Here is a 144,179-nt window from a genome sequence, read left to right on the forward strand (position 1 = left end):
GGTATACGAACAGGAATGTCAGGTCCCGTAACACGGTGTCCATTATGCGTTGAAAAGCCTGGGCGGCGTTTTTGAGGCCGAATGGCATGCGGAGGAATTCGAACAGCCCGAACGGGGTGATCACCGCGGTTTTCGGGACGTCCTGCGGCCGGACAGGGACCTGGTGGTAACCCCGGACGAGGTCCACTTTCGAGAATACCACTTTCCCGGCCAGGCGGGCGGAAAAGTCCTGGATGTATGGAATCGGGTAGCGGTCGGGGGTCGTAGCGTTGTTGAGGCGCTGGTAATCGCCTCACGGGCGCCACCCGCCACCTGGTTTTGGAGCGATGTGGAGGGGCGAGGCCCACGGATTGTTCGACCGGCGGATGATGCCGAGGCGCTCCATGGTGTCGAACTCGGCTTTAGCGATAGCGAGTTTCCCCGGGTCGAGGCGCCGAGCGTGGGCATAGACGGGCGGACCGGTGGTCGAGATGTGGTGTTCTACCCCATGTTTGCTGGCGGTGGACGAGAACGTGGGCTTCGTGAGGTCCGGGAACTCGGCGAGGAGGCGTGAAAACTCGTCGGAGGCCAAGGGTGCGCTGGACAACTTCGTCGTGCTGGACCCGCTGAGGGAACACGGTAGCCAAAAGGCCATTGCGCAGAGGAAGTCGGCGCCGAGAAGGGGGGTGGACACTTTTGCCGTGACAAAGTCCCAGGTGAACTGCTGCCCGCCAAAACAAAGTGCCACGCTCTGTTTCCCGAAGGTGCGGATGGAACTGCCGTTGGCAGCTTCGAGAACGGGGCTGTGGTTTCCCCCCTTGCATGTCTATGTTTGACGTGGGCAGGACGCTCACCTGGGCACCCGTGTCGCAAAGAAAACGACGTCCGGAGTCGGTGTCCGTAATATATAACAAACTGCCTGAACGGCCGACAGCCATAGCAGCCGACGAGTGGTCTTTCGTTTGTTTCGATGTGGGAAAACTGCACGGGGGCCGGCACTTCCTGGCTTTGGGGCCAAACTGCGCGTGGTCGAAGCAGAGGCTTGTGGGCTGCTGCCGTTGGGCTGTATCGGTGGGGGCAGGGCTCCACGTGGCCGCGCAGTGCTGTTGCCCGGCGAAGAAAAATTTGTCGGCCTCCTTGGCCAGGTCACGGAAATCGGTAATGGAAAAGTTGGCTAAAGCCGACCATACCTGACCTGGCAGCTGTTGAAGGAACAGTTCCTTGAAGAGGAAGCACGGCTTGTGTGTGCCCAGGAGGGCCAGCATGTGGTCCATCAGCTCCGAGGGCTTGGAGTCGCCAAGCCCGGGTAGAGAGAGAAGCCGGCGTGCGCGCTCGGCTTCAGTGAGTCCAAAAGTTTCTAAGAGGTGCGTTTTCAGCGTTTCGAATTTGTTGAGCTCCGGGGGGTTCTCGACCAGGCTCACGACTCTGGCCGCGGTGGAGCTGCCGAGAGTGGAGACGACATAGTAGTACCTCGTGTCGTCCGCGGTGATGTCCCGGAGTGCAAATTGCGCCTCGGCCTGGGCGAACCAAGCGACAGCCTGTCGTTCCCAAAACTTGGGTAGTTTGATGGAAACGGCGTTCGTCGCCATTTCGGATGCGGTCTTTGGAATCGTCCAAAAGAGCAGTGGGGTCACAATAGTTGGAGTCGTTAGAAATCAACAGGCTCTGAGACTTTTGTTGCAGCAAAGGCAAAACGCGTGTTACTTTATTCACTCTCCATGAGGACAGGTTCTCAGCCTCGTTGCAGGGCTATGACATCATCACGCTACCGACGCATGACGTCATCACGCTACCGACCCTCTTAAAGGGACCCTGCCCCGATAACCCAACCAAGTACGTACATATAACAACATTGGCTATACATAGTGAATTGTGTTTAGGTACATATACGACAATCCGATAGTTCCATGGTCACCATTTACTGATACTAGCTTTTTATTCCAGATTTATTTAATTGAATTTAAATTCCCCAGCTGCCGTGGTGGGATTTGAACGACATATTTCCAGATCATTTGTCCAGGACCTCTGGAATACCTGAAACGTTAACTCTGTTTCTCTCTCCACAGATGCTGCCTGGCCTGCTGAGTTTTTCCAGTGTTTTCTATTGTTACCTCTGGAATACTAGTCCAGTAACATAACCATTATGCCACCATTCCCATAATCAGAGATTAGACCAGCAATTGATTGTGATATGCTGCCAGATATTATATACTCAACCCTTGGGTATCTGATCCTGAGAAGACAATTGTATTGGACCATTGATTAATTTGGATGGTGTGGTTCCTTCCCCGGTTCAGAGTGGTCTTCTTTGTACCATTAAAACTCCATGAAATAACAACCAGCTGCACACTTAACTACCAAATTTAGGCTGGATAGCTCTTTTTCGGCCAGCACAGACACAATGGGCTGGATTTTAACTCAGGTGCGGGCTGTTGTCGTGTTATCCGAATTTCGTGCTTCCCACACAAATCTAAATGGATGTGGGAGATAGATGCAATTTTAACTTAATTGGCCAGCAGCCCTCACACTCCCGATCACTCTGATGCTTTGAACACAACTGACAACAAACAGGGAGGGCCCTTAGTCTTGCAACCTCACTCCATCTTTGTCTCCTTCTAAGTATCTATGCTATGCAATCTCTACACTCACTCGCTCATTCTCACTCAGCCTCCACTTGTCTCCCTCATTGCAGGAAAAGAGAGCTCACAACAAAAGAGAGCGAGCCAGGACAGGAGGAGGGACAGCCTCATTAGCCCACCTGACCCCCTGGGAGGAGGCCGTCCTGGAAATCATGGGCATTGAGGATGATTCGCACGTGGGGGACGGACAGACGGGTGCAACACAGCAAGCTGGTGACAGAAAAGTTTCCACCTCTCTCTTTGACATTTCATGAGTCGCTGATAATGATTGTGAAGCTGTAACAGATGGACTTATGAGCATCTGCAAAAATCTATGTGCATGTAGCCTTTGCATCACATCCCTGACTCTTTCCTTTACTCCCCCACAGGACCACCACAAGCATCCATCCCCCCTAGCCAGGCAGAAGAGGCTGAGCAGCCAGACTCCTCAGAGGAAGCTGCAACCTCTGAGGGCGCAGTGTCACCAGAATTCTGCGCACCCAGCACCAGCGCAAACACTCAAACACCACGGTGGGACCTTCGGGACATAGAGTAGTGTTGTCACCTGGTGTATCACAGCTCACAAGTGAGCATCAGCAGATTGTGGAGACAGGGACAGCAGTGGAGAATCCTAGTCGGAGGGCGCAGGACTCTGCCAGCTCGGCTCAGCAGCATCTCGACCCTCTGCCTCTGGGTCCATCCATAAGATCAGAGGTGATGGAACTCCAGGCACAGATGCAGGAGTCTCTGGCAGGTTTTGTCTCTAGGGTCGTTGCGAGTGTGGAGCGCATGGAGGAGTCCATAGCAAAATGAGCAGAGCCTTTGTGGAGTCATTGGCGTATGAACGCATCACCACGGAAAGGATGGCTACCTCCGTGGAAACAATTGCTACCTCTGTGGTAAGGCTGGCTTCCGTAGAGGAGAGGATGGCTACGGTAGAGGAGAGGAGGGCTACGGCCATGGAGGAGCTTTGTCGCCTGGGTATGGAAAACATGGTAATTGTTCAGAATAGAATGACATCTCTTGAGGAGCGATGAGCATCTATTGAACAGAGAAACCAGACCTTCATGGAAGTCCTTCAGAGTAGGACTGCTATTGCAGATACGGGTTCCCATGGACACCCTGATGTGCAGCAAGGTGCTCTCCAGCCACTTGCAGGCACTGAGGGGGACCTGACCCATGAGAGGGAGGTTGGTGGCATACCTAAAGGAAGTGGGGGCTCCTCTCCAAGCGCTCACACTTCCATGCCACTGCAGAGCCCTCGGTCAGAGCCCCACCGGATTCCGCACCTAAATAAGATAAACGTCTCAACCACTGCACAGCTGCAAGAGCAGCAGACTGTTGACGAGCCCTCACAGGCTCGCAACCCCAGAGGGCGCCCGCCAAAGGTGTCGAGACAGGAGCAGCAGGAAAGTGAGCAAGGGGCCTCCACATCTGCTGAAGCCACAGGGGAAGCACTGCGTAGGAGCATGCGTAAGAGGAAGATAAAGCACAAGTAGTCACAAGGGTAGTCACTTGGGTGGAATTTTGTGTTTAGTGTAAAAATGCCATCTCATCATAATTGTACATAAAAATTCTGATGACAAATGTTGCAGTTGTGGCGTCTGTCATTTCGCTATTGGGACTTCCACATTGAGGCCTTAGGAATACTTGCAACTGTTAGTATGGTGGTCGGAGTGCTCGGAATCCTCTGGTTCTTGGCCATTGTCAATGCTCTGGTAAGAAGCTGTGAGGCAAAAGTGTTTGATTGACTAGGCTAAGCAAATCTGGCCAGGATGAGTGCGTTCCTTGCATCCCGGGCAGCAATGTTCTCGTGTAATGCTGCCGCTGGTTGATGGGCCTCTGCAGGATGTTTGTTTTCGCCCTCCTCCTCCTCCTCCTCATCTGAGGAGGATATGTGAGGAGCCAATTGGCCCTCAGGAATCTGCAAGCCACGACGCTGTGCCATGTTGTGAAGTGCACAGCAAACCACGATGATTCTGGAGACCCTGGCTGCTGAGTACTGCAGGGCTCCACCGGATCTATCCAGGCATCTGAAGCGCATCTTCAGCAAACCGATGGTTGTTCGATTATGGCTCTGGTGGACATATGGCTGGAGTTGTAGCTCTCCTCAGCTTCGTTGGATAGTCTTCTCAACAACGTCATCAGCCACGTCCTCAGGGGATAGCCCTTGTCTCCAAGTAGCCATCCGTTAAGTTGGTCTGGCGGAATGAATAGTGGAGGCACACTAGGCTGGCGCCGTATGAAGGAGTCATGGCAACTGCCAGGGTACATGGCACAAACATGCAAAATTTCCTTCTTGTGGTCACACACCAGCTGAACGTTAAGGGAGTGGAAGCCCTTGTGGTTGACAAAAATACCTGGATTGCGATGGCGTGCCGTAAGGGCCACATGTGTGCATTCAACGACACCCTGCACCCTTGGAAAGCCTGCCAGATGAGCTAATCCAACCGCTCATGCCGTGACACTTGCTCGATCCTTGGTGAAATGGATGTAATTGTGCGTGAGGGCAAAAAGGGCATCGGTTACCTGCGTGATGCAAGTGTGTGTGGCCACCTGGGAAATGCCCCTTCTGGCCTGTGCAGCTTCAGATGGGTGAGCAGCAGCCAAGCGCTCCTGCTGCTGCTGCTGTTGCTGGTGCTGCTGTTGTTGTTCCTGGTTCTGCTGGTGCTGCAGCTGGTGTTCAAGCTCCTCTAATGCCCAGATGGGAAGGAAATAAATGGCTCCCATGCTTCTAGTATATGCCTCCATTGAGGAAGCGTTAAGTGAAAGTGGAGAGAGGGGTTTCCCAGGAGGCCACACTGGAGATGGGTGTGAGGCTCCAACCTTCCACAGGTGTGGTTAAGCCTTCTAAAAGTTGCCCCAGTCCTGAGACCACAAAGTCCTGCCACTTGCAAATGATGGCTGATCAAATCTCCACTTTAATGTTTGACCTGCAGTTGATAGTCAGCAATCCAATAGTGCTCCCGCCAGGTTTCACATTCGTGTTTCCCACCAGGTGCATTTTACGTGGGGAAAGGGTTAAATTTGCAAGGGCCTTTTAAAATAGGATTATAGAGGCCATTTAGTGGTTATTAAGGGACTTAAAGACCAGTCCCGCCTGTTGGATGCGGGACGGAGTCGGAACCATCAGACACGCCCGAGTTAAAATTGCTCGGAGTCGGGAACCAGCTGGGGGTGGGGGGGGGGGTCCCGCCCGCCAGTTTTTGTGATTTTAACACCCCGCACACCTCCAAGTCTGACTCCACGGCTCAATGAAAATCGAGCGCAATGGGTCGAATGGCCTCCTTCGGTGCCGTACATTTTTATGATTCTATGATTCTATGAAAATGCTGCTTCCTTTAAGGTCTGGTGGTGCCTTTTTTCTGAACTGACACCTAAAAATTGCTGGCAGTTTTCTCTGCGATACCATCTAAAATTGTATTGTGCTTTTCGTACTGAGGTCCCCTCTTGGTCTAATCTTATTACGCAGGCCTGGAGAAATGCACGCCTGGAATGCTTACATGTCCTTCTCATCTTCTGCTGTAACATCAGCGGAAGGTAGACAGAAATCCACGAGGCACATTGGGCCGGATTTTCTGTTCGGAGGCTTCCTGCGTGCGGATGCCTCTGATCGGAAAAAAATCTACGCACTTACCTGTTGACTCCATAGGTCCCGAGATTTCCGATCCTGGGCCTCTCCACTACGAAATACGCAGAGGCCCAGGTATCCCAGGGGCGCAGGCGGCTCGCAGCAGTCCCTGGGATCCCGTGGGCCATGGGGAACCAATCAAAGAAGGGAATCCCCCTTCACACTTTTGACAGGTCTCTGTATAGATCTGTCAACAGTATGAATGGGGATCACTTAAGAAACACACTAAAATATTAAACAATTTTTTTAAAAATCACCTATTTAAAATGAGCTAAAATTAAATTAAATTAAGTATTTTAAACAAAAGTTAAATTTTTTGAAAAAAATAATTAAAGTTTTTTTACTTTATTCGTACGTGGGATGTGGGTGTCGCTGGCAAGGTCAGCATTGATTGCCCATCCCTAATTGCCCTCGAGTGGCTTGCTAGGCCATTTCAGAGGGCAGTTAAGAGTCAACCACATTGCTGTGGGTCTGGAGTCACATATAGGCCAGACCGGGTAAGGACGGCAGATTTCCTTCCCGAAAGGACATTAGTGAACCAGATGGGTTTTCATGACAATCCAACAGTTTCATGGTCACCATTGCTGATCCAAGCTTTTTATTCCAGACTTATTTAATTCACTGAATTTAAATTCCCCAGCTGCTGTGGTGGGATTTCAACTCATGTCTCTGGATCATTAGTCCAGGCTTCTGGATTACTATTCCAGTAATATTACCACTATGCTCGGCTTATGAGGCTAAAAATAAACTTACCTTTTTTTAAAGTATTTTAAAATTATTAAGGAGTGAATTTTTAAAATTATTTTAATTTTTAAAACTCTTATGCTGGTAAAAGCAGGCTTTACACTTGCTTTTACCAGGCATAAGGTTTTTAAAGGTTTTCAGCGGGCGCAGGTTGTGCAGAAAGCGGAATTCTCTGCCCACGGAGACCCTTCTCCCGGGCAGGCGGATGACCTGTCAAGAGGATTCATAACAGATCGGAAGTGCTGGTTTTCAGCGCATGCACTTGCGAGGCCCCTACAGGCACCTACATACCTCGTACGCACCTGTGGCGTTCGACAAGTCCGGCCCATTGTAAATGGCACCCAGATCTTCGGCTTTCCACAGATCTTCCACCAAATTTATCGCACGAGATCAAGAAACCCCGTGGAAATTCCACCCACACTGCTAACCTAGCTTACAGTGAAGGCTGCTCCACAGCACACAACTGTTTCTAATTCAGCACCAATTAACACGGAATTGTCAAACTTTTTACGGACATTTCATGGCCGGTGGATGGCAAATGGAAATGCCACGCTAGACCAGGTAGGATATATCTTCTGAGGAAGTGGAAGCTAATATGCATTTTCTGGGCAGTGCTGATAGCCATTCAAACTGCAGTGACCCATGCTTTACTTGCATGGAGTGCAGAGGCAATTTACCAGAATGGTTCCGGGGATGGGGGATCTTAACTACAAGGACAGGTTGGAGAAGCTGGATTTGTTTTCATTAGAGCAAAGGAGGTTGAGGGGTGATTTGATCGAGGTGTACAAGATTATGACGGGTTTGAATAGGCGAGACGGGGAAAGGCTGTTCCCACTAGTTGATGGTACAAGGACTAGGGGACATGATTTAAGGTTTTGGGCAAGAGATACAGGGGGGATGTGAGGAAAAACTTTGTTACACAGCGAGTGGTGAGGACCTGGAACTCGCTGCCGACGGAAGTGGTGGAAGCGGAGACATTCAATGTTTTCAAGGGGAGACTGGATAGGTACTTGAGGGAAATAAACTTGCAGGGCTATGGGGATAGAGCGGGGGGAACGGGACTGACTGGATTGCTCTTCAGAGAGCCGGCATGGACTCGATGGGCTGAATGACCTCCTTCTGTGCTGTTATGACTCTACGACTCTCTATGACTAAAAGTGTTCCGTGTCGTCAATCGAGGCTCGTAATTGGACAATGTTCAGCTTCCACCCCCCCACCACTGTTAATATCCCTCGCCTTGCTGACCATAAAATACACAAGTTGACGAAGAGTTATATTTCACCAGGTAGATTACATATGGTTTCAACCCGCTGCAATGATACATACCAGTACAGTAAATGGAACCCTGGGTATGAAGTAGCCAGTTGTCTTTGATAAATCGATCACATATGGCGAGGAAACAAACTCGATGCTTCTCAGTTCTACTTCCTCCATTTCTCCACCTGCAGGAAAATATAAGTATGTATTTATTTTACCTGATTTTATTTTGTTTAATTTATTATTTTATTTAACTGGTGATGAAATAAAACGCCTAGTAACTTTCGATGGAAACGTATAATTGATGCAGTGATAATTAACGGCCCGTATTTTCCGATAGGAGGCTTCCTGCATGCGGAGGCCTCCGATCTGGAAAAAATCTACGGACTTACCTGAGGGTTCCCGAGGTCCGGACACTTCCGCCCCTGGGCCTCTCCAAACTCGAAATGCGCAGGGCCCACGTATCCCAGCGACGCAGGCGGTTCGCAAGTGTCCCTGGGATCACGTGGGCCATGGGGGGCCAATAGGAGAAGGGAATCTCCCCTTTATAGACCTGTCAAATATATGAATGGAGATCATCCCAAAAACACTGTAAAACATTAAATACATTTTAAAGAAAAATCACATTTTTTAAATGAGCTGAAATTACAATAAATTAAATATTTTAAACAAAAATGTATTTTTTTGAAAAAAGTAATTAAAGTTTTTTACGGGGCTAAAAATAAACTTACCTTTTTAAAAGTATTTTTAAATGTTAAATGAGTGAAAACATTTTTTGTTTTTTCACTTTTTTTTAACTCTTATACTGGTAAAAGCAGGTCTTACTCCTGCTTTTACCAGGCGTAAGATTTCTAAGGGTTTTCTGCGGGCGGAGGTTCTCTAGAAAGCGGAACTATCCGGCCGCAGAGGCCCTTCTCCAGGACAGGCGTCCGGAAGATTGGAAGTGCCGGTTTTCAGCGCATGCGCTTGGCATGCCTGAAACCGGCATTTGCGATGTCCCTACGGGTGTGTACACAGCTCGTGCCCACCCATAGGCATCAGAACATACGGCCCAATATCATTAATGTGCCGACCCCATAAGACTCTCTAAATATGCGGGTACTTTCTTTAGGCTATGGTTTGTAGTCACGAGGCCCTACACTATTTCACTACCTATTCTTTGTTCTCCAAATGCGATAGGATTTCCAGTGATTTCTTCCTCAGGAGTGAAGCTCATTACATTCTGGCTCGTTGATGTCCACTGGTACTTTACTCGCAATAGAATTTGCCACGCACGACTCTGCACACAATATGAATGGAATATCGGAGCATGGGGTTCATCACGAGTCAAATCTTTTCTCTCCCACATGGCAGCTGTCTCTCATTCTGCCAGAGCATTTCACACTTCATCTAGAGCCATCTATTGTCTCTTTACCTGTCCTATTACCATCTCGTCTCATCTTGAATATCTCTTAATGTCTCTTCACCTCCCAGACCTTCCCTTTTGTTCTTTCATCCCCTCCTCCATTTCCCAGCCCCCAAACTGGCCTTTTAATCTGTTTCATTTCCTGCCTTTTTTTTCCTCAGTTCTGACGAAGGGTTTTGACCTGAAACGTTAACTCTGTTTCTCTCTCCACGGATGTTGCCTGGCCTGCTGAGTTTTTCCAGCGTTTTCTGTTGTTATTTCGGATTTTCAGCATCCGCAGTATTTTGCTATCATCCTCATAATTTATTTAATGGTCCTCCAGCAATAGTGGTCAGAGTACAAAAAAACCAGGCTAAACCTCCTCTACCTTGCTTAGCTTAGGCACACTGTAGTGTATGTGCCTTTAAGAGCAATTGTAGTGTATGTGCCTTTAAGAGCCCCATGTGTACTGTAATGCCGGTAATGGCCACTCGGGCTATATAAGCCTGTATATTGTGTTGTATCAGTTAGTTCCACTCCAGACTTTGTTTAGTAAACACCTGTGAAACCAACTCCTATCTTCAGTGTCTCTATCAACACACGGACACAACAGTGGCGACGAATTGGAAACGGACTTACCTGCAATTCGGCAGCACCTCAAGGACATCGATTCCTCTGGCGTCCAAAGTGAAGAAAAATCAAGAAAAAGAAAAAGCTGTGGTTTCACCAGCTAGCCAAGCTGGTGGCAGGTACTGCAATAATCCTTCCTGGGCGTCGGGCTGGGGCTCCAGCGGCTGGCTCTGCAGCTAGGCCAAGCAGCGAAGGCGGAGGCAAGCAGTGACAGACGGGGAGGGAGCACTCGGGAGACGGCCGGCGCTGCAAGCAGGTCGGCGTTCAGATCTAGAGAGAGAGTCCGGCGGGAACGAGTCTCCAACTGTAAATAAATAATTAAAAAGAATGGAAACTGCAGGAAACAGCGTTGTCATCGGCAGCAGCGGCGGGGAAGCGCGGGAAGTGCCATATCTTTTCTGCAGAAAAGAAAGAAAAGCGCGGGAAGCGCCTTTTTTTTTCTAGGATGCCTAAGTCTGGCAATATTGATGCTTTTGATAACAAGATAGAGGATTGGACCACATATGTGGAAAGAGTGGAGGTATATTGCACCGCAAATGGAATAGAAGATTTAAAAAAGGTTCAGTACTGCTAAATCTAATGGGCGCAAAGACATACGGGCTGTTACGAAATTTAATCACGCCAGCCAAACTAAAGGACAAGAATTTTAAAGAAATTGTTGATACCCTACAGGAGCACTTAAACCCAACACCGCTGCTGATAGCGGAATGAATCAAATTCTTCAAGAGAAATCAACACAAGAATGAAAGTAACGCTGATTACCTCACCGAATTAAGAAAGCTATCAAAACACTGCCAATTCGGGGCAGGACTAGCAGATTATCTTCAAGACAAATTTGTCTGCGGTCTCCTAAGTGAAGGAACACAGAAAAGGCTGCTTTCTGAAAAAGATTTAACACTGGAGAAGGCTTTCAGTATGGCTGTATCATACGAAGCAGCCGCAAGAGGAGCTGCAGAGATACAACAAAAGACACAGGACTTCGGCACCCATGAAATGACACAGGGTTTTGAGAGATGTTATCGCTGCGGCAGATCCACCCATGACCAGAGGGACTGCTGGTTCAAGGACAAAGCATGCAGGCAATGCGGAAAATTTGGACACATTGCACGGGTATGCCGATCTGGACAAAAAAAATCCACGGACAGGAAAAAAAAAATCAATAAAGAAAAGTACAGAAAGGTACAAATGATGATGGACAGTAGCTCCGAAGACCAGAAGAGCGATAGCGACTCTGAAAACAAGAGACTAAGCTGTCTCAAATTACATAATGTAATTGCCAAAGATGATTACCAGACCATTTGGGTTACCCTCACGATAGCAGGGTCCCCAGTTAAAATGGAGCTAGATACAGGATCAGCTCTGACCGTCATAAATCGACGGGATTACGAGCGGCTATTTCCGCATATACCTTTAAAAGACACATCCATTATCTTGAAAACATATATGGGGCAGAAAGTATACCCCAAAGGAAAAATAAGGGTGCCTGTTGTATACAACGGCAAGGAAATACAAAAGTTGTATTTATACATTCTACAAGATGGTGGTCCACCGCTGTTGGGACGTGAATGGATCAGGAAAATACGTTTAGACTGGCACTCCATTCAGGCACTGACAGTGACCAGTAAGAAAAAAAACGATGATGACGTCATACCTGAACGATTAAAAGACATCTTGGCCAACGCCAAAGAAGTGTTTCAAGAGAAACTAGGGACCTTGAAAGGCATCACCGCCTCAATAAAAGTGGAAGATGCAGCAATTCCCAAGTTTTTTAAGGCAAGACCGGTGCCATACGCAATTCGTCCAGCAGTCGAGGCAGACTGGAGAATTTGGAAAAGGCAGGCGTAATGTCCAAAATAGATTGGAGCGAGTGGGCAACACCCATCGTCCCAGTCATGAAGAAAGCATTAAATAATGATAAATCTGAAGAACAGAGAAAAATTCGCATCTGTGGAGACTTCAAGGTGACTGTAAACCTGGTCCTTCACACGGTACAGTATCCTCTTCCGAGGATAGAAGATATTTTCGCCTCACTATCCGGAGGGAAACGTTTCACCAAAATTGACTTGGCACAGGCATATCTACAGATGGAGGTAGAAGAGGCCTCTAAAAAATATCTCACGATAAATACACACAAAGGTCTGTACCAGTACAATCGACTGGTTTTCGGAGTAGCATCCACTCCAGCTATCTGGCAAAAAGCTATGGAGCAAGTCCTCCAAGGGATTCCGGGGACTCAATGCTACCTAGACGACATCCTTGTAACAGGAGAAAACAAAAACGAGCACCTTGCCAATTTGGAGCAGGTGCTCACTAGGCTGAGAGAATGGGGCCTACGAGCAAATCGCCCCAAGTGCGAATTTTTCCAAAATCAAATATCATATTGTGGCCACATAATTAATAAGGAAGGGTTGCATAAGTCACCTGAAAAAATTGAAGCGGTCATAAAAGCCCCAGCACCTGAAAATGTTTCACAATTAAGGTCGTTCCTGGGATTAATAAATTACTATCATAAATTTTTACCGAACTTATCAACTCTTCTACACCCTCTTAATGAACTGCTACAAACAGGAGTAATTTGGAAATGGAGCGAGGACTGTAAACGTGCCTTCCATAAATGCAAAGACTTAATCACGTCCAAAGAAGTTTTGGCTCATTACAACCCATCACTGCCAATCAGACTGGCGTGCGATGCATCCCCTTATGGCATAGGAGCAGTGTTATCGCATAAATTCCCTGATGGCTCGGAAAGGCCGATAGCTTTTGCATCACGCTCATTGAACTCAGCTGAGCGTAACTATGCCCAAATCGACAGGGAAGCACTCAGCCTGGTATGGGGAGTGAAGAAATTCAACCATTACCTACACGGACAAAAATTTACCTTGTTGACTGACCATCAACCCCTCATCTCCATATTCAACCCTAAAAAGGGTGTTCCCATTATGACAGTGCAAAGGCTACAGAGGTGGTCCCTTTTTCTAGGGGCACACCAATACAACATAGAATACAAAGGATCACAAAAGCATGGGAATGCTGACGGGTTATCGCGCCTACCGTTGCCAACGGTAGAAGAAGCACCTACCGTAGACCCAGTGGAGATTTTCCACTCTACCATAGTCGAATGTCTACCAGTAACAAATTCTGCCATTGAAAGGGAAACTAGAAATGACCCGACTCTCACGAGTCTACGATTTAACAGTGAAGGGATGGCCAGCACATGTCGAACCACTGTTGCCAGCATTCTCGCAAAGAAGAGAACAGCTGTCAGTGTGCCGAGGAACCTTGATGTGTGGATCCAGAGTGGTGATTCCACCCAAACTCCAGGATAAAGTTCTAAAGGAGCTTCACGAGGGGCATCTGGGTGGAGTGAAAATGAAGAACCTAGCCAGGGCATTTGTATAGTGGCCAGGTATCGATGGAGACATCGAAGAAATGACCAAGAGCTGCCTAGGATGCCAGAAGGTCCAAAACGCTCCACCACAAGCCCCTCTACATCCATGGGAGTGGCCCTCATCTCCCTGGCAAAGGGTACACATCGACTTTGCTGGTCCATTTATGGGTTCAATATTCGTAATCGCGGTTGATACACACTCCAAGTGGCCAGAGGTAATAAAGATGTCCTCCACCACCACGGATAAAACCATCACAGTATTAAGGACCATATTTGCCAGGAATGGGCTGCCGGAACAGATCTGTTCTGATAATGGACCGCAATTTGTGTCCGAAGAATTCAGGAAGTTCTTAAAAAACAATGGGGTTAAGCACTACACGTCCGCCCCATAGCATCCCGCCACCAATGGATTGGCTGAAAGGTTTGTCCAGACCTTCAAGAAGACCATAAAGGCCATGGGTAATGAAGACATAAAACTTCAGCACAAGGTGGATAACTTCTTGTTCGCATACAGGAATGCAACACATATGGTTACAAACCAAACTCCCGCCATGATGTTCTTCAATAGAAGCCTAAGCTGCCGGCTGGATTTGATCAAGCCAAACATCAGAAGGGACGTGGAGAACCGGCAATTTCAAGGCATGAATGAAAGGCCAACTAGAACCTTCCAGATAGGTCAACAAGTTTTGGCCCGGGACTACCGTACCGAGAAATGGCAGCCTGGAACTATCTGCACACGACTAGGACCGCTGATGTATACCGGGGACATCGGAGAAAGCATAATAAGGCACCATGCTGACCAAATCATAGAGTCATCTGAAAAGGGACAACCTACACCACAACTCTATACGCCTAATGATGAAGTAGAGATACCCATATCTACCTCCGATCCGGTGATACTGGAACCCGATGAACCCGACACTGGCATTCAAGCCGAATCAGCCTTGCCAAAAGAACCTACTACACCACCAGAAACTACTACACCACCGAGGCATTATCCGGACCGAGTCAGGAAGCCTCCAGAGAGACTGACTTATACTTAATTAACTGCAGCAATGTGTAGATTATTTTTCTTGTAACATGTAATTAATGATTACTCAAAATATTATGTACTGGTTGGCTAAAAAGGGAGGAATTGTAGTGTATGTGCCTTTAATAGCCCCATGTGTACTGTAATGCCGGTAATGGCCACTCGGGCTATATAAGCCTGTATATTGTGTTGTATCAGTTAGTTCCCCTCCAGACTTTGTTTAGTAAACACCTGTGAAACCAACTCCTGTCTTCAGTGTCTCTATCAACACACGGACACAACACACACAGTAGCCAGTTTTGTATCCACACTGCCACTGCCCCTTTAATCCCATGGGCTTCAATTTTGCTAACAAGTCTATTATGTGGCACTTTCTCAAACACCTTTTGACAGTCCACATACACAACATCAACCGCACTGCCCTCATCAACACTCTCCATCACTTCATGAAAGAATTCAATCAACTTAGTAAAACACAACTTGTCTTTAACAAATCAGTGCTGCCTTTCATTCATGAAACCAGATCTTCAAAGTGCCAATTAACATTGTCCTGGATTAATGTCTTTAAAAGTTTTCCCACCACAGACATTAGGCTGACTGCGGCCTGTGGTTGCTGAGTTTATCCCTCTTCTGAATAGGGGTGTAACATTTGCAGTCCTCTAGCACCACTCCCGTATCTAAGGAGGATTGGAACTTTGTGGCCAGAGCCTCTGCAATTTCCACCCTTGCTTCCCTCAGTAACATAGGATGCATTCCATCCGGACCGGGTGACTTTTCTACTTTGAGCACTGCCAACCCTTTAAGTACCTCCTGTTGACCTATTCTAATCCTATCCAATGTCTATACTACCTCCTGCTTTACTGTGGCATTGGCAGCTTCTTTGTCTTTCGTGAAGACAGATGCAATGTGTTATGAATCTTATAATCCATGAAGAAAGACTCATGAAATAACACTGGACGGCCAGCTGGTGACGCCGTCCAAGGAGTATAAATACTCGGGCATGGGCCCAGCTTGCCCAAGACATTTTGTAAACAGGAACTAGTGAAAGATAACTAGACCTCCATGTTTTGAAACAAGTTGATTAAAGCCTTGCTTTATACTCAAACCAAGTGTGTAGTGAGTTTTATTACGTAACAATGTACTAAATTTAGTACCTCAGCCATGCCGTCTGCCTCCACAAGATCATTTCCGTTTTGGTCCCTAATCGGCCCCAAACTTCCTTTGACCACCCTTTTACTATTTATATGTTTATGAAATACTTTAGCTTTCTCTTTTATGTTACCCACTAATCTATTCTCATGCACTCTCTTTGCCCCCCTTATTTCCCTTTTCAGTTCTACCCGGTACTTTATCCCCAATCAGCTTGATCCTCTACTGTATTTTATGAACCCGACATTTAGCATAAGCCTCCTTTTTCTGTATCAGTTTAATCTCCATCAGAGGTAAAGCTTCCGCGTTGGGTGCAGTCGGCGACTCTGACGCAAATTGCACCCAACATAGTGCACGTTTTGAAAGTGGTGTCTCTCCCCAGAGTGTCGGCTCAAACTCCATTTGCAAATAACCGAATGCAAATGAACCCGCACAGTCGGGAAGCCTTTTCAAAGGTAATTTCTTTCAAAATAATTTGCTTCAAAAATGATTCCTCGCCATGTTTAAGAGTGGTCATTCGGTAAAGATGGACTATTGGGGTTATCACAAAAAAATCAGCAGTTTTAATTCACAGCGTCAGTCCACCAACAACCACTTGTATTTATATAGCGCCTTTAACGTAGTAAAACGTCCCGAGGTGCTTCACACGAGTATTAAAAGATGAAAAATTTGTGAGTCACCCGCTTTTAAACGACTGTAAATGACTTTTAATAAATGCACAAAACTATTTTCCAGTCAGTTCCTTTAAATTACATCTGAGACCTTTTAAAACGTCAGTATCCTTGCGTCCGTAAGATCCAGCTTAATTTTTAGAGTCTTCATGAAGGTCTGCAAATGAGCGCAATTAGCGCAAACTCGCCACGGTGATTTATTCACCCCGGGGCGGAGTGGCCATGTATGTGGGCGGGGTCTGTTTCTAGTGGAATCTTTTTAAAACTAGTGGGGAAAAAAAAAAAAATCGCAGAAACGTGAGTTGCACTGAATGCAATTTGCGCTTAAAATTACACAATTCTTGTGTGCTGATTATGCTGATTTCAGGCAAATTGCACTGAACAAAGCAGCACAATCAAACAAAAATTCCAGGCCCAGCACGCTTTTATCTTTAGTCATCCAGGGAATTCTAACTTCCTTTCCTCCTCATTGGAGTATGTTTCATCAATACCCAAAGTATCTGCTCTTTGAAGACCTCCCATTGCTCATTTACAATTTTGCCTGCCAATCTTTGATTCCAATCCACCTGGGCCAGATCCCTTTTCAACTCACTGAAGTTAAACCTCTTCCAGTTTCATATTTTCACATTTGATTGTTCCGTGTCCTTTTCCATAACTGCTCTAAACCTAATGGGCCAGAACTTCGGGTCCCCACGGGTGAGTACGCACTGTGTACTCACCCGTAGACCCAACGAAAGTGCCGGTTTTGTGCATGCACTGCGCATGCGTGGGAAACCAGAACTTCCATTCCCTTAAAGGAAGGGGTTCACAGGTCGAACGTGTGCGCCGGAGAGGCAACGCATACGCCTGGAACTTCCGGTTTTTTTGCAGGTTTCTCCAGGAGGGTAAGTCTCCAGGAGCTATGCTTTTAAAAAGCAGTTGCAAGGCCTGCTTTTAACAAGGTAAGTGGTGAATTATGTAAAATTAAAACAATTTTTCCACAGGTTTATTATTTTTAAATACTTTAAAGTAAGTTAAGCTTATTTTTAGCCCCATTAGAAACTGTAATTAATCTTTTCAAAAATTTAAATTATTGTTTAAAATAGTTATTTTATGTAATTTATAGTTATTTTAAAAATGTGATTAAAAAAAAAATTATTTGAAGTTTTATTTATGTTTTTGGGGCTGAATTGTATTCATAGCCAGGTCTTCCTGTCAAATCTATGAATACAGATTCCCTGCTACCATTGGCTCTCCATGGCCCACGTGATCCCAGAGGACACTTCGAACTAACTGCGTCCCTGGGATATGCAAGCACTGCACGCCGGCAGTTGGAGCAGGCCCAGGATCGGAATCCCATGCGTGCCCATAGCACAATGGCTGGCACGCTAGGTAAGTGCAGGTCGGAGGCTTGCACCCGCGGGAAGCTTCCAACCCGAATTTCTGGGCCATTAATGATATTGTGATCACTGTTTCCCAAATGCTCCCCCACTGACACATGCTCCACTTGCCCCACTTCATTCCCCAGAAACTGGATCCAGCACTGCCTCCTTCCTTGTTGGGTTGGAAAAGTACTGATCAAGGAGGCTAAGAAGGCATATGGGATACTATTAGACGAGGCATAGCATATAAGAGCAGGGAGGTTATGCTTGAACTGTATAAAACACTAGTTAGGCCGCAGCTAGAATGCTGCATGTAGTTCTCGACACCACATTACAGGAAGGATGTGATTGCACTAGAGGGGGTGCAGAGGAGATTTATGAGGATGTTGCCTGGGCTGGGGAATTTTAACTATGAGGGAAGATTGGATAGGCTGGGGTTGTTTTCGTGGGAACAGAGGAGGCTGAGGGGAGACCATAATGAGGTGTATACAATTATGAGGGGCCTAGATAGAGTGGATAGGAAGGACCTATTTCCCATGGCAGAGAGGTTAATAACCAGAGGGCATCGATTTAACATAATTGGTAGGAGGTTGAGAGGGAATTTGAGGAAAAATATTTTCACCCAGGGGGTGGTGGGGGTCTGGAACTCACTGCCTGAAAGGGTGGTAGAGGCAGAAACCCTCATCACATTTAAAAAGTACTTGGTTGGCACTTGAAGTGCCGTAACTTACAAGGCTGCAAACTAAGTGCTGGAAAGTGGGATTAGGGTGGATAGCTCTTTGTCGGTCGGCAAGGACAAGATGGGCTGAATGGCCTCCTTCAAATTCAGTTGGAGGGTGAGAAAGTTGTATCTCAAACCAGTGTCCTGATCTTAAACAAAGGCAATTACAATGGCATGAAGGCAGAACTGGCTAAAGTGGACTGGAAAAATAAATTAATAGGTAAGACAGTTGAAATGCAGTGGCGGACATTTAAGGAGATATTTCATAACTCTCAACAAAAATATATTCCCGTGAGAAAGAAAGATTTTAAGAGAAAGGAGCAATATCCGTGGCTAACTAAGGGAGTAAAATATGCTATCAAATTGAAAATGAAGGCATACAATGTTGCCAAGATTGGTGGGAGGCCAGAGGTTTGGGAAATTTTTAAAAACCAGCCAAGGATGACTAAAATAATAATAGAGAGAGAAGATGAATTATGAGAGTAAACTGGCAAGAAATATTAAAACAAAAAGTAAGAGCTTCTACAGGTATATAAAAAGGAAGAGAGTAGCTAAAGTAAACATTGGTCCCTTAGAGCATGGGAATGGGGAATTAATAATAGGGAACGGGGAAATGGCAGAGACTCTGAACAAATATTTTGTATCTGTCTTCACGGTAGAAGACACTAACAACATCCCAATAATGGGTAATCAAGGGGCCACAAGGAGGGGGGAACTAAAGACAATCACTATCACTAAGCAAAAAGTACTTGGTAAAATAATGGGACTAATAGACAATAAGTCGCCTGGACCAGATGGCCTGCATTCCAGGGTCTTAAAAGAAGTGGTTGCAGAGATAGTGGATGCATTGGTTCCAATATACCAAAATTCCCTGGACTCTGGAGAGGTCCCAGCGGATTGGAAAACCGCAAATGTAACACCCCTATTTTAGAAAGGAGGGAGACAGAAAGCAGGAAACATCTGTCATTGGGAAAATGCTGGAGTCTTTCATTAAGGAAGCAGTAGCAGGGCATTTGGAAAATCATAATGCAGTCAAGCAGAGTCAGCATGGTTTTATGAAAGGGAAATCATGTTTAACAAATTTTCTGGAGTTCTTTGAGGATGTAATGAGTAGGGTGGATAAGGGTGAGCCAGTGGATGTGGTGCATTTGGATTTCCAGAAGGCATTCGATAAGGTGCCACATAAAAGGTTACTGTGTGGCAAAGCCACTAAGAGACTCTCACAGTGACTTGTATAATTGCCTTTAATCATGTTTATTACCTTTTAATGTTGGCTCTGGTTAAACAGAGCTAGATCGACAAAATCGCGATCTGACGCGATGACGGCATCACGTGGGTCAGGTGATGTCCCCACTGGTGGGCAACGTAATGACATCATGACATCAGAGGTAGAGGGCGTTTCCAGCCAGTCCTCGTGTGGAGTGATAGTGAATAGACTTGTTTAGAGCTTCTCCTGCATTTTCTTGTTTTGTAAAGTTTCAGTACATTAAACTCAGTTTGTTAACTACTAGTGAGTTTATAGATTCTTTGCTAGGAGTGCAGAGACTCCTACAACTGCATAAGATAAGAGCGCACGGAGTTGGGGGTAATATATTAGCCTGAATAGAAAATTGGCTAACTAACAGAAAGCAGAGAGTCAGGATAAATGTGTCATTTTCAGGTTGGCAAACTGTAACTAGTGGGGTGTCACAGGGATCAGTGCTGGGGCCTCAACTATTTACAAGCTACATTAATGACTTGTATGAAGGGACCGATTGTAATTTAGTCAAGTTTGCGGATGATACAAAGATGGGTGGGAAAGCAAGTTGTGCAGAGGACTCAAAGGGCCCAATTTTGTGGCTTGTGTGGGAAATGGTTGGGTTTCCCCAAATGTGGGGTTCTGACACACAAAAAAATGTGTCAGCCAGCTCCATGCAATTTTCCCTCAAGAGGCCAATTAATTGCCAGCATGTGAGCAGCCTTGCTAATTGTCCATTTCTAGTCAGAAAGCCCCACAGTATGATGTCATCATTTGTGGTGCTTTCAAGGTCCATAGCAAGCACTGCATCCTCTGAAGGCTTCCAAACAAACCATACAGGATGGCAGAGGAGCCTGCAGCAGCTGTGGCCAGTGCCAGACCCCGAGCTGCCTCCACATTCGACGAGGCTTCATTGCAGGCATTATTGGATGGGGTTAGGGCCCACAGGGAGGTCCTCTTCCCTAGGTCAGGGACGAAGAGGCCTCCCACTGAGACCAATGCTGCATGGATGCAGGTGTCAGCATATGCCAACTCGCTGGGAGTCACCAGAAGAACCTTGGCATTACATCTCTAACTCCTTCCTTTACTCCCCCACAGTACCATCCAGAGCCCCCGTCCTCACTGTGGAGGAGGAAGAGGCTGTGCAGCCAGACTCCTCAGAGAAAGCTCTAACATCTGAGGGCGCAGCGTCAGCAGAAGTAAGCGCACCCAGCACCAGCGCAGACACTCACACCTCGGGGGGACCTTCGGGACATAGAGTAGTGTTGTTACCTGGTGTTTCACAGCTCACAAGTGAGCCTCAGCAGATTCTGGAGACAGGGACAGCAGTGGAGAGTCCTCGTCGGAGGGTGCAGGACTCTGCCAGCTCAGCTCAGCTGCGCTGCATGTCGACCCTCTGCCTCTGGGTCCATCCGCAAGAGAAGAGGTGATGGATCTCCATGCACAGATGCAGGAGTCTCTGGGAGGTTTTGTCTCCAGGGTCACTGCGAGTGTGGAGTGAATGGAGGAGTCCATAGCGACCATGAGCAGAGCCTTTGTGGAGTCATTGGCGCATGAACGCATCACCATGGAAAGGTTGGCAACCTCCATGGAGGAGATGACTCGCCAGGGTACGGAAAACATGGTGAGTGCTCATAAGAGAATGACATCTCTTGAGGAGCGTTGGCCATCTATTGAACAGAGAAACCAGATCTTCATGGAAGTCCTTCTGAGTAGGACTGCCAGTGCAGAAACAGGTCCCCATGGCCCCCTAAAGCACAGCAAGGTGCTCTCAAGCCACTTCCAAGCGCTGGCCCCTTCTGGCCTGTGCAGCTTCAGGTGAGTGAGCAGCAGCCTAGTGCTCCTGGTGCTCATCATGCTGTTCCTGGTTCTGCTGCTGCCACCTCTGCTGCTGGAGATCCTCTAATGGCAAGAAGGGAAGGAAAAAAAGATGCCCCATGCTTCTCGTAGATGCCTCCGCTGAGGAAGCGCTGAGTGAGGGTGGTGAGAGGGGCTTCCTAGGAGATCGCATTGGAGAAGTGTGTGAGGCTCCAACCTTCCACAGCTGTGCCTAAGCCTTGAAGAAGTAGCCCCAAGCCTGCAGCAACAAGGTCCTTCAACATACAAGTGCTGGCCCTTTAAATCGCAGCTTTTCCAAATGACCTGCAGCTGACAGCAAGCAAGCTGGCAAGCTTCACGCCAGGTTTCATCAGCGGGGTTCCCTGCAAGCGTGTTTGATGTGGAGAAAGCCCCAAAATCGCAACGGCCCCTGAAAATCGACTTAAACAAGGTAATAATTGATCATTAGTGTTCCGACGGCCAGTCCCACCAGCAGCGGGCGGGACTGAAGCGGGTCGCGGAGAAATGGCGGCCCAAAAGTCAGACGGGCTGGGAAATCAGGCGGGAGGGGGTCGCGACCCGCTTTTTCGGCGATTTTCGGCCGCCTGAAAAGCCGCCCGATGGCTGGCAGAAAATCGGGGCCAAAGAATCTGCAAAGGGATACAAACAGGCTAAGTAAGTGCGCAAACATTTGGCAGTTGGAGTATAATGTGAGAAAGTGCAAAGTTATCCACTTTGGCAGGAAAAATAAAAAAGCAAATTTTTATTTAAATGGAGAGAGATTACAAAATGCTACAGTTCAGAGGGACCTGGGGGTCCTTGTACATGAAACACAAAAAGTTAGCATGCAGGTGCAGCAAGTAATCCAAAAGGCAGATGGAATGTTGGCCTTTATTGCAAGGGGGTTGGAGTATAAAAGCAGGGAAGTCCTGCTACAACTGTATAGGGTATTGGTGAGACCACACCTGGAGTACTGCGTGCAGTTTTGGTCTCCTTACTGAAGGAAGGATATACTTGCATTGGAGGCAGTTCAGAGACGATTCATACAGTTGATTCCTGAGATGAGGGGGTTGACTTACGAGGAAAGGTTGAGCAGGTTGGGCCTATACTCATTGGAATTTAGAAGAATGGGAGGTGATCTTATTGAAACATATAGACCTAGAAATTCGGCGGGCTGTGCCACCAGTTAGCGTCTAAAGAGGGCACCTAGTGGTTTTAACGCCACTGGCCACGCCTCCCGTGAAATTTAGCGGGGCGCTAATGGCGGCGTTAGCCTGTAGCGCTGCGACCGATTATATCATCGGTGTGCGCAGCACCCCACTACTACCCCGAACGCGATATTGGGTCGGGCCCCCCCCGTCGCGCCGGTCGCAGCTGCCTGAGCGGTAGTGGCGCTAATTAAAGGGGAGGTGCGAGGCGGCCATTTTTTTCGCTGGCCGCCTGCCAGCACCTCCTCGCGCCGCTGTCCCCGGCCTCCTGATCCCCCCACCCGGGCAGTGCCGGCTGTGTCCCAAGAGCCCGGCACGTCTCCTCGGTGCCGGGCTCTTTTGCCAGCACTCGCGATCGGAGATCGCGCTGGTGCAGGCCCCTCCCCTTTAAGAAGGGCAGGAAGGCCTGCAGTACCGCAGCGTGCCGTGCCGCAGTGTTGCACCGCGATATTCAGTTTCAGCGCCCCAAGAGGGACGCAAGGCGCCTTGAGCAGTGCCCCGATTCCGTTTGGGGCGCTCAAACTGAGTATCCCGCTGGCGCTCCCGGCTCCTTCCGGGGCGGGACTTCCGGCGCCCAGGCGAGCTTGGCGCCCCGAATTTTTAGCCCATAAGATACTAAGGGAGCTCGAGAAGGTAGGTGCAGAGAGAATGTTTCCCCTCGTGGGGAAATCTAGAACTCGGGGGCATAGTTTCAGTTTAAAGGGTTGCCCTTTTAGAACTGAGAGGACAAGGAATTTCTTCTCTCAGAGGGTCGTAAATCTGTGGAATTCTCTGCCCCAGAGAGCCGTGGAGGCAGGGTCATTAAATACATTTAAGGTGGAGATAGACAGATTTTAGCAAGATAAGGGAGTGAAGGGTTATGGGGAGCGGGCAGGGAAGTGGCTTTTAGCCCAAGATCAGCCATGACCTTATTGAATGGCAGAGCAGGCTCGAGGGGCCAATTCCTGCTCCTATTTCTTATGTTCTCTGCTGTAAATTTCTATGATTCTATGAAGAAAGTTCTCGTACAAATTTCAGGAAATCCTCCCAACTTTGCCTTTTACGCTGTTATTTTTCCAGTCTATATTAGGATAATTGAAGTCCCCCATTATCCTAACTCTAAAGTTCTTGCATCTTTCAGCAATTTAGCTGAAAATTTGCTCTTCTATCATCTTCTCATGATTTGGTGGCCTGTAGTCTAGACCCAGCAGCGTAATAACCCCTCTATATTGTTCCTATGACCACTGCATTTCTACACTTTTATCACCCTTCAGAATGACTAATCATAAAAGGTGGTAGAGAGAAAACGGGGAATTACAGACCGGTAAGCCTGATATCGGTAGTGGGGAAAATGCTAGAGTCCATTATAAAAGATGTAATAGCAGAGCACTTGGAAAACATTGACAGGGTCGGACAAAGTCAACATGGATTTACAAAAGGTAAATCGTGCTTGACCAATCTACTGGAATTTTTTGAGGATGCAACTGGTAAAATAGATAAGGTAGAACCAGTGGATGTGGTGTATTTGGACTTTCAGAAGGCTTTCGATAAGGTCCCGCATAAGAGATTAGCGTGTAAAGTTAAGGCACATGGAATTGGGGGCAAGGTATTGACTTGGATAGAGAACTGGTTGGCAGACAGAAAGCAAAGAGTTGGAATAAACGGGTCTTTTTCTGAGTGGCAGGCAGTGACTAGTGGGGTACCACACGGATCGGTCCTTGGGCCCCAGCTATTCACAATATATATTAATGATCTAGACAAGGGAACTAGATGTAATATCTCCAAATTTGCAGACGACACAAAGCTGGGTGGGTGTGTGTGGTGTGAGGAGGATGCCGAGAAACTCCAGGATGATTTGGACAGGTTGGGTGATTGGGCAAAAGCATGGCAGATGCAATATAACGTGGATAAATGGGTGGTTATCCACTTTGGTAGCAAAAACAGGAATGCAGATTATTATCTGAATGGCAATAGATTGGGAGAAGGGGAAGTGCAACGAGACCTGGGTGTCCTTGTGCACCAGTCACTGAAGGTAAGCATGCAGGTGCAGCAGGCGGTTAAGAAGGCAAATGGCATATTGGTCTTCGTAGCGAGAGGGTTTGAGTACAGGAACAAGGATGTCTTGCTGCAGTTATACAGGGCCTTGGTGAGACCACATCTTGAGTATTGTGTGCATTTTTGGTCGCCTTACCTGAGGAAGGATGTTCTTGCCATGGAAGGAGTTTAGCAAAGATTCACCAGGCTGCTACCTGGGATGGCAGGAATGACGTATGAGGAGCGATTGGGTCGATTGGGCATGTACTCGCTGGAGTTTAGAAGAATGAGAGGGGATCTCATTGAAACTTATAAAATTCTGACAGGACTGGACAGACTAGATGCAGGAAGGATGTTCCCGATGGTCGGGGAGTCCAGAACCAGGGGTCACAGTCTAACGATAAGGGGCAAGCCATTTAGGACAGAAATGAGGAGGAATTTCTTCACCCCGAGAGTGGTGAAACTGGAATTCTCTACCACAGAAGGCAGTAGAGGCCAATTCATTAAATATATTCAAGAAGGATTTGGATATATTTCTTAAGGCTAAAGGGATCAAGGGGTATGGGGAGAATGCAGGGACAGGGTACTGAATTTGGATGATCAGCCATGATCGCATTGAATGGCGGAGCAGACTCGAGGGGCCGAATGGCCTACTCCTGCTCCTATCTTCTATGTTTCTATGTTTCTATGACCTAAAATACATGGTCGTGGGAGCGCCAATGGCACAAGGTCAGAAGATCCATCACTCATCAGGGGATTTAAAGATGGAGAATAAATGTGACCTCAGCACCTTTGCCCACACCCTGAGAACAACTATTAAAAACACATCTAATCGGATATCTATCCAATTTTAGATCACTTACTGAATGTTTCAAAAACAGTTACCGCCATATACAAATGGTGTCCCACAAGATCATTCATACTTTCCAAAGGTTTGATTTTTTCCAATAGCATTTGGGTTGTGAGGGAAGAGGTCACCACTCCTTTCTTGATCTATAAGTGAGAATAAAGGTGCATATTATCCGATTCCAATTCAGTGCCTTTATTTTCTCTCCATTTCCTCCTTGTTCCATTCTTAATAATTACATTTCTTCCAAATTTTTACCCTCAAAATATCAGTGATCTTATGATTCAGTATTTAACTGTGGCCATGAACCTAAACTGAGCTTAAAATTAATGATTGGAGGTGGAACAAAGAATTTCGGAGGATACAGTTAAGCATTGGTACCGGACCCTCCCACTGTACGAGTTGGAGCTGATGTGGCATTCCAGTGCATAAACTGCCAACATGACTGGGTTGACACCCGACGAAATAGCCGAAGAAGGAATCTCGAACAAACGCATCGGCCAAGAAATTCATCTCGGCCGATGGCGGGAAACGGGCGCTATCGGATCAGCCGCCCGTTATACGCAGCGCCTGAGATTCAGTCATTGCAGTTTTGCGCCACCGCCCTAGACAAATTTCTAGCCCAAGCACTTGGGGCGGGAAAATTCAGTTGATTTACACCTCTCGTTAGCGGGGGGCGCTAACGGGGCGCAAATCCCCGAGCGCCCTGGTGCAGCGCCGCTAATGCCACCCGCGAAATTTAGCAAAAGTTTAGTGGCGGCGCTATGTGCCGGCACACATGGCGCTGTTGCATGTAGCACCGCGATCTTCACTTGTAGTGCCCCAAGAAGGAGGTGGAGCGCTTCCAGTAGCGCCCCGCCTCCTGCTTGGCGCGCTTCCACTGAATTTCTGGCGGAGGGGCACTAACTTTTTGGGCCCCAACGACGTTAGCACCCCAAAAAGGGCGCCACCCAATTTTTCCCCCAAGTTTGTGTTTACTAAAATCGAACACCACCATTTATCACTATAAATCCGTAACCATTTTATACTCACCGGCAGTTGTTGTTCCAGTCCTCGTAAGTAGGTTTTGTTGTTTGTTCCGTCAATTATTCCGAATCTTACATATGCCATTCCTTCCACAGCTTGGCCGTATGTATGGCTTTAACAAATAATCAACAGGAGATAGAGTCATAGAGTCATAACAGCACAGAAGGAGGCCATTCAGCCCATCGAGTCCGTGCCAGCTCTCTGTAGAGCAATCCACTCAGTCCCATTCCCCCGCTCTATCCCCGTAGCCCTGCAAGTTTATTTTCCTCAAGTACCTATCCAGTCTCCCCTTTGAAAACATTAAGTGTCTCCTCTTCCACCACTTCCATCGGCAGGGAGACTGAGGTCCTCACCACTCGCTGCGTAAAAAAGTTTTTCCTCACATACCCCCTGTATCACTTGCCCATAACCTTAAATCTGTGTCCCCCACTCCTTGTACCATCCACTAGTGGGAACAGCCTTTCCACGTCCAGCCTATCCAAACCCGTCATTATCCTGTACACCTCTATCAACTCACCCCTTTGCTCTAATGAAAACAAATCCAGCTTCTCCAACCTGTTCTTGTAGCTAAGATCCCCCATCCCTGGAACCATTCTGGTAAATCTCCTCTGCACCCTCTCAAGGGCCTTCGCATCCTTACTAAAGTGTGGTGACCAGAACTGGACACTATACTCCAGTTGTGGCCTAACCAGAGCTTTATAAATGTTCAGCATAACTTCTCTACTTTAGTACTCAATACCTCTATTTATGAAGCCCAAAATCCCTTATGCTTTGTTAACCACTCTCTCAAGTTAGACATATTGCTTACAATAAACCACTTCATTTTTTTAAAAAGCTCCAAGTGGAACAACACATCCCACTTTTTACATTTTCGGATCCTCGCCTGTGCCGAGTTCTCTAATCTCTTCCAGGTAGGCGTATTGAAATTTGCCTCAATACCGGAGAAAGGGAGGGAAAAATCAGTCAGAATTTCCCACTTGATTGCAAAATTATTATTTTTTTAAACAGATCCGTTATATTAAAAGAAAATTACATAGTTAAAATATTGAAATATTATTTTTGCAGAAGTAAATTATAGAGGGCAATTCCGGCTTCCTTGATAGTGCTCCCAAAATCCATTTTGTTGTCAGCAAGACAATTACAGTTTGTAAGGTAAGGGGCTCAAGGCTGACCAGTGTTCCACACCCAGTTGTATAAACCTCCCACTGCAGCAAATGTCAAGTGAGGAAAATTCTAGGTAAAGCGATATCATCACGGAGGAGTCTTGGAAGTTGGTGAGTGTGGGCGAGATAAAAAAAAGATAGGCAAATATTTCGCGTATATTTAAAAAGTGGATCCAGGCAACTAAAGGCTAGTAGCCTACTATCAATAACAGACAAAAATAACTGCATCTTTTCCAAGGATGGACTAGAGGAATATTTACATATCAGCAGAATAAGGATTTGACATGGGGCGGTAAGGGCATTCCCTATTATCTACATCACGTAGACTTACAGAAGACTTTTGACAATGTCCCACATGGTAGAACTCGAATGCCACGATAAAAAATTACAAAAAAAGATTAGATAACGATATTTTACTTACTCTGCCAAGATTTTGAATTTGAATGCATCCTTTGTTATCAGATAAAACATCTCCTCTGACTTTACCTCGACCTTGAAACTAGGGAGAACTTTGAAAGATGATTTAATCAAATAAATCCGAGCATGTTTATAACATAATGGCATATGCAATCCTTAAATTGTAGCAAAGTTATTAGTATAATCGAGAAATCGTGCAGAGCATTTATTTCAGCAGTTGGAGAATATTAACCACAAAATTTTCAAACAGTAATTATAACTATTTACACCAATCTAAGGGGGTACGGTAGCATAGTGGTTATGTTACCGGACTCGTAATCCAGATGCCTGGACTAATGATTCGGAGACGCAAGTTCAAATCCCACCACAGCAGCTGGGGAATTTAAATTCAGTTAATGAAATAAATCTGGATTAAAATGCCACTATCAGTAATCAGAAAATACTGGATTGTTCATCTGGTTCACTAATCTCCTTTAGGGAAGGAAATCTGCCATTCTTACCCAGTCTGGCCGATATGTTCACTCCAGACCCACAGCAGTGTTGTTGAATTTTAACTACCCTCTGAAATGGCCTAGTAAGCCACTCAGTTGTATAATGTGACTCCAGACCCACAGCAATGTGGTTGATTCAAACTCCATTCCCTAGCCACTGACTCCATCCCTCTCCCTAACATCTGTCTGAGGCAGAACCACTCTGTTCACAACCTTGGTGTCATATTTGACCCTGAAATGAGCTTCCAACCACATATCCACAGCATAACAAAGATCGCCTACTTCCACGCCCGTATCCACCCTTGCCTCAGCTCATCCACTGCTGAAACCCTCATCTATGCCTTTGTTACCTCGAGACTTGACTATTCCAATGCACTCCTGGATGGCCTCCCACATTCCACCCTACGTAAACTTGAGGTGATCCAAAACTCCTAACTCGCACCAAGTCCCGTTCACCCATCATCCCTGTGCTCGCTGACATAGATTGGTTAAGCAGTGCCTCGATTTCAAAATTCTCAACCTCGTCTTCAAATTACTCCATGGCCTCGCCCCCTGCCTATCTCTGTAATCTCCTCCAGCCTCACAACCGCCCCCCCCCACCCCCGAGATATCTGCGCTCCTCTAATTCTGCCCTTTTGAGAATCCCTAATTATAATCGCTCAACCTTTGGAGGTCGTGCCTTCTGTTGCCTAGGCCCTAAGCTCTGGAATTCCCTGCCTAAGCCTCTCCACCTCTCTTTCCTCCTTTAAGACGTTCCTTAAAACCTAGATCTTTGACCAAGCTTTTAGTCACCTGCTTAATTTATCCTTATGTGGATCGGTGTCAAATTTGTTGTCTTAAAATAACCCTGTGCAGCACCTTGGGACATTTTACTTCGTTAAAGGTGCTATATAAATACAATTGGTTGTTATTGTTGTTGACTCTTAACTGCCCTCTGAAATGGCATAGCAAGCCACTCAGTTGTATCAGCTGGCCCGCCACCAGCTTCTCAAGGGCAATTAGGGATGGGCAATAAATCCCGGCCTTGCCAGCGACGCCCACATCCCAAGAATTAATTTTTTAAAAAGGGGTCTGCTGGATTGGCCGCCTTTTATACACATCCCTCGATTTTCCTTTCCAGTGTGGTATAAGAAAGCAGGGGAGGGGTATAAGGTGCGGCACATTGATATTGCCTGGTTTACACTTTCAGCAGAAGTTATGTTACCCCTACAATGTGTTGGAATATCCACAGTATCTGATGCTGTTCTGAGAATCGACTTTCTCTGCCTGCTCTGTTAATATAAAACCTTTGAAATAACTTTGCCCCGTATGTTTACCATGGGGAGCATTTTAACTTTGGGCGATGGTATCAAACCAGCGATAATCGAACTGGCCGCCCATTAGCCACCTGATTATCCTTTCCATCCAATTGAATGGCCGGGATAACCAGGCGAGGTGTGTAATGGGCGTTGAATTCGATGTCGTCCATGTTAGACCACTGCCCCAAAGTTAAAGGTACCTCGCTAGCTTTCAAATAGAAAAGTGCTTCTTTCCATAAAATATAAAGAAAACGTTGATGCTAATTTCTTAGCACCTCTTTCATAATATGACACACTCTAGTATTGACACCGCTTGGGCTTAAAATTGTACTAGAACATAAGAAACAGGAGCAGGAGTAGGCCAATCAGCCGCTCGAGCCTGCTCCTCCATTGTGGGTTAAAACTCTACAGAAACTTAACGTATTGGGCTGAAATTCCTTTGTCTACTGGTTTAGCAACTGTGTCAACTTGCACCAAATGCGCTGTTACTTTATCATTGATTACTAATTTTAAATGAGTTAATTCTTCCGGCAAAATTCCGCTCAAATTTCAGACAAAGGCAACATAAGAACATAAGGAATAGGAGCAGGAGTCGGTCATGTGGCTCTTCAAGCCTGCTCCGCCATTCCATGAGATCATGGCTAATCTTCTACCTCATCTCCGCTCTCCTGCATTATCCCCATTGTTGCGTTTGCAAAGATAATCCAGAGAGCGTAGAAAGAGTTCAGTTCATGTTGCTTTTATAATGGCTGCCACACACACACACTCAGGCAAAAAGCAATCGAATACCTATAAACAATACAATAACAGCACTATCAAACTCCATGTGCTCAGGCCAAGGCAATCGAGTACCTATCACCAATGTCAGACATAACATTTCCTCCCCCCTCACAGAATTTCAAACATGAAATGTAGTGACAAAGTCCTGTAGGTGGCCAGGGCGAGAACGTGTTCGAACAGGCCAAGGTGTGGACTGGTGAGGAGCAGGCTGAGGCACAACATCTGCTTGGTGGTTGGCTGGCTGAGTCACATGTGCATCCCGCCACTCTGGGGATAAGGCTTGGGGGTTAGGTCCGTATAATCCCGCATCAGGCGGTGCTGGCACCTTCCGAAGACGGCTGGCATGCCACCTAGAGCCGTCAGTGAGGCAGAAAGTGGCTGGTCCAAGTTGACGGCTGATTTGGAGAGGGGAGGACCAGAATGACACCATCTTATTATTGCGGTGAGGCCTACGGACTCTGACCCAATCGGAGACTGAGATGTTGGGTGCCTTGGCCCTCTTCGACTGGTCGAACCGGAGTTTCATCTTCTCCTGCTGTCTAGCGACTGTGGCTTGAGCCGGTGGAGCAGGACTCTGAGCTAGTGAGGGGCGGAGCCTGCCAAGGGGCCGCATGAGTGTGATGAAATATTCCATTCATCACTGCCTGTGACTGTGGTCGGTTTCAGTGTCATTTCCCTTCCCCCAGTCCTCATTGTATTGTTTATTGGAATGTGCTGGAATGTGCTGTGTGTGTAGGGCTCCGCCCATACCTGGCCCCTTTTGTAAGCTAGCTCAGTCTGGCCTCAGTCTCCAGAAGGAAGATACCTCTCTCTCTTACGTGTTACTTTCTAAGTTAATAAAAGCCTTGTTTTGTTTCGCTAACATCGAGTCTCGGAATTATTGAGGCACATCAATTTTATTAACTTATTTTTCAACACTATGGATCAACTCCTGAAACCCGAATGTTTGGATTTGGATCAACATGCTCCGGACGCATCAGCACGCTTCGGACTGTGGTTTGAGTGTATGGAATTCTTCCTGGACAATTCCGCAGCCGTCAAAGACGCTACGGACGCTGCGAGGATGAGACTCGGAATTCTGCGGAATTGGGTAAGCCACCGGGTTTACCCCCTCATCCAAGACGCCGATATGTACCTGGCCGCCTGCGACATCTTAAAGGCGCATTACCAGCAGCCTACGAATGAGGTGTATGCTAGGCATCTGCTCGCTACTCGCGCACAGCGACCTGGGGAATCGGTGGAGGAGTTCCTAAGCACCCTGAAAATGCTTGGCAAAGACTGCAAGTGCCGAGATGTAAAAGCCGCAGTGTACACTGACGAGCTTGTTCGCGATGCCTTTATCACAGGCCTCAGCTCCACTTACATCCGGCAAAGACTGCTGGAAAAAACGGGGTTGGACCTGAAACAGGCTGCAGACACCGCGCGATCCCTGGATGTGGCCCAGAGAAACTCGGACGCCTACTCTTCAGCCCGCGCCGTCCACGCCGCCAGGTGTGCACCGAGGGCGCCGCCATCTTGGAAGGCATCTTCCCCGCCCGGCAGCCCGACACCGGCGGGGCCCCGCTCTCCCCCCAGAAGCCCTACGACAGCCGCGACGCGTCAGGGACCCAACTGCTACTTCTGCGGGCAGCCAAAACACACCAGAAACCTGTGCCCGGCGAAAGGCACCACCTGCTTTAAGTGCGGTAAGAAGGGGCACTTCGGGAAGGTGTGCAGAGGGAACCCCGCCGGAAAACCAACCGCCGGAAAACCCGCCGCCGCCGCGTGTGCGCCGTGGGAGCGGCCATCTTGGACGCCATCTTGCCCGACCTCGTGGGGTCCGCCATCTTATGAGCAGACAGCGTGGATGCCATCTTGTATCGATCAGGGCCCTACAGTGGCATCGGTCACAGTGGACCAGACCAGGCCGCACCCGCTATCCAAATCAATGGTGGACATCGAGGTAAACGGGTGCCGGGTTAAATGTTTAATTGACAGTGGAAGCACGGAGAGTTTTATCCACCCTGAACTGGCACAGCAACTCTCCCTAAAGGTGGTCCCTGCTCAGGGTACCATCTCTATGGCTGATAAAACCCAGACATCGACCATTCTGGGTTACTGCACGGTACAATTGGGCGTTAACGGAACTGTATACGATAATTTTAAAGTATTAATCATGAAGAACCTATGTGCGAGCGTGATCTTGGGCCTGGATTTCCAGTGCAACCACCAAAGCATCACGCTCAAGTACGGTGGGTCCCAGCCGCCCCTCACAGTGTGCGGTCTGGCTACCCTGAAGGTAAAGCCACCTTCGCTATTCGCGAACCTTACCCCTAACTGCCGGCCAATAGCGACCAAAAGCAGGAGGTACAGCTGGGAGGACAGGCGGTTTATCGCGACCGAGGTAGACAGGCTCCTGAAAGAGCGCATTATTGAACGCAGCAACAGCCCGTGGCGCGCCCAAGTGGTAGTGGTAAGGGGTAGCGAGAAGAAACGGATGGTGATCAACTATAGTCAAACGATCAACAGGTACACCCAACTAGACGCCTACCCGCTACCCCGCATATCAGAAATGGTGAACCAAATCGCCCAATACCGGGTGTTCTCCACCATCGACCTCAAGTCAGCGTACCACCAGCTCCCTATCAGACCAGAGGACCGCCCGTACACCGCCTTCGAGGCGAACGGACGCCTCTACCAATTCCTCAGAGTCCCCTTTGGGGTGACGAATGGGGTCTCGGTTTTTCAGAGGGAGATGGACCGCATGGTCGATGACCACCACTTGCAGGCAACCTTCCCCTACCTCAACAACGTCACCATCTGCGGCCACAATCAGCAGGATCACGACTCGAACCTCGAGAGGTTCCTGGAAACCGCACAAAAACTCAACCTCACCGACAACGAGGACAAGTGCGTTTTCAACACCACGCGCCTCTGCATACTAGGCAGCGTGGTGGAGAATGGGGAAATCGGACCAGACCCCGACCGATTGCGCCCCCTACGGGAGCTGCCCCTGCCCAACACTCCCAAAGCCCTGAAAAGGTGCCTGGGGTTATTTTCTTATTATTCCCAATGGGTCCCCAACTACTCCGACAAAGCCCGCCCCCTCTTGAAAGCATCCTCTTTTCCGCTCTCTGCTGAGGCCCACGCCGCCTTCAAAAGCATTAAGCAGGATATTGAGCGGGCCACGCTACAGGCAGTGGACGAGAACACTCCATTTCAAGTGGAAAGTGATGCGTCTGACTTCGCCTTGGCGGCCACCCTCAACCAGGCGGGGCGGCCCGTAGCTTTCTTCTCGAGGACCCTCCAAGGGCCCGAGATCAGACACTCCTCCGTGGAAAAGGAGGCCCAAGCCATCGTGGAGGCAGTGCGCCACTGGCGCCACTACCTAGCCGGCAAACGCTTCACCCTACTTACCGGCCAGCGGTCGGTAGCGTTTATGTTCAATAATAAACAGAGGGGGAAGATTAAAAATGATAAGATTCTTAGGTGGCGGATCGAGCTCTCCACCTTCGAGTACGACATCATTTACCGGCCAGGGGCCCTTAACGAATCCCCTGATGCCCTCTCACGAGGGATGTGTGCCAGCGCCACCGGGGATCGGCTACAGACCCTCCACAACGACCTCTGCCACCCAGGGGCCACGCGGCTGTTCCACTTCATAAAGTCCCGTAACTTACCCTACTCGATTGAGGAAGTTCGGTCTCTGACCAGGAACTGCCGCACTTGCGCTGAGTGCAAGCCTCGGTTCTACCGCCCAGATAGAGCCCACTTAATCAAAGCTACACGGCCCTTTGAGCGGCTCAGCTTAGATTTCAAGGGCCCCCTCCCGTCCGTCGACCGCAATGTTTACTTCCTGAACATTGTGGACGAATACTCCCGGTTCCCATTCGCCTTCCCCTGCCCAGACATGACCAGCGCCACGGTCATTAAATGCCTCAACAGCTTGTTCTGCCTGTTCGGTATGCCGAGCTACATCCATACGGATAGGGGGGCGTCCTTCATGAGTGAAGAGCTACGCCAGTACATGCTGTCCAAGGGGATCGCCACGAGCCGTACCACCAGCTACAACCCCCGGGGTAACGGCCAAGTGGAGCGAGAGAACGGGACAGTATGGAAAGCAGTCACTCTAGCTCTAAGGACCAAGGGCCTCCCTATCTCCCGCTGGCAGGAAGTCCTCTCGGATGTGCTCCATTCGATACGGTCGTTATTGTGTACGGCCACTAATGCCACGCCTCATGAACGAATGTTTGCCTTTCCCCGGAAATCCACCTCAGGCGTATCCATGCCATCATGGCTCTCCACCCCAGGTCCGGTACTCGTGCGAAGGCATGTGAGGGGCCACAAGACGGACCCTCTCGTGGAGCCAGTACACCTACTCCACGCCAACCCCCAATACGCATATGTCCGGCACGCCGACGGAAGGGAGGACACCGTGTCCATAAAAGACGTCGCCCCAGCCGGCATCGACAACAACCACGGCAATAGCAGCAACAACGATCACAGCAACTCTTACCCACCCACTACTCTTTCATCACCCCCGGAAGAACATCGACCAACGGCACCCCCACCAACTACCCCTTCAACAACCCTGGCGGCACCCCCGGCAGAGACCCAGGAGACTACCGGGGACACCCAGCCGACACCCGCGGCACCACAACAGCCACGTCGGTCGCAGAGGACTATCAAACCCCCGAACAGACTAAATCTATAGAAGGTGTGAATGTGATGAAATATTCCATTCATCACTGCCTGTGACTGTGGTCGGTTTCAGTGTCATTTCCCTTCCCCCAGTCCTCATTGTATTGTTTATTGGAATGTGCTGGAATGTGCTGTGTGTGTAGGGCTCCGCCCATACCTGGCCCCTTTTGTAAGCTAGCTCAGTCTGGCCTCAGTCTCCAGCAGGAAGATACCTCTCTCTCTTACGTGTTACTTTCTAAGTTAATAAAAGCCTTGTTTTGTTTCGCTAACATCGAGTCTCGGAATTATTGAGGCACATCAATGAGCTCATGGCCTAGCATGAGGGATGCGGGTGAGATCCCTGTAGTGGAATGCTGGGAGGCTCTGTAGTGCAGCAGTGTCTGGAGGAGGGCCTTGTCAAATGCACACCCCTGGGATAGGTGTGCTCTGAGGCCATTTTTCAGTGTCTGGTTAAAACGCTCCACCCCCCCATTTGACTCCGGGTGGTAGTACGCTGTGTGAATGTGACGGATGCCCTCGCTCTCAAGGTAAGAGGAGAGTTCCGAAGAGACCATTTGGGGGCCATTGTCTGTGGTGATGGCCTTTGGATGCCCCCAGTGGGAGAAGAGGGACTCAAGGATATCAATGATGACCCGAGAGGTGACGGAACCCACGGCAGTGACCTCTGGCCATTTTGAGTGCAGGTCATAGGTCACCACTAGGAACCGTTGATGGTAGGGGACACCATGGATCTCCCCGCAGACGTCCAGCTGCAGATGCTCCCAGGGCTGAGAGGGCCAGGCAAGGGGTTGCAGGGGTGGGGGAGCTTGGTGGCCAGTCTTGCCACTTACAAGGCAAGCTGCACAGTCCTTGACCAGGGCCTCGATTTCCCTGTCGATACCCAGCCACCACACTAGGTCTCGGCATCGTTGTTTGAGCTTCACTATGCCCAAGTGGCCCTCATGTGCCATGGATAAAACATGCGCACGAAGGGCACTTGGGACCACAGTGCAGAGCCCACGTGCAACACAGGAGTCATTCCAGCAGGAGAGCTCCTCTTTAACTCTGGAGTAGGAAGACAGTTCCTCAGGCACCTTGAGAGGCCAGCCATCTCTGATGAAGGTGCACAGCTGGGAGAGGGCCGGATCCAGTTCAGAGGCCTCTTTGAGCTCCTGGAGAGAGACTGTGGTTTGGAGAGGCGTGTGCAGCATCTGGACGATATCCTGTTCCACATGTTCAGACCTGACGAGTGGGGCTGGGGCAGAGACAGTGCGGGAGAGCAGATCTGCAACAACATTGTCACATCCTGGTGTGAACTGGAGACTGAAATTGTATTGGCGGAGGCGGTCAGACCAGCGGTGACGACGCAGTGGTCTGTGGCCTGTGCTGGATGTCGACAGCAGGGCAGTGAGAGCCTGGTGATCGGTTCGCAGGGTGAAGGCACGGCCATACGTGTACAAGTGCCACCGCTCACATGCCCAGATGCACGCCAGCACCTCAGACTCACCTACTGAGTACTTCTGTTCAGTGGGGCTAAGGGCTCGGGAGGCAAAGGCGATTGGTTTCTCCACTCCATTCTGTATCTGCGATAACACCGCCCCCACAGCTGCAGCGGACGCGTCGCAGGTGACGAGGGTGGGGCTGGCGACGTCAAAGTGAGCCAACACTGGAGGCGACGTGAGCTGCGATTTGAGGAGGCGAACAGCTTCCGTACAGGCTTGTGACCACACCCAGGGCTCATCCTTTCGCAGGAGCTGGCGCAGTGGGGCTGTGGTGGCTGAGTACTGGGGCAAAAACTTCAGGTAGTACCCAGTCATGCCAAGGAAGGAGGCAACCTGTGCTGCAGAGCTGGGTTTTGGGATGCTGTGAATGGCATTCACGTTTGACTGGAGTGGGGATATACCGTCAGCCGACAACCGAAACCCCACAAATTCAATCTCTGAAACAGCAAAGACACAATTTTCGCCATTCAGTGTGAGCTTGTGTTTTGCTAGAGCTGTGAAAACTCTGTGAAGGCGTTCGTCATGAGTGGAGGTCGAAGGCCCATGCACGACGATGTCATCCAGGTAGATGGCCACCCCAGGAATGCCCGCGAGCACAGAGGACATCACCTTTTGGAAGCAGCTGGGTGCAGAGCTACGTCCAAATGGCATCCTGGTGTACCGAAAGACGCCAGCATGTGTCACAAAAGCAGTGAGGTCCCTGCTGCTGGGGTGGAGGGGACCCTGTAGATAGCCCTGTCGAAGGTCCAGTTTCGAGCACAGGATGGAACCATAGAACTGCGCTGTGAGTTCCTCTGACGTGGGCAGTGGATACTTGTCAGGGATTACGGCCTTATTCACTGCTCGAAGATCGACACAGACGTGTAGACCACCTGACTTTTTCGTTGCGACCACCAGGTTGGAGACCCATGGGGAGGCACCAACTGGTTCGATGATGCTGGCTTCCAGTTGCTGCTTTAGTTCAGCTGTGACCCCGTCATGGAGAGCAAGCGGGATGCGGCAGAGTGGCTGAATGACAGGGGTAACGGTGGAGTCAACCATGGGCTGGTGGGTGAAGGCAGTCAGGCAGCCCAGACCCTTGAAGAGTGCTGGCCATGTTTGGCGCCATGGTGAGGCGACGTGCAGAATCGCAGACCCGTCGGTGTCCAAGAGAGAAAAACCCAGGTCAGTGAAAAGATCCAGTCCCATCAGGTTAGCTCCTTGGCGTGCCACATGAAAACAAAAATCTGGCAAAACTTTTGTTCCATAGCATACAGTGAGTTTGACTGAGCCCACTAGTCCAATTTTCGAATTACCATACCCGCAAAGGGCAGTGGAGGGCGCAGAGAGTGGCAGGGAGCTGAAAAACCATTTGAATGTGTCCACATTCAGCAGTGAGATGCTGGCACCGGTACCCACATCATTCAGGTTAATTGTGTATGATTTGAAAGTCACTACTGGCCCAGAGCTCATGTTGTGAATTATACTGCTTGAGGACTGAGAGTGTTCATTTGTAGCAACCGGGGCAGAGCGGCAGACATTGGCAAAGTGATTTTGTTTTCCACAATTGCGACAGGCTTGGCCGTGCACGGGGCAATTCTGCGCTCTGGTAGCATGTGAACGATATCCACAGTTTCCACACTGTTGCCGTGGTAGCGCGCGTTGCTGCCGTCGTGCGAGCATTACCGTGTCAGAGCTGTCGGGGCCGAGGGCGCTGTCACTGGGTGTGTGTGCTAGTTTCATTGCACATTCGGCTGCAGACTCCACTTGAAAGGCAATGTTGACTGCCTGTGACGACGACAGATTGTCGGACTCGAGTAAAAGTCTTTCACGCACTCTCACGTTGTTTGTGTGCTCTATTAGTTGATCACGCACCATCTCATCTTGTAATGCACTGAACTTGCACGAGCTAGCTAACCCCCTCAAATTAGCCATGTATTGATGCACAGACTCGCCGGGGAGTTGGTGACGCTGTCTAAAAATGAATCGCCGCAGGAGGGCACTTTGTGGGGCAGAGAAGTGTGTGCTTAACAGAGTCACAACCTCATCATATGTTTGGATTGAGTCTGCTGTGCATAATGTCCCAAGAACACGCTGGCCCTCTGCTCCCAAGCAATGGGATAACAGTGCCTTTTTCCGAGCCGTACTCACAGTTTCTAGTCCAAGAGCAATGAGGAAGGGTTCAAAGGACTGTAACCAGCGAACCCATGGGATCGGGGGCTCACCTGGTAGTGCAAGGGAGGGAGGAGGTGGTGGAAGAGAGATTTCAACCATCCTTGTCGCCAAATGTTGCGTTTGCAAAGATAATCCAGAGAGCGTAAGAAGAGTTCAGTTCATGTTGCTTTTATAATGGCTGCCACACACACACACTCACACACTCAGGCAAAAAGCAATCGAATACCTATACACAATACAATGATAACAGCACTATCAAACTCCATGTGCTCAGGCCAAGGCAATCGAGTTCCTATTACCAATGTCAGACATAACACCCGTATCCCTTGATTCCCTTAATATTCAAAAATCCATCGATCTCTGTTTTGAATATACTCAACGACTCAGCCTCCACAGCCCTCTGGGGTAGAGAATTCCAAAGATTCACCACCCTCTGAGTGAAGAAATTTCTCCTCATCTCAGTCCTAAATGGCCAACCCCTTACTCTGAGACTGTGACCCTTGGTTCTAGACTCCTCAGACAGGGGGAACATCCTTCCTGCATCTACCCTGTCAAGCCCTGTAAGAATTTTGTTTGTTTCAATGAGATCACCTCTCATTCTTCTAAACCCTAGAGAATACAGGCCTAGTCTACTCAATCCCTCCTCACAGGACAATCCCCCCAACCCAGGAACCAGTCTGGTGAACCTTTGTTGCCCTCCCTCTATGGCAAGTATATCGTTCCTTAGGTAAGGACAACAATTTTAAAACTACTGTTTAAGGAAATATGCGAGAGGCATAATTTCTCAGCATACTGTAGAACAACAAATGGATAACTGTTTACAAAGCATATTATAAGACTGGAAAGTACCAAGCCTTACTTATTTAAAATGTACACTGCATTCTGTAACTTGTATAGCTTAAGCAATCTTACCTAAAAGCAGATACCCTGCGCTGCTCAGCCAATGCTTGCTTTTTAATCCTGCATCTTCCACTCTCATTTGAAATGTTTCTATATACCTAGACCTGTCTTGCGTTGGAGCATATCGCCCTCGGTTATGGAGCAGGCCCGTCGTCAAGGTGAACGGAAATCAGGCGTAAAACGGGCAGCCATCCGCCATTGCCCGCTTTCCATCCGCCAGTGCAGGTGAAAATTCACCCCGTGGACTTTGCTCCCCAAGCAAGGCTGGTGAAAAGTAATCCCCATTACATAGATGTAGACAGCCAGATAACTATTCGTGTCAATTAATCTCTTCCTTATCTATATGTACTTTGGATATTCATGGCTCAGAAATTCATCTTGGGATGTGGGGTGGCGCAAAGCGGGCGATGTCGGATCGGCCGCCCGTCATATGCAGCCGCCTCACAGACTGCAATGGAACTGACTATCAGGTTCTGCGTATAATGGGCGGCTCGTATTTCTCGGCCCACTGCCTCAATCAACAGCCTGAGGTAATTTTTCAGAAATGTTAAAACCTTCCAAACCTAATTGGAAACCTTGGCAACTGAAACGAATTCGTACATTATTTTTCGCTGAAAATTTAAATAGGTTAATAAGTGTTACCGAATTGCTTGACCTCAAATTGCGTGAACACCATGGACATTGGTGAATCGTCAAACTGCACCTCAATTCGCCAAATGCCGGGCCTGTTTAGGAAAGGAAAACAGAACATACTTCAGTGTATTTCCTCGACTTTATCTTACAATGGTTACACCTCGATGATAAAACCAAAAAAATAGCGAAGATGACTGTATTGGGGACTTGGGCGGATATGGAGATATTCCACTGGCCACCTATTGTACACCCCTCCTGATATTCAGTTCCATTGAAGTCTAATGGGTGGCCCATTTTGCGCTAGTGCCCAAGATCAGTTTCTACCCCATTATGCTTTGGGGGGGCTTTCTTCTCTGGGGGTGATTTTAACTTTTACCTCAGGCTGTACAACAGGTGCTAGCCATTTTATACCATATCCGATTTTCCATTAGGCCATATTTTGCGACCCCCACGGGTGTGAACGAGGTGCATACCCTCCCGTAGGGGCTGCGCATATTCCGTGTGTAGGCCTGCGAAGCGCACGCACTGAAACCCGGTGTAATGATATCAGCAAATAGTGATGTTATTTGCCTGTTAGATTATCATGCCTTACCAGCATGTTTGCATGTATTGATTACTTATGCCTGACCAGCAGAGGTCATGTGAGGGACAAGCAGTAGAGTTTAGTTTCAGTTTCATTCTAGATGCATCACTAGCATGATGTCTCCTGTAAATGCTGTATAAAGAGTTGAACAGACTTTAGGATAAAAGACATTCTCTTTCATAAATGTCTCGTCATTGAACCCACAAAGAAATCAATACATGGTGTCAGTAGTGGGATTGAAAGAGATGAAGAGAAAAAATCTGAAGTTAAATCAGCTCTCCACAAATTAGCAAGCCAAAAGAGAACATCGTTGCTTACCATTGGAGAATAGCTAACGAAGTGAAAAAATGGAAGGTTTACACCCACCGGCGACGCTTCAGTTGACAGGTAATGTGGCTGAAAATTGGAGAAGGTTCAAACAACGTGTGGGGTTGTATTTATCAGCAATCAGAGCTGATGAGAAAAGTAATAAAAAGAAATCGTCACTGTTCTTACATGTCGTGGGTGATGAAGCGCTGGAGGTGCATAATAACTTCACATTCGCTGTTGATGGAGACAAAATGAAGCTAGATAAAATAATGGAACAGTTTGAGGCCTACTGCATACCTAAACATAACGTGACATTTGAGAGGCACAGATTTTTCACATGTGTACAGAAAACGGGTGAGACTATTGATCAGTGTGTGACTGAACTGAGAAACCGAAGCAAAACATGTGAATTTGGGGGACTGACAGACTCGCTGATAAAAGACAGACTGGTGTGTGGTATTCCAGATAATGGTCGAAGGGAAAGACTGCTAAGAGAGCAAGATCTAGACCTGGGAAAAGCCATAGCACTGTGTAGGGCTACAGAGACTGTGAAGTTGCAGGCAAAGGAGCTGTTCAGTGACAGTAGCTGCAACATGGATGCAGTGAGAATGAACGGACACAAACCGTTTAACAAAAAGAGCGCCAATGTGAAAAAAGAGGCATGGCCAGCGAACAAAAATGAAAGAGACTATTGAAAGACATGTAGTCGATGCGGTACACAGAATCCACCAAAAAAGAGTCCAGCATATGGTAAAACAAGCAATAGTTGCAACAAAATCAACCATTATGCCCGTTGCTGTAAGAACCAAGCGCAACAAAGCAAGGTCCATACAGAAGATGAAAGCGAGATAGAGGAGTTCAATGTAGTTGTTGTGTCTGAAAACTAAAAAGAAGAAAGAGACTGGATGTTGACACTAAAAGTGAATGACATACACATTCCATTTAAATTGGATACTGGAGCACAAGTTAATCTGATATCAGAGACTGATTTTAAGAAAATTAGACCAGACCAAAGATACATGGAATAAAAGTGAAAGTGACAGGATACACAGGTAAGATGCATTGTCAAAGTAACACACAAGGACAGAGAGCACACGCTAGCATTAATCGTGGTGCCAAAGGATGTGCAAGCCATACTAGGTTTAAAAGCCTGTGAGAGACTGAACCTGGTAAAGAGAGTCCTCGTTGTGGAAAGCGAAGGAGAGACAGTCTATGATGAACTGAATGTTGCGTACACACCGGGTAAGCTGATGTATACAGCAGACACGTTGTCCAGAGCTGTTGACCCAGGAGAGCCCGCAAGCACAGTGAAAAGACTGATGTACAAGGCAAAAGTACTACTATGACAGAGGAACACAAAACCTACCTGAACTCCACACTGGTGACCAAGTAAGGTTCAAAGACAAAACAAACACATGGACTCAGAAGGGAACTGTCCTGAGTGAAGTTCAACCAAGATCATACACCATTCAGACAGATGAGGGTGCTGTTCTGAGAAGAAATCGTCGAGATCTTCTCATGGGACCAGCCACAGCAGGTCAAAAGACTGATACTGTTGAACAACCTGATCACACAGCCGAGAACACATCATCTGAGGCAACAACTCAGATTCAAGGACAATCAATCAGAAAATCTTCAAGACACATGAAGCCTCCTGAGAGACTCATTGAGCAAATTTAAGGACTATTGTTATAGAAGGAAGTAATGTTATCTTATTCTTTCTTCAAGTTCTAGTGTATTTACATATTTCATGTGAACACACAAAGCAAGGGTAAAAAACCTTGATCATGATAATGATAATGTAAGTTCATTAAGTGTTACAGTTAAAATGCAGATTAATATAAAGAAAACATGTTGTTAGTTAAAAGTAAAATACTTTTGTTTTAAGAAAGGGAGATGTAATGATATCAGCAAATAGTGATGTTATTTGCCTGTTTGATTATCATGCCTTACCAGCATGTTTGCATGTATTGATTACTTATGCCTGACCAGCAGAGGTCATGTGAGAGACAAGCAGTAGAGTTTAGTTTCAGTTTCGTTCTAGATGCATCACTAGCATGATGTCTCCTGTAAATGCTGTATAAAGAGTTGAACAGACTTTAGATTAAAAGACATTCTCTTTCATAAATGTCTCGTCATTGAACCCACAAAGAAATCAATACACCTGGCACTTGCAATCGGTCAAGAATCCTCTCGACAGATCCTCCACATCCCTGGGAGAGGGGCCTCCGCGGGTGTTGATCTGCACTCTCTGCCCAACCTCCACCCGCTGAATGCCTGTGAAATTCTTACTTCTGGTCAAAGCAGGCATAAGGCCTGCTTTTACCAGCATAAAAGTTAAAAATAATAGAAAAATAAAATGTTACCACTCACTTATACATTAGAAACCCTGTCCAATAAGGTAAGTTTATATTTAGCCCCGTTGAAACATATGCATTCTTTTTCAAAAAATTAAATGTTTGTTTAAAATATTTAATGAAATGCCATTTTATATATGTAATTAAAAAAATTTAATTTCATGTGTTCATGTATTTTTTATGTCATCCCCATTCATATTATGACAGTTCCGTATGTACGGAAACCCACTAAGTATGAACGGGGATTCCCTTCTTTCATTGGTTGGGCCGGCCCACCTGATTCCAGGGGCGCTTGGGAAATGTGTGCACCCCTGGGATACGTGGGGCTCTGCACATTTCTACTAGGAGAGGCCCAGGATCGCAAGCCTCCGTATCTCCCGGGCCACCAGGTAAATGCGTTGATTTTTTGATGACCGGAGGCATCCGCCCGTGGGAAGCCTCCGATCACAAATTCAGGCCCAGTGTCTTCAATGGCAATTGCCATTGGCAATGTACAACAGATTGCCGGTTTGCTATCATCCGCTTATGGTGCAGCCATAAACGTTAACATTATCCCCCGTTATTTCTTATTCTGTCTTCACGGTAGAAGACACAAACAACATCCCAAAAATGGATAATCAAGGGGCCACAGGGAGGAGGGAACTAAAGACAATCACTATCACGAGGGAAATAGTACTTGGTAAAATAAAAGACGACAAGTCCCCTGGACCAGATGGCCTGCATCCCAGGGTGTTAAAAGAAGTGGCTGCAGAGATAGTGGATGCATTGGTTGCAATATACAAAAAATTCCCTGGAATCTGGAGAGGTCCCAGCAGATTGGAAAACTGCCAATGTAACACCTTTATTTAAGAAAGGAGGGAGACAGAAAGCAGGAAACTATAGGCCAGTTAGCCTAACATCTGTCATTGGGAAAATGCTGGAGTCCTTCATTAAGGAAGCAGTAGCAGGGCTTTTGAAAATTTATAATACAGTCAGGCAGAGTCAGCATGGTTTTATGAAAGGGAAATCATGTTTAACAAATTTGTTGGAGTTCTTTGAGGGTGTAACGAGCAGGGTGGACAAAGGTGAACCAGTAGATGTGGTGTATTTGGATTTCTAGAAGGCATTCGATAAGGTGCCACATAAAAGGTTACTGCATAAGATAAGAGCTCACGGAATTGGGGGTAATATATTAGCATGGATAGAGAATTGGCTAACTAACAGAAAGCAGAGAGTCCAGATAAATGGGTCATTTTCCGGTTGGCAAACGGTAACTAGTGGGGTGCCACAGGGATCGATGCTGGGGCCTCAACTATTTACAATCTACATTAATAATGGGTGGGGAAGTGGCTTTGAGCCCAAGATCAGCCATGATCTTATGGAATGGTGGAGCAGGCTCGAGGAGCCAAGTGGCCTATTCCTGCTCCTATTTCTTATGTTCTTATGTACGCTGTTTGGCTTCTGCCAATCACACTGTAGTGGTGGTGAGCCGTTATCCTTCAATCCCATGATAGAGTTTATCATTTGCCCAGGTATATAGGTAACTTGTAGGCTGTCCAATGCATGGACAGAGTTCCCTCTTCTGTATATTTACACTGCTGGTCGTATCACATTATCTCATGTGATACTCCTTGTGTTTGGAAGGCAAAAAATAGCATCTAAATGGTCCCTGATTGCTAAACTTTGTCAACTTCTCTTGGGGATAGAAGATAAGAAAGAGTTCATAAATAGTGTGCCAGAAGGGTTTAAATTATATTTTCAGAAGTTATTTCCCTTATTTAGGCATTTAAGGAAGCTATCTGCCTGATCTATCTCTATTGAAAGGTTTCAGACAGAAACTCTGGGGTAAATTTTCTATTTGCCATTCCAGGTAAAACCTGGATTTGTGAATCGATCAACATAAACTAATAAGTAGCTACAAAAAAAAGTGAGGGGACCGGTCAAATCTAGATGATGGGGAATTCTGCCAGTCAAACACATATTTGAACAAATTTTACAAGATGTTTGTATTTGAATTGAATGACTTGACCCCTCTCTTCTGCGCCTGTCTCACTCAACATGGGGTAAACTTTTGAACTTGCTGTTCCACTGTAAAACTGGCATTGTGGTTCGGTTTTACTCATGGGCAGCAAGGTGAAAATTTATCCATTTTTTTTACAAGAATTGTGTTAAACGAAACTGGCGTACTAATTCTTAAGTGAAGCTGGCTTTTGTATCTCTTACATACAGCTGAGTACTAAATGTGACAAGAAGGCGCTCGGAGAAAAGGGATAATTTACTTGGGATATATGAGGTCGGTTGCCCGTTATACATTCAATGGAAAGGACAATCAGGAGGGGACATCATAGGCGGCCAATCCAATATTGCTCACTTTAAACTATAGCCAAAAGTTAAAATTACCCTGAAACAGTTTATATGGGCCTTTACGTCATTTCTTTGTGGTTTACTCCAGCCTCCTCCTGGAGTTATTGCAAGTAATTGGATGTAGCCCTGCCCGCAATGTCAGGGCAGCTAAAGTCTGAAACACAAATGTTTCATTTTGCGCAAAATGGTTACAGAATCATTGCTTGTTTGTAGCATTGTGGGGAGAAACAGGGTTTAGGCAGAGGCGCAAAATCGTGATAATGATTCTGAGCCTATTTAACACCCTGCTCAATTTTCTGTTCCATTGAAGTAAACAGGGAAACAAAAATGGGGTGATTTTTAAAATGGGCTGCTGATAAAAGAAGGAATGCCATGGAGATCAGCGCTGGGTGATACCTGGCTACCCTGACCCATGTATTTGGCAGTGATGTGGTACAATTGCCTCTGCTTGCTCTGAGTCAATTTGACAGTTGCAAAACCCTATCTGCAGCAAGACACCGGCAACCGGCTTGTAAAATTAGGTTGACACGGACAGTGGTTGACTAGGTCAATGCTGCCATGTACTATTATGCATGTGCTTAATTTCCAACTATTGTTAAAATATCAGCTATCGTGCTGCTCACACTGGTGCTAGACATGTGACTAATGTATCATGCTTCATGGCCAGCAGTTTCACCTTCATTCTCATGTTAGGATTGACACAACTGTCTAATATAACTTCACAGACAGAAAGTGTGATAAAAAAAAGTTAGCATGGATTCCAAAAGGCGAAATTATGTTTACTTAACCTGATAGAATTCTTTGAGGAGGTAATGGAAAGTGTAGATAGTAGCGTAGTAGATGTCATATACTTAGACTTTCCAAAGGCTTTCAGTAAGATACCACAGAGTAGACTCATGACAAAAGTTAGGACATGTGGAGTCAGAGGACAAATGGCTGAATGGATAGCAAATTGACTAAAAAACACAGATAACAAAGAGTAGGGGTAAAAGGTAGTTATTCAGATTGTAGGAGGCTAGAAGGATCAGTAGTGGGACCACTGTAAATTTATGGTAATGGTTTGGACTTAGGAACAAGTAACTCAATATCAAAATTTGCATATGATACAAACTGGGGGGTATAGCTAATGCTAAGGAGGAATGCAACATAATACAAGACGACATTAGAAAATGTGCCGACTGGACAGTAAAGTGGCAAATTCAATTTGACATAGATAAATGTGACCGAGTTGATGCACTTTGGTAGGAAAAATGGAAATATCACCTACACCTTAGAAAATAGAATAAACTGAATGGGGTAGAAGACCAAAGGGATGTTGGTGCAAAAATCATTAAAAACAGCATCGCAGGTCAGCAAAGCAATTAAAAATGTGATAAAAGCACTGGGATTTATTTCTGGGGGTCTAGAATTCAAAAGTAGTAACGTTATGCTAAGCTTACATAGGACGCTGGTCAGGCCGCACAGAGACCTGTGCACAGTTCTGGTCTCCATACCATAAAAAGGACATGGAAGCACTGGAGAAAGTGCAAAAAGAAAAGATTTATAAGGATGGCAACAGAACTGAGCTCTCGGGAAGGATTGAACAGGTGGGCTTTTTTCTTTAGGAAAAAGACTTAGAGATGACCTGATAGAATTCTTTAAAATTATGAATGGGTTGCACAGGGCACACTTTTTCAATCGTTCCAAATTGCACAGTTTTCAATCGTACAGTTTTTGATTTGTAGTTTCAGCATATAGGTGTATTAATAATCATTTAATCAGCTGCGACTGATGACTTGCTGAACAGATCACCTTGCAGTAGGGTGAGAAATCCTTCTTTCTGTCTTGCCCAGTTGAGCAATAGCCACACAGTACAATGGGCACGAAAGCTGCAGCAACTGAACTTGTTTAAAAAAATAAAGTAGAAGTGTTCGATGAAACGCCATACTCCGATTGGAATAAAAGGTTAATTTCTCAAATATTGTGGCAACTCACTCTGCGATATTCGGGATCTTTAGCGGCCGAGTGACTACGTTTCCTGACTTCACCAACAAGCCGGGAAACTGCATATTTCTGGAGTTCTAGGAGGAGAATTGAATGCATTCAAATTTAGACTTAATACAGCAACGACCCTCTATACTGTGCATATTTGACAGCGTATTCGATTATACTTAATTAACAAAACGGGGTAGAATTTCTGCGGAATTTTCCTGCTACCTCGCTGTAACTTCGGCGGAAGATGGGTTAAAATCTGTGGTAAAAGGAAGTTCAACGACCATTAAAACTGCTTGCCCGGGTTTCCAATGAAGTTAAAGTGGTGGAATCAGGAAAAACCCCGCAGACATTGCAGGCGAAAATCCAAGATACATATTAAGTCAATAATAACATAGATTTCATTAATACTTGAAATAAGATCAATAGTGAAATTTAGTAAATGTGATAAATATGAATAGTCGCCATGCGCAAAATAACTAATAATTAAAATCAGGAATAAAAATCACATTTGTAATTATTTGTGTTAATTAATGCATCAGTGACTATAAACTAGAATATAATGAAGCCATACAATCTGTGATTCCACTATTTGTACAGAGACATCATTTAAAATTGCTTGCCCATTTAGGTATTGACTTACATCATTAATGTAACAACAACAACAACTTGTATTTATACAGCGCCTTTAACAGTAAAACATCCCAAGGCGCTTCACAGGAGTATTATAAGACAAAAAATTTGACACCGAGCCATATAAGGAGAAATTAGGGAAGAGTACCAAAAGCTTGGTCAAAGAGGTCAGTTTTAAGGAGCGTCTTAAAGGAGGAAAGACAGGCAGAGAGGTTTAGGGAGGGAATTCCAGAGCTTAGGGCTTAGGCAACAGAAGGCATGACCATCAATGATTGATCGATTATAATCAGGGATGCTCAAGAGAGCAGAATTAGAGGAGCGCAGGTATTTTGGGGGGTGGGGGGATTGTGGGGCTCGAGGAGATTACAGAGATAGAGAGGGGCGAGGCCATGGTGAGATTTAAAAACAAGGGTGAGTATTTTGAAATTGAGACGTTGCTTAACCGGGAGCCAATATAGGTCAGCAAGCACAGGGGAGATGGATGAACGGGACTTGGTGCGAGATAGGACACGGGCAGCTGAGTTTTGGATGACCTCAAGTTTACATAGGGTAGAATGTGGGAGGCCAGCCAGGAGTGTGTTGGAATAGTCAAGTCTAGAGGTAACAAAGGCGTGGTTAAGGGTTTCAGCAGCGGGTGAGCTGAGGCAGGAGCGGAGGCGGGCGATGTGACGGAGGTGGAAATAGGCGTTTTTTGTTATGCTGTGGATATGTGTTCAGAAGCTCATTTCAGGGTCAAATATGACACCAAGTTTGCGAACAGTGTGGCTCAGCCTCAGAGAGATGCTAGGGAGAAAATGAAATAGAACTGCATGGATAATATAGTTCACCATACAGAAAATTGGAAATTGAAGTAACTGTACTTGTTCTACACTGCCGTGTCATAAAATATAGTGGAAAGTGCATTTGACTGATGCCACAGAACTCCAATGTACTCACGTATGTAGTTATTTTAATGCTCTCGCTCACTGGTCTCATATAATGATCAAGAGTAAAGATCCTGTAACGCACTACGCAGTAAAAGTAAACAAATAGACTCTAGTCAACATTTTGATCTAAAAGATTTAAACAAAGTGCATTTGAATGAGCCATGTTATTAGCTAAATTAGGTAACACATGGATTTCAATTTAATCAAATTCAGCTTTCTCCATCATACACGAAACGACGTTTATATATACCCTTGGTGTAGCGCTGACACTTTACAAGCTTAACATGGAATCTATTTTTTTAAATATTAGGGCGGATGGGATGGTCGCCACGTCCTGTGGTGGAAGTAATGAGCACCCACCGAGGGAGATTTGGACTTCTGGCAATAATATAAAGCAGGTGATATCTGATTGGCCGCAGGTTGTACACCTCTCCTGATATTTGCTTCCATCCAATAGAAAGGAAAACCAGGGGAGGCGCACAAGGGACGGCCGAGGAAGACTGGTGAAATGGGCCGACGCATGGCAGATGAAATTTAATACAGAGACGTGTGAAATAGAAACATAGAAACATAGAAGATAGAAGCAGGAGTAGGCCATTTGGCCCCTCGAGCCTGCTCCGCCATTCAATGGGACTATGGCTGATCATCCAAATTCAGTACCCTGTCCCTGCTTTCTCCTCATATCCCTTGATCCATTTAGCCTTAAGAAATATATCTAACTCCTTCTTGAATATATTTAATAAGTTGGCCTCCACTGCCTTCTGTGGTAGAGAATTCCACATGTTCACCACTCTCTGGGTGAAGAAATTCCTCCTCATCTCAGTCCTAAATGGCTTACCCCTTAGACTGTGACCCCTGGTTCTGGACTCCCCGCCATCGGGAACATCCTTCCTGCATCTAGTCTGTCTAGTCTGTTAGAATTTTATAAGTTTCAATGAGATCCCCTCTCATTCTTCTGAACTCTAGCGAATATAAGCCCAATCGACCCAATCTCTCCTCATACGTCATTCCTGCCATCCCAGGTATCAGTCTGGTGAATCTTTGCTGCACTCCCTCCATGGCAAGAACATCCTTCCTCAGATAAGGCAACCAAAACTGTACACAATACTTAAGGTGTGGTCTCACCAAGGCCCTGTATAACTGCAGCAAGACTTCCTTGTTCCTGTACTCGAATCCTCTCGAATGATGCATTTTGGAAGGAAGAATGGGGAGGGGGAGTTTAAACGACATTTTAAAGGGGGGATGCAGGAACAGAGGGACCTGGGGGTTCACATTCACGTATTTTTGAAGGTGGCCTGACAAGTCGAGAAAGCCGTTAAAAAGCACACGAGATCCTCGGCATTATAAAGAGAGACTTGGGGGCTATAAATTCCATAGCGCCCCGCTTTGGGACGATAACATTTGAAATCTGGGAAACGTATCGCCAGGCGATCATCATTTTCTGGTCCCGGGAAATTGAGCATTAATGGTCCAAGAGGGAGATGGAGCATTAAATCAAGCGCTAACCGCTTCCCTTATGGCGCTAACGTGCAAGAGTGCGGCAGTAGCGGCAGTGCACTGAACAATGTGGCGCGCATCGGAGGCTGCTTCCCTCGCTCAAGGGAAGGGCTAATGATGGTGCGCAACATACTTGTGCTCAGTTCTGTGTTGCCGGGCGACCTGCGCGACTACTATTACAGCCCCAAACACTCTCAGAGAGTGGAGCGCTTGGAAATCTTGCAGCAGTAAAGCATCGACAACTTTCAGCAGGCACCTTCTGGTGCAAAGAATAAAGTGTGGCCTACCTGAAACCCACTGCCTTTAATTAGCGCACCCCAAGTGGCCAGCCGAAGGGGCAACGCCTCCTCTTCCTGATGCTGCTGACACCTGGCGATACAGCAGGGTGGCGGGAGGCAATCTCACACCCGGGGCGGTAACGGGGCGCTGCGCACTTTAGCGCCTCACACATCGAGACGTCATAGAGGGCAAGGCGGTAAGTGTTAGCCCCAGCACTAAACTGCCAGGGAAGTTCACGGGCATCGCAGAATTCTCCGTGCCCGGTCGCTATCCCCTTAGCACCCAGTTACACCCCCCACCCCACGCAAGCACTAACGGGAGGCGCAAAGCAGCCAAATTTCTCCCCCATAGAGTATAAATGCAAGGAAGTTATGGCCAACCATTATAAATCACTGGTTAGGCCTCAGCTGCAGAATTGTGTTCACTTCTGGGCACCACATTTTAGGAAGGATGTCAAGGCCTTGGAGTGGGTGCAGACGAGTTTTACTAGAATGATACCAGGGATGAGGGATTTCAGTTACGTGGAGACAATATGTGGTGTTACGTAGAGATGCTGGGATTGTTCTCCTTCGAGTGGAGAACATTAAGGGGAGGTTTAATAGATTATGAGGGGTTTTGATAGATTTCACAGAGTTAAGGTAATTGGCAAAAGAACCAGAGGAGAATAATTTTATGCAGCGAGCAGGTATGATCTGGAATGCACTGCTTGGAAGGGTGGTGGAAGCAGATTTAATAGTAAGTTTTACAAGGGAATTGGATATATATTTGAAAAAGAAAAAAAATGCAGATCTATGGGGAAAGAGTAGGGGAGTGGGACTGAGTGGGTAAGTCTTTCACTGAGCTGGCACAGGCACGACAGGCCAAATGGCCTCCTTCTAAGAACATAAGAACATAAGAATTAGGAGCAGGAGTAGGCCATTCGGCCCCTCGAGCCTGCTCCGCCATTCAATAAGATCATGGCTGATCATCGACCTCAACTCTACTTTCCCGCCTGATCTCCATAGTCCAAAAATCTATCGATCTCAGCCTTGAATCTACTCAAAGACTCAGCATCCACAGCCCACTGGGGCAGAGATTTCCAAAGATTCACAACCCTCTGAGTGAAGAAAATCCATAATGTTTCTATATTTCTTAAGGCTAAAGGGATATAGGGGTATGGGGTGAAAGCAGGGACCGGGTACTGAATTTGGATGATCGGCCATTATCGCATTGAATGGCGGAGCAGGCTCGAGGGGCCGAATGGCCTACTCCTGCTCCTATCTTCTATGTTTCTATGTTAATTGGCCGACCCCTTATCCTGAGACTATGCCCCCTAGTTCTAGACTCTCCAGCTGTATGATTTTATGACTGGTCATACATTCATCACTAGCAAATGGAATAAGGTCAAGTGACTTCACAGGATCCTTCCTATTTAAGATATCACCTAAAATGTCTGTTAAAATCTAGCTGTTCTTGCTCTCAAGCGAATTTAAACATGATAGATCTTGGCAAATGCAAGAATAATCATTGAGTTGAGTCAAGGTTTCCTAAAAGTGTTGACTTTATAAAGTGCCACCTAATAATGTATTCATGAAAAATGATATTAAGTATTCCTTTCCAATCCCTATGTTTGTGTCCGAACGTAGGAAGGCTTTCATTATTCGATGAACAGAGGGAAGCCCTCCGATTTCTATCAGAACGTAGTCTGTGTCAAACCATTAGCTGGGCTTCCCTCGCCTTTTTGATATTATTATAAATATAATAAATTAATGTAAATATTGAAACGTGTGCATTATACTGTAGCAGTACTCACCATATTAGTTTGGCGTGTATATTGGCTTGTCTGTCTGAATGAATATGTAACCCTTTTTCGAGGAGAGCAGGACGGGAACCATTTTCCTTTCCGGAAACAGTTGCTGGCATTCAGCAGCAAGGGAGATGTATTTGTCTTTACGTAACCAAATGTTAGCTTTCTTGATACGGTCAGGGAGAGCCTGTGGGTTTGATACTGTGGAGGTCAGTGGTGCTAAAACTGGTTAGTCTGCTTATATATTTCACTGAGCCATGGCCTAGCTCCAGTGTGACTTGACCATTGATACTGCCCTGCAAGAACAGTGGCTGAGACTATCAAAATGTTGATTGCGTAACCAATAGCTTACAAACATACAAACATACGAATTAGGAGCAGGAGTAGGCCACTCGGCCCCTCGAGCCTGCTCCACCATTCAATAAGATCATGGCTGATCTGATTACTCCACATTCCTGCCTACCCCAATAACCTTTCACCCCCCTTGCTTATCAAGAATCTATCTACCTCTGCCTTAAAAATATTCAAAGACTCTGCTTCCACCGCCCCCTGAGGAAGAGAGTTCCAAAGACTCTCGATCCTCTGTGAGAAAATATTTCTCCTCATCTCTGTCTTAAATGGGCGACCCCTTATTTTTAAACAGTGACCCCTAGTTCTAGATTCTCCCACAAGTGGAAACATCCTCTCCACATCCACCCTGTCCAGACCCCTCAGGATCTTATATGTTTCAATCAAGTCACCTCTTACTCTTCTAAACTCCAGCGGATACAAGCCTAGCCTGTCCAACCTTTCCTCATAAGACAACCTGTCCATTCCAGGTCTCGCTTCTTATCTGTCAACGTCGGCTAGGTTCTATGTCACAATTACAAGAAAATAAAAGACTTGCATTTAAATAGCACCTTGCAAGATGTCAGGATGTCCCAAAGCACTTTACAACCAATGAAGTTCTTCTGAAGTGTGGTCTCTATTGCAATGTAGGAAACGCGGCAGCCAATTTACACCCAGCAAGCTCCCACACACAGGAATGTGATAATGACCCAGATTATCTGTTTTTTTGTTATGTTCATTGAGTGATAACGATTGGCCAGGGCACTGGGGAGAACTCCCATTCTGTTCTTCGAAACAGTGCCATGGGATCTTTTACGTCCACCTGAGAGAGCAGACGGGTCCTCGGTTTAACATCTCATCTGAAAGACGGCACCTCCGACAGTGCAGCACTCCCTCAGCACTGCACTGGAGTGTCAGCCTAGCTTTATTATGTGCTCAAGGCTGTGGAGTGGAACTTGAACCCACAACATTCTGACCTAGAGCTGCTACAAAAGAAGTTCCAAGGCATGATAAATCCGCAGCCGATGTTGCTTCCTTTATTTTCGTTTATAAGCCAGGATTTTGAGGTGGTAATGACAGCGAATCTGTCAGTACTCGCTGTCATTATCCTTCTGAAACTAACAGCAACTTCTGGATTTAGCGCTTGTTCAGATAAACGTGGGTATCTAGACGTTGCGGTCAGCCATTCCCTGATTCGCCACAGGTTGTGCTGTGGAACTCCCCAGAGCCGGCAACTAATGAAAATCACACTGAAGGACAAAAACTTCTCTATTACGCTTGAATAATGCTTTTAAGCAACACTACACCCTCAAACCACCACTCCCCGCCTAAAAAGTTAACCCTTGTTGAAAGAGGTGTAACTGGGTATTTGAGGCATATTGACTGCTGGCCATGAAAATCTAGTTTTATATTTGAGAAATGTTCAACTTTTCCATTAATATGATTAAGAATGACATGTTTTTTTTAAATAATGGGCCCTGAATTTGCAGTCGGTATGACGGCATACTCTCACGTGATCTCAAGTACGTTTACGCACAACGGTGCATCCCTGGGATTCGCGGGCCGCTACTCCGCAGCATTTCAAAGCAACTTTGTGAAGGGGGCGCCGCATGAGGTAAGTACGGATTTCATTCATTAGCTATGCCACTGACTGCAAATTCAGGGCCAATATATTTTTTAAGTTGTGTTTATGATATTTCAGTTTCTACCTTAATCCTTTGTGTATGTCCCAATTTTTATTTTGCTCGCTGTAAAATTTACAAAAACTAAATTCGAATCTGTGCAATTTGCTTCCTGGTTTGCTGCCTGCGAGAATTCTTCAATGCAATTGACTGCTCAGCCTGCTTGATGACATCACTGTGGCTGGACGCTGGAGATTCGCTTGATTTGGCGACAGATTCAAGCAGAGGTCGGAAGAGCTGCAATCCACGCCACAGAAATCGCTAGATCTTTGTGGGCAGCTTTCACGAGGTCAGCAGCAAATGCGTCGCTTCACCACTGACTGCGAAATCCGGGCCATAATCCAGGATCATTGGGGGCACTTTTAAACTAACGCACCCATCGGGAAACTGAAGGGATTAGGTGTAACGCTGGTTTTAAGAGTCGGTTGATTTTAATCTCTATTGAAGTCACTGGTGAGTAACAATGGGTGGTGTGTAAATCCGACGTTATACCCGATCCTGTGGGGTTCACACCCAGCAAGTTCAATAAAATAAACCCCCACATTAACTTTTAATTGGGAATAGTCATTGTAAAGAATTTTTCATTCAATAATTATAGAAATGACTAATACATTATTTTCTGGGTCAACATGTTCCTTAATTACGAGTTAGTCTGAAAGTGTCAGCTGTGGCTCAGTGGGTAGCACACTTGCCTCTGATGTCAGAAGGTTGTGGGTTCATAGTCCCATTCCAGGGACTTAAGCACATAAAGCTACGCTGACACTCCAGTGCAGTGCTGAGGGAGTACTACAATGTCGGAGGTGCCGCCTTTTAGGCAAGACGTTAAACCGAGGCCCCGTCTGCTCTCTCAGGTGGACGTAAAAGATCTCATGGCCACTATTTTGAAGAAGAGCAGCGGAGTTCTCCTTGGTGTCCTGGCCAATATTTATCCCTCAACCAACATAACAAAAACAGATTATCTGGTCATTATCACATTGCTGTTTGTGGGAGCTTGCTGTGCGCAAAGTGGCTGCTGTGTTTCCTACATTACAACAGTGACTACACTTCAAATGTACTTTATTGGCTGTAAAGTGCTTTGAGACGTCTGGTGGTCGTGAAAGGCGCTATATAAATGCAAATTTTTTTTTAATTAGCCCCCACCACATCAGGAATATGCACCTTATAATCTTCAGAGCATACAATGATAGCTTTAGACAGCAAATAAAACTGGATGCATAATATTAATTAATTTGCGTTTTATTGTGGATGGAAATTAACTTTGGCAGCGAGAACTATATCGATTTAATTTCGAAAATAATATTGTGACAGAGTAAGAGCATAGCTTACCATGCTGCCCAGTGCAACACTGCATACATTATTTTTGGAAATTCAAGAATCCGTTGGACAGTAGTGCTCAGAGAGGGAGTGGACTCCAATGCATCAAGCTTTCCAAATAAGTAACTAACTTCCATTGTCTGTTTTTGCACTAGAGTACCAATGGTTTATATATAAGGTTAGCATAACATTGACATAGTAACGAACTTGGACTATGCAATGTGCTCTTCAATAAGAGGTAACATTACAATAAGCAAATGACAGATTTCTTTACACTTCACTTGACGGATTACGGTGGTAGTACTTACAATGATATCTTTAATTTGATGGTAACGATTCTCTGCCTTTAGTTCAAAATCAACGTCGTCTGAACACTTTGTGTAGGTTGTAACATCGAATAAATATACTTTGATGCGGACAGGATTTCCTGCTCCCTCCAGCTGAATGGTGATGCTCTCTTTCACCCCAACGTGAATAATGTTGGGGGCTGTAATTAAGTAGCTAGCAAACGGAAGAAGTCAAAGCATGTTTTAATCAATATTAGACATGGGTCCCTTCATTGAAAAACCACACACATGCGCACAGAATAATAGGGGTGAATTTCCCCAAGAGTTCTCCACATTGACAGCCATTTCCCGAGGTTTCCGCCGAAGTTACGATGGACGACCAGCAGAACTCCCGTGGAAATGTATCCCTATTATTCCTCTAGTGGTCTTTCTGTAGGCCTGGGAATAAATCGGTAGAAGAGCTGACGAGTGTAATGATATCAGCAAATAGTGATGGTATTTGCCTGTTTGATTATTATGCCTTACCAGCACATTTGCCTGTTTGATTATTTATTCCTTACCAGCAGAGGGCATGTGAGAGAGACAGTTTAGTTTTAGTTTCGTTTTAGATGGATCTCTAAGATGGTGTCTCCTGTAATGCTGTTAACTGAGTTGAACATACTTTAGATAAAAAGACATTCTCTTTCATCAATGTGTCGTCATTGAACCCACATAGAAATCAATACATGGTGTCAGAAGTGGGATCGAAAAAGATGAAGAGGAAAAATCTGAAGTTAAATCAGCTCTCCACATATTAGCAAGCCAAAAGAGAACATTGTTACTTACCTTTGGAGAATAGCTAACGAAGTAAAAAATGGAAGGTTTACACCCACCAGCGAAGCTTCAGTTGACAGGTAATGTGGCTGAAAGTTGGAGGAGGTTCAAACAATGTTTGGAGTTGTATTTAGCGGCAATCGGAGCTGACGAGAAAAGTGATAAAATGAAAGCGTCAGTGTTCTTACATGTCGTGGGTGATGAAGCGCTGGAGGTGTATAATAACTTCACATTCGCTGCTGATGGAGACAAAATGAAGCTGGATAAAATAATGGAACAGTTTGAGGCCTACTGCATACCTAAACGTAACGTGACGTTTGAGAGGCACAGATTTTTCACATGTGTACAGAAAACGGGAGAGACTATTGATCCGTATGTGACTGAACTGAGAAACAGAAGCAAAACGTGTGAATTTGGGGACTGACAGACTCGCTGATAAAAGACAGACTGGTGTGTGGTATTCCAGATAATGGTCTAAGGGAAAGACTGCTAAGAGAGCAAAATCTAGACCTGGGAGAAGCCATAGCACTGTGTAGAGCTACAGAGACTGTGAAGTCGCAGGCAAAGGAGCTGTTCAGTGACAGTAGCTGCAACGTGGATGCAGTGAGAAAGAATGGACACAAACCGTTTAACAAAAAGAGCGCCAATGTGATAAAAGAGGCGTGGCCAGCGAACAAAAATGAAAGGGACAATCGAAAGTCATGTATTCGATGCGGTACACAGCATCCACCAAAAAAGTGTCCAGCATATGGTAAAACATGCAATAGTTGCAACAAAAACAACCATTATGCCCGTTGCTGTAAGAACCAAGTGCAACAAAGCAAGGTCCATACAGTAGATGAAAGCGAGATAGAGGAGTTCTATGTGGATGTTGTGTCTGAAAACAAAAAAGAAAAAAGAAACTGGATGTTGACACTAAAAGTGAATGACACACACATTCCATTTAAATTGGATACTGGAGCACAAGTTAATGTGATATCAGAGACTGATTTTAAGAAAATTAGACCCAGACCAAAGATACATGGAATAAAAGTGAAAGTGACAGGATACTCAGGTACTGATATACCAGTGAAAGGAAGATGCATTGTCAAAGTGACACACAAGGACAGAGAGCACACGCTAGCATTAATCGTGGTGCCAAAGGATGTGCAGGCCATACTAGGTTTAATAGCCTGTGAGAGACTGAACCTGGTAAAGAGAGTCCTCGTTGTGGAAAGCGAAGGAGAGACAGTCTATGATGAACTCATGAAAGAGTACAATGACCTATTTCAGGGTCTAGGCTGCCTTCCAGGAGAACACACGATCAGAGTAGATAAAAGTTTGCCAACGGTCATACATCCATGCAGAAAAGTTCCGTTTGCTCTTCAAAAGCAACTGAAGGCAGAGTTGGACAGGATGGAAAGCCTGAACGTGATTCGGAAGATAGATGAGCCAACTGAGTGGGTGAGTTCCCTCGTCATTGTGGACAAAAAGAATGGAAAGCTCAGAATTTGCCTGGATCCAAGAGATCTAAACAGAGCAATAAAGAGAGAGCACTTCAAGCTTCCTACACGTGAGGAAATCATGTCACAGTTTACAAATGCAAAGTGTTTCAGCAAGTTAGATGCATCATCAGGATTTTGGCAGATGAAACTGGACAAGGCAAGTTCAAGACTGCGCACGTTCAACAGTCCATTTGGCAGATACAAATTCCTAAGGTTACCATTTGGCATTGCCTCAGCTCACAAAACTATCCATATGATCTATGAGCACCTGGAGGGAGTTGATACATCAATGGATGACATCATAGTATGGGGAACCACGAGAACTGAGCATGACGAGAGACTGAAAAAAGTGCTGGAAGCAACAAGGAAAACAAACCTGAAGCTGAATAGAGAGAAATGCCAGCTCGGGGTGACAGAACTGACATTCGTGGCAGATATCCTTAGCAGTGAGGGCATCAGACCAGATCCCAGAAAGGTGTCCGCCATTGAGAATATGCCAAAGCCACAATGCAAAAAGGACGTGCAGAGGTTTAATGGAATGATCAACTACATGGGTAAATTCATATCCAACCTCTCAGAAAAGATGGCGCCACTGAGACGACTAACTGAAAAGAACATAGAATGGGAATGGAATCATGAGCATGAGAAGTCATGGAGCGATCTAAAGAAACTGCTCACAGAGGAACCAGTTCTGAGGTTTTATGACCCAGCGAGACCCATCAAGATATCATCAGATGCATCACAGAGTGGGCTCGGTGCCGTTCTTCTGCAAAAATATGATGACTGGCAACCTATTGCATATGCATCGCGCTCAATGACAGACGCGGAGACGCGATATGCTCAAATAGAAAAGGAGCTGCTCAGCATCACATACGCCTGTGAAAGATTTCACCAGTTTGTGTCAGGACAAGCAATCAGTGTAGAGACTGACCATAAGCCCTTGATTGCATTGTTCCAAAAGCCACTAAATAGCTGTCCGCTTAGAATACAAAGAATGATGATCAGGCTGCAACGCTATACACTGAATGTTGCGTACACACCAGGTAAGCTGATGTATACAGCAGACACGTTGTCCAGAGCTGTTGACCCAAGTGAGCCCGCAAACACCACAATGGATGAAAAAGTGAACGCCTACGTGGACATGATCACAAGTGCACTGCCCATAGCAGATGCAAAAATGGAGCTCATAAAGACTGAGACAAACAAAGATGAAACACTGAGACGACTGAGGAAAAGCATCTTGGATGGATGGCCCAACATGAAGCAAGACTGCTCACCTGACATGGCAGAGTACTGGAACTGCAGGGCGGAACTATCAGTGGTCGAAGACATCATCTACAAAGGAAGTAAAATAGTTATCCCAAAGAGTCTGAGAAAAGAGATGCTAAAAAGGATCCATGGAGGACATCTGGGAATCGAAAAGTGTAAGAAAAGAGCACAAGAGGTGATGTACTGGCCACAAATCAACCAAGATGTGACAAATGAGGTGTCAAACTGCACAATATGCCTGAAATATCAAGCAAGCAATCCTGTAGAACCACTGAAGCCACACCCAGCGCCAGACAGACCTTACCAGAAGGTAGGCGCTGACCTATTCGTATGTCAAGGGAAGGACTATCTTGTAGTCACAAACTATTTCTCCCTGTATCCAGAGGTTTGTAGACTGTACACCACCACTGCAGATGCTGTGATAAGATGTATGAAAGCCATATTCTCCAGACATGGCGTGGCAAGCGAGGTCTTCACAGACAACGGACCCCAGTTTTACAATGCAAGTTTCCGACACTTTGCCAAAGAGTGGGACTTTGTCCACGTGATGTCAAGTCCTCACTTTCCACAGTCCAATGGACTAGTGGAAAAATCGGTCCAGACAGTGAAAAGACTGATGTGCAAGGCAAAATACAGTGGAACTGACTTCTACCAGAGCATGCTTGTATACCGCACAACACCGCTCGAGTGTGGTATGTCACCAGCCCAACTCCTTATGGGACATCTGCTAAGGTCAAACCTACCCATCCCGGAGAACCTCCTGAAAACAAAAGAGGGGGAGAAAGTGAGCAAGTTCAAAGAACAACAGAAAGAAAAGCAAAAGTACTACTATGACAGAGGAACACAAAACCTACCTGAACTCCACACTGGTGATCAAGTAAGGTTCAAAGACAAAACAAACAAATGGACTCAGAAGGGAACTGTCCTGAGTGAAGCCCAACCAAGATCATACACCATTCAGACAGATGAGGGTGCTGTGCTGCGAAGAAATCGTCGGGATCTTCTCATGGGACCAGCCACAGCAGGTCAAAAGACTGATACTGCTGAACAACCTGATCACACAGCTGAAAAATCATCATCTGTGGCAACAACTCAGATTCAAGGACAATCAATCAGAAAATCCTCAAGACACGTGAAGCTGCCTGAGAGACTAATTGAGCAAATTTAAGGACTCTTGTTATAGAAGGAAGTAATGTTATCTTATTCTCTCTTCAAGTTCTAGTGTATTTACATATTTCATGTGAACACACAAAACAAGGTTAAAAAACCTTGATAATGATAATGATAATGTAAGTTCATTAAGTGTTACAGTTAAACTGCAGAGTAATACAAAGAAAACATGTTGTTAGATAAAAGTAAAATACTTTTGTTATAAGAAAGGGAGATGTAATGATATCAGCAAATAGTGATGGTGTTTGCCTGTTTGATTATTATGCCTTACCAGCATATTTGCCTGTTTGATTATTTATGCCTTACCAGCAGAGGGCATGTGAGAGAGACAGTTTAGTTTTAGTTTTGTTTTAGATGGATCTCTAAGATGGTGTCTCCTGTAATGCTGTTAACTGAGTTGAACATACTTTAGGTAAAAAGACATTCTCTTTCATCAATGTGTCGTCATTGAACCCACATAGAAATCAATACAACGAGTAGTCTCCCTCTCCCCCGTTTTCTAACCAGGAGCAGAAGTGGGTGACTGAATGGTTCGATTCATACAATAAATTGGAAATATAAGGAACCGTCTAATCCAGTTTCCTGCTCAGAGTTTATATGAGGCGCGACTGCAAAGATAAGGTGGTGAGCGAGTGGGTCAAGGATTCATGCAAAGCAGTAACATTTGATTTTTGAATGCTTTGGTTAACTCTGCTTCTTGAGAATACCTGTCTCGCCACACTGCACAGTGCCAAATTATTGCTTAGTTGAGTGACTAACGGGCAAACTAACAACATTTGGCAACAGGTTTTGCGGTGGACAGATCAAGTGGCAAAATGTAATGATCTGCAATAATGCAGCCATTTCCACATTGATGCAAATCAGTTTCTCGTTGATCGTGACGCAGTGCAACTGGCCAATGTTTTAATGCCAGTAGGAAGCAGGTGGCAAAACGTATAAAAAACCTGGTGGGGAGCAGACCTCGATCAAGATTGCCAGTGTAACCGCCGTTCCCATTAACTTTAATATCACTTGCAGTTCAGCAGCGTTGGTACATTTGGTCTGGTAAATCCGGAACACACATCATGTGTACTGATCTGAGACTGATAGCTGCAGGAGAACTACATCCAAACTCAATAGAAAGTCCAACGTTTGGATTAGGACCTCTTATTCGGATCGCAGCAAACCAGCATTGCACACTGTACTTTGCGCCCTATGTTCAGGGGGTGGAAAAACAGCCAGCGTTCATTTCGCTGATGCCAGTTCAATCATAGAATCATAGAAAGGTTACAGTACAGAAGGAGGCCATTCGGCCCGTCGAGCCTGTGCCGGCTCTCTGCAAGAGCGCTTCAGCTAGTCTCACTCCCCCGCACTTTCCCCGTAGTCCTGCAATATTTTTTCCTTCAGGTACTTATCCAATTCCCTTTTGAAAGCCACATTTGAATCAGCCTCCACCACCCTCTCAGGCAGTGCATTCCAGATCCGAACCACTCGCTGTGTAAAAAAGTTTTCCCTCATGTCGTCTTTGGTTCTGCTGCCAATCACCTTAAATCTGTGTCCTCTGGTTCTCGACCCTTCTGCCAATGGGAACAGTTTCTACCTACTCTGTCCGGGTCGCTCATGATTTTGAACACCTCTATCAAATCTCCTCTCAACCTTCCCTGCTTTAAAGGAGAACAACCGCAGCTTTTCCAGTCTATCCTCATCCCTGGAACCATTCTTGTAAATCTTTCCTGCACCCTATCTAAGGCCTTCACATCCTTCCTAAGGTGCTGTGCCTAGAATTGGACATAGTAAAGGTTCATCATAACTTCCTTGCTTTTGCACTCATTGGCCTTTATTTATGAAGCCCAAAATCCCGTATGCTTTTATAACCGCTTTCTCAACCTGTCCTGCCACCTTCAATGATTTGTACACATATACCCTCTCTGTTCCTGCACCCACTTTAGAATTGTACCCTTTAGTTTATATTGCCTCACCTCGTTCTTCCTTCCAAAATGTATCACTTTGCAATTTTCTGCTTTAAATTTCATCTGCCACGTGTCCGCCCATTCCACCAGCCTGTCTATGTCCTCCTGAAGCCTATCACTATCCTCCTCACTGTTCACTATACTTCCAAGTTTTGTGTCATCTGCAAATTTTGAAATTGTGCCTTGTACACCCAAGTCCAAGTCATTAATATATATCAAGAAAAGCAGTGGTCCTAGTACCGACCCCTGGGGAACACCACTGTGTACCTTCCTCTAGTCCGAAAAACAACCGTTCACCACTACTCTCTGTTTGTGTCACTTAGCTAATTTTGTATCCATGCTGCCACTGACCCTTTTATTCCATGGGCTTCAACTTTGCTGGCTAGCCTATTATGTGGCAATTTATCAAATGCCTTTTGGAAGTCCATGTACACCACATCAACCGAATTGCCCTCATCAACCCTCTCTGTTACCTCATCAAAAAACTCAATCAAGTTAGTTAAACACGATTTGCCTTTGATAATTCCGTGCTGGCTTTCCTTAATTAATTCACACTTGTCCAAGTGACTGTTAATTTTGTCCCAGATTATCGTTTCTAAAAGCTTCCCCACTACCGAGGTTAAGCTGACCGGCCTATAGTTGCTGAGTTTAACTTTACACACTTTTTGGAACAAGGGTCTAACATTTGCAATTCTCCAGTCCTCTGGCACCACCCCCGTATCTGAGGAGAATTGGAAGATTATGGCCAGTACCTCCGTAAATTCCACCCTTACCTCCCTCAGCATCCTACGATGCTTCTCATCCGGTCCTGATGACATCTACTTTACGTACAGCCAGCCTTTCTAGTACCTCTTCCTAATCAATTTTTATCCCATCCAGTATCTCAACTACTTCCTCTTTCACTGTGACTTTGGTAGCATCATCTTCTGTGGTAAAGACAGATGCAAAGTATTCATTTAGTACCTCAGCCATGCCCTCTGCCTCCATGTGTAGGCCTCCTTTTTGGCCCCTAATCAGCCCAACCTCTCCTCTTAATACTTGCTTATTATTTATATGCTTATAGAAGACTTGTGGATTCTCTTTTATGTTAGCTGCCAATCTATTCTCATACTCTCTCTTTGCCCCTCTTAATTCCTTTTTCACTTCTTGCTTGAACTTTCTATATTCAGCCTGGTTCTCTTTCATCATCCAGGAAGCTCTGGCTTTAGTTGCCCTACCTTTCCCCCTCTTGGGAATGTACCTCGATTGTACCCAAAATGATTCCTTGCAGGCAATTAAGCCCCAGTGAGCACCAGGATCAGGATGAGTTGGAATTAAACTTTGGTGAAATCACCTGAAAACTTTAAGCTCCTGGCTCACACTTGACATATGGCCGCTTGGATGTTGCAACTGTGGGTAAGCAGTGCCTATGGAACAGTGCCCCAGTACCTTCGGGAGATGTACTTAGATCATCAGTGTCCTTGTGTGTGTGTCTGGTGGGGTGGGGGTGTGTGGTGTAAGCGTCAATAACACTACTGGCTTGTGCTAATTGAGAAAATGAAGGCATCTGTCAGCTCATGCGCCATAACGCACCTATATCCAAATCACGTAACAGGGGCTAATTGCACTCCTTTTGGAAAAGCAACTTATTTTTCAATCATTAAAAATTATAAAACGACCCGCACTGTTTTAAATACTGAATTAGTTAAAGTGTAAATCAGCTTTTTTTCTCTACAGGATTCTACATTACAGAGGATATATGGCACAGAAACAGGCCATTCAGCCCAACCAGTCCATGCTGTGTTTATGCTCCACTCGAGCCTCCTCCAGTCTTTCCTCATCTAAATCTATCAGCGTAACCCTCTATTCCCTTCTCCCTCATATGTTTGTCCAGCCTTCCCTTAAATGCATCGATACTATTCACTTCACACACTCCCATTCTAAAAAAAGTGATTACACAATGTCAATTAAAATCTTAGCACGACTGAATTATTGACAGAAGACCTTGAGACTGAAACTTTCCGAAAGCGAAGAACCAAACTGTGTAGTCAAGTAATGTTTGTCAAAAATAACAAGTTACGGGTATCAAATTGCCTGGGTGCAGTTTAGTCCAACCTGCGATCAGCAATGCTTGAAAAGTACCCACGCAGTTTGATGCTCTGGGCAGATTTAAAAACTGAGCATAGAATTTCTTTTTTAATGCTAGTGAGAACATAAGAACATAAGAAATAGGAGCAGGAGTAGGCCATTCGGCCCCTCGACCCTGCTCCGCCATTCAATAAGATCATGTCTGATCTGATCTTGGCCTCAGCTCCACTTCCCTGCTGTTCCCCATAACCCTCGACTCCCCTGTAGCTCAAATGTCTGTCTATCTCAGCCTTGAATATATTCAATGACCCAGCCTCCACCGCTCTCTGGGGTAGAGAATTCCAGAGATTCTCTACCCTCTGAGAGAAGAAATTCCTCCTCATCTCTATCTTAAATGGGCGACCCCTTATTCTGAAACTATGACCCCGAGTTCTAGATTCCCCCACGAGGGGAAACATCCTCTCAGCATCTACCCTGTCAAGCCCCCTCAGAATCTTATATGTTTCAAGAAGATCACCTCTCATTTTTCTAAACTCCAATGAGTATAGGCCCAACCTGCTCAACCTTTCCTTATAAGACAACACCTTTGTTGTGTATGTACCTTTAAGAGAATAACTGGTCTCAGACTGCAATACCGGCAGTGACCACCCCTGTATAAAAGGCGCTAGAGAGCCTCTGTTGGTTAGTTTCGTTTATGCCTTCCACCAGTAAAGATCATTTTGTTTCCTCTCCTGCTAGTCCGTGTCTCAATCATTCACGGACTTAACACTGGCGACGAGTAAGAAACGTACTTACCTGCAACTCGGCAGCAGCTCCGACGACATTGTTGAAGGTCGGAAGAAAAAAATTAAAAATTTAAAAAAAAATAGAGTCCATTGAAACTCGAGGAACGGGCATCGACCGTCAATCATCGGGTTCAAGGCTTTGCAGGAGAGACTGTCCAGAGCCAGGCTGGGTTCCTCGGTCCGTGGTTTCCCAGCTAATTGGGCTGGTGGCAGGTAGTGCTCTGATCCTTCCTGGGCTGCAGCGGGCTGAAGCTCGATCGGGTGGCCTTTCAACGGGGCCGGGCAGCGAGTCGGGAAGCGAGGAGAGAGAGAGAGGGTGGAGCATACAGGGCGCGGCCGGTGTTTCGAAGCTGGGCAGCGTTCGGACCTCAGAAGAGGGAGGGAAGTGTCCCAGAGGGTCCGCTCCACGACGGGAAAATAATAAAAGAAAAAGAATACGCGCAAGAAACCGTGGAAAGCAGCGCTAACAACAGCGGGGAAGAAGGAAAAGCGCGGGAGGCACCATTTTGTTAAATCGGGGAAGAAGGCAAAGCGCGGGAGGCGCCATTTTAGATTTGCAAGATCCCGAAGACTGGCTGTATCACTGCTTTTGATAATACATTAGAGGACTGGACCACGTATGTGGAAAGAGTCGAGGTATATTTCGAGGCAAATGAAATAGCGGAGGGGAAAAAGGCATCAATATTGCTAAACTTAATGGGCGCTAGAACGTACGGCCTATTGCGGGATCTGATTACTCCAGCCAAACCGAAGGCGAAGAGTTTTAACGAAATTGTTGCTGTTCTACAGGAGCACTTAAACCCTGCACCGCTGTTGATAGCAGAAAGATTTAAATTCCACAGGAGAACTCAGCACAAAGATGAGAGCAATGCTGAGTATCTTACGGAACTACACAAGCTATCAAAGCACTGCCAGTTCGGAGCAGGACTGGCAGATACCCTACGGGACAAATTTGTCTGTGGACTCCTGAGTGAAGGAACACAGAAGAAGTTACTCGCAGAAAAGGAGCTGACGCTAGATAAGGCTTTCAGCGTGGCAGTATCGTATGAAGGAGCAGCCAGGGGAGCTGCAGAAATTCAACAAAAACCACAGGAATACGGCACCCACGAAATGACACGGGGATTTGCAAAATGTTATCGCTGCGGCAGAAGTAACCATGACCAGAAGGTCTGCTGGTCCAAAGACAAAATATGCAGACAATGCGGGAAGATTGGACACATTGCACGAGTTTGTAGGTCTGGGAAGAAGACCAGCGACAACAAAAAGGCTACTAAGGAACCGTACAAGAAAGTACAAAAGATGACAGACAGTAGTTCCGAAGACCAGATGAGCGATAGTGAATCCGAGAACAGGAGATTAAGCTGTCTCAAACTTCACAATGTAATCACAAAAGAGGATCACCGAACCATTTGGGTCACCCTCACGATAGCAGGGTCCCAAGTTAAAATGGAATTGGATACAGGATCAGCGCTAACCGTCATGAATCGACGAGACTATGAGCGGCTATTTTCACACATACCCTTGAGAGAGACATCCATCGTCTTGATGACATATACGGGGCAAAAAGTATACCCCAGAGGAAAAATAAGGGTGCCTGTCGAATACAATGGCAAGAAAATACGGAAATTGTATCTCTACATACTGCCAAATGGCGGACCACCGTTATTGGGACGGGAATGGATCAGGAAGATAAACTTAGATTGGCATTCCATTCATGCAATGACGGTGGACGGTAAAAAAGATGAAGACGTCACTCCTGGACGATTGTCAACAATCTTAGCTAACGCCAAAGAGGTATTTCAACAAGAACTGGGCATGCTTAAAGGCGTAACCGCCTCGTTAAAAATAGAAGAGAATGCAGTTCCCAAGTTTTTCAAAGCGAGACCGGTACCATATGCAATTCGTCCAGCCATCGAGGCAGAGCTGGAGAATCTGGAGAAGGCGGGCGTGTTGTCTAAGGTCGACTGGAGCGAGTGGGCGACACCCATCGTTCCTGTCATGAAAAAAACGTTAAGCAATAAGTCCGGAGAGCCAAGTAAGATTTGCATCTGTGGGGATTTCAAGGTGATGGTGAACCCTGTCCTTCACACAGTACAATATCCTCTTCCAAGGATAGAAGACATTTCGCCTCACTGTCTGGAGGGAAGCGTTTTACAACAATTGACCTAGCACAAGCATATTTGCAGATGGAGGTTGAAGAGTCCTCTAGGAAGTATCTCACGATAAACACTCACAAAGGTCTTTACCAATATCATCGATTGGTATTCGGAGTAGCATCGGCTCCGGCGATATGGCAAAGAGCGATGGAACAAGTCCTGCAAGGGATTCCGGGGACTCAGTGTTACTTGGACGACATCCTTGTAACAGGTGAAGATGACAGTGAACACCTTAACAACCTAGAACAGGTGCTCACTAGACTACGGGAACATGGGCTGTGAGCCAACCGCCCCAAGTGCGAATTTTTTAAGAAACAGATATCGTATTGTGGCCACGTGATTGATGAAGAGGGGTTACATAAGTTCCCTGACAAAATTGAAGTGGTTGTTAAGGCCCCAGCGCCTGAAAATGTGTCGCAACTGAGGTCATTCCTCAGGTTGGTGAATTACTATCATAAGTTTTTGCCGAATTTGTCGACAATTCTGCATCCACTGAACGCCCTGCTATGAACGGGCGTAGCATGGAAATGGAGCGATGATTGTAAACGTGCTTTTCAGAAGAGTAAGGACTTAATCACTTCGAAGGAAGTATTGGCTCACTACCACCCAGCACTGCCAATTAGGCTGGTGTGTGATGCGTCTCCCTACAGCATTGGGGCGGTACTGTCACATAAATTCCTTAATGGTTTGGAGAGACCGATAGCTTTTGCGTCACACTCGTTAACTTCTGCCGAGCGTAACTACGCCCAGATTGACAGAGAGGCCCTCAGCCTAGTGTGGGGGGGTGAAGAAGTTCAATCACTATCTGCACAGTCAAAAATTTACTCTACTAACCGATCATCAACCTCTTGTCTCCATTTTCAACCCTCAGAAGGGCGTACCGATAATGACAGCACAACGGCTGCAGAGATGGTCCCTTTTCCTAGGGGCACACCAATATGACATCGAGTACAGGGTAACTAAACAGCATGGAAATGCTGATGGATTGTCACGTCTACCATTGCCGATGGTGGAAGAAGAAGACCTTGCAGTGGATCCAATGGAGTTATTCCACTCGACCATAGTCGAATGTCTTCCTGTGACGAATGCAAACATAGAAAAGGAAACATGGAATGACCCGACACTATCACGGGTCTATGATTTAACGGTGAAGGGATGGCCAGCACATGGCGAACCACTGCTGCCAGCATTTTCATCAAGAAGAGAACAGCTGTCAGTGTGCAGAGGAACCTTGATGTGTGGATCCAGAGTAGTAATTCCACCTAAGTTGACGGATAGAGTGCTCAATGAGCTTCATGAGGGTCATCTGGGTGGGGTAAAAATGAAGAGCTTAGCCAGAGCGTTCGTGTGGTGGCCGGGAATCGATAGAGAAATCGAAGAGATGACCAAGAGCTGTGCAGGATGCCAGAAGGTCCAAAACGCCCCACCACAAGCTCCTCTGCATCCATGGGAGTGGCCCTCATCTCCATGGCAAAGGGTGCACATTGATTTTGCTGGTCCCTTCATGGGCTCGATGTTTTTAATTGTGGTGGATGCACATTCAAAGTGGCCAAAGGTAATAAAAAATGTCCTCAACCACCACGGAAAATACTATCACAGTTTTACGAACCATATTCACCAGGAATGGGCTGCCTGAACAGATTTGCTCTGACAATGGACCACAGTTTGTGTCTGAAGAGTTCCGGAGGTTCTTAAAGAAAAATGGTGTTAAGCATTACACATCTGCCCCATATCATCCAGCCACTAATGGATTGGCCGAGAGGTTTGTCCAAACATTCAAGAAGGCGATAAAGGCAATGTGTAATGAAGATATACCCCTACAACACAAGGTGGACAACTTCTTGTTTGCCTACCAGAATGCGACACATGCGGTTACCAACCAAACTCCAGCCATGATGTTCTTCAATCGAAGACTACGATGCCGCTTGGATTTGGTTAAGCCAAACGTCCGAAGAGATGTGGAGAACAGGCAGTTTCAGAATATGAATGAAAGGCCGACCAGGAGTTTTAAGATAGGTCAACCAGTTTTGGCCCGGGACTACCGCACTGAGAAATGGAAGCCAGGAACGATTTGTACATGACAAGGACCTCTCATGTATACCGTGGACGTTGGGGAGAGCATTGTAAGACGCCATGCTGACCATATTCTAGAGTCACTGGAAAACGTCAACTCCACACCACGATCTGATACACCTGGTAATGAAATCGACGTTCCAATTGCAGCTACCGCAGAACCGGTAATATTGGAAGCAGATGAACCAAACAACGACATTGATTTCGACTCAACATTGCCAGAAGAACCTGATACTCCAAAGAGGCATTATCCAGACAGAATCAGGAAGCCTCCTCAAAGACTGAATTTATAATTGCTTAAACTTAACCAATGTATCTAGCAACAGTAATTGTGATTGTAATTCGTTATCATTAGTGTTAATTGAATGTTATGTACTGTTTATCTAAAAGGGGAGGAATTGTTGTGTATGTACCTTTAAGAGAATAACTGGTCTCAGACTGCAATACCGGCAGTGACCACCCCTGTATAAAAGGTGCTAGAGAGCCTCTGTTGGTTAGATTCGTTTATGCCTTCCACCAGTAAACATCGTTTTGTTTCCTCTCCTGCTAGTCCGTGTCTCAATCATTCACGGACTTAACAACTTTCATCCCAGGAATCAACCTAGTGAACCTAATCAGCCTTCTCTGAACTGCCTCCAAAGCAAGTAAATCCATCCGTAAATTCACATCCGCTCTATTATAACTTCAGTCTCTGTGAAGCTCAACTAACAGCAAATTTAACATGACATTGAAGACTGAAACAATCACCAGTTACATCACCTGAGCAGGATTAATGTTCATGCAATTTGCATTTATTTATTTTACAAATACATAAGAACATAAAACGTAGGAGCAGGAGTTGGTCATTTGGCCCCTCGAGTCTGCTCCGTCATTCAATAAGATCATGGCTGATCTGATCTTGGCCTCAACTCCACTTCCCTGCCCGCTCCCCGTAACCCTTGGCTCCCTTATCGTTGAAAAATCTGTCTATCTCCACCTTAAATATATTCAATGACCCAGCCTCCACAGCTCACTGGGGAAGAGAATTCCAAAGATTCACAACCCTCTGAGAAGAAATTCCTCCTCATTTCCGTCTTAAAAGGGTTTCCCCTTATTCTGAAACTATGCCCCCTAGTTCTAGCTTCCCCCACGAGGGGAAACATCCTCTCTGCATCTACCCTGTCAAGCCCCTTCAGAATCTTATATGTTTCAATAAGGTCCCCTCTCATTCCTCTAAACTCCAATGAGTATAGGCCCAACCTGCTCAACCTTTCCTCATAAGACAACCCCTTCATCTCCGGAATCAACCTCATGAACCTTCTCTGAACTGCCTCCAATGCAAGTATGTCCTTCCTTAAATAAGGAGACCAAAACTGTACGCAGTACTCCAGGTGTGGTCTCACCAATGCCCTGTACAGTTGTAGCAGGACTTCCCTGCTTTATACTCCAGCCCCCTTGCAATAAAGGCCAACATTCCATTTGCCTTCCTAAATACATCTTATTTGATTTTTTTTGCAAGTAATGTGGCAGCGTGTTTTCCTGCTGACCTCTTGGATGTAATGGGATAATCAATTGAATTGAAGATTTGGATTTTGGCTTTACGAGGAGAAATTTCTTCACTCAGAGGGTGGTGAATCTTTGGAATTCTCTACCCCAGAGGGCAGTGGAGGCTCAGTCGTTGAGTATGTTTAAGGCTGAGATAGATAGATTTTTGGATAATAAAAGACTGAGGGGGTAAGGGGAAAGTGCGGGAAGGTGGAGTTGAGGAAGCGGAAGATCAGCCATGATCTTATTGAATGGTGGAGCCATTCAATAAAATGGAAGGGTGAATGGCCTACTCCTGCTCCCATTTCTTATGTTGTAAAACTGAGATCTGCTGGCTGTGTACCACATTAGACAGATTTTCATCTCAGACTGGTAACTGCAGGATAAGGTGAAATATAACAACCCTTACAAGTGATGGCTGAGCTGAACTGCTGTAAATATGTTTTTTCTTTGTAACGCTACCTTTCAATGAGTCTGAATCAAAATCGATTTGCGATAAATCCACATTGCAATTGCGCTGATTCAATGTGGGCAATTATAACCAAACCTGTCCTTTGGGAATCTGACAGGATTGCATGCAACGCTGGTTTTACGCCCGGCCCAATTTTACTCTCCTTTGCAGTCAACCTTCTTGTAGTGTTCTGACGAAGGGTCAATGACCTGAAACGTTAACTCTGTTTCTCGCTGCACGGATGCTGCCTGACCTGTTGAGTGTTTCCAGCATTTCCTGTTGCTGTTCCAGATTTCCAGCACCCGCAGTATTTTGCTAAATTGTCTTCTTGCAGTGTTTATGGCCCTAAACATTCGACCGAGCGCTGCGGGTTAGATAGAGCTACTTGACTTCAAGGGGAGGCGCTCTCTGGCTGCAGACCACAGCACTCATGCCCTCACATGAAGCACACAGACACACTAGACACACAGATAAGCAAAAGACAAACAGATACTGATCAGGGAAAATGATTTCCTCGCATAGAAACATAGAAACATAGAAGATAGGAGCAGGAGTAGGCCTTTCGGCCCCTCGAGCTTGTTCCGCCATTTAATGGGATCATAGCTGATCATCCAAATTCAGTACCCGGTCCCTGCCTTCTCTCCATATCCCTTGATCCCTTTAGCCTTAAGAAATATATCTTAATATATCTAACTCCTTCTTGAATATATTTAATGAATTGGCCTCCACTGCCTTCTGTGGTAGAGAATTCCACAGGTTAACCACTCTCTGGGTGAAGAAATTCCTCCTCATCTCTGTCCTAAATGGCTTACCACTTATCCTTAGACTGTGGCCCCTGGTTCTGGACTCCCCTGCCATCGGGAACATCCTTCCTGCATCTAGTCTGTCTAGCCCTGTTAGAATTTGATAAGTTTCAATGAGATCCCCTCTCATTCGTCTAAACTCTAGCGAATATAAGTCTAATCGACCCAATCTCTCCTCATATGTCATTCCTGCCATCCCATGTATCAGTCTGGTGTATCTTCACATCTACAACAAGAGCCATTCAGGCTAATCATAGCGCTGAAATTCTATTACAGCTGAGATCTGCTAGATCAGCAAAAAGAAAGCCTTGCGTTTATATAGCGCTTTGCACGACCTCAGGGCGCCCCTGCCAGCCAATTAAGTTCTTTTGAAGCGTAGGGCAGGAAATCGCAGAAGGCCAATTTGAACACAGCTAGATTCCACAAACAGCAATGAAATAAATGACTAGATAATCTGTGTAAGTCCTGTTGGTTGAGGGATGAACCTTGGCCGGCTGGGACACTGGGGAGAACGCGCCTGGTCTTTTTCGAATAGTGGGCGTGGGGATCTTTTAAATCCACCTGAGAGGGTTGACTAGACCAAGGTTTAACGTCTCACCTGAGACTTTACCGATATACTCGGTGGAACAACTGGCCATCCTTTGTTTATTCGGGAAGGCATACATTGGAAATTTTACCTTAGAGAAATTCATTTAACAGCCGTAAGAATGTTTATAATGTTGTGTAAGGGAGAAACACAATCCATATTAATGTTATTCTTTGTACTGTGCCACTAGAACATAAGTAATAAGAGCAGGAGTAGGCCATTTGGCCCCTCGAGCCTGCTCCGCCTTTCAATAAGATCATGGCTGATCATCGACCTCAACTCCACTTTCCCGCCTGATCTCCATATCTCTTGATTCCCCTAGAGTCCAAAAATCTATCTATCGCAGCCTTGAATATACTCAAAGACTCAGCATTCACAGCCTTCTGGGGCAGAGAATTCCAAAGATTCCTCCTCATCTCAGTCCAAAATGGCCGACCCCTTATCTTGAGACTGTGACCCCTGGTTCTAGACACTCCAGCCAGGGGAGAACAACCTCTCAGTATCTACCCTTTCAATCTCCTTCAGAATCTTGTATGTTTCAATGAGATCACCTCTCATTCTTCTAAACTCCAGAGAGTATAAACCCATTCTACACAATCTCTCATCATAGGACAGCCCTCTCATCCCAGGAATCAGTCTAGTAGTAGCTGTAAAGCCTTCACATTATACAGCATGCTTACGATGTTGATTGTTCAGCAGCAGGGATAGCTACAGACAACCAGAGGAGAAAGATCAACGTTCCCATTGTTGAACGAAGGACCCGCTCTCTGTGGGTAGGGGAGTGAGGTAAATGATCGTTCCGTGTCAACCTGACTGTGCTGCCCAATAGCCTTCTGTGACTTTTTGTATTTGGGCAATAATATTGATTTAAAGTTACTTATTGACTTTGCTGGATGTTTCAGCGGCAGTGCGTGAGCAAAGTCAATTCCACCGTTTTTTTAGGCCTTCTTTCTCTTTCCCTGTCCTAAATGTATGGTAGCTGGATCTGGCACCAAAGTTGCGGAGGACCATCGAGAGATCCCTGCTCGAAATTCAACCCCTAACTCTCAGCATTTCAGGGTTATATATATCTATAAATCTGTTCCTCTGCATTGCACTAGCAATTATTTATTTATTAACCAACACCACCAAAAGCAGATTATCTGGTCATTGAGCTGGCTGCTGTTGATTGGCTCTTGCTGTGCTCAATTGGCTGCTGCATTTAACTACATTACGCCAGGGAATATGCCCTTTCATTCTGTGTGGAGGGGTTTCCCGTACGGGCTGCTCTTGCACACCCTCCAGTTTGCCATCCCCGTCTGCTGTCCGGACATGCCTTGGCGCACCATCTTGCCGTCCGGCGGAGGGGGGGATCCCCAGTGGAGGGCTTGCTATGCAGGAGTCCTCCCTTTATCTCTTGGGGCCTTGGCCTGGAGGGTGTTGCACAAAGCAGTCCCATGCAATAAGGTTTCAAGTCGGTTCCCGGACTCCCAGGCTGACTGCCTATTCTGTGGCCTGGAGGAGTCCGTGTTCCACGTCTATATGGAGTGTGAGAGGTTGCAGCCCCTCTTCCACTATTTGAAGGGGCTGCTCCTCGATTTTTGGCTGCACTTCAGTCCCATGCTCCTGAACTTTGGTTACCCGGCGCGGAGAGGAGCGAGCAGATCGGGGGACCTCCTCGTGCGACTGCCCCTGGGCCTGGCCAAGGTGGCCATCAACAGGTCCAGGTAGTGGGTGGTTGAGGGGATCCTTCGGCCCGGCTGCCTGCCTGTATTTTTAAGATACAGTTTATTTGTTTATTGTTGCCACCAAAAGAGTACACCAATAAATAGACGTCAGAAGTGCTTGTTTAGTTGCAAAGCAATTTTGTGACGTGTTGACTCTTCTGCATGCAGGCAATTGCCGATTTAAAAGTTGACCATGTGCCCCCTTTTTAAAGGGGCACAAACAATAAGGACTGTGACTTAAAACAAATAAAAAGGAACCTTAACAAATCAAATTTAAATTTGGTTGCCGGGGGTGATGATGACACACTCCAGTCCCTGCGGTGCCCACTGGTCGCGGAAGGCCACGAGCCTGCCAGCGGACACCGCGCGCTCCATCTCTGGGCCACCCGGGCACGAACATGGCCGTGGAAGCGAGGCAGGTAGTCGGTGGGACGTGCTGAAACATAAAAAGATAGAAAAATAGGAGCAGGAGTAGACCATTCGGCCCTTCGAGCCTGCTCCGCCATTCAATATGATCATGGCTGATCCTCTATCTCAATACCATATCCCCACTCTATCCCCATACCCCATGATGACTTTTGTGTCTAGAAATCTATCTAGCTCCTTCTTAAATATATTCATTGACTTGGCCTCCACATCCTCCCTGCATCCAGTCTGTCTAGCCTGTCAGAATTGTATACGTTTCAATGAGATCCCCTCTCATTCTTCTAAACTCTAGTGAATACTGGCCTAGTCAACCCAATCTCTCCTCATACGGCAGTCCTGCCATCCCAGGAATCAGTCTGGTGAACCCTCGCTGCACTCCCTCTATGGCAAATATTTCCATTCTTAGGTAAGGAGACCAAAACTGAAGTCATGAAAGGTGCTGTATAAATGTGATTTTTCCCCTCTTTCTTTCTTGCGCCTTAAACCAACTTATCTATTTAACATGTCGCATTCACACAAAGTGACGCAGTCTCAATATTAGTGCCCAGTCGTTAGTGTCTAACCCCTTCGAGTGGAAAGTGGTAGTTTGATTGAAACTTAATGATAGCAATAATATACTTTCACTGTAATAATTCAAATTATGACTAATGATTAGGTCAAAGCTAGCAAGGCAGCGTTACAATTTTAATTATATTTTTGTTAGTCTGTTGTGCAGTTTAACATGTGGGTGAAGTGCAGTGAACTTGCTCTTTATGATAATCACAGGGGGAACGTATTTCAGTAGCGCATGGAGCAAGTGATGGGTTTTTTGTGAGTTCGAGGTTGAGTGGTGTTAATAAGTAACTTCGTATTTGCAGGAATAACATGAATCGCTGTTAGCATGTGGCAAATAAGGAGGAGACAGCCCTCTCTTGAATCCTTACAGATAATGTCAACAGCAAATTAGACAGCAATTAGATTGTGAAATGTAAATGATCGAGTTATCACTTACTTAATCATACAAAATTGTTGCATTCTTATTCCAACACGTAAGATTGTACATCACAAGCTACCTTTTTTATTTTACAATCTTCATTATAAATTCATGTCACATAATGTGTCTGCTGCGGTGACAGAGAAGATTGAAAATAAGGCCATAAGAAATAGGAGCAGGAGCAGGACATTTGGCCCCTTGAGCCTGCTCCGCCATTCAATAAATTCATGGCTGATCTGATCTGGGCCTCAACTCCACTTTCCTGCCTGCTCCCCATAGCCTTGACTCCCCTATAATTCAAAAATCTGTGTATCTCCACCTTAAATATATAGAAACATAGAAAAATAGGAGCAGGAGTAGGCCATTTGGCCCTTTGAGCCTGCTCCGCCATTCAATATTATCATGGATGATCTTCTATCTCAATACCATATTCCCGCGCTCTCCCCATACCCCTTGATGCCTTTTGTGCCTAGACATCTATCCTTCTCCTTCTTAAATATATTCAGTGACTTGGCCTCCACAGCCTTCTGTGCTAGAGAATTCCATAGGTTCACCACCCTCTGAGTGAAGAAATTTCTCCTCACCTCAGTCCTAAATGTCCTACCCCGTATCCTGAAACTGTGACCTCTTGTTCAATGGCCCAGCATCCACAGCTCTCTGGGGCAGAGAATTCCAAAGATTCACGACCCTCAGAGAAAAAATTCCTCCTCATCTCCATTTTAAATGGGTGACCCCTTATTCTGAAACTATGCCCCCTAGTTCTAGATTCCCCCACGAGGGGAAACATCCTCTCTGCATCTACCCTGTCGAGCCCCCTCAGAATCTTATATGTTTCAATAAGATTACCTCTCATTCTTCTAAACTCCAATGAGTATAGGCCCAACCTGCTCAACCTTTCTTCATAAGACAACCCCCTCATCTCCGGAATGAACATCATGAACCTTCCCTGAACTGCCTCCAATGCAAGTATGTCCTTCCTTAAATAAGGAGACCAAAACTGTACGCAGTACTCAAGGTGTGGTCTCACCAACACCCTGTACAGTTGTAGCAGGACTTCCCTACTTTTATACTCCACCCCCCTTGCAATAAAGGCCAACATTCCATTTGCCTTTCCAATTAATTGCTGTACCTGCATGCTAACTTTTTGTGTTTCGTGCACAAGGACCCCCAGATATCTCTGTACTGCAGCATTTTGTAGTCCCTCTCCATTTAAATAATAATTCCTACCAAAGTGGATAACCTCATATGTTCTCACATTATACTCCATCTGCCAAATTTTTGCCCACTCACTTAACCTCTCTATATCACTTTACAGAGTCGTAGTGTCCTCCTCACAACTTGCTTTCCCACCTATCTTTGTATCATCAGCAAATTTGGCTACATTACACTCGGTCCCTTCATCCAAATCATTAATCTGGATTGTAAATAGTTGAAGCCCCAGCACTGATCCCTGTCGCACCCCAGTAGTTACAGTTTGCCAACCTGAAAATGACCCATTTATCCCGACTCCCTGTTTTCTGGTAGTTAGCCAATCCTCTAATCCATGCTAATATATTACCCCCAACCCCGTGAGCTCTTATCTTGTGCAGTAACCTTTTATGTGGCACCTTATCGAATGCCTTCTGGAAATCCAAATACTCTACATCTACTGGTTCCCCTTTATCCACCCTGCTCATTACACCCTCAAAGAACTCCAGCAAATTTGTCAAACATGATGTCCCTTTCATAAAACCACGCTGACTCTGCTTGATTTTATTATGATTTTCTAAATGTCCTGCTATTACTTCAGCATTTTCCCAATGACAGATGTTAGGCTAACTGTTCTATAGTTTCATGCTTTCTGTTTCCCCCCTTTCTTGAATAGGTGCGTTACATTTGCAGTTTTCCAATCCGCTGGGACCTCTCCAGAATCCAGGGAATTTTTGGTAGATTACAACCAATGCATCCACTATCTCTGCAGCCACTTCTTTTAAGATCCTAGGATGCAGGCCATCAGGTCCAGGGGACTTGTCCAGCTTTAGTCCCATTACTTTGCCTAGTACTTTTTCTCTAGTGACACTGATTTTTTTAAGTTCCTCCCTCCCTATCGCCCCTTGATTTGTTATTATTATTTGGATGCTTTTAATGTCTTCTACCATGAAGACTGTAGGAATTAACAGCGGGGTTGGGGTTATTTGTCTCTGGCCAGTCAGAAGCCTCTGAGCTGCTCCAGGGACCCACGTGCGGTTTTGAAGCGCTTCCCTATTCCTGGTTCTGACCGCTGGACTTATTTGGTAGCGATGTAGACAGAAAAAGTGACTCGTGGTTTGGGTGCAAAACAGATCAGTATTTATTGAAACAAAAAGAAAGAAACAACTTAAAAATCGATATAGCACAGCTATGCCTGGTACAGCACTTCTGCTTAAAGCAGTACACTCAGTGTCCACGAGAGTGCTCCTTGCTCAGTGCAACACTCCTTTCAATACAGTACTTTAAAAACAGCTACATAGTGTTTATCACAGCACTTCTCTGCTAGGTACAACACCCCTTTTTAATAAAGATTTAAATACAGTACTTCAAAAACATCTACACAGTGTTCACCACAGCACTTATCTGCTTGGTGCAACACCTCTTTTTAATACTGTTTTTGTGATATCCGAGTGGTAAGGTCAGAAACTGAGAGAAGCGAGATATTAGGAACAAAACCCAACTGTTTATTTACACGGTGTAGCAGAGAACCCTATCTCTTACAAGCTGGAAGCAAGGCACCTTTTCTTACTGCACGAGCACAAGATGGAGGATCCCTCTCTGAGTCATACCCATAATGCAAGGCCACATTACCATACTAACTGGTGTACCAGGACATTGAATACATGACCCATTACTTTAATACTGGTGAATGTGAATCCTTAATATTTGGCTCCATCTGGTGGATAACATAAACATTACATCCCAGATTACTATATCCCTCCCCTCTTAAGTTGAACATTAATTTCTTAACAACATTCTTAAAAAGTCCCATAAGGAAACTCCTTTAACGATAGTCCATACTGAATGAATCTAGCAGGTCGTTATCAAAATCTCTGGCGACTTGTGAGACCTTGGTGAACGTCTTACAGTCAAGTTCCTGCTTGGTTGTGGTAGAGCCACCTGCGGCTCCTGAGCAGTACTCAGAGTATCTGACTCTGCTACGATGGTTTCCTCTTGACAAAGGGGTCCAGGTGGAACTGGCTCTGTTCGTGGTGGTGGTACCATCGATGCATTTGGATAACTGGGGGCCAACTTGTCCTCCGACATCTCCTCTGGAACCACCATTTCGATTTCCCCTTGTCTTGTCAGTATCTGATCTACATGTCTGCGTACTACCTGACCCGTTCCCACCATGTTCGTATATGATACTGGACCGGTCATTGAGTCTATGATGCCAGGAATCCATTTTGGACCATAACTGAAATACCTGGTAAGGACCGCATCTCCTTCTCCAAAACTGCGGCTCTTTGTCCTTCTGTCATGGTTCTCCTTTTGTTTGATTTGTTGGTTTTCCACCTTCCTTTTTAGGTCTGGGTGAACCAGGTTAAGATTGGAGCGTAGTCGATGTCCTAACAACAGCTGATCAGGAGAGAGCACTGTGGTAGATTGAGGTGTTATTCTGTAGCTGAACAGAACTCATGACACCTTGGCTGCCAAACTCCCTTCCGCACTTTTTTTCATCATCTCCTTAAATGTTTGTATGGCTCTCTCCGCAAGTCCATTTGAAGACAGATGATATGGAGCTGAGGTCACGTGCACTATGCCATTGTTTCTCATGAATTCTTTTGTTTCTGTACTCACAAAACACGTGGCATTGTCACTTACTATGATCTCCGGTAGACCTTTATTAATAAAACTCTGACGCAGGCAGTCTATAGTAACAGTAGATGAAACAGAATTTACAGGATAAACATCCATCCATTTGGAATGGGCATCAATGATTATGAGGAACATCTTTCCCATGAATGGACCCGCATAATCTACATGTAATCTTCTCCATGGTTTATCCGGCCACTCCCAGGGGTGGAGAGGAGCCGCTGCTGGTGCCTTCCTGTGTACTTGACAAGTGCTGCATGTCTTGACTAGATTTTCTATCTCCTCATCTAGCTTTGGCCACCAGAAGTAACTCCTTGCCAAGGCTTTCATACGCGAAACTCCAGGATGACACTGATGTAGTTGCCCTAGGATAGACTGTCGTGCTGGCTGTGGAATAATCACTCGTGCTCCCCACAACACGCAACCATCCTGCACACCCAGCTCTGTTTTCCGGACACTGTAAGGTGTGAAATCAATCCCTTCCGGATGCTGTGGCCAACCCCTCATCACATAATCTTGGACTCTAGACAGTACTGGATCTTTACCGGTCCATGTCCTTACTTGTCACAATTGCCATGTCCGTGTCCTCCAACATCAAAACTCTGTCCTCTGGAGCTGCACGGATAGGTGTACCTGGCAGTGGAAGATGGCTCAAGGCATCTGCGTTCCCATGGTACTTGCCCGCCTTGTAAACGATGACCTACTCATATGCCCTCAACATCACTGCCCACCTCTGGATCCGGGGTGACACCATCTGTTGTACTGCTTTCATTTCATTAAAAAGAGATAGAAGAGGTTTATGATCGGTGCATATTGTGAATTTCCTGCCATATATGTACTTGTGAAACCTCTGTAACCCAAACATTACTGCTAACCCCTCTTTATCTAACTGGGAATATTTTTTTCCGCTGGTGTCAGAGTTCAAGACATAAACCCTATTGGTCTATCTGTTACATCTTCCAAACTGTGTGAAAGAACCACCCCCACCCTGTAAGGTGAAGCATCACAAGAGAGAATGATGTCTTTCTCTGCATTGTAGTGAAACGGCACATCCGAGGACAGCATCAGTTTCTTGGACAGTTCAAATGAAACCCTCTGTTCCTCTTCCCACAGCCACTGTGTCTCCTTGCACAGAAGTCTCTGAAGAGGTGCTAACACTGTTACTAAGTTCGGTAAAAATCTGTTATAATAGTTTAGCAGTCCCAGGTAAGCTTTTAACTCAGTCACATTGGTAGGAGCTGGGGCCTCCTGCAGTGCTTGTACTTTCTCCTTGATTGGATGGAGCCCGGTGGCATCCACTCTGTGTCCCAGGAACACGGCCTCATTCCCCAGGAAAGTGCACTTACTCCTCTTGAGCCATAACCCAGCCTTATCCAATCTTCGTAGTACCTCTCTCAGAGTGCTCAAATGCTCCTGGTCGGTTCTTCCCGTCACCAGAATGTCATCCAGATAGATTGAAACATGTGGGATCCCTTGCAGTACTCCCTCGATAGTCCTCTGGAAAATAGCTGGATTAGATGAGACACCGAATGGTAAGCGGTTATAGGTAAACAAACCCTTGTGTGTATTTATGGTTACATACTTCTTGGATTCCTCATCTAGTGTAATCTGCAAATATGCATGACTCATATCCAGCTTTGTGAATTTCTTCCCTCCAGCCAGATTTGCAAAGAGATCCTCTGTTTTGGGAATAAGATACTGTTCTAGTATAGACACCCTATTTACTGTCAATTTATAATCTCCACAGAGTCTTACCGAATTGTCCGGTTTTAAAACAGGTACAATGGGAGCTGCCCATTCTGAACATTTCACGGGTTCCAGTATGTTCTCTCTCAAAAGACGATCAAGCTCAACCTCTACCTTCAGTTTCATGGCATACGGCACAGGTCGTTGTTTAAAAAACCTTGGCAGTGCCTCCTTGTCTACATAAATCTTAGCTGGGGGGCCATTAAATGTGCCAAGTTCTTCCTTCAACACCTTCTCCTGTTCAATCAACACTTCTTGCAAAGACAACTGTTTGCCTCCCTCTTTTTGATTTATTGCTCCCCAATCTAATTTAAGTTCTTGTATCCAGCCCCGACCTAACAGGTTTGGTCCAGAACCCGATACTACAACTACAGGTAGCTGTTCCACGGTGTCCCTGTGTTGCACATTTACAGTAGCTGTACCCAATTTCGCCACTCATTCACCAGTATATGTTTTAAGCTGCATAGAGCAAGACTTTAACTCTGGAAATTTTGCACGGTTCCACAATTTTGAGTACCCCTCCCTGTTCATATGGTTACCCCGCATCCGGTATCCACTTCAAAGTTGACCTTAGAGTCATTTACTGTCAGTTGCAAAGTGATAGGATCCACTTTTGGAAAGTTCTCTAGCATACTATGCATTATGAACATGTTGTCTTCTTTCTCAGCTTCTCCGTTGATGTGATGTGCTCCCTGTTTTTTCGCTTCTCTTCCTAGGTTTTGCTTTCCTCCCCCTTTTGGTTTGTATTCCTCCACGGTTGCTTTTGCCCTGCATGCACGTTTTATATGTCCTTTTTTCCCACACTTGTGGCACTTTTCCTCCAGAAACCTGCATTCCCTCACCAGGTGATCGCCATTGCATCTATAACATGCCTTTACATGCTCCCTTTTTGGTTTCTGATGCATGTTTAACTTGTGCACAATAACCTGACCTCCAACTTGCTTTGTAGTAGCCCAGTCTGAAACTTGTATTTCTTTTACATCTCGGTTCGCTGTCTCTATGGCTTGAGCAAGTTCCAATGCCTTTTCATACTTAAGCCCAGTCTCGGACAATAATCTCCGCTGCATTCGATCATCCATTTTCCCGCAAACTTGCCTATCTCTCAGCATGTCTTTCAGATTGTTGCCGTAATTGCAATCGTGTGCCAATTTTCTCAACACCACCACATAATCCAATACAGTCTCTCCCGGTTTCCTGTTCTGTGAATTAAATTTGAAACGCTGTACAATTTCACTCGGTCTGGGATTGAAATGGTCCTTTAGCAAGGCCACTAAGTCAGCAAATGCTCTGTCTCCAGGCTTTGCAGGACTGCAGAAGCTTCTCATTAAACTATACATCTGACTTCCCACGGAAGTGAGCAAAATTGCTCTCCTTTTTCCGACATCATTTATATCATTATCTTCAAAGAAATGCATCAACACCTTGCAGTATTCATCCCAGGTCTGTGTCTGAACATCAAAAGCAGAGATCTTTCCTACCGTAGCAGCCATGATCCGTTATTGAGTGCTCTTTTATTTATTTTTTCCGTCACGATGTGATCTTTTGATCATCATCGCCAATATGTGATATCCGAGTGGTAAGGTCAGAAACTGAGAGAAGCGAGATATTAGGAACAAAACCCAACTGTTTATTTACACGGTGTAGCAGAGAACCCTATCTCTTACAAGCTGGAAGCAAGGCACCTTTTTTTACTGCACGAGCACAAGATAGAGGATCCCTCTCTGAGTCATACCCATAATGCAATGCTACATTATCATACTAACTGGTGTAGCAGGACATTGAATACATGACCCATTACCTTAAATACTGGTGAATGTGAACCCTTAATATTTCACTCCATCTGGTGGATAACTTAAACATTACATCCCAGATTACTATAGTTTTAATATAGAAAAACCTTGCTCACTACAGCACCTTTGCTTAGTGGCTTTTAATTAAAAACAGCACTTTAATACAGCTACTTTCAGTGTTCACTGAAGCACTTCTCGGCTTAGTGCAACACTGTTACTTAAATAGGGGAGAAGAGAATGGACACAACGAGGGAAGATTGACTAAAATCACAGTTCTAACAAAATTCCCACTTAATTCCCGCCCCTATACCTATTTTAAGTTGCCTTGTAAAAGGCCAGAAAAATATATGCTCACTAATGAAAATGCCTTCTCCGTGCCCTGCGATCTTTGATCTTCACTGCCCCGAAGTAAAAACACCCCAGTATTTTAAAAGTAAACTGCTGGTGTTCCACTTCTTCAGGCAGACTCCCATGTTGTAGAGGGCACAGAGGCGAGGCCAGAGAGAGAGAGATGCTTCTGAGAAGCTATCCTTTATACCCATTTGGGGCTGAACCCTTCCCGCCCAAATCCGGATGAATCTGGGCTAAACAAAAGAGATCCAAACTGTCCACTTGTCTGGGATGGGTTTGGATAAATTACCCATTCGTTTAAACTGTACCTTTTCTCAGTTTAAATGTCTCTTCAATTGTCTGCAATTGGCTTTGAATGTATTTGCATTCATCAATGATGGGTTTGAATGGAGCTGTCTTGGTTTGAAAAAAAAATGTTTTTTTGTGATTGCTGAGTAAACAGCTTTGGAGGCTAGTGTAAACAAAGCCATTGTCCTTTGTGGTCAGGCTGATACTGCAGCTTAAGTGGTTTGTAAACATAGTACCAGTTCCTGTACATACATCGATTGTCTGTTGCCGGGGGTTGGGAACTCCCCTTTGATTGGCAGATTGGCTGCTCCATTGAACCTTTCTCACAGATGCAGGCTGCTCATTCCAAGTCCTTTTGTCTATGGCCATGCGGTCTGATGGCCATTTTGACCCCATGAATTTTAAAGGCATATCACCCAGGGATTCTATAATCAAAATTAATCTTCGGAGCTGTAGGAAATTTTGAAATTATTGCAAAATCCTCCAATCCATCCTCGGATACTAAAGCTTGCTTGTAGTATCCTTGCCAAAAGTGAGAAATAATTTCTGACCCCCCACAAACCACCTTCCCTTATACTTAACTAAATCTATCTTTGATCCCCCGACACCTCCATCTCCCATGCGCAGAGAGAATTTTAGTATCTCAGGCATCTATTGACAGAAAACCCAAAATTAATTAAATAATCAAAGCATGGAGGGGGCCTACGCCCCTGCACCACTTATATTCATAATAAGTCAAGCATGGAGGGGATCCTACACCACTGCACCGCTTGTAACATAATTTTAACATCTTTAAAGGGATTGTCACCCAGCCAACATATCTGCTAAAAAAAACAGATGGAAGACAACGAGCTTCCTTTTCTTTTTATTACAATGAGGCACTTTATTAAATGACACTGTTCTTCAGCCAGAAATGTATTTTAAATATTCATGGAACTGCAGGCACAACAATTCCTAGGCATATGCAATGCGTTCCCTTAACTCCAAACAAGCAGTAAAAATTCTGTAAATTGTGTTTTCAGCAACAGTTTAAAAGTTGTGGGCATCCGCCTCCCGCGGTCCCCTTTTCTTCGTGAGCTGGGAGTGCTTTCTTCCTCGGGACACACTGGTCCTCGGTGTCTTCCGGAACTCTGAAAAAACAAAAGAAAACATCTCGCCAGGTCCCCTGGCTCAGGGAAGTGTAATCAGGTCCTGTGACCTTGCTCCACAATATAATTCTGGAACTGTACCACAGTCAAAACTTACACACTAATATTAATTTCAATATAAAACAAAACTTAAGACGTTCTACCTTAACAACACGTTCTACCTTAATACACGTTCTACCTTAACAAAGCTATATACAAGCTTAATCCCTGGTTGGGCTGCCACAGGCTGCTCCCTGCGGCATGGCTGGACTGATTCCAGCTTCTGGTCCCTCGCAGCTTATGGCTACTGGCTGAGAACCTCTGCTCTTTGGCCTCTCCCTGACCCGGGAGACCGCCCTACTCCACTGGACAGTAGCTGGCCATACCTTCTTGGGCTGGGGTACCTAAAGAGTTCTCCTAGGGAGTGTTGCCGGTGGGGCTACCCTGGCGAGCAGACCCTTAGCTCGGGTCACACACCCTGCTGGCTGGGGACCTCCTCCTTCAGGTCCCTCCCTTCCCAAACCTGGGCTGGGGACAGGCAATCCCTTGCCACCGGCTGCCGGTGACTGAGAACCTTCCCCTACAGGTCTAAAACCTGGTTCAGGCTCCTCCCCAGAGTCCCACAAGAGAGGGGGAAAAGCTCGGGCCAAGTGCTGGGGAGCTTCTAGAATCCCAGCTGCCTGTTCCCCTGCCCCCTGCTTAAACAAACTTCATTCTTTGATATAACTGGCTGCCTGCCAGTAATCCTGGTCAAAATCATGAATAGCTCCTCCCCTAATGCAAGCCACAGCGCCTGCCTGTGCGGCCTGTGAACTTGGACCTGCTGTGGGCTGGGGATCACTATTCTCAGGTTCACTCCCAGCTGCCTGTTTCCCTGTGGGTCCCATTAAGCTGAATGGGACCTTGTTAGACCGGGGTGAATGGGTCAGGTCCTCTGAGTGGACCACCGTGCTGGAGGTTCCAGTCTCCACCGAATATCTCCCCTGCACTTTCTCCTCCCCCATCTTAACATAGGTCCTGCTCCCCTCAGCATTTTCATGGGGACACAGGTCAACAGGCTGCGCTGGCTCTAGTCATTGCTGGGAGTGAGGTGGGGCAGACGGGGTCAAAGCACCGGTGGTGGCTGCTATTCTTCCCTGGTTGGTCAGAAGAGATCGTAGGGACTGCAAAAATGACTCAATTGCTGCGGGAGGGAGGTCTGGCCTTGCCTTTTGGGCTGAGGCTGTGGGATCCTTTCCCTTGTCCTTCCAATGATTTTTACAGTCTTTTCTCCAGTGACCGATTTTCCCGCACCCATAGCAATTTAACCTAGCCTGAGAGGGCCGGTTCCCCTCCTGGTGCCATTCTCTCTTACTCTGGCCCCGAGGTTTAACCTCATGGACTCTTCCCTTGGGTTGGGGAGCCTCGATACCCCTCATGTTCCTGAAGGCTACAGTGAGCTGGTGGATCACCACTTCTTCAGTGGTCTGGGGGTTTCGGGGGTCAAACCAAGCCATGACCTGGGCTTGGATCTGGGGTAGGCTGTTCGTCATGAGACACCGGAGCCAGTGAGTCAATTGGACTGGGTCCAGTGCTGCCCGCCCTGGCATTCCCGGGCATGCACTCCGGTAGACTGGCCACAACCTGTCTGCGAACGCCTGCGGGGACTCCCCTGGGAGCTGCACTGTTCTTTCCACCCGAGCGAACGGGCTACCATCATTGAGTCCCATGGCCTCCAATACCTCATTCTTGAGACCCTCATAATCCCTCTGCCCCCCCTTGTACTCGCCAGATAGGGACTGGAGGAGATCACCTGCCAGGGAAAACAGCAGCATTTTTGCTTGTTCTGCCTCATCGCAGTCATTTACACTAGCTGCATGCTCTATCTCCCTGAAGTGCAGAGAGGGGTCTCCCTTTTTAGTGAGCTTAGGGATGTGGCTAACCATGTCCCTGAGCTGATGGGTGCCAAGCGGCACCACAAACTGGTTCTGGATGGCCCCTGGGTCATCTCCATCAACGGGCGGACCGTACCTCCATTGTTGGAGGGGTTACACTGGTCCTGGTCCCGGCCTATCTAGCGGGGCCTGCTGTGCTTCCTCTACCTTCCCATCCTCCACTCCCCTTTGCTGCCAGAGCTCCTGAAAGCTCAGAGCCGTGGGTGGCGGTCGTGGGACCTCTGATTCCCTGACCAACCTTTCCCTGGGTGTTGCCTGTGGGGCTGTTTTACTTAGGTTGCCAGTAAAATCCGGCTGACGTACTTTCGGGCTGATCAGGCATATCATCCCCTTTGCATTTTTTAAAGCCATACTCGGGCTTTCTATCTCTGCCCTACAGGGGCCATGATCTGCTTCCTCAAACCCTTGCTCACAGGCCAGCTTATATGCTGCCTTTCTTCCCTAACCTTCTGCTCCTGCTCTTTTAATTCTTGTATGAGGCGAGCATTCTCCTCCCACACCCTCATCTCATTGCTCTTGGCCTCTGCAACTAGGCACCTCAGGTACTCTGACTCTTGCCTCGTGTGGCTTTTGCTCTCACTAAACTGAACTACCAGGCGCTCTACATTGGCATGGTATTCCTCAACCTCCCTTTCCCTATCCCAACTCTCTGCCCTGGCTTCCCTAAGCCTGCGGGTAACCTCCCCAAGCCTGCAGGAACCTAACCACAAACAGACCAGTGGGATAAAAATAAAATCAATAACTGCTGCTCTTTCCAGGCCCAAACAACTCTCTGCCACATTGCACACCATTGCCGGTGGTCCTGCCATGGTCGCCATTATGTAGGGATTAAAACGGGGTTGGGGTTATTTGTCTCTGTAGCGGGGTTGGGGTTATTTGTCTCTGGCCAGTCAGAAGCCTCTGAGCTGCTCCAGGGACCCACGTGCGGTTTCGAAGTGCTCCCCTATTCCTGGTTCTGACCGCCGGACTTATTCGGTAGCGATGTAGACAGAAAAAACATGACTCGTGGTTTAGGTGCAAAACAGATCAGTATTTATTGAAACAAAAAGAAAGAAACAACTTAAAAATCGATACAGCACAGCTATGCCTGGTACAGCACTTCTGCTTAACGCAGTACACTCAGTGTCCACTAGAGCATTCCTTGCTCAGTGCAACACTCCTTTAAATACAGCACATTAAAAACAGCTACACAGTGTTTACCACAGCACTTCTCTGCTAGGTACAACACCCCTTTTTAATACAGTTTTAAATACAGTACTTTAAAAACAGCTACACAGTGTTCACCACAGCACTTATCTGCTTGGTGCAATACCCATTTTTAATACAGTTTTAAGATAGATACACCTTGCTCACTACAGCACCTTTGCTTAGTGGCTTTTAATTAAAACAGCACTTTAATACAGCTACTTTCAGTGTTCACTGAAGCACTTCTTGGCTTAGTGCAACACTGTTACTTAAATAGGGGAGGAGAGAATGGACACAACGAGGGAAGATCGACTAAAATCACAGTTCTAACAAAATTCCCACTTAATTCCCACCCAAATACCTATTCTAATTTGCCTTGTAAAAGGCCAGAAAAATATATGCTCACCAATGAAAATGCCTTCTCCGTGCCCTGCGATCTTTGATCTTCACTGCCCCAAAGTAAAAACACCCCAGTATTTTAAAAGTAAACTGCTGGTTTTCCACTTCTTCAGGCAGACTCCCACGTTGTAGAGGGCACAGAGGCGAGGCCAGAGAGAAAGAGATGCTTCTGAGAAGCTATCTTTTATACCGATTTGGGGCCGAACCCTTCCTGCCCAAATCCGGATGAATCTTGGCTAAACAAAAGAGATCCAAACTGTCCACTTGTCTGGGATGCGTTTGGATGAATTACCGATTCGTTTAAACTGTACCTTTTCTCAGTTTAAATGTCTCTTCAATTGTCTGTGATTGGCTTTGAATGTATTTGCATTCATCAATGATGGGTTTGAATGGAGCTGTCTTGGGTTGAAAAAAAATGTCTTTCTGTGATTGCTGAGTAAACAGTTTTGGAGGCTTCTGTAAACAAAGCCATTGTCCTTTGTGGTCAGGCTGAAACTGCAGCCTAAGTGGTTTGTAAAAATAGTATCAGTTTCTGTAAACACATCGATTGTCTGTTGCCGGGGGGGGGGGGGTTGGGAACTCCCCTTTGATTGGCAGATTGGCTGCTCCAATGAACCTTTCTCACAGACACAGGCTGCTCTTTCCAAGTCATTTTGTCTTCGGTCATGCGATCTGACGGCCATTTTGATCCCTGGAATTTTAAAGGCATATCACCCAGGGATTCTTTAATCAAAATTAATCTAGGAGCTGTAGGAAATTTTGAAATGATTGCGAAATCCTACAAGACTTATACAAAATATTTGTTCAAACGCTCTGTCATTTCCCTGTTTCCCATTATTAATTCCCCAGACTCATCCTCTAAGGGACCAAAGTTTACTTTATTTACTCTCTTCCCTTTTATATATCTGTAGAAGCTCTCACTGTCCGTTTTTATATTTCTTGCTGGTTTACTCTCATAATCTATGTTCTCCTTCTTTATTTTTTTTTAGTCGTCCTTTGCTGGATGCTAAAAATTTCCCAATCCTCTGGCCTACCACTAATCTTCACAACATTGTATGCCTTTGTTTTCAATTTGTTACCATCCTTAACTTCTTTTGTTAGCCATGGATAGTTCATCATTCTCTTCCTTCTCACTGGAATATATCTTTGCTGAGAGTTATGAAATATCTCCTTAAATGTCTACCACTGCTTATCTACTGTCTTACCCTTTAATCTATTTTACAAGTCCACTTTAGCCAACTCTCTCTTCATACCTTTGTAATTGCCTTTATTTAAGTTCAGGAGACTAGTTTGAGACCCAAGTTTCTCACCCTCAAACTGAATTTGAAATTCTAACATGCTCTGATCACTCTTCCCTAAAAGATCCTCTACTATGTGATCATTAATTATTCCTATCTCATTACACGATACCAGATCTAAAATAGCCTGCTCCCTGATTGGTTCCACAACACATTGTTTAAAGAAAACATCCTGAAAACACTCTATGGACTCGTTCTCAAGGCTACCTTTGCCAATTTGATTTGTCCAATCCATATGAAGATTAAAATTGCCCATGATTATTGCAGTACCTTTCTTACAAGCCTCCATTATTTCTTGATTTATATTCTGCCTTACAGTGTAGCTACTGTTAGGTGGCCTATAAACTACTCCCACCAGTGACTTCTTTCCCTTATTATTTCTTATCTCTACACAAACTGATTCTACATCTTGATCTTCTGAGCCAATATCATTTCTCACTACTGCACTGATCTTATCCTTTATTAATAGAGCTACCCACCTCCTATTCCTTTCTGCCTGTCCTTCCGACATGGATTACATAGGATGACATAGGATATACAGCACAGAAACAGGCCATTTGGTCTAACCAGTCTGTGCCAGTGTTTATGCTCCACGCGCACCTCCTCCCACCTTTACTCATCTATCTCTATCAGCATAACCTTCTATTCCCTTCTCCTTCATATGCTTATCTAATCTCCCCTTAGATGCATCTATACTATTTGCTTCAACCACTCCCTGTGGTAGCGAGATCCACAGTCTCCCAACTTTCTGGGTAAAGATGTTTCTTCTGAATTCCCTATTGGAATTCATGGTGACTATCTTATATTGATGGCCCTCTGGTTTTGCCCTTCCCCACAAGTGGAAACATTCTCGCTGTATCTACCATCAAAACCTTTCATGATTTCAAAGACCTCTATTAGGTCATCCTTCAGCTTTCTCTTTTCAAGAGAAAAGAGACCCAGCCTGTTCATCCTTATAGAAACATAGAAGATAGGAGCAGGAGTCGGCCATTCAGCCCCTCGAGCCTGCTCCGCCATTCAATCAGATGATGGCTGATCATCCAAATTCAGTACCCTGTCCCTGCTTTCTCCCCATATCCCTTGATCCCCTTAGCCTTAAGAAATATATCTAACTCCTTCTTGAATATATTTAATGAATTGGCCTCAACTGTCTTCTGTGGTAGAGAATTCCACAGGTTCACCACTCACTGGGTGAAGAAATTCCTCCTCATCTCTGTCCTAAATGGCTTACCCCTTATCCTTAGACTGTGACCCCTGGTTCTGGACTCCCCTGCCATCAGGAACATCCTTCCCTGCATCTAGTCTGTCTAGTCCTGTTAGAATTTTATAAGTTTCAATGAGATCCCCTCTTATTCTTCTAAACTCTAGCGAATATAAACCTAATCGACCCAATCTCTCTTCATACGTCATTCCTGCCATCCCAGGTATCAGTCTGTTGAATCTTCGCTGCACTCCCTTCATGGCAAGAGCATCCTTCCTCAGATAAGGTGACCAAAACTGCACACAATACTCAAGGTGTGGTCTCACCAAGGCCCTGTACAACTGCAGCAAGACATCCTTGCTCCTGTATTCGAATCCTCTCGCTATGAAGGCCAGCATACCATTTGCCTTCTTAGCCGCCTGCTGCCCCTGCATGCTTACCTTCAGCGACTGGTGCACAAGGACACCCAGGTCTCATTGCCCTTCCCTTTTCCCAATCTATTGCCATTCAGATAATAATCAGCCTTCCTGTTTTTGCCACCAAAGTGGATAACCTCGCATTTATCCACATTATACTGCATCTGCCATACATCTGCCCAATCACCCAACCTGTCCAAATCATTCTGGAATTTCTCTGCATCCTCCTCACAGCACACACACCCACCCAGCTTTGTGTCATCTGCAAACATGGAGCTATTACATCTATTTCCCTCGTCTAGATCATTAATCTATATTGTGAATAACTGTGGTCTTAGCACCGATCCCTGCGGTACCCCGCTAATCACTGCCTTCCATTTGGAAAAAGACCCGTTTATTCCAACTCTTTGCTTCCTGTCTGCCAACTAGTTTTCTATCCAAGTCAGTACCTTAACCCCAATCCCATGTGCTTTAACTTTACACGCTAGTCTCTTATGCTGGACCTTATCGAAAGCCTTCTGAAAGTCCAAATACACCACATCCACTGGTTTTCCCTTATCTATTCTACCAGTTACATCCTCAAAAAATTCCAGTAAATTAGTCAAGCATGATTTACCTTTTGTAAATCCATGTTGTCTTTGTCCGATCCTGTCACTGTTTTCCAAGTGCTCTGCTATTTCATCTTTTATAATGGACTCTAGCATTTCCCCCACTAACAATGTCAGGCTTACCGATCTATAATTCCCCGTTTTTTCTCTGCCATCTTTTTTAAATAGTGGGGTTACATTAGCTACCCTCCAATCCAGAGTCTATAGAATTTTGGCCCTGGGGATTTATCGGCCTTCAATCCTGTCAATTTCCCTAACAACATTTCCCTACAAATACTGATTTCATTCAGTTCATCCCTTTCATTAGACCCTATGTTCCCCAACATTTCTGGGAGTTTATTTGTGTCCTCTTTTGTGAAGACAGAGCCAAAGTATGTATTTAATTGGTCTGCCATGTCTTTGTTCCCCATTATAAATTTCCCTGATTCTGACTGCAAGGGACCTATGCTTGACTTTACCAATCTTTTTCTCTTCACATATCTAATAGAAGCTTTTACAGTCAGTTATTACGTTCCCTGCAAGATTACTCTCAAACTCTGATACTCTATTTTCCCCCTCTTAATTAATCCCTTTGTCCTCCTAATTTCCCTTGTTAGCTAATGTTGAGTCACATTTTTTGTTTTATTTTTATGCCAAACAGGGATGAACAAATTCTGCAGTTCATCAATATGATCTTTAAATGTTTACCATTGCCTATTCACCATCAACCCTTTAAGTAGCATTCCCCAATCCACCCCAGCCAACTCGCGCTTCATACCATCATAGTTTCCTTTATTTAAATTGAGTACCCAAGTCTCTGAATCAACTACTTCACTCTCCATCTTAATGAAGAATTCTATCATATTATGATTGCTCCTCCCCTAGGGGCCTCGCACAACAAGATTGCTAATTAATCCTTTCTCATTACATAATACCCAGTCTAAGATGGCCTGATCTCTAGTTGGTTCCTTGACATATTGGTCCAGGAAACCGTCCTGTATACACTCTAGGAATTCCTCTTCCACAGTATTTTTACTAATTTGGTTAGACCAATCTATATGTAGATTAAAGTCACGCATAATAACTGCTGTGTCCTTATTGCACACACCTCTAATTTCCCATTTAATCCCATCCCCAACCTTAGCGTTACTGTTTGGGGGTCTGTATACAATTCCACTAACGTTTTTCACCCCTTGGTATTTCCCAGCTCTACCCATACAGATTCCACATCATCAGAGCTAATATCCTTCTTTACTATTGTGTTAATCACCTCTTTAACCAGCAATGCTACCCCACCGCCTTTTCCTTTTCACCTCTCCTTCCTGAATATTGAATACCCCTGGATGTTGAATTCCCAGCCTTGGTCACCCTGGAACCATGTCTCTGTAATCGCAATGATGTTCCTGATAGGTATACCTCTTTCATTTCTGGTATCATCATTGTAAATAATCTCTGCACCCTCTCCAGTGCCTCTATATCCTTTTTATAGTGGCCCATATTTTCCGATCCCTACAGGTACAAGCTGTCTACATACCCCTAGGGACCTCGCAAGTGCTGGTTTTAGTCATGTGATGCACATGCGCTGAAAACCGGCAATTCTGTTCTGTCAAGAATCCTCTTGGCAGATCCTGTGCTTGCCCTGGAGAAGGGCCTCTGTGGGGGGAGTGTTCTGCTTTCTGCAGAACCTCTGCCTGCTGAAATCCCTTCAAAATCTTAGATATCAATAAATTGGTCAGGTGTGCAGAACAGTGGCAAATGGAATTCAATCCGGAGAAGTGTGAGGTAATGCATTTGGGGAGGGCTAACAAGGAAAGGGAATACACATTAAATGGAAGGACATTGAGTAGTATAAAGGAACAAAGGGACTTGGAGTGCATGTCCACAGATCCCTGAAGGTCGCAGGCCAAATAGATAAGGTGGTTAAGGAGGCATATGGAAAGCTTGCCTTTATTAGCCATGGCATAGGATATAAGAGCAGGGGGTGTATGCTCCAACTGTATAAAACACTAAAATAACAGCAGAAAATGCTGCAAAAACTCAGCAGGTCAGGCAACATCCATGGAGAGTAATTTGAGTTGATGTTTCGGGTCAAACCCTTCTTCAAAACTGGAAAGAATAGAAAATAGATTGAAGGCAGGGCTGCGATTGGAAAAAAGAAGTGAAAGAAACAAAAGAAGTAAAAGAGCTAGATGAGATGGTAATAGGCTGAGATTAGGTGTAAAGTGTACTGGCAGGGCAGGAGATAGCTGCCAGGTGTGAGAGAGAAACAAAAGGAAAGGGGGGGGGAAAGGAGTGGAAAAATTACAAGCCGAGGTTATGACCTGAAATTGTTGAACTCGAGATTGAGCCCGGAAGGCTGCAGAGTGCCTAATTGGAAGATGAGGTGCTGTTCCTCAAGTTTACGTTGAGCTTCTGTGGAACAATACAAGAGGCCAAGGACAGTGAGGTCCGAGTGGGAATGGAGCGGTGAATTAAAATGACAGGCGACCGGAAGTTCGGGGTCACCCTTACAGACTGAACGGAGGTGTTCCGCTCCTTCCTTCCTTTTTTATTTCATTCCTTCCTTCCTTCCTTCCTCGCTCCCTTTCTTTCTATCTTCCTTCTCTCCTCCCTCCCATCCTTTCTTCCATCCTTCCATCATTCCTTCCTTCCTTCCTTCCTTCCTTCCTTCCCTCCTTCCTCCCTTCCTTTCTTCCTTCCTTACTTACATAATTCACTTTACAACCTTCCTCCATTTTTTTCTTGTCATCCTTCCGTCCTTTCCTACATTCCTTCCTTTACTTCCTTCCTTACTTCCTTCCATCCATGTCTGTCCGTCCTTCCTTCCTTCCTTCATTCCTTCACTCCATCCTTCCTTTTTACCTTGCTTCCTTCCTTCCTTCATTCCTGTCCTTCCTTTGCTTATATCCTTCCTTCCTTGCTTTGTTTTCTTCCTTTCTTCCTTTTATTCCTTCCTTCCTTTCATCCTTCTTTAGCTTTTTTCCTTCCTTCTCTCTGTTCTTTCTTTATTTCCTTCCTTTACATTCTCCCTTCCTTCCCTACTTACTTCCTTTCCTTCCTTCCTTCCTTCCTTCCTTCCTGTCCACCATTCTTTCCACCCTTCCTTCCATCCATCCTTCTTTCCTTCCTTCCTTCCTTTTCTTCCTTCCTTCCTGCCTTCCTTCTTTCGCTTTATTCCTTCCTTCGCTCTGTCCTTTCTTTATTTCCTTCCTTTATATCCACCCTTCCTTCCATACTTACATCCTTTTCTTCCTTCATTCCTTCCTCCCTTCCTCCCTTCCTGCCTTCCTCCCTTCCTTCCATTCTACCTTCCTTCCTTCCAACCTTCCTTCATCCCTTACTTCTGCCTTTCCTTTCTCTCCTTCCTTCCTTCCCTCCTTCCTTTCATTCCTTCCTTTATTTATATAATTCCTTCCTTCCTTCTTTATATCCTTCCTTCCTTCCTTCCCTCCTTCCATCATTCTTTCACTTTTTTCCTTCCTTCTCCCTGTCCTTTCTTATTTCCTTCCTTTACATCCTTCCTTCCTTCCCTACTTCCCTTCTTTCCTTCGTTCCTTCCTTCCTTCCTTCCCTCCTACCTTCCTTCCATTCGTCCTTCCATCCTTCCTTCCTCCCTTCCTTCCATTTTTCCTTCCTTTCTTTATTTCCTTGTGTTCATTCCTTCCTTCCTTCCCTCCTTCCTTTCCTTCCTTCATTTATTTCTGTATTTCCTTCCTTCTTCACGTCTTTCATTCCTTCCTTCCCTCCTTCCTTCCATCCTTCCTTCCTTCATCTTTTTCCTTCCTTCCCTCATTCCATTCCTTCCTTCCCGTCTTTATTTCATTCCTTCCTTCTTTTCTTCCTTCCTTATTTTCATTCCTTCCTTTCATTATTTCCTTCCTTCCTGTTCTTCCTTCTGCCTTCCTTCCTCCCTCCCTCCCTTCCTTCCTTCCTTCCTTGTTTTCTTTTCTTCCTGCCTTTATTCCATCCTTCCTTTTTTCCTTCCTTTCTTCCTTCCTTCTATCCTTCCATCTTTCCCTCATGCCTTCCATTCCTTCTGTCCTTTCATAATTTCCTTCCTTTACTTCCTTCCTTCCTTCGATTGCTTCCTTCCTTCCTTCTATTCTTCCTTTCCTTCCTTCGTTCCCTCCTTCCTTTCCTTCTTTCCATCCTTTCCTTCTTTTTCTTCCTTCATTCCTTCCTTTTCTTACTTCCAGTCCTTATATACTTTCATTATATTCTTCATTCATTAATTTCTTATTTCCTTACTTCCTTCCTACCTTGTTTTATTTTCTTCCTTACGTCCTTCCTTTTCTTTCTTTCTATTTCCTTTATTCCTTCATTTCCTTCCGTCCTTCCATTCCTTCATTCCATTCTAAATTTTCATCCCTTCCTTCCTTCATTCCTTCCTTCCTTTCTTTATATCCTTTCTTCCTCCCTTGTTTTCTTTTCTTCCTTCATTCCTTCCTTTTATTCCTTCTTTCCTTTCTTTTTGCTTGCCTTTCTTCCTTCCATCCTTCCCTCCTCCCTTCCTTTCTGTTAAGTCTGTGAGTTGTTCAAGTAATTAATACTCAGACTTAATCAGTAACAATAAAACAGGTCTTTACTGGTTGGAGGTAGGGACTACACGTAGGTCTTTACTTCATGCCCACAGGCGGGAACTGAGGGGAGATCAGTACCCACAGTACTATTTATACCCCTATGGCCAGGAGTGGTACTGCGTATCACTACGCCCTACAAGTAGTGCAGTCCTGCCCATAGGTTCAAAGTAGCACACATATTACATACACAACATTCCTCCCTTCCTAGCTTTACAGTCATCTCCCCATTTAACATCACGTAATAACATATATACATATATAACTTCAGGTTTACATAACAAAATAACATAGATACATAGATAACTTCATGTCAAAACAGATCACAGATTCAGTCTCTGCGGAAAACAGTTCACAGATTCAATCTCTGTGGTGTAGTCGGTTCACGTTGCTGGAGTGACTCATTCAATAGTCCTTCCATGGATTTAACAGTTTGAACTTCCGAACTGAATTGGCTCCGTTCGGAGGGACCACGTGTGTGATCTGGTAGAGGTAATAATGGTTCAGATGGGTCATCTTCTGTTTCGACTTTTCCTTTTCTGCTTCTTGGAGACTCTCTGGGCTCCACTGTCAGCTGCCAGCTGCATGCGCAGTTCCTCCTTCTCTTCCTCCTTTTTCCGTAGTAGAGCCACCTTCTCCCGATGTTCCGTAGACTTTCGGTGCTCCTCCATGATTTCTGTATGGTGGGAGTCGAAGTTACAAGTTGGGCAGGACAGGACATAGTAATATTCGGTGTCGTCCTGATCTAGGCCAGCGAGAGGGTCTTCTATTTCCTCCATACCCAGCTGGGCGTTAGCCAGCTTTTGTTCCAAGTCCAGACATCTTTCCTGAAGAGACTTCTTCATGCGTACCTCTTCATCCAGCTTTTTCTGGGCTTTCAGCAAGTCGTTTACTAATGACCTCATTTGAGATTTTACTACTTCAACTTCTTTTGGAGATTGATTGATCGGACTATTCAATCCCTCTACCGGAGCAGCTGTTTCAGCGGTCTGTTGTTCTACGTTGACGTGAGTCAGCGTACTTTTGGCATCCAAGGGCTGCTCTGTTGCAGTCATCTCAGTCTGTGTTGCCACCTCAGCTCTTCCAATAACCTTTGAGAGCTCCGAACCCCTTTCGTTTGAATATTGAAGTTCGTGTTCAAGTTTTTCCCATTTCAGAGTCCTGTCCTTCAGCATATGCAAGAGTTGGCTGACCGTTAACTCCTCTGACATCAGACGTTTTGTGTGCTCCTGCTCCATTTTCTCCATCAGCTGCTTCTGTTGTCTTTCCAGATTCTCCAACTCTATATCAAAGAACTCTTCCGTTGCATTCAACTCTTGCTCAAAATGGCGAAGCATTTGTTCTAATTGCTGTTGTAGTTTGAAATGGAGTTGAGTTCGAGCCCGGTGTCCCTCAGAAATGGGTATATCAGTAGACTTGACAGACTCAGAATTCTCTGTTAAACTATGTTGTTGTTGCTCAGTGGAATTCTGTGCTGAAACTTTGTCTTTTGCACATGGGTTGGTCTTACCATCATCAGTTCTAGAGTCTGGGCTGATTATCTGCACCGAGTTCTCACTCTTTATGGCTTTTAGCGAATGCCAGTCCATATTTATGTTTCTAAACCACTCCCGGCCTAGTAGTGGTGGACCTCCCTCCGGTAGCACATATAAGTCCATTATTTGACTTCCTTCGCCCTTGTTGGCCACTGCAACCTTTATTGTCCCGATGGGGTACACTCTCTGCCCCGTGTAGGTTGTCAATATAATCTCCGTATCCTGTAGGGGAATATGTTGGAATAACCTTCTGTAATCTTTCTTATTCATGACCGACAATGCCGATCCAGTGTCCAATTCCATTTTTACTTGGACTCCTTCTATCTGAAGAGTAACCCAAATTGTCTGGAGGTCTGCACCCTTACCAACGTTGAGTACCCTTAAGCTAGCCAGTTCAATACTGCTTAAGCCAGCCAGTTCATTACTGCTAGCGTCTGAATTGGACTCCTGTTCGGCCACCTTGTGTACTTTTGCGTATTTTCCTTGCGGTGACTTCTTGTTGCTGGTCTTCTTCCCTGACCTGCATACTCTAGCTATATGTCCAAGCCTACCACAAGTTCTACATTCTAGGTTTTTAAACCAACACTGGTTCTGATCATGCGTTGTCTTTCCACAACGATAACATTTGCCAGAACTCACACCCAATTTGTGTGCACTGAGCTCCGGTGACCGTAGCTGCATTACTGCCGTGCCTCTCGCTGTGGCTTCGTGTGCTGCTGCCATAGTGACCGCCTTCTCAAGCGTCAGCTCATTCTCCTCGAGCAGTCGCTTTTGTGTGTCCTGTTTAAATAAACCACACACAAATTTGTCTCGTAGTGCATCTGTCAGTCCCGTTCCAAACTGGCAATATTTCGCTAATTTACGCAATTCCAGCAAATATTCAGCATTGCTTTCATGCTGTAGCTGCCTTCTGTCATAAAATTTAAATCGTTCCGCTAGCATCAGCGGCGTGGGGTTTAGATGATCTTTCAGGACAGTAACAATCTCATCGAACGTCTTATCCGCCGGTTCATCTGGTGATAACAGGTGTTTCAATTGCCCGTATGTCTTCGCACCCATTAAATTTAATGATGTTAGAGCTTTATCTTGGTCACAAATTTTATTGGCCTTACAATAATTTTTTACTCTTTCAACATATATGGCCCAATCTTCGAGGTCACTATCAAAGGTGCTAATATTCCCGTGTTTAGGCATTGTAGATTTGCAATTTCTCAGATTTTATTTTGTTTACTTGTTATCAAAGATGGCGGCTTCCCGCTCTTGCCGTCGTCCTCCGCCCACAAAATGGCGGTTTTCCCGCGCTTGGCGGTCTTCACCCGTCCCCCGACGCCGTCTCCCTTCAGCCCCCAAGTGCGGCCCTTATCTTCGCCGCGATCGATAGCCCGCGCTGTGCACCGCGGCTCTCGCACCTTGAGCTTCTGCAGCCGCCGTGCCTTTCAGTCCGAGTGCGGCCCTTATCTTTGGTCCCGATCGCTGGCCCGCGCTGCGCCTCGCACTTGAAGCGGCTCCCGGCCTCTGGCTCACCCGCTCGCGTGGCTCTTGCTCGCTCCCTCCCGGGCTCTGGCTTACCCGCTCGCGCGTTTCACCGCGGCTCTTATCAGGGATTGCGATCGCCCTTATCTTCTCCAACTTCCCCAGCCCTGTCTTTGCAGCCAACGCTGCACGGCTTACCCCACCACTGGTTGAACAAGGAAACTGCAGAAAGACTTCTGTCAGTCGCTGGAAGCTGTCAGGATGGCTGCTGCACTCCAGTGCTCAGTCGCTGATGGAGGCTTCAGAGTCCTAAAGCCTGTCGCTTCTAGTGGGGTGGTGATGTTTGAAACCTCTCTTCAACTGCCGCAGGGTAAGAACCTGACTCGTCGCCAGTGTTAAGTCTGTGAGTTGTTCAAGTAATTAATACTCAGACTTAATCAGTAACAATAAAACAGGTCTTTACTGGTTGGAGGTAGGGACTACACGTAGGTCTTTACTTCATTCCCACAGGCGGGAACTGAGGGGAGATCAGTACCCACAGTACTATTTATACCCCTATGGCCAGGAGTGGTACTGCGTATCACTACGCCCTACAAGTAGTGCAGTCCTGTCCATAGGTTCAAAGTAGCACACATATTACATACACAACACTTTCCTTCCTTCCTTTCATAATATCCTTTCTTCCTTGCTTCCTTCCTTCCTTCATTACTGTCGTTCCTTTGCTTATATTCTTCCTTCCTTGCTTTGTTTTCTTCCTTTCTTCCTTTTATTCCCTCCTTCCTTCCATTCTTCTTTTGCTTTTTTCCTTCCTTCTCTCTGTTCTTTCTTTCCTTCCTTTACATCCTCCCTTCCTTCCCTACTTACTTCCTTTCCTTCCTTCCTTCCATCCCTCCTTCCTTCTTTCCGCCCTTCCTTCCATCCACCCTTCCTTCCTTCCTTTGGTTATATCCTTCCTTCCTTGTTTTATTTTCTTCCTTCCTTCCTTTTCTTCCTTCCTTCCTTCCATCCTTCTTTCGCTTTTTTCCTTCCTTCTCTCTGTTCTTTCTTTATTTCCTTCCTTTACATCCTCTCTTCCTTCCCTACTTACTTCCTTTCCTTCCTTCCTTCCTTCCTTCCTTCCTTCCTTGCATCCTGCCTCCCTTCTTTCCTCCCTTCCTTCCTTCCTTCCATCCTTTCACCCTTCCTTCCTTCCTTCCTGCCCTTCCTTTGCTTATATCCTTCCTTCCTTGCTTTATTTTCTTCCTTTCTTTCTTTTCTTCCTTCCTTCCTTCCCTCTTTCGCTTTATTCCTTCCTTCTCTCTGTTCTTTCTATATTTCCTTCCTTTACATCCTCCCTTCCTTCCCTACTTACTTCCTTTCCTTCCTTCCTTCCATTCCTCCTTCCCTCTTTCCGACCCTCCTTCCATCCACCCTTCCTTCCTTCCTTTGCTTATATCCTTCCTTCCTTGTTATATTTTATTCCTTCCTTCCTTTTCTTCCTTCCTTCCATCCTTCTTTCGCTATTTTCCTTCCTTCTCTCTGTACCTTCTTTATTTCCTTCCTTTATATCAACCATTCCTTCGCTACTTACATTATTTTCTTCCTTCATTCCTTCCTCCCTTCTTCCATCCTTCCTTCCATTCTACCTTCCTTGCTTCCTTCCTTCCTCCCTTCCTTCCTTCCTTCCTTCCCTTCTTCCTTTCCTTCCTTCCTTTATTTATATAATTCCTTCCTTCCTTCTTTATATCCTTCCTTCCTTCCTTCCCACCTTCCATCCTTCTTTCACCTTTTTACTTCCTTCTCTCTGTCCTTTCTTATTTCCTTCCTTTACATCCTTCCTTCCTTCCCTACTTCCACTCCTTCCTTCCTTCGTTCCTTCCATCCTTCCTTCCTTCCTTTTTCCCTTCCTTTCTTTATTTCCTTGTGTTCATTCCTTCGTTCCTTCCCTCCTCCCTTTCCTTCCTTCTTTCATTTCTTTATTTCCTTCCTTCATCACGTCTTTCATTCCTTCCTTCCTTTCCTTCCTTCCATTCTTTATTTCCGTTGTTCCTCCCTTCTTCCTTCCTTCCTTCCTCCCTTCCTTCCTTCCTTCCTTCCTTTCTCTCCTTCCTTCCTTCCCACCTTCCATCCTTCTTTCACTTCCTTCCTTCCTTCTCTCTGTCCTTTCTTATTTCCTTCCTTTACACCCTTCCGTCCTTCCCTACTTACCCTCCTTCCTTCGTTCCTTCCTTCATTCCTTCCTTCCATCCTTCCTTCCTTCCATTTTTGCTTCCTTTCTTTATTTCCTTGTGTTCATTCCTTCCTTCCTTCCCTCCTCCCTTTCCTTCCTTCTTTCATTTCTTTATTTCCTTCCTTCATTATGTCTTTCATTCCTTCCTTCCCTCCGTCCTTTCTTCCTTCCTTTCCTATTTCCTTTCTTTCTTTCCTTCTTTCCTTCTTTCCTTTCTTCCTTCCACCCTTCCTTCTGTCCTTCCTTTCTTTCTCTCCTTCCTTCCGTCCTTCCCTCCTTCCTTTCTGTCCATTCTTATTCATAATATACCTGCCTTCCTTCTTTATATCCTTCCTTCCTTCCTTCCTTCCTTCCCTCCATCCATCCTTCTTTCACTTGTTTCCTTCCTTCTCCCTCTCCTTTCTTATTTCCTTCCTTTACATCCTTCATTCCTTCCTTCCCTGTTTCCCTGCCTTCCTTCGTTCCTTCCTTCCTTCCATCCTTCCTTCCTTCCTTCCTTTTTTCCTTCCTTTTTTTAATTCTTTGTGTTCATTCCTTCCTTCCTTCCTTCCTTTCTGTCCATTCTTATTCATAATATACCTGCCTTCCTTCTTTATATCCTTCCTTCCTTCCTTCCTTCCCTCCTTTCCTCCTTCTTTCACTTGTTTCCTTCCTTCTCCCTGTCCTTACTTATTTCGTTCCTTTACATCCTTCCTCCCTTCCTTCCCTATTTCCCTGCCTTCCTTCGTTCCTTCCTTCCTTACTTCCTTCCATCCATCTGTCTGTCCGTCCTTCCTTCCTTCCTTCATTCCTTCACTCCATCCTTCCTTTTTACCTTGCTTCCTTCCTTCCTTCATTCCTGTCCTCCCTTTGCTTATACCCTTCCTTCCTTGCTTTATTTTCTTCCTTTCTTCCTTTTATTCCTTCCTTCCTTTCATCCTTCTTTCACTTTTTTCCTTCCTTCTCTCTGTTCTTTCTTTATTTCCTTCCTTTAAATCCTCCCTTCCTTCCCTACTTACTTCCTTTCCTTCCTGCCTTCCTTCTTTCCTTCCTTCCTTCCTTTTCTTCCTTTACTTCCGCCTTTCCTTTCTCTCCATCCTTCCTTCCCTCCTTCCTTTCATTCCTTCCTTTATTTATATAATTCCTTCCTTCCTTCTTTATATCCTTCCTTCCTTCCTTCCTTCCTTCCTTCCCTCCTTCCATCCTTCTTTCACTTTTTTCCTTCCTTCTCCCTGTCCTTTCTTATTTCCTTCCTTTACATCCTTCCTTCCTTCCCTACTTGCCTTCCTTCCTTCGTTCATATGTTCCTTCCTTCCTTCCTTCCTACCTTCCTTCCATTCTTCCTTCCATCCTTCCTTCCTCCCTTCCTTCCTTTTTTCCTTCCTTTCTTTATTTCCTTGCGTTCATTCCTTCCTTCCCTCCTTCCTTTCCTTCCTTCATTAATTTCTGTATTTCCTTCCTTCTTCACGTCTTTCATTCCTTCCTTCCTTCCTTCCTTTGCTTATATCCTTCCTTCCTTGTTTTATTTTCTTCCTTCCTTCCTTTTCTTCCTTCCTTCCTTCCATCATTCTTTTGCTTTTTTCCTTCCTTCTCTCTGTACTTTCTTTATTTCTTTCCTTTATATCCACCATTCCTTCGCTACTTACATTCTTTTCTTCCTTCGTTCCTTCCTCCCTTCTTCCTTCCTTCCATCCTTCCTTCCTTCCATTCTACCTTCCTTGCTTCCTTCCTTCCTTCCCTTCTTCCTTTCCTTCCTTCCGTTATTTATATAATTCCTTCCTTCCTTCTTTATATCCTTCCTACCTTCCCACCTTCCATCCTTCTTTCACTTTTTTCCTTCCTTCTCTCTGTCCTTTCTTATTTCCTTCCTTTACATCCTTCCTTCCTTCTCTACTTGCCTTCCTTCCTTCGTTCCTTCCATCCTTCCTTCCTTCCTTCCTTTTTTCCTTCCTTTCTTTATTTCCTTGTGTTCCTTCCTTCCTTCCTTCCTCCCTTTCCTTCCTTCTTTCATTTCTTTATTTCCTTCCTTCATCACATCAATCATTCCTTCCTTCCCTCCTTCCTTTCCTTCCTTCCTTTCTTTCTCCCTTCTTCCTTCCTTCCTACCTTTCTCTCCTTCCTTCCTTCCCACCTTCTTTCACTTTTTTCCTTCCTTCTCTCTGTCCATTCTTATTTCCTTCCTTTACACCCTTCCATCCTTCCCTACTTCCCCTCCTTCCTTCATTCCTACATTCATTCCTTCCTTCCTTCCTTTTTTGCTTCCTTTTTTTATTTCCTTGTGTTCATTCCTTCCTTCCTTCCTTCCCTCCACCCTTTCCTTCCATCTTTCATTTCTTTATTTCCTTCCTTCATTATGTCTTTCATTCCTTCCTTCCCTCCGTCCTTTCTTCCTTCCTTTCCTATTTCCTCTCTTTCTTTACTTCTTTCCTTCTTTCCTTTCTTCCTTCCTCCCTTCCTTCTGTCCTTCCTTTCTTTCTCTCCTTCCTTCCTTCCTTCCCTCCTTCCATTCTGTCCATTCTTATTCATAATATACCTGCCTTCCTTCTTTATATCCTTCCTTCCTTCCTTCCTTCCTTCCTTCCCTCCTTCCATCCTTCTTTCACTTGTTTCCATCCTTCTCCCTCTCCTTTCTTATTTCCTTTCTTTATATCCTTCCTTCCTTCCCTGTTTCACTGCCTTCCTTCGTTCCTTCCTTCCTACCTTCCTTCCATCCTTCCTTCCTTCCTTCCTTTTTTCCTTCCTTTCTTTATTTCTTTGTGTTCCTTCCTTCCTTTCCTTCCTTCCTTCCTTCATTCCCTCATTCGTTTCCTTCCTTCCCTTCTTTATTTCAATCCTTCCTGCTTTCCTTCCTTCCTGCTTTTCATTCCTTCCTTTCATTATTTCCTTCCTTCCTTTTCTTCCTTCCTCCCTTCCTTCCTTCCTGCCTTCCTTTCTCTCCTTCCTTCCTCACCTCCTTCCTTTCCTTCCTTCCTTTATTTGTGATTCCTTCCTTCTTTATATCCTTCCTTCCTTCCTTCCTTCCCTCTTTATATTCTTCCTTCCTTCCTTCCTTCCTTCCTTCATTCCATCCCTCTTTCCATCCTTGTTTTGCTTTTTTCCTTCCTTCTCTCTGCCCTTTCTTTATTTCCATCCTTTACATCTGTCCTTCCTTCCCTACATCCCTTCCTTCCTTCTTTCCATTCTTCCTTTCCTCCGTCCTTTCCTTCCTTCATTTCTTTATTTAATTCCTCCCTTCCTCCCTTTTTCTTTCCCTCCTTTTCTTCCTTCCTCCTTTTCCTTCCTTTCTTTATTTCCTTCCTTCCTTGTTTTCTTTACTTTGTCCCTTCATTACTTTCTTCCTTTACATCTTTCGTTGCTTTAAATCTGTTTCTTCCTTCCATCTAGCCTACCTTTTCTTCCTTCCAGTGCCTTCACCCATTCTTTATTTTCTTCCTTCCTTTCTTTATTTCCCTCCTTCCTTCCATGCTTTCTTTTATTCCTTCCTTCCGTCCTTTACTTCCTTCCATTATTTATTTCATTTCTTCCTTCCTTCCTTCCTTGCTCCCAATCTTTCTTCCTTCCTACTTTCCTTCCTTCTTTCCTTCCTTCCTTCCTTCCTTCCTTCCTTCCTTCCTTCCTTCCTTCCTTCCTTCCTTCCCTCCTTCCTCCCTTCCTTTCTCCCTTCCTTACTTACTTAATTCTCTTTACAACCTTCCTCCATTTTTTTCTCTTCATCCTTCCTTTCCTACATTTCTTCCTTTACTTCCTTCCTTACTTCCTTCCATCCATCTGCCTGTCCATCCTTCCTCCTTCCTTCATTACTGTCCTTCCTTTGCTTATATCCTTCCTTCCTTGCTTTGTTTTCTTCCTTTCTTCCTTTTATTTCCTCCTTCCTTCCATCCTTCTTTCACCTTTTTCCTTCCTTCTCTCTGTTCTTTCTTTATTTCCTTCCTTTACATCCTCCCTTCCTTCCCTACTTCCTTCCTTCCTTCCTTCCATCCTGCCTTCCTTCTTTCCTCCCTTCCTTCCTTCCTTCCATCCTTCCATCCTTCCATCATTTCTTCCTTCTTTCCTCCCTTCCTCCCTTCCTTCCTTCCTTCAGTACTGTCCTTCCTTTGCTTATATCTTTCCTTCCTTGCTTTATGTTCCTCCTTTCTTCCTTTTATTCCCTCCTTCCTTCCATCCTTCTTTCACTTTTTTCCTTCCTCCTCTCTGTTCTTTCTTTATTTCCTTCCTTTACATCCTCCCTTCCTTCCCTACTTACTTCCTTTCCTTCCTTCCTTCTTTCCCTCCTTCCTTCTTTTTGCCCTTCCTTCCATCCACCATTCCTTCCTTCCTTCGTTCCTTTGCCTATATCCTTTCTTGTTTTATTTTCTTCCGTCCTTCCTTTTTTTCCTTCCTTCCATCCTTCTTTTGCTTTTTTCCTTCCTTCTCTCTGTTCTTTCTTTATTTCCTTCCTTTGTATCCACCATTTCTTTGCTACTTACATCCTTTTCTTCCTTCATTCCTTCCTCCCTTCTTCCTCCCTTCCTCAATTCCTTCCTTCCTCCCTTCCTTCCCTCCTACCTTCATTCCCTCCTACCTTCCTTCCTTCCTTTCTCTACTTCCTTCCTTCCCTCCTTCATTTCCTTCCTTCCTTTATTAATATAATTCCTTCCTTCCTTATATCCTTCCTTCCTTCCTTCCCACCTTCCATCCTTCTTTCACTGTTTTCCTTCCTTCTCTCTGTCCTTTCTTATTTCCTTCCTTTACATCCTTCCTTCCTTCCCCTCCGTCCTTCGTTCCGTCGTTCCTTCCTTCCTTCCTTCCATCTTTCCTTCCTCCCTTCCTTCCTATTTTCCTTCATTTCTTTATTTCATTGTGTTCATTCCTTCCTTCCTTCCCACCTCCCTTTCCTTCCTTCTTTCATTTCTTTATTTCCTTTCTTCCTACCTTCCTCCTTCCTTCCTTCCTTCCTCCCTTCCATCCATCCTACCTTCCTTCCTTCCTTTCTCTCCTTCCTTTCTTCCTTCCTTCCCTCCTTCCTTCCCACCTTCCATCCTTCTTTCACTTTTTTCCTTCTTTCTTTATTTCCTTTCTTTCTTTCTTCTTTCCCTTCTTCCTTCCCCCCTTGATTCCTTCCCTTCCTTACTTCCTTCACTTCTTCCTTTCCTTTCTTCCTTCATTTATTTCATTAATTCCTTCCTTCTTTATAACCTTCCTTTCTTCCATTCTTCCTTCCTTCCTTCCTTCCTTCCTTCGTTTACTTCTTCCTTCTCTACTTCCTTTGTTTATTTCCATCCTTTATATCCTCCCTTCCTTCCCTACTTCCTTCGTTTCATTCCTCAAATCCTTCCTCCTTACTTCCTCCTTTCCTTTCCTTCCTTCTTTCCTTCCTTCCTTCCCTCATTCCTTTCCTTCCTTCACTTCTTCATTTCATTGCTTCCTTTTTTTTCTTCCTTCCGTCTTTCCCTTCCATCCTTCCTTCACTTCTTCCATCCTTCTTTCACTTTATTCCTCCTTTCTCTCTGTCCTTTCTTTACATCCTCCCATCCTTCCCTACTTCCTTTGTTTCCTTCCTTCCTTCCTTCATTCCTTCCGTCCTTTCCCTCCTTCCTTTATTTCATTCCTTCCTTCCTTCCTTCCTTATTTTCTTCCTTCCTCGCTCCCTTTCTTTTTTCCTTCCTTCCTTCCTTCCACCCTCCCATCCATTCTTCCATCCTTCCTTCCTTCCTTCTTTCCTTCCTTCCTTCCTTCCGTCCTTTCCTTCCTTCCTTTTTTGTTCATTCCTTCCTTCCTCGCTCCCTTTCTTTCTTCCTTCCTTCCTTCCTCCCTCCCATCCTTTCTTCCATCCTTCCATCATTCCTTCCTTCCTTCCTTTCCTCCTTCCTCCCTTCCTTTCTTCCTTCCTTATTTACATAAATCACTTTACAACCTTACTCCATTTTTTTCTTGTCATCCTTCCGTCCTTTCCTACATTCCTTCCTTTACTTCCTTCCTTACTTCCTTCCATCCATCTGTCTGTCCGTCCTTCCTTCCTTCATTCATTCACTCCATCCTTCCTTTTTACCTTGCTGCCTTCCTTCCTTCGTTCCTGTCCTTCCTTTTCTTACATCCTTCCTTGCTTTGTTTTCATCCTTTCTTCCTTTTATTCCTTCCTTCCATCCTTCTTTCACTTTTTTCCTTCCTTCTCTCTGTTCCTTCTTTATTTCCTTCCTTTACATCCTCCCTTCCTTCCCTACTTACTTCCTTTCCTTCCTTCCTTCCTTCCTTCCTTCCTTCCTTCCTGTCCTCCATTCTTTCTGCCCTTCCTTCTATCCATCCTTCTTTCCTTCCTTCCTTCCTTCCTTCCATCCTTCCTTCCTTCCTTCCCTCCTTCCATCCTTCTTTCACTTTATTCCTTCCTTCTCCCTGTCCTTTCTTATTTCCTTCCTTTACATCCTTCCTTCCTTCCCTACTTCCCTTCCTTCCTTTGTTCCTTCCTTCCTTCCTTCCTTCCTTCCTTCCTAACTTCCTTCCATTCTTCCTTCCATCCTTCCTTCCTCCCTTCCTTCCTTTTATTCTTCCTTTCTTTATTTCCTTGTGTTCATTCCTTCCTTCCTTCCCTCCTTCCTTTTCTTCCTGCATTCATTTCTGTATTTCCTTCCTTCATCATGTCTTTCATTCCTTCCTTCCCTCCTTCCTTCCATCCTTCCTTCCTTCATCTTTTTCCTTCCTTCCCTTATTCCCTCATTCCATTCCTTCCATCCCTTCTTTATTTCATTCCTTCCTTCTTTTCTTCCTTCCTTCTTTTCATTCCTTCCTTTCATTATTTCCTTCCTTCCTTTTCTTCCTTCTGCCTTCCTTCCTCCCTCCCTTCCTTCCTTCCTTCCTGCCTTCCTTTCTCTCCTTCCTTCCTTCCATCCTTCCTTTCCTTCCTTCCTTTATTCATGTAATTCCTTCCTTCCTTCTTTATTTCCTTCCTTCCTTCCTCCATTCCTTCCTCCCTTTCTTCCTTCCTTCCTTCCTTCCTGCCATCCCTCCTTCCATCCTTCTTTCACTGTTTTCCTTCCATCTCTCTGTCCTTTCTTTATTTCCTTCCTTTACAACCTTCCTGCCTTCCCTACTTCCCTTCCTTCCTTCCTTTCTTCCTTTCTTCCATCTATTCCTTCTTTCCTTACTTTATTTCATTCCTTCCTTCCTTCCGTTTTCGTTCCCTCCTTTTCTTCCTTCCTTCTTTTCCTTCCTTTCTTTATTTCCTTTCTTCCATCCTTCCTTCCTTGTTTTATTTCCTTTGTCCCTTCATTATTTTCTTCCTTTACATCTTTCCTTCCTTTCCTTCTGTTTCATCCTTCCTTCTAGCCAACCTTTTCTTCCTTCCATTGCCTCCACCCATTCTTTATTTTCTTCCTTCCTTTCTTTATTTCCCTCCTTCCTTGTATTCCTTTCTTCCTGCCTTCCTTACATCCTTTACTTCCTTCCTTTATTCATTTCATTCCTTCCTTCCTTATTTTCTTCCTTCCTTGCTCACTTTCTTTCTTCCTTCCTTCCTTCTTTCCTGCCTTCCTTCTTTCCTTCCTTCCTCCCTCCCTTCCATCCTTTCTTCCTCCCTTCCTTCCTTCCCTCCTTCCTCCCCTCCTTTATTCCTCCCTTTTTTTCTTTTCATCCTTCCTTTCCTACATTCCTTCCTTTTCTTCCTTCCTTACTTCCTTCCATCCATCTGTCTGTCAGTCCTTCCTTCACTCCATCCTTCCTTTCTTCCTTGCTTCCTTTCTTCCTTGCTTCCTTCCTTCCTGCATTCCTGCCCTTCCTTTGCTTATATCCTTCCTTCCTTCCCTCCTTCCTTTCATTCCTTCCTTTATTTATATAATTCCTTCATTCCTTCTTTATATCCTTCCTTCCTTCCTTCCTTCCCTACTTCAATCCTTCTTTCACTTTTTTCCTTCCTTCTCCGTCCTTTCTTATTTCCTTCCTTTACATCCTTCCTTCCTTCCCTACTTCCCTTCCTTACTGCGTTCCTTCCTTCGTTCCTTCCTTCCTTCCTACCTTCCTTCCATTCTTCCTTTCATCCTTCCTTCCTCCCTTTCTTCCTTTTATTCTTCCTTTCTTTATTCCTTGTGTTCATTCCTTCCTTCCCTCCTTCCTTTTCTTCCTGCATTCATTTCTGTATTTCCTTCCTTCATCACGTCTTTCATTCCTTCCTTCCCTCCTTCCTTCCATCCTTCCTTCCTTCATCTTTTTCCTTCCTTCCCTCATTCCCTCATTCCATTCCTTCCTTCCCTTCTTTATTTCATTCCTTCCTTCTTTTCTTCCTTCCTTCTTTTCATTCCTTCCTTTCATTATTTCCTTCCTTCCTTTTCTTCCTTCTGCCTTCCTTCCTCCCTCCCTTCCTTCCTTCCTTCCTGCCTTCCTTTCTCTCCATCCTTCCTTCCATCCTTCCTTTCCTTCCTTCATTTATTCATGTAATTCCTTCCTTCCTTCTTTATTTCCTTCCTTCCTTCCTCCCTTCCTTCCTCCCTTTCTTCCTTCCTTCCTTCCTGCCATCCCTCCTTCCATCCTTCTTTCACTTTTTTCCTTCCTTCTCTGTGTTCTTTCTTTATTTCCTTCCTTTACATCCTCCCTTCCTTCCCTACTTACTTCCTTTCCTTCCTTCCTTCCTTCCTTAGTTCCTTCCTTCCATCCTGCCTTCCTTCTTTCCTCCATTCTTTCCTTTCTTCCATCCTTTCATCCTGCCTTCCTTCTTTCCTTCCTTCCTTACTTCCTTCCTTTGCTTATATCCTTCCTTCATTGCTTTATTTCCTTCCTTTCTTCCTTTTCTTCCTTCCTTCCATCCTTCTTTCGCTTTTTTCCTCCCTACTCTCTGTTCTTTCTTTATTTCCTTCCTTTACTTGCTCCCTTCCTTCCCTACTTACTTCCTTACCTTCCTTCCTTCCTTCCTTCCATCCTTCCTTCCTTTCCACCCGCCCTTCCATCCATCCTTCCTTTCTTCCTTCCTGCCTTCCTTCCTCCTGTCCTCCCTTTGCTTACATCCTTCCTTCATTGCTTTATTTTCTTCCTTCCTTTTCTTCCTTCCTTCCATCCTTCTTTCACTTTTTTCCTTCCTTCTCTCTGTCCTTTCTTTATTTCCTTCCATTATATCCACCCTTTCTTCCCTACTTACAACCTTTTCTTCCTTCATTCCTGTCGTGTATTGATTGCGAGTTTGACACCAGTCAATACGGTAATGTGATGTGCATTGCATTATGGGAATTACCCGGGAAAAGGGCAGTCGGCCATTTCACACAATAAAGTGAGCATCGCCTGACTCTGATTTAATTCGATGTATCTACATGCTTGATTGAATGCATTAAAGCATAGATACAACATTGTCGACGAGGATAACAAAAGGAATCATTTCAGATAGGTAGTTGCCCAAGTTTTAGTTAGCTAGGATGGAGAAGACCGGCATTCAAAATTTTGCATGCTTCGCCGAGCCAGCCACGTTGGGTCCAAGATGGACGAGGTGGTTAACATCTTTTGAGCTTTATGCTGATGGCAAAGGACTCATTATCGATGATACCTCTACAGGTGCCACAAAGCAGTGAAGAGCTCTACTTCTACACCTAGCAGGACCAGATGTCCAGGATATCTTTTTGACTCTACCGGACACAGGAGAGCCAGCAGACTACAAGGCAACGGTTTGTGCTTTGAATCACTTCTTCATGCCCCAGGTCAACGCAGCATTTGCTAGACAGACTTTTCATAAGTTGTCCCAGAAGACAGGTGAGACTGTGCAACAATTTGCTACTCGCTTGCGGCAGGCTGCTCAAGACTGTGCTTTTGGGGGGGAATGCAGATAACCAAATAAGAGATGCTATCCTGTGTAGGTGCACGTCAGCCTATGTGCGGAGGAAATTGCTAGAGGAAGGGCAAGGTCTAACGCTTGTCCGCATGTTACAATTGGCCTCACAATGTGAAAACGTCAAGGAGCAGATGTCAGCCATATCATGTACAGAGAATGCGGAGGCAGATACTGTTCGTCGTGTTACACAGAAAAGAGGGTATTATGCGAAAAGCTCAACAGGGAAACCAAAGGGAAATGGCGATAGGAACGAAAGGAAATGTTACAGATGTGGACACACAGACCACATGGGCAGAGATCCGAAATGCCCAGCATGCAGACAGACGTGTCATAAGTGCAAGGGAAAGGATCATTTCTCCAAAGTATGCTGCTCAAAGGGTACAAAGAAACAAAGTGTGAACAATGTAGAGCAACAAAATGACTTTGCATTTATTGTTACTGGAAATAACGTGACAGAGAGACTTACCTTTTGTGTGGGGGAGTAAACCTGAGAATGTTAATTGATTCTGGTGGAGCTAGTAATGTGATAGATGAGAATACATGGGAAGGATTAAAGTCAGAGCACATTAAGTGTCAGTCACATGTCCCTAAGAGAGAGAGAAAGTTATTCTCTTATGCTTCTAGCCGACCACTGTCAGGTAAAGGTGGATTCACATGTGGGATTACAATAGGTAAGAGAACTGAGCAGGTGGAGTTCATTGTGGTTAAAAGGCATGGAGAGCCATTGCTAGGAAGGGAGACAGCCATGAAACTGGGAGTTTTAAAAAGAGGCGCAGATGTATCAGCTGTGGTATATGTATGACAGCTACTAGAACAGTGGTATCCAAAGGTGTTCCAGGGAGTAGGAAGGCTGAACACAAAACAGGTCAGTTTGTATATCGACCCACAAGTGAAGCCTGTGGCCCAGCCACTCAGGCGTATACCATTCAACTTAAGGGGGCAGTAGAGGCCAAAATAAATCAATTGAGGAACGTGGACATTATCGAACCTGTAACTGGTCCCACCCCATGGGTAAATCCTGTGGTTATTGTACCAAAAGCGGATAAAGATGTAAGGTTATGCCTAGACATGAGACGAGCAATCCAGGCAATAGTGAGGGAACGATATCCAATCCCCACCATTGATGAGATACTCAAAGGTATGAACGGCTCGACGGTGTTTAGTAAGCTAGACCTGAAATGGGGTTATCACCAGCTAGAACTGACCCCTGAGTCACGAGAAATCACAACGTTTGCAGTACATAACGGAGTATACCGGTACAAGAGGCTGATATTCAGTGTATACTCAGCTAGTGAGCAATATCAGCACGAGATAGCTACTGCCTTAGCTGGAATAGAGGGTGTTGAAAACATCTCAGATGACATTATCGTGCATGCACACGACCAGGAAATGCACGACAGACGCCTGCACACTGTCATGGCCAGACTAATGGAAAGTGGACTGACACTAAACTCAGAGAAGTGCCAATTCAACATGGACCGATTGATTTCATGGGAATCCTGTTGTCTGAAATGGGCATTGGACCAACGGCAGAGAGAGTGCGAGTGGTGGCAGAAGCTCGGGAACCAGAGAATGCTACAGAGGTAAGGAGTTTCTTGGGACTCGTTGGGTGCAGCAGCAGATTCATCCCGCAGTTTGCAATGCTGTCAGAGCCACTGCGACACCTGACGAGAAAAGACACACCATTTAAATTGGGATCACAACAGAGATAGTCATTCAGTGCACTCAAGGAAGAGTTGGCCAGAGCCGGCAATTCAGCATATTTTGATACGGGCGCACCAACCAAGGTGATAGCAGATGCCAGTCCTGTAGGTTTAGGTGCAGAACTAGTTCAGGACCAACAGGGACAAGAGGTGCCAATATGCTATGTAAGTCGTAGTTTAACAGACTGAGAGGAAATACTCTCAAACAGAGAGAGAGGCCTTAGCTCTTGTATGGGCTTGTGAGAGGCTGCATCCATATGTGTATGGCCGAAAATTTCACTTGGTAACTGACGATAAGCCATTAGCCATTACAAGTGATATACGGCCCACACTCTAAACCCTGTGCCTGTATGGAGAGATGGGTACTTAGATTACAGCCGTACAATTTTAAGGTGATACACATTCCAGGCAAGCAAAACATTGCAGACCCACTGTCACGATTGCTGGGGGAGACAGCAAAACAGTAGAGACATTCTCATGGCTCAGATGAATACGTGAGATTTGTAGCTGTGAGTGCGACACCAAAAGCACTCACTACTAGAGAGGTGGAGGAAGCCTCTGCTACCGATCCAGAGCTGATTGAGGTACGGAAGGCAATCACAAACTGACATTTTCAGAACTGTGAAGCTTATGCAGCAATTGCAAAAGAGCTGTGCGTAGTGGGGTACCTAGTTCTTTGGGGAACACGCATCGTGCTACCCACAGTGTTACATGCACGAGCCCTGGTGTTAGCACATGAAGGACAACTGTGAATAGTTGGAACAAAGCAACATCTCAGAACCAAGGTTTGGTGGCCTGGCATGGACAAGGCAGCTGAAAAACACTGTAAACCATGCCACGGCTGTCAGATAGTAGCCAGACCCGACCCACCTGAACCGTTGAGGCCAACACCATTACCGGAGGGCCCCTGGCAGGATGTAGCTAAAGATTTACTGGGACTCTAGCCATCCAACCACTCCATTCTTGTGGTAGTTGATTATTATAGTCGCTACTATGAATACGACATCATGACCTCCACAACAACAGAGAACGTTATTGATAGTTTAGAGTCAATCTTCAGCCGTCATGGTTTGCCAATCACCTACAATCTGATAATGGTCCCCAATTCAGATCAGAATTATTCAAAGAATACTGTGAAAACAACGGGATCAAACACCTGAAAACGACAGCAAAATGGGCTCAGGCTAACGGAGAAGTCGAGTGCCAGAATGCATCGCTGATGAAGAGAATCAGAATTGCTCAGTCAGAAGGACTAGATTGGAAACGTGAACATAGAAATTTGGGACTGTGTACAGGAGCATTGACCATGCCACGACATCTTCCATCATTCCTTCTTCCTTCCTCCCGTAATTTCTTCCTTCCTTACTTACTTAACACTATTTTCTTCCGTCCTTGTTTTATTTTCCTCCTTCCTCTCTTTCCTACTTTCCTACCTTTTCTTCCTCCATTACTTACTTCTGTCCGTCCATTCTTCCTTCCTTCCTTCTTTCCTTCATTCCTTCCTTCTTTTTTCCTTCCATTCTTTATTTCATTCCTTCCCACTGCCCTTTACTTCTTTCATTTATTTATTTCCCACATTCCTTCATCACTTCCTTCATTTCTTCCTTCCTTCCCTCCTTCCTTTCCTTCCTTCCTGTCTTTATTAACTTCCTTCCTTCCTTCTTCCATCCCTCCTTCCACCTTTCTTTCCTTCTTCCCTTCCTTCTTTCCCTTTCTTCCTTCCCCCGTTCACTCCTTCATTTCCTCCATTCCTTAATTTATTTCATTCCTTCAATCTTTTCCTCCTTCCTTCCTCCATTCCTTCCTTTCTTTCTTTCTTTCTTTCTTCCCTCCTTCCTTCCTACCTTCCTTTCTTCCTTCCTTCCTTCTTTCCTGCCTTCCGTCCTTCACTCCTGCCTTCCTTTTTTTTATTCCCTTCCTTCATTCCTTCCTTTTCTCCTTTCTTCCTTTATTTCATTCCTTCCCACTGTCCTTTACTTCATTCATTTCTTCCTTCATTCCTTCCTTCACTCCTTCCTTTCCTTCCTTCCTGTCTTTATTTCCTTCCTTCCTTCCTTCCATCTAACATCCCTCCTTCCATCTCTTCTTTCTTCTTCCCTTCCTACTTTCCTTTCTTTTCTTCCCTCCTTCATTTCCTTCTTTCCTTAATTGATTTAATTCCTTCGTTCTTTGCTTCCTTCCTTCCTTTCCTTCCTTTCTTTATGTCCTTCATTCCATCCATCCTTCCTTACTTCCTTCCTTCCTTCCTTTCTTCCTTCCTTTCTTTCTTCACTTTGTCCCTTCATTACTTTCTTCCTTTACTTATTTCCTTCCTTTCCTTTTGTTTCTTCCCTTCCTCCAGCCTACCATTTCATCTTTCCATTCCTTCCATCCCTTCTTTATTTTCTTCCTTTCTTTATGTCCTCCTTCCTTATTTTCATTCTTCCACGCTGCATTCCTATCTTTCTTCCTTCCTTCCAACATTCCTTCCTTCCTTCCTTCCTCCCTACCTTCCTTCCCTCCTTTCTTTCCTTCCTTCCTCCCTTCCTTTCTTACTTACTTAATTATCTTTACTTCCTTCCTGCATTTTTTTATACTTCATTCCTTGCCTACTTTCCTTCCTTTTCTTCCTTCCTTACTTCCTTCCATCTGTCCATCCGATCGTCCATCCTTCCTTCCTTCCTTCCTTCCTTCCTTCCTTCACTCCTTCCTTCCTTTCCTTCCTTTCGTTATTTCCTTCCTTCATTCCTTCCTTTTTCCTTAATTTCTTTATTTCCTTCTTTCCTTTCCTTCCTTCCTTCCCTCATTCCCTTCGTTCCTTCCCTTCTTTATTTCATTTCTTCCTTCTTTTCTTCCTTCCTTCTTTCCTTCCTCCCTTCCTTCCTTTCTTCCTTCCTTCCTTCACTCCTTCCATCCTTCTTTTGCTTTATTCCTTCCTTCTCTCTGTCCTTTCCTTATTTCCTTCTTTACATCCTCTCTTCCTCCCTTCATTCACTCCTTCTTTTCTTCCTCCCTTCATACCTTCCTTCCTTCCTTTATTCTTTCCTTTCTTTCTTCCTCCCTTAACTTCCTCCTACTTTACTTACTTAACACTATTTTCTTCCATCCTTGTTTTCTTTTCATCCTTCCTCTCTTTCCTAATTTCTTTCCTTTTCTTCCTCCCTTACTTCCTTCCGTCCATCCGTCCATCCTTCCTTCCTTCCTTCTTTCCTTCACTCCTTCCTTCCTTTCGTTATTTAATTCCTTTCTTCGATTTTTCCTTCCTTACTTTATTTCATTCCTTCCCACTGTCCTTAACTTCTTTCATTTCTTTATTTCTTACCTTTCTTCATCCCTTCCTTCAAGACTTCCTTCCTTCACTCCTTCCTTTCCTTCCTTCTTTTCTTGATTTCCTTCCTTCCGTCTTCCATCCCTCCTTCCATCTTTTCTTTCTTCTTCCCTTCCTTCTTTCCCTTCCTTCCCTTCTTCCCTCCTTCATTTCCTTCCTTCCTTAATTTATTTCATTCCTTCATTCGTTTCTTCCTTCCTTCCTTCCGTCCTCCCTTTCTTTCTTTCTTTCTTTCTTTCTTTCTTCCTTCCTTCCTTCCTCCCTTCCTCCCTTCCTTCCTTCACTCCTGCCTTTCTTTTGTTATTTCCTTCCTTCATTCCTTCCTTTTTCCTTCCTTTCTTCATTTCCTTCCCTCCGCCCTTTACTTCTTTCATTTCTTCATTTCCTGCCTTCTCTACTTCCTTCATCCCTCCTTTCCTGATTTCCTTCCTTCCAACCTATTTTGCTTGCTTCCTTCCTTTCCTTCATACCTTTCATTATTTCATTCCTTCCATTCTTCCTTTCCTTCATTTTTTTCCTTCCTTCCTTCCTTTCTTCTTTCGCTTTTTCCCTTCTTTCTCTCTGTCCTTTCTTTATTTCCTTCCTTTACATCCACCCTTCCTTCCTTCCTTCCTTCCTTCCTTCCTTCCTTCCTTTCTTCCCTTCCTTCCTTTCTTTCTTCCTCCCTTCCTTGCTGCCTTCCTCACTTAATTTCTTCCTTCCTTACTTACTTAACACTCTTTTATTCCATCATTGTTTTTCCTTCATTCCTTAATTCCTTCTTTCCTTCACTTCTTCCTTCCTTTCCTTCCTCTCATTATTTCCTTCCTTCCTTCCTTTTCTCCTTCCTTTCTTTATTTCATTCATCCCACTGCCCGTTACTTTTTTCATTTCTTTATTCCCTACCTTCCTCCATCTCTTCCTTCATACCTTCCTTCCCTCCTGCCTTTCCTTCCTTCCTTCCTTCCTTGCTTACTCCTTCCATCCCTCCTTCCATCTTTTCTTCCTTCCCTCTTTCCCTCCATCGTTTCCTTCCTTCCTTAATTTATTTCATTCCTCCATTCTTTTCTTTCTTCCTGCCTTCCTTCCACCCTTCCTTCCTTCCAATTGTTATTTCCTTCCATCATTCCTTCCTTTTTTCCTTCCTTTCTTTATTTCCTTCCTTCCCTCTGCCCTTTACTTCTTTCATTTCTTTATTTCCTACCTTTCTTCATCTCACCCTTCCTTCCTTTCGTTCCTTCCTTCTTCCTTCATTTATTTTCTCCCTTCCTTTCTTTAGTACCTTCCTTCCATCCTTCCTTTCCTTCTTTCCTTCCTTTATTTCCTTCCTTCTTTTCTTCATTCCTTCCTTCCCTCCTCCCTTCCTTCCTTCTTCCTGCCTTCCTTTTCTTCCTTCCTCTCTTTATTTCCTTCCTTCGTTTCTTTATTTCATTGCTTCCATATTTTTTTCCTTCCTTCCTTCTTCCTTCACTTATTTTCTTCCTTCGTTTCTTTATTTCCTTCCTTCCCTTCCTTTCCTTCCTCCCTTTACTTATTTCATTCATTCCTTCCTTCATTTCTTCCTACCTTCCTCCCTTCCTTTCTTCCTTCCTTCCTTCCTTCCTTCCTTCCCTCCTTCCCTCCTTCCATTCCTTCCTTCATTATTTATTTCGTTTGTTCCTTCCTTCTATTCTTCCTTCCTCCCTTCTCTTCTTTTCTTCCTTTCTTCCTTCTTTTCCTACTTTCCTTCCTTTCCTTCCTTACTTCTGTCCTTCTGTCCTTACTACAGCCCATCTGTCTGTCCTCCCTTCTCTCCTTCCTTTCCTTCCTCCCTTTATTTATTTCATTCGTTCCTTCCTTCATTAATTCTTCCTTGCATTCCTTCCTGTCATTATTTCCTTCCTTCCTTCTTCCCTTCCAATTTTCCTTCCTTTCTTAATTTCCTTTACTCCCTCCCACTTTCCTTCCTTCCTTTCATTATTTCCTACCTTTTTTCAGCTCTTCCCTCCTTCCTTCCCTACTTCGTTCCTTTCCTTCCTTCCTTCATTCCTTCCTTCCTTCCTTCCTTCCTCCCTTCCTTCCTTTATTTCTCCATTTCATCCTTCCTTCCATCCATCCATATGTCCGTCCAACCTTCCTTCCTTACTTCCTTTCTTCCTGCCCTACTTCCTTTCCATCCTTCCTTCCTTCTGTCTATCCTTTCTTACTTATTTTCTTTCTTCCTTCCTTCCTTTACATCCTTTCTTTGTTTCCATCATACCTTCCTCCCTCCGTTCCGTCCTTTCTTCCTTCCCTCTTTCCTTTGCTTCCTTCCTTTCTTCTTTCCTTCCTTCAGTTTCTTCCTTCATTCCTTCCTTCCCTCCCTTTCCTTCCTACCTTTCTTTATTTCCTTCCTTCCTTCCTTCTTTCCTTCCTTATTTCCTTCCATCCTTACCTTCTTTTCCATCCTTTATTTATTTCATTGCTTCCTTCCTTCCTTCCGCTCTTCCTTCCTTCCTTTTCTTCCTTCCTTCATTTATTTACTTCTTTCCTTCCTTCCTTCCATACCTTTTTTCTTCCTTTCCTTACTTTCTTCTTTCCTTCCTTTTTCCCTCCCTATCTTTATTTAATTCCATCCTTCCTTCCTTCTTTTATCCTTCCTTCCTTCCCTCCTTCCATTCCATCCTTCCTGCCTTCCCTTCCTTTCCTTCCTTTCTTTATTTCATTCATTCCCTCCTTCTTTTTGTCATTCCTTCGTTCCTTCCTCCCTTCCTTTCCATCTTTCCTTCCTTTCTTCCTTTCTTCCTTTTATCCTTCCTATCTTTATTTCATTCCAACCTTCCTTCCTTTTCTTCCTTCCTTCCTTCCTTCGTTCTTTCCTTCTTTCCTTCCTTCATTCCTTCCTTTCTTGTTTTCTTTTCTCACTTCCTTTATTCCATCCTTCCTTTTTTCCTTCCTTTCTTCCTTCCTCCTATCCTTCCATCTTTCCCTCATGACTTCCTTTCCTTCTGTCATTTCATAATTTCCTTCCTTTACTTCCTTCCTTCCATTGCTTCCTTCCTTCCATTCTTCCTTTTCTTCCTTTGTTCCCTCCTTCCTTTCCTTCTTTCCATCCTTTCCTTCTTTTTCTTCCTTCATTCCTTCCTTTTCTTCCTTCCAATCCTTCTATACTTTCATTATTTTCTTCATTCATTCCTTTCTTATTTCCTTACTTCCTTCCTACCTTGTTTTATTTTCTTCCTTACGTCCTTCCTTTTCTTTCTTTCTACCTTCCTTTTTTCCTTCCTTTCCTTCCTTCCATTCCTTCATTCCATTCTAAATTTTCTTCCCTTCCTTCCTTTGTTATTTCCTTCCTTTCTTTATATCATTTCTTCCTCCCTTGTTTTCTTTTCTTCCTTCATTCCTTCCTTTTATTCCTTCCTTCCTTTCTTTTTGTCTGCCTTTCTTCCTTCCATCCTTCCCTCCTCCCTTCCTTTCCTTCCTTCCTTTCATAATTTCCTTCTTTACTTCCATCTATTCCTTCCTTCCTTCCTCCCTTCATTCCATTCCCACCTTCCTTCCTTTCTTCCTTCCATCCTTCCCTCCTCCCTTACTTTCCTTCCTCCCTTTCATTATTTCCTTCTTTACTTACTTCCTTCCTCCCTTCCTTCCTTCCTTTCTCTCCTTCCTTCCTTTCTTCCTTTCATCCTTCCCTCCTCCCTTCCTTTCCTTCCATCATTTCTTTATTTCCTTCTTTACTTCCTTCCTTCCATCCATCCTTTCTTCTTTCATTTTCTTCCTTCCTTTCGTTTTGTTCCTTTCTTTAAATCCTTCCTTTACATCCTCCCTTCCTTCCCTACTTTCTTCCTTTCCTTCCTTCCTTCCATCCATCCTTCCTTCTATTCTTCCTTCCTTTTCTTCTGTCCTTCCTTTCTTCCGTCCTACCTTTCTTCTTTCCTTCCTTCCTCCCTTCCATCTTTCCCTCTTTTTTGTTCCTTCCTTCTCTTCTTCCTTTCATTATTTTCTTCATTTACTTTCACCATTCCTTCCCTCCTTCCTTCCTTTCTCCCTTTCTTTATTTTATTCCTTCCTCATTTTCTACCTTCCTTCTCTTCCATCCTTACTTCCTCTCTTCCTCCCTTTCTTCATTACTTCCGTCCATCCTTTTCTCCCCTCCTTCCTCTTCTCCTTCCTTCCTTCCTTCCATCCTTCCCTACTTCCTTCCTTTCCATCCTTCCATTTATAATTTTCTTCCTTTACTTCCGTCCTTCCTTGTTTTTTTTACTTACTTCCTTCCTTTTATCCCATCCTTCCTTTTATCCTTCCTTTCTTCCTTATATCTTTCCATCTTTTCTTCCTTCCTTTCCTTCAGTCTTTTTGTAACTTCCTTCCTTTACTTCCATTGCTTCTTTCCTTCCTTTTTTCTTTTCTTCCTTCCTTCATTTCTTCCTTCCTTCATTTCTTCCTTCCATTCTTCTGTCCTTCCTTTTCTTCCTTCCTTTCTTTCCTTCCTTTCTTAATTTCCTTTCTTCCTTGTTTTCTTCACTTTGTTCTGTCGATCCTTCCTTCCTTTGATCCTTTCCCTCTTTTCCTAACTTTTCTACTTTCCTTCCTTCTTTGTTTTCTTTTCATCCTTACTTCCTTCATTTTCTCTCTTCCTACCTTCCTTTTTTCCTTCCTTTCATTCCTACCTTCCTTCCTGCCTTCCTTTTCATCCTTCCTTTTCATCCTTCCTTCCTTCCTTCCATTTCATCCTTGCTTCCTCCCTTCCTTCCTTCCTCCCTTCCTACCATTTCATCCTTCCATCCTTCCCTTACTTCGTTTCGGTATTTCCATCATTCCTTCCTCCCTCGCTTACTTCCTTTCTTCCTTCCCTACTTCCTTTCCATCCTTCCTTTCTTCCTTCTATCCTTCCTTCCTTATTCCTTCCTTCCTTCCTTCCTTCCTTTTCATCCTTCCTTCCTCCCTTCCTTCCTTCCTACCTTTTTATCCTTCCTTCCTCCCTTTCCTTCCTTTCTGTGTTTCCATAATACCTTCTTCCCTCTGTTCTGTCCTTTCTTCTTTCCCACTTTCCTTTGCTTCCTTCCTTTGTTCTTTCCTTCCTTCAATTTCTTCCTTCTTTCCTTCCTTCCCTCCTTCCTTTCCTTCCTTTCTTTATTTCCTTCCTTCCTTCCTTCTTTACTTCCTTCCTTCCTTCCATCCTATCCTTCTTTTCCATCCTTTATTTATTTAATTGCTTCCTTTCTTCCTTCTTTCCTTCCTTCATTCCTTCCACTCTTGCTTCCTTCATTTTCTTCCTTCCTTCCTTCATTTCCTTCATTTATATACTTATTTACTTCCTTCCTTCTGCACCTTTTACCTCCTTTCTTCTTTCTTTCCTTTTTACCTTACTATCTTTATTTCATTCCATCCTTCCTTCCTTCTTTTCATCCTTCCTTCCTTCCCTCCTTCAATTCCTTCCTTCCTGCCTCCTCTTCATTTCCTTCCTTTCTTTATTTCATTCATTCCCTCCTTCCTTCCTTCCACTCTTCCTTCCTTTCTACCTTCCTTATTTTCTTTTCATCGTTCTTTCATTCCTTCCTTCCTTTCATACTTCTTTCCTTCCTTCACTCCTTCCTGCCTTGTTTGCTTTTCTTCCTTCCTTCCTTTTATTACATCCTTCCTTTTGTCCTTCCTTTCTTCCTTCCTGCTATCCTTCGATCTTTCCCTCCTGCCTTCCTTTCCTTCTGTCCTTTCATAATTTCCTTCCTTTACTTCCTTCCATTGCTTCCTTCCATCCATTCTTCCTTTTCTTCCTTCGTTCATTCCTTCCTTCCTTCCTTCCTTCCTTCCTTCCTTCCTTCCTTTCATTCCTACCTTCCTTCCTGCATTCCTGCCTTTTCATCCTTCCTTTTCATCCTTACTTCCTTCCGTCCTTCCTTCCACCCTTCCATTTCATCCTTGCTTCCTCCCTTCCTTCCTTCCTCCCATCCTACCATTTCATCATTCCTTCCTTCCCTTATTTCAGTTCAGTATTTCCATCATTCCTTCCTCCATCCCTTACTTCCTTTCTTCCTTCCCTAGTTCCTTTCCATCCTTCCTTTCTTCCTTCTATCCTTGCTTCCTTATTCCTTCCTTCCTGTTCATCCTTCTTTCCTCCCTTCCTTTCTTTCTTCCTTTTCACCCTTCCTTCCTTCCTCCCTTTCCTTCCTTTCTCTGTTTCCATCAACTCTTCCTCCCATCTCTTCTTTCTTCCTTTCCTCTTTCCTTTCCTTCCTTCCTTCAATTTCTTCCTTCTTTCCTTCCTTCCCTCCTTCCTTTCCTTCCATCCTTCAATTTCTTCCTTCTTTCCTTCCTTCCCTCCTTCCTTTCCTTCCTGCCTTTCTTATTTCCTTCATTCCTTCTTTCCTTCCTTCCTTCCTTCCTTCTATCCTTACTTTCTTTTCCATCCTTTATTTATTTCATTGCTTCCTTCCTTCCTTACTTACTTCCTTTTCTTCCTTCCTTCCTTCATTTATATACTTCTTTCCATCCTTCCTTCTGCACCTTTTTCCTTCCTTTCCTTACTTTCTTCTTTCTTTCCTTTTTAGCTTCCTATCTTTATTTCATTCCATCCTTCCTTCCTTCTTTTCATCCTTCCTTCCTTCCCTCCTTCCATTCCTTCCTTTCTGCCTCCTCTTCCTTTCCTTCGTTTCTTTATTTCATTCATTCCCGACTTCCTTCCACTCTTCCTTCCTTTCTTCCTTCCTTCCTTCCTTATTTTCTTTTCATCGTTCCTTTGTTCCCTCCTTCCTATCCGTCTTTCCTTCCTTTCTTCCTTCCTTCCTTCCTTTTATCCTTCCCATCTTTATTTCATTCCAACCTTCCCTCCTTTCCTTCCTTCCTTCCTTCCATCCTTCCTTCCTTCCTTCCTTCCTTCCTTCCTTCCTTCCTTCCTTCCCTCCTTCCTTCCTTCCTTCCTTGTTTGCTTTCCTTCCTTCCTGTTATTCCATCCTTCCTCTTTTCCTTCCTTTCTTCCTTCCTGCTAGCCTTCCATCTTTCCCTCCTGCCTTCCTTTCCTCCTGTCCTTTCAGAATTTCCTTCCTTTACATCCTTCTTTCCTTCCATTGCTTCCTTCCTTCCATTCTTCCTTTTCTTCCTTCATTCCTTCCTTCCCTTCTTTCCATCCTTTCCTTCTTTTTCTTCCTTCATTCCTTCATTCCTTCCTTTTTGTCCTTCCAATCCTTCTATACTTTCATTATTTCCTTCTTTTCTTCCATCCTTCCTTCTTTCCTTCCTTTCCTCCTTTTCATTTATCTTCCTTCCTTTCTTCCTTCATTTCTTCCTTCCTTCCTTGCTTTCTTCCTTTACTTCCTTCCTTTCCTTCATTTCTTTATTTCCTTCCTTTCATCCTTTCCTTCCTTGTTTTCTTTTCTTTGCTCCTTCGATCCTTCCTTCCTTTCCAAACTTTTCTTCCTTTCTTCCTTCCTTCCTTTTCTCCCTTCCATTCCTTCCATTCCTGCCTTATGTTCTTCATTCATTCGCTCTTATTTCCTTCCTTGTTTTCTCTTCATCCTTACTTCATTCCTTTTCTCACGTCCTTCATTTTTTCCTTCCTTTCTTAATTTCTTTCCTTTCATTCCTTCCTCCCTTCCTTCCTTCCTTCTGTCCTTCCTTCCTTCCTTCCACCCTTCCTACCATTTCATCCTTACTTACTTCCTTTACTTCCTTTCTGTAGTTCCAGCATTCCTTCCATCCTCGCTTACTTCCTTTCTTCCTTCCCTCCTTACCTTCCATCCTTCCTTCCTTCCAGCCATTCTTCGTTCCTTCCTTATTTCTGTAGTGTATGTACCTTTAAGAGAGAACTACTTTTACAGCTCCTGTATACTGTAGTACCGGCAGTGACTACACCGCGGAAAAAGAAAGGGAGAGCGCGGGAGACGCCATTTAAGCTGCAGCGGAGAAGAATGGAGAGTGCGGGAGACGCCATTTTGAGCCAGCGGAGAAGAAGGGAGAGCGCAGGAGACGCCATTTTTAGCCAGACTAACCACACCCAGGGATGCCAAAGAGTGGCAGTGACACAGCGTTCGACAATGAAGTCGAAGATTGGGCGACATATGTAGAACGTTTTGATGTGTACTGCAAGACGAATGAAGTGCCAGATGCCAGGAAAGCACTGGTGTTGTTGAATTCCATGGGTGCAAAAACGTATGGCTTACTGCGAAACCTAGTAACCCCAGAGAAGGTCTTTGAAAGCTTAGTGGCAATCCTACAGGACCACTTAAACCCCACACTGCTGCTGATAGCAGAAAGATTTAAGTTTCATAAAAGGAACCAGCAGAAAGACGAAAGTAATGCTGTGTATCTAACGAAACTGCACAAGCTATCAAAACACTGCCAGTTTGGAACGGGACTAGCAGATACATTAAGGGACAAGTTTGTGTGTGGGCTTCAAAGTGAAGGAACCCAGAAGTGGCTTCTATCAGAAAAGGATCTTACACTGGAAAAGGCTTTCAACATGGCAGTATCACACGAAGCAGCCGCACGGGGCGTTGCAGAGATACAATGGAGACCGCAAGAATATGGCACAAATGAAATGTCATATGGAGCAGTGAAGTGTTATCGCTGCGGCAGAACAACACATGACCAGAAGGATTGTTGGTTCAAGGACCAAGTGTGCAGACAGTGTGGAAAAGCAGGACACATAGCAAGAGTCTGCAGGTCGGGAAAGAAAACCAGCAGCAAGAAATCTCCACAGGAGAAGTACAAAAAGGTACATAAGGTGATGGAGAGTAGTTCAGACGAACAGAAAAGTGATACAGACTCCAGAAGCAAGGAGCTGGGTTGTCTGAAACTACATAATGTAATCAAAATGAAGGATCACCAAGCTATCTGGGTCACGCTCAAGATAGACGGAGTCCAAGTGAAAATGAAATTGGACACAGGATCAGCCCTAACAGTCATAAACCGAAGGGACTACAAGCGGCTATTCTCACATTCACCCTTGAGAGATACAGAGATTGTCTTGAAGACGTACACGGGGCAAACAGTCTACTCCAAAGGAAAAATAAGGGTAAGCGTGATATACAACGGCAAGGAAACACCAAAAATGGAGCTATATGTATTGCCAGATGGAGGGGCACCACTACTAGGATGTGAATGGATCCGGAAGATACAGTTAGATTGGCATTCCATACAAGCACTGATGGTAGATGCCAAAAAGGATGACGACGTCACATCTGGACCACTGTCAAAATTGCTAACTGACGCACAAGAAGTGTTCCAGGAGGGACTCGGAACACTAAAAGGCATAACAGCGATGATCAAAATAGAGGAAAATGCAAGCCCAAAGTTTTATAAGGCACCCAGCCGTCGAAGCAGAGCTGGAAGGTTTGGAACGTTCAGGAGTACTGTCCAAAGTGGACTGGAGTGAGTGGGCTACACCCATCGTTCCTATAATGAAGAGGTTGTTGAGTAATACGCCTGGGGAATCAAAGAAGTTTCGCATCTGTGGGGACTTTAAGGTGACAGTGAACCCAGTCCTTCACATGGTACAATATCCGCTTCCGCAGATTGAAGATATTTTCGCCTCGCTATCTGGAGGAAAATGCTTCACTAAGATTGATCTGGCCCAGGCGTACCTGCAAATGTAGGTAGAAGAAGCCTCGAAACAGTACCTCACGATCAACACGCTCAAAGTTCTCTACCAATACAAATGGCTGGTGCTCAGGGTAGCATCAGCTCCGGCTATTTGGCAAAGGGCAATGGATCAAGTCCTGCAAGGGATTCCAGGGTTCCAGTGTTACTTGGACGACATCCTGTTCATGGGCGAAAATGATAGGGATCACCTCGCCAACATGGAGCAGGTGCTCACTAGATTGAAGGAATATGGGCTCCGAGCTAATCGCCACAAATGCGAGTTTTTCCAGAAGCAGATCTCGTATTGTGGCCAGGTTATTGATGAACAGGGGTTACTGAAGTCCCCTGAAAAGATTGAGGCTGTAGTCAAGGCTCCAGCACTGGAAAATGTGTCACAACTGAGGTCGTTCCTCGGGCTGGTGAACCACTACCATAAGTTCTTGCCGAATTTGCCTGCAGTATTACACCCACTGAACACCCTACTGCAGACGGGGGTACCATGGAAGTGGAATGACGAATGTAAACGAGCTTTCCAGAAGTGCAAATAATTGATCACATCAAAAGAGGTGTTGGCCCATTTCAAACCAGCACTACCAATTCGGTTGGCGTGTGATGCATCACCCTATGGTATTGGAGCAGTGCTGTCGCACAAATTCCCAGACGGGTTGGAGAGGCCAGTAGCCTTTGCGTCTCGGTCACTAACCTCAGCCAAGCGCAACTACGCCCAGATTGACAGGGAGGCCCTCAGCCTATTATGGGGAGTGAAAAAGTTCAACCACTATCTGCACGGGCAGAAGTTCACCTTGCTGACTGACCACCAACCACTTGTCTCCATCTTTAATCCAAAGAAGGGCATTCCGGTGATGACTGCACAACGGCTACAAAGATGGTCCCTTTTTCTAGGGGCGAACCAATATCAAATAGAGTATAAGGGCACGAAACAGCATGGAAACGCTGATGGGCTATCACGCCTGGCACTGCCTACTGCAGAGGAAGCACCAGCAGTGGACCCTTTCGAAATATTTTATTCATCGATAATTGAACGCTTGCCAGTAACTAACGCGGATATAGAGAAGGAGACCCGAAATGATCTGACACTCTCTCGGGTATATGAATTGACGGTGAAGGGATGGCCAACACATGGCGACTCACTGTTGCCAGCATTCTCATCCAGAAGAGAACAGCTGTCAGTATGCCAGGGGACACTGATGTGTGGATCCTGAGTGGTAATTCCACCCAAGTTAAGGGAGTGCTCAATGAGCTTCATGAAGGCCATCTGGGAGGGGTGAAAATGAAAAGCCTTGCTAGGGCTTATGTGTGGCGGCTGGGAATCGATCAACAAATCGAGGACCTAACAAAGAGCTGCTCAGGATGCCAGAAGGTCCAAAATGCACCTCCTCATGCCCCTCTACACCCATGGGAGTGGCCCTCCTCTGCATGGCAATGGGTGCATATTGATTTTGCTGGTCCATTCATGGACTCAATGTTCTTAATAGCAGTGAATGCGCACTCGAAATGGCCTGAGGTGATAAAAATGTCCTCCACCACTATGGAGAAAACGATTGCAGTCCAACGGACCATATTTGCCAGGAATGGCTTGCCAGAGCAGATTTGCTCTGATAACGGACCACAGTTTGTGTCTGTAGAGTTTTGGAAATTTATGAGAAGGAATGGGGTAAGGCATTACACATCCGCCCCGTATCATCCAGCCAAAAATGGATTGGCTGAGAGGTTTGTACAAACCTTTAAAAAGGCAGTAAGGGCCATGTGCGATGATGACATTCCACTGCAGCATAAGGTGGACAACTTCCTTTTAGCCTACAGAAATGCGACACATGCAGTTACCAACCAGATCCTGGCTATGATGTTCTTTAACCGAAGGTTGAGATCTCGTCTGGATTTGCTCAGACCAAATGTGCGAAGAAATGTTGAGAATAAGCAATTCCAGCACATCCATGAGAAGCCAACAAGGAGCTTCAATGTAGGACAACCAGTCTTGGCCCGCGACTACCGAACGGAGAAATGGCAACCCGGAATGATATGTACACGGCAGGGGCCACTAATGTACACAGTGGATGTCGGGGAGAACATTGTGAGATGCCATGTCAACCAGATCCTAGCATCACAGGAACGAGTCAACCCCTTGTCCCGCGTACCTGGTGATGAACCCGACATACCGGTAGCATCTACCCCAGAAACAGCATAGGAAACTGATGAACTCTCCGACGACAGGGGGCCAGAATCGCCTCCGCACCAAGAACAAGACACTCAGGAAAGACACTATCCAGAAAGGATCAGGAAGCCGCCCCAAAGACTGAATCTATAAATGGACAATTTCAGTTAACGTGCATGTTAAAAGTGTTAACTGTTATTTGAATGTTATGTTACTGTTAATCTAAAAGGGGAGGAATTGTAGTGTATGTACCTTTAAGAGAGAACTACTTTTACAGCTCCTGTTTACTGTAGTACCGGCAGTGACCACACCTGTATATAAGCCCTGAGCGGGCATCTGTACTGTTAGTTTTTAGACTACCCTCATCCAGTAAACACCTGTTGATTGTTGATCTGAAGTCTCTGTCTATTTATTGAAGAACGCCATACCTTAAGATTAACGGATTTAATAGTTTCCTTCCTTCCTTCCCTTCCTTCCTTCCCTGATTCCTTTCCTTCCTTTCTTTAATTCCTTCCTTTCATTCCTTGGGTCGGAGCGATCATAATATGATTGAATTCTTCATTAAGATGGAGAATGAAGTAGTTGACTCAGAGACAAGGGTCCTCAATTTAAATAAAGGAAACTATGATGGTCTGAGGAGCGAGTTGGGTAGGATTGATTGGGGAATGGCACTCAAAGGGTTGACAGTGGATAGGCAATGGCAAACATTCAAAGACCGCATGGATGAGCAACAGAATTTGTTCATCCCAGTTTGGCATAAAAATAAAACAAAAAAGGTGACGCAACCGTGGCTAACAAGGGAAATTAGGGATAGCATAAGATCCAAGGAGAGGACATATAAATTGGCTAGAAAAAGCAATAATCCTGAGGATTGGGAGCAGTTTAGGAGTCAACAAATGAGGGCAAAGGGATTAATTAAGAAAGGGAAAATAGAATATGAGAGTAAGCTAACAGGGAACATAAAAACTGACTGTAAAAGCTTTTATAGATATGTGAAGAGAAAAAGATTGGTGAAGTCAAGCGTAGGTCCCTTACAGTCAGAATCAGGGGAATTTATAATGGGAAACAAGGAAATGGCAGACCAACTAAATACATACTTTGGAACCTGGAATACTGCATACAGTTTTGGTGTCCATACTTAAGAAAAGACATACTTGCTCTCGAGTCAGTACAAAGAAGGTTCACTCGGTTAATCCCGGGGATGAGTGGGTGGTCATATGAGGAGAGGTTGAGTAGATTGGGACTCTACTCATTGGAGTTCAGAAGAATGAGAGGCGATCTTATTGAAACATATAAGATTGTGAAGGGGCTTGATCGAGTGGATGCGGTGAGGATGTTCCCAATGAAGGGTGAAACTAGAACTAGGGGGCATAATCTTAGAATAAGGGGCTGCTCTTTCAAAACTGAGAAGAGGAGAAACTTCTTCACTCAGAGGGTGGTAGGTTTGTGGAATTTGCTGCCCCAGAAAGCTGTGGAAGCTACATCATTAAATAAATTTAAAACAGAAATAGATAGTTTCCTAGAAGTAAAGGGAATTAAGGGTTATGGGGAGCAGGCAGGAAATTGGACATGAGTCTAGGTTCGGAATGGTCATGGCCCTCTGGGTAGTGGAATGGGCCCAGGGGCCATGTAGCCTGGTTCTGCTCCTACTGTGTTCTAATTCTGTGTTAGATTTCAGGAGATGGTTTTATTCCTGTTCCTGGCTGGGGTGGAGATCGCCTTTACAGAAGGTAAGTACTGTAGAAAATATAGGGACAGAGTGATCTCCTGGAAGAATTTCGATCGCCTAGATGGGTCGAGAGGAATTTCCCAGATTTTTTTCTCCCAAATTGGCCATTGCGTCTTTATCTGGTTTTTCGCCTCTCCCGGGAGATCACATGGGTTCGGGTGGATGCAGAGTGATAGAAGGATGTGATTGCTTTGGAGAGGGTGCAGAGAAGATTCACCAGGATGTTACCTGGGATGGAGCGCCTCAGCTATGAAGAGAGGCTGGACAGGCTGGGGTTGTTTTCCTTGGAGCAAAGAAGGCTGAGGGGGGACCTGATTGAGGTGTACAAAATGATGAGGGGCATAGATAGGGTAGACAAAGAGGAACTTTTCCCCTTAGTAGGGGGGTCAATAACAAGGGGGCATAGATTCAGGGTAAGGGGCAGGAGATTTAGAGGGGATTTGAGGAGGAACTTTTTCACCCAGAGGGTGGTTGGAATGTGGAACTCAATGCCTGAAAGGGTGGTAGAGGCAGGAACCCTCACAACATTCAAGAAGCATTTGGATGAGCACTTGAAATGCCATTGCATACAAGGCTATGGACCAAATGCTGGAAAATGGGATTAGACTGGACAGGGATGGATGGGCGGCGCAGACACGATGGGCCGAAGGGCCTCTTTCTGTGCTGTAAAACTCTATGACTCTATGACTCTATGACTAAGATTTGAGGTTAGGATCAGATCAGCCATGATCTTATTGAATGGTGGAGCAGGCTCGAGGGGCCGATTGGCCTACTCCTGCTCCTATTTCTTATGTTCTTATGTTCTTACAAAGGAGGACACAAATAACCTCCCAGAGATGTCGGGGAACATAGGGTCTGATGAAAGGGAGGAACTGAAAGAAATCAGTATTTGTAGGGAAATGGTGTTAGGAAAATTGATGGGACTGAAGGCTGATAAATCCTCAGGGCCTGAAGGTCTACACCCCAGGGTACTTAAGGAAGTGGCCCTAGAGATAGTAGATGCATTGCTGGTCATCTTCCAGAACTCGATAGACTCTGGAACGGTACCCATGGATTGGAAGGTAGCTAATGTTACCCCACTATTCAAAAAAGGTGGTAGAGAAAAAGCGGGGAATTATAGACCGGTAAGCCTGACATCGGTAGTGGGGAAAATGCTAGAATCTATTATAACAGATGTAATAGCAGAGCACTTGGGAAGCAGTGACAGGATCGGACAAAGTCAACATGGATTTACAAAAGGTAAATCATGCTTGACTAATCTACTGGAATTTTTTGAGGATGTAACTGGTAAAATAGATAAGGGAGAACCAGTGGATGTGGTGTATTTGGACTTTCAGAAGGCTTTTGATAAGGTCCCACATAAGAGATTAGCGTGCAAAATTAATGCACATGGGATTGGGGGCAAGGTATTGACTTGGATAGAGAACTGGTTGACGGACAGAAAGCAAAGAGTTGGAATAAATGGGTCATTTTCCGAGTGGCAGGCAGTGACTAGTGGGGTACCGCAAGGATCGGTCCTGGGACCCCAGCTGTTCACAATATATATTAATGATCTGGACGAGGGAATTGGATGTAATATCTCCAAATTTGCAGACGACACAAAGCTGGGTGGGAGGGAAGCTGTGAGGAGGATGTCGTGAAAATCCAGTACGATTTGGACAGGTTGGGTGATTGGGCAGAAACATGGCAAATGCACTATAATGTGGATAAATGTGAGGTTATCCACTTTGGTGGCAAAAACAGGAAGGCAGGTTATTATTTGAATGGCAATAGATTGGGAGAAGGGGAAGTGCAAAGAGACCTGGGTGTTAATGTGCACCAGTCGCTGAAGATAAGCATGCAGGTGCAGCAGTCGGTTAAGAAGGCAAATGGTATGCAAGAGGTTTTGAGTACAGGAACAATGATGTCTTGCTACAGTTGTACAGGGCCTTGGTGAGACCGCACCTTGAGTATTGTGTGCAGTTTTGGTCACCTTACCTGAGGAAGGACGTTCTTGCCATGGAGGGATTGCAGCGAAGATTCACCAGGCTGATACCTGGGATGGCAGGAATGACGTATGAGGAGAAATTGTGTCGATTGTGCTTACACTCACTGGAGTTTAGAAGATTGAGCGGGGATCTCATCGAAACCAATATAATTCTGTCAGGTCTGGACAGACTAAATGCAGGAAGGATGTTTTGGATAGCCGGGGAGTCCAGAACCAGGGGTCATAGTCTAAGGATAAGGGGTAAGCCATTTAGGACTGAAATGAGGAGGAACTTCTTCACCCAGAGAGTGGTGAACCTATGGAATTCTCTGCCACAGAGGGCGGTGGAGGCCAGTTCATTAAATATATTCAAGAAAGAGTTGGATATATTTCTTGAGGCTAAAGGGATCAAGGGATATGGGGAGAAGGCAGGGACAGGGTACTGAATTTGGATGGTCAGCCATGATCTCATTGAATGGCAGAGCAGGCTTGAAGGGCCGAATGGCCTACTCCTGCTCCTATCTTCTATGTTTCTATGTTTCTATGTTTCCTTCCTTCCCGTCTTCCTTTTCTTCCTTCCTTCCTTTTCTTCCTTTCTTCAGTTTTTCCTTCCTTTATTTATTTCATTCCTTCCTTCCCCACTTCCATCCTTCCATCCTTCCTTCCTTCCGTCCTTCCTACCTTTCCATCCTTCCTTCATTCCTTTACTTCCTTTTGGTGTTTCCTTCATTCCTCCATCCCTTCCTTCATTCCCTACTTCCTTCCCTTCCTTTATTTCTTATTTCCTTCCTTCATTTATTCCTGTATTACTTCCTTCCTTCCTCCATCATTTCCTTGCTTCCTTTCATTATTTCCTTCCTTCCTTCTTCTCTTCCAACCTTCCTTTTCTTCCTTCCTTCCTTTCTTTATTTCCTTCCTTCATTCCTTCCCTTCCTTTCCATCCTTTATTTCGTTCCTTCCTTCCTTCCTTCTGCTCTTCCTTCCTTCCTTCCTTCCTTCCTTCATTTCATTCCTTTCTTTATTTCCTTCCTTCCTTGTTTTCTTATCTTCGTTCCCTCCTTCCTTACCTACTTTCCTTCCTTTCCTTCCTGTCTTCATTCCTTCCTTTTTTCCTTCCTATCTTTATTTCATTCCTCCCTCTTTTCCTTCCTTTCTCCCCTCCCTCCTTCCTTTCCTTCCTGTTTTCCTCTTTCCTTCCATCCTTCCTTCCTTCCTTTTTTTCTTCCTTTACTTTGTTACTTCCTTCCCTCCTTCCTTCCTTCATTTCATTATTTCCTTCCTTCCTTATTTTCTCAGTTCCTGCCTTCCCTTCCTTTCCATCCTTTTGTTTAATTCCTTCCTTCCTCCCTTCCTTTCTTTCTTCCTTTATTCCTTTTCTTCCTTCTTTCCTTCCTTCCTTCCTTCCTTCCGTCCTTCCTTCATACCTTCCATCCTTCCATGCTTACTTTCTTCCTGTCGTTCCTTTCCTTCCTTTCTTTCTTTATATCCTTCCTTCCTTCTTTTCTTCCTTTACTTCGTTACTCCCTTCGCTCTGTTACTTCCTTCCCTCCTTCCTTCCTTCATTTCTTTATTTCCTTCCCTATTTCCTTTTTTCTTCCTTCCTTTCCTTCTTATCCATCCTTTCTTTATTTCATTCTTTCCTTCCATCATCCCTTCTTTATTTTCTTCCTTCCTTCCTTCCTTTACTTCCTTCCTTCATTTCCTTCCTTCCTTCCTTTCTTCCTTCCTCCCTTTTTTCTTCATTTCTTTATTTACTTCCTTTACTTCGTTCCTTCCCTCCCTTTCCCTTCCATTCCTTCCTTTCTTTCTTTTCTTACTCCCTTCCTTGCTGTCTTTATTTCTTTACATTGCTTCCTTCCTTTACTTCCTTCCTTCCTTTTTACCTTCCTTTCTTTATTTCCTTCCTTCCTTTCCTTCCTTTCATTATTTCCTACTTCCCTCTGTCCTTTCCTTCCTTCCTTTCTGTATTTTCTTCCTACCTTCCTTCTTTTCTTCCTTCTTTCCTACCTTCCTTCTTTTCTTCCTTCCTTCTTACCTTCCTTCCATCCTTCCTTCCTTGTTTCTTTCTTTTCTTTATTTCCTTCCTTTCCTTCCTCCCCTTCCTTTTTTTACTTTCTTTATTTCATTCATTCCTTCCCTCCTTTTCTTCCTTCCATCTTTTCTTCCTTCCCCTCTTCATTTCTTCCTTACTTCTTTTCTTCCATTGGTCCTTACTTTACTCCCTTTCGTTCCTTCTTTCTTTTCATCCTCATTTTCTTTTCTTCCTTCCTTTCTTCCTTCCTTCCTTCCATCCTGCCTTCCTTCTTGTTTTCTTTTTTCATTTCTTCCTACCTTTCCTTCTTTTCTTCATTTCCTTCCTTGCACTCTTCATTCTTTTATTCCTGCATGACTTCCACTCTTCATTATTTCCTTCCTTCCTCCTTTTCTACCTTCCTTCCTTACTTTACTCGCTTTCCATCCTTCCTTCCTTCTTCCGTCCATGTTTTATTTTCTTCTTTCCTTTATTTTCTTTGCTCATTCCTTAATTTCCTTCTTCACTCCCTTCATTCCTCCCGTCCATCCTTCCTTCCATTTCTTCCGTCCTTCCTTTCTTCCTCCCTTTCTTTATTTCTTCCTTTCCTTCCTTTCTTTATTTCCTTCCATCCCTCTGTCCTTTCCTTCCTTCCTTTCTTTATTTTCTTCTATCCTTCCGCCCTTCCATCCTTCCTTCCTTGTTTCTTTCTTTTCTTTATTTCCTTCCTTTCCTTCCTTCCCTTCCTTTTTTCACTTTCTTTATTTCATTCATTCCTTCCTTCCTTCCTCCTACCTCCCTTCCTTTTTTCCTCATTTTCTTTCCTTTGCTCTTTCCTTTCCTTCCATTTTTTAAATTTTTCATTCATTCCTTCCTTTACTTACTTCATTTCTTTATATCCATCCTTCCTTTTTTTCTTCCTTCCGGCCTTTCTCAATTTCCTTCCTTCCTTCCTTCCATCCTTCCTTTTCTTCCTTCTTTCCCTTTTTCCTTCCTTTATTTATTTCCTTCTTTTCCTTCCTTCCTTCTTTCTATCCTTCCTTTCCTTCCCCCCTTCCATTCCTTCCTTCTTTCCTTCCTTCTATCCTTTCTTTGATTTCCTTTCTTTATTTCCTGCCTTCCTTCCTTCTTTCCTTCCTTTTCTTCCTTCCTTTCTTACCTTCCTCCTTTTCCCTCTTTCCTTCCTTCCTTGTTTTCTTTCTGCCTTCCTTCCTTCGTTTCCTTCCTTACTTTGCTTCCTTCCTTCCTTTTCTTCCTTTCTTACATTTCTTCCTTGCCTCCTTCCTTTCCTTCCTTCCTTTCTTTATTTCCTTCCTTCCTTCTTTTCATCCTTCCTCCCTTCCTTCCTTATTCCTTCTTTCCTTCCTTTTCTTCCTTACTTCCTTTCTTACCTTCCTCCTTTTCCTTCTTTCCTTCCTTCTTTCTTTTCTTCCTGCCTTCCGTCCTTTCCTTCCTTTCTTTGCTTCCTTCCTTCCTTTTTTCCTTTGTTTCATACCTTCCTTGCCTCCGTCCTTCCTTTCCTTCCTTCCTTCTGTCATTCCCTTCCTTTCCTTCCTTTCTTTATTTCATTCCTTCCTTCCTTTGTTTCCTTCTTGCCTTCCTTTACTTCATTTTCTTCCTTCCTTCCTTTTCTTCCTTCCTTCCTTTTTCCTTGTTTTCTTTTCTTCGTTCATTCCTTCCTTTCCTTCCTTCCTTGCTTTCCTTCCTTCCTTCCTTTACTTTCATCCTTTGTTTATTTCCTTCCTTCCTTCTTTTCTTCCTTCCTTCCTTCCTTCCTTCCCTCCTTCCGTCCTTCCTTCCTCCCCTGCTTCCTTTCCTTCCTTCCTTCATTCCTTTGTGTTGGATTTGAAAAATAGGCCTGTGAACCAAAGCCTGAATCGTCTAGTCTTTAAATATATTAACCAAAGCTGTAGAGATGGCTGCAGTACAGGAAATTATATGTAAAGGATGATTAGCTTCACTTATTAAGAAATATATGTATTAAAAACGTACATGTAGTATTTAGGTAGCTGCAAAGCATGCTGGGACACTTGACCATCATTAACCCTTTTTAACTAAGTACTGTAGAAATAGCAGACCACAGCATATTTTGAAAACTCGTGGTCTCCGTCTTTGTTGTTATCAGTGTTACAGAAGCAGTGTTTAATGCTGGCTTTCTGAGAGACAAGGGAATCTGAACTTCATAGGGAGTCAGCCATTTCTATCTTTGCCTCAAAGACCTTATCTTCCTTTGTAATGTCTGCTTGCAACCAAAAGCTGACATTGTTTATTATCTCAAGAATTACGCGACCTTGCTCACAGAAGCCAGATGTCTAGAAATTATGTTATGGTGTATGTCAAAGAACACCTCATGGTAGCTCCCGACATTGAGTAACTAATCACCCAACCAATAAGAGAGTAACTGTAGTGACATTGTCTGTAGGTGGCTGCCCACTTTTGTAACCAATGGCCATTGCTTATTTAAAGGCATATAAAATGCTTGTATGCTGTATTTCTTTTGAGAGCCAGGTGCGAGTCTCAGGAGCCTCCCTCCTCTCCCTTTTGCACAAGGCCTTCCGGCCGTTTTCTGATAAACTTTAACTTTGTCAGCAGTTCCGTCTCTCCGTCTGGTTTTACTCCGAAATTCGAATCTAACATTTGCTTCTTTCCTTCCCTTCCTTCATTTTCTTCCTTCCTTCCTTCCTTCCTTCCTACCTTCCATCCTTTCTTAATTTCATTCCTTCCTTCTTTTCTTCCTTCTTCATACCCGTCCTTTCCTTCCCTCTTTATTTCATTCATTCATTCCTTCCTTCTTTTCTTCCTTCCTTCCTCTCTCTCTCTTCCTTTCTGCCTTCCTACCTTTTCTGCTTTCATTCCTTACTTACTTTACTCTCTTTCCTTCATTCCTACATTCCATGCTTTATTTTCTTTGTTCCATCGTTACTTCCTTCGTTTCCTTCTTTACTTCCTTCCTTCCTTCCTCCCCTGCTTCCTGTTCTTGCTTTGTCATTCTATTCTTCCTTCCTTCTTTGCTTCCTTCCTTACTTACTTTACCCTCTTACTCCCTTCCTTCATTTCTCCCTTCCTTCCTTTCCATCCTTTCAAACCTTTCCTTCCTTCCCTCCTTCCTTCCTTTCTTTCCTTCCTTTCTTTATTTCCTTCCTTGCTTATTTCCTTCCTTCCTTCCCTCCCTTTCCTTCCTTTATTTCATTCCTTCCATCCTTCCTTCTTTTCTTCCTTCCTTCCTTTTCTTCCTTGCATCCTTCCTCTCTTGCTTCCTTTCTTCCTTCCTCCCCTTCCTGCCTTCCTTTCCTTCATTTCTATATTTCCTTCCTTCTTTTCCTCCTTGCTTCCTTACTTACTTTACTCTCTTTCCTTCCTTCCTTTCTTCCATCCATGTTTTATTTTCTTCATTCCTTATATCCTTCCTTCCCTTCTTTCCTTCTTTCCTTACTTTCCTTCCATTTCTTCCTTCCTTTGTCCTTTTCTTCCTTACTCCCCTCCTTCCTTCATTTCCTTCATTCCTTTCTTTCTTTTCTTCCTTTCTTCCTTGCTTTCATTATTTCCTACATTTACTTCCTTCCTTCGTTCATTCTGTTCTTTATTTCCTTCCTTCCCTCCATCCTTTCCCTCCTCCCTTTCTTTATTTGCTTCCTTCCTTCTTTTCTTCCTTCCTTCCTACCTTCCTTCTTGGTTTTCTCTTTTTCATTCCTTCCTTCCTTTCCTTCTTTCCTTCGTTTCCTTTGTTCCTTCCCCTCTTCATTATTTCCTCCCTTCCTTATTTTCCACCTTCCTTCCTTCATATACTCTCTTTCCTTCCTTCCTTCCTTCCTTCCGTCCATGTTTTCTTTTCTTCTTTCCTTCCTTTCTTTCTTTCTTCGTTGCTTTTTTCTTTGCTCCTTCCTTTACTTCTTCCCTCCCTTCCTTCATCCCTTCCTTCCTTCCTTTTATTCTATCCTTCCTTTTTTCCTCCCTCTCTTTATTTCCTTCCTTTCCTTCCTTTCTTTATTTCCTTCCCTCTGTCCTTTCCTTCCTTCCTTTCCTTATTTTCTGCCTTCCTTCTTTTTTCCTCATTTTCTTTCCTTTGCTCACTCCTTCCTTTCCTTCTTTCCTTTATTTTCTTCATTCATTCCTTCCTTTCTGTCCTTCCTTCCTTTCCTTCCTTCCTTCTTTTACTTTCATCCTTTCTTTATTTCCTTCCTTATTTTCTTCCTTCCTTACGTCCTTCCTCCCCTGCTTTCCTTCCTTCCTTCATTCCTTTGCTACTTTCCTTCCTTTCCTTCATTTTCTTCCTTCCTTCCTTCCATCCTTCCTTGCTACCATCCGCCCTTCCTTCCTTCCTTCCTTCCTTTCTTTATTTCTTACCTTCGTTCTTTCCTCCCTTTTTCATTCCCGTCCTTTCCTTCCCTCTTTATTTCATTCAATCCTTCCTTCTTTTCTTCCTTCCTTCCTTCCTCTCTTCCTTCCTTCCTCTCTTCCTTCCTTCCTGCCTTTTCTTCTTTCATTCGTTACTTAGTTTACTCTCTTTCCTTCATTCCTACCTTCCATGTATTCTTTTCTTTGTTCCTTTGTTCCTTCCATCCTTTCTTTCCTTCTTTCCTTTCCTTCTTCCGTCCTTCATTCCTTCCTTTACTTATGTCCTTTCTTTATTTCCTTCCTTCTTTTCTTCCTTCCTTCCTCCCCTGCTTCCATTCCTTCCTTCGTCATACTTTTCTTCCTTCCTTCTCATATTCCTTCCTTCCTTACTTACTTTACTCTCTTTCCTCCCTTCCTTCATTTCACCCTTTCTTTCCTTTCAAACCTTTCCTTCCTTCCCTCCTACCTTCCTTTCTTTCCTTCCTTTCTTTATTTCCTACCTTACTTCCTTCCTTCATTCCCTCCCTTTCCTTCCTTCCTGTATTTGATTCATTCCTTCCCTCTTTCTTTTCTTCCTTCCATTTCTTCCTTGCTTCCTTCCTTTCTTCTTTCCTTTCTTCTTTCCTTCCCTTAATTCCTTCCTTTCCTTTCTTTATTTCCTTCCTTCCATCTTTTCATCCTTGCTTACTTACTCTGTTTCCTTGTTCCTTTCTCCCATCAATGTTCTCTTTTCTTAATTCCTTCCATCCTTCCTTCCTTTCTTTCCTTCTTTCCTTACTTTCCTTCCTTTTCTTCCTTCCTTCCTTTTTCCTTTTCTTCCTTCCTCCCCTTCTTCCTTCATTTCCCTCTTTCATTTCATTATTTCCTTCCTTCCTTTCTTCTGCCCCTCCTTCCTCCATTCCTTCCTTCCTTCCTTCCTTTCTTTATTTCCTGCCCCCCCTCCATCCTTTCTTTCCTCCCTTTCTTTATTTTCTTTCTTCCTTCCTTCCATCCTTTCTTCATTCCTTTCCTTCCTTCATCATTCTTTTCTTCCTTCCTTCTTTTATTCCTTCCTTCTATACTTAATTTACTCTCTTTCCTTCCTTCATTTCTCCCATCCTTCCTTCCTTTCCTTCATTTGAAACCCTTCCTTCCCTCCTTCCTTCCTTTCTTTCCTTCCTTTCGTTATTTCCTTCCTTATCTCCTTCCTTCCTTCCCTTCCTTTGCTACCTTCCTTTATTTAATTCCTTCCTTCCTTCTTTTCTTCCTTTCTTCCTTTACTTCCTTGCATCCTTCCTCTCTTTCTTCCTTTCTTCCTTCCTCCCCTTCATTACTTCCTTTCCTTCCTTTCTTTAATTCCTTCCTACTTTTCTTCCTTGCTTCCTTACTTACTTTACTCTTTCCTTCCTTCCTTTCTTCCATCCATGTTTCCTTCTCTTCATTCCTTCCATCCTTCCTTCCTTTATTTCCTTCTTTACTTTTTCCTTTTCTTCCTTCCTCCTCTCCTTCCTTCATTTCCTTATTTCCTTCGTTTCTTGCTTTCATTCTTTTCTTCCTTTCCTTCCTTCCCTTTCTTCATTCCTTCCTTCCTTCCTTCAAGCCTTCCTTTGCTTCCTTCTTTCCTTTTTTCTTTCTTTCTTTGTTTCCTTCCTTTCCTTTCTTCCTTCTATTGTTCATTTTCTTCCCTTTCTTTCCTTCCTTCCTTTCCTTCTTATTTCCGTCTTTCCCTCTTTCCTTTCCTTCCTTTTATTCTATCCTTTCAATCCTTCCCTTGCTTTAGTTCCTGTCTTCCTTCCCTTCTTCCTTCCTTCCCTCCTTTGTTTCCTTCCTTTCTTCCTTCCTTTGCTTCTTTCCTTCCTTCCTTCTTTTCATCCTTCCTCCCTTTCTTTCTTTCCTTTCTTTCCATCCTTCCTTCCCTCCTTCCTTTTCTTCATCCTTCCTCTCTTTATTTCCTTACCTCCATTATTTCTTCCTTCCTTCCTCTCTCCTTTCCTTAGTCCTTCTTCCATTCCTTTGCTTCCTTCCTTCCTATCGTTCCTTTCTTTGCTTCCTTCCATCATTCCCTTCCTTTCCTTCCTTTCTTTATTTTATTCATTCCTTCCTTCTTTTCTTCCCTACTTCCTTCCTTTCTTCCTTCAGCTCTTCCTTCCTTTCTTTCTTCCTTCCTTTTCTTCCTTCATTCCTTCCTTACCTTTCTCTCTTTCCGTCCTTCCATCTATGTATTTTTTTCTTCGTTCATTCGTTCCTTTCTTTCTTTCCTTCTTTCCTTCCTTTCCTTCCTTCCTTCCTTCCTTTCCTTCTTTCCTTCCTTTTCTTCCTTCCTTCCTTTCGTCTTACTTTCATTATTTCCTTCCTTCCTGCTTTCCTTCATTTCTTCCTTCCTTCCTTCCTTCCATCCTTCCTTCCTCCCTTCCTTCTATTCTTCCTTCCCTCCTTCCTTTCCATCCTTCCTATATTTATGTCATTACTTCATTCCTTCCTTTCTTCTTCCTACTTTGCTTCCTTACTTCCTTTCTTTCCTTCCTTACTTATCTTCCTTCTTTTTCCTTACTTCCTACCTACCTTTTTTCCATTCTTTCTTTATTGCCTACCTTTACTTCCTACCTTCCCTCCTTCCTTCACTCATTCCTTCCTTTCCTAATTCCCTTCATTCCTTCCTTCCTTTCTTCATTCATTCCTTCCTGTCCGCCATTTCTTTATTTCCTTCCTTCCGTCTTTCCATCCTTCATTCCTTGTTTTCTTTTCGTTCAACATTCCTTCCTTCCTTCTATTCCCCCTTCCTTCCTTCCTTACTTGACTCTCTTTCTTTCCATCCTTGATTTCTTTCCTTCCTTCCTTTCCTTCGTTTCTTCCTTTCCTTCCTTCCTTCTTTCCTTCCTTCCTTCCATTCCTCCCTTCTTTCCTTTTCTTCCTCCCTTCCTTCTTTCCTCCCTTCCTTCCTTTCCTTCTTTCCTTCCTTTCCTTCCTTTTATTCCTTCCTTCTTTCCTTCCATCATTCCTTCCTTTTCTTCCATTCTTCATTATTTCCTTCCTTTATTTATTTCCTTAGTTTAATTCCCTCCTTCCTATTCTTCCTTCCTTTCTTTCCCTTTCTTTATTTCCTTCCTTCCCTCCTTCCTTCCATTCCTTTCTTCCATTATTTCTTTCCTTCCCTCTCTCCTTTCCCCCTTCCTATATTTCATTCATTCATTCCATCATTCATTCCTTCCTTCCTTCCTTAACTTGCTTTTCTTCCTGCCTTGTTTACTTTTCTTCCTTACTTCCTTCATTTCCTACTTTCAGTCCCTTTCCTCTGTCCACCTGTTTGTACATCCATCATTCCTACCTTCACTCCTTCCTTCCTTTCCTTCCTTTCCTACTTCCTTTCAATATTTCTTCCTTCCTTCCTTTTTTCTGTCCTTTCTTTATTTCCTTCCTTCAGTCCATCCCTCCGTTTTCTCCCTTCCTTTCTTTATTACATTCCTTCCTTATTTTCTTCCTTCCTTCCTTCCTCCTTTCCTTCCTTTCTTCCTCCCTTCCTTTCCTTCCATCCCTCCTTCCTTTCCTTCCTTCCTTTCTATATTTCCATCCTTTTCTCCTTCCTTTCCTTCCTTCCTTTCTGTATTTCTTTCTTCTTCCCTTCCTTCCTTCTGTTTTTCCATACTTCCTTCCTTTTTCCTTCCTTCCTTCCTTTCCTTCCTTCATTTATCATCTTCATTTACTTCTTTCCTTTCTTCCCTTCGTCCTTTCATTATTTCCTTCCTTCCATCCTGCTATTCTAACTTCCTATCTTCCTTCCTTTTCTTCCTTCCTTCCATTCTTTTTTTCCTTCCTTCTGTTCTTCCTTCCTTATTTCTCTCCCTTTCATTCCTTCCGTCCTTCCTTCATAGAAACATAGAAGATAGCAGCAGGAGTAGGCCATTCGGCCCCACGAGCCTGCTCCACCATTTAATGTGATCATCGCTGATCATCCAAATTCAGTACCCGATCCTTCTTTCCCTCATCCCTTTCCTTCCTTCCTTCATTTAGTTTCTTCCTTCCTTCCTTCCTTCCATCCTTCCTTCCTACCTTACTTACTTTCCTCCCTTAAATTACTTCCTTCCTGCCTTCCATCTTTACTTTTCTTCCTTTCTTTGCTTCCTTGTTTTCTATGCTTCCTTTCCATACATCCTTCCTTCCTTCATTCATTCCTTCCTTCCGTTAACTTCCTTCCTTGCTACCTTCCTTCCTTCCTTCCTTCCTTCCCTCCGTTCATCCTTTCTTCCTTCCTTTTTCCCCTTCCTTCCGTACTTTGTTTCCGTACTTTTCTTCCGTTCCTTCCTTCATTCCTTCTGTCCTTCCTTCGTTTCATTCCTTAACTTCCTTTCCTTCCTTCCTTCCTTCCCCCTTCCTTTATTTCATTCCTTCCTTCATTCCTTCAGCCCTTCCTTCTTTCCTTCCTTTCTTCCTTTCTCTTTCTTTTCTTTCTTTTCTTCCTTCCCTTCCTTTCCTCCCTTTCTTTATTTCATTCCTTCCTTCATTCCTTCAGTCCTTCCTGCTTTCCTTCCT

The 144,179-nt window shown here is 44.9% G+C and overlaps 1 protein-coding gene and 1 long non-coding RNA gene across 2 annotated transcripts; both read right to left on the minus strand.

Annotated features, from left to right (window-relative positions):
- Nucleotides 1-8,274: 8,274 nt before the first annotated feature.
- Nucleotides 8,275-28,379, minus strand: LOC147095715 (complement C4-B-like). The gene is made up of 4 exons (XM_085973699.1): nt 28,297-28,379; nt 26,719-26,824; nt 25,703-25,832; nt 8,275-8,414 (listed from the first exon to the last, which is right to left on the minus strand). The coding sequence occupies exons 1-4, from the start codon at nt 28,344-28,346 to the stop codon at nt 8,275-8,277; spliced, it is 426 nt and encodes a 141-aa protein (XP_085829825.1). The 5' UTR covers nt 28,347-28,379.
- A 12,364-nt stretch (nt 28,380-40,743) lies between these two features.
- Nucleotides 40,744-49,913, minus strand: LOC147095716 (uncharacterized). The gene is made up of 3 exons (XR_015074819.1): nt 49,842-49,913; nt 48,276-48,361; nt 40,744-40,801 (listed from the first exon to the last, which is right to left on the minus strand). It is a non-coding gene; the product is annotated as an uncharacterized LOC147095716 (long non-coding RNA).
- Between the last annotated feature and the right edge of the window lie 94,266 nt (nt 49,914-144,179).

Source organism: Somniosus microcephalus, unplaced genomic scaffold (assembly GCF_052327205.1).
Source record: "Somniosus microcephalus isolate GS21.2 unplaced genomic scaffold, FLI_Smic_1.0 unresolved_chr1, whole genome shotgun sequence".
NCBI classification, from domain to species: domain Eukaryota; kingdom Metazoa; phylum Chordata; class Chondrichthyes; order Squaliformes; family Somniosidae; genus Somniosus; species Somniosus microcephalus.

What these genes read in the sequence shown, in the direction of transcription:
- LOC147095715 (XM_085973699.1), bottom strand. Translation starts at nt 28,346, where the DNA reads ATGTTTTATCTGATAACAAAGGATGCATTCAAATTCAAAATCTTGGCA. An exon ending in GACTGGAACAACAACTGCCG is followed by an intron (nt 25,833 to 26,718) that starts GTGAGTATAAAA and finishes TCTCACTTATAG; the next exon opens with ATCAAGAAAGGAGTGGTGAC. An exon ending in AACTGTTTTTGAAACATTCA is followed by an intron (nt 8,415 to 25,702) that starts GTAAGTGATCTA and finishes ATTTTCCTGCAG; the next exon opens with GTGGAGAAATGGAGGAAGTA.